At 41.9% G+C, this 143,543-nt stretch overlaps 1 protein-coding gene and 2 long non-coding RNA genes across 4 annotated transcripts; 1 reads left to right on the forward strand and 2 right to left on the reverse strand.

The window, feature by feature from the left end:
- Positions 1 to 10,699: 10,699 nt before the first annotated feature.
- On the reverse strand, positions 10,700 to 71,177 carry ptprr (protein tyrosine phosphatase receptor type R). The gene is made up of 16 exons (XM_041977335.1): positions 71,005 to 71,177; positions 65,484 to 65,749; positions 49,012 to 49,125; positions 48,790 to 48,939; positions 43,736 to 43,843; positions 39,448 to 39,570; positions 39,251 to 39,369; positions 37,420 to 37,554; positions 32,143 to 32,332; positions 31,783 to 31,867; positions 30,401 to 30,480; positions 28,240 to 28,377; positions 22,249 to 22,359; positions 22,009 to 22,163; positions 21,821 to 21,934; positions 10,700 to 11,171 (listed from the first exon to the last, which is right to left on the reverse strand). Exons 1-16 carry the CDS (start codon positions 71,099 to 71,101, stop codon positions 11,078 to 11,080), a joined length of 2,079 nt encoding a protein of 692 aa, XP_041833269.1. The 5' UTR covers positions 71,102 to 71,177; the 3' UTR covers positions 10,700 to 11,077.
- Positions 67,017 to 82,113, forward strand: LOC121634583. Its single transcript, XR_006009262.1, has 3 exons — positions 67,017 to 67,027; positions 74,908 to 74,915; positions 82,032 to 82,113. It is a non-coding gene; the product is annotated as an uncharacterized LOC121634583 (long non-coding RNA).
- LOC121634582 lies at positions 77,048 to 78,316 on the reverse strand. 2 transcript variants are annotated; one of them, XR_006009260.1, is made up of 4 exons: positions 78,008 to 78,316; positions 77,588 to 77,649; positions 77,244 to 77,332; positions 77,048 to 77,121 (listed from the first exon to the last, which is right to left on the reverse strand). It is a non-coding gene; the product is annotated as an uncharacterized LOC121634582 (long non-coding RNA). The 2 variants fall into 2 exon arrangements; XR_006009261.1 differs by lacking the exon at positions 78,008 to 78,316 and adding an exon at positions 77,827 to 77,864.
- Positions 82,114 to 143,543: the final 61,430 nt, after the last annotated feature.

Genomic DNA, 143,543 nt, shown 5'->3' on the forward strand with positions numbered 1-143,543 from the left:
TAGGACTTTTAAATCAACCATTTTAAATTGCGACATGACAGCAGAATTGTTTCCGGGTTTTAGACACAGACTAGTTTTCTTGTGTGACTGTCTGAAATTAATATTTTGCCTAATTGTTTTAATTTTTTGGCTAAAACAGTTGGCAAATTGGTTGCATTTCTCAGTGGAAAGGAGCTCTGGGCTTATCTGTGTAGGAGGATTAGTAAGTTTTTCAATCATAGCAAACAGAGAGAATTGTTGACATTCCTGTTAATCATTCCTGATAAATGCAGCTCTTTGGCCTTGCACAGCTCATTGTTATAGTTACGCAGGCTTTGTTTGTACAGCTCATAGTAAATTTGAAGTTTATTTTTCCGCCATTTCCGCTCAGTTTTTCTGCATTCTCTTTTTAGGCTGGTAACCACAGGGGTGTTTCTCCATGGTGTTTTCTGTTTGCTCAAGTTGCTCTTGATTCTTATCGGTGCAACAGCATCCATTACATTCAAGATTTTCAGATTGAAATGATCCAGGAGTCCATCAACTGACTCTGCACTGGTTGTTGGTAACATAGCTATGGCCTCCACAAACTCAGCACTTGTTCTTTCATTAATGTACCTCTTCCTAACCGAGGAGCAGGTTGGTTGAACATTCTGAGTGATCAGTAAATCAAATAAAATACAAAAATGGTCAGACATGGCCAAGTCAGAGACCACAACAGAAGAAATATCAACACCCTTTGAAATAACCAGGTCCAGAATGTGACCTCGAATGTGGGTCGGTTCTTTTACATGTTGCCACAAACCAAACATGTCCAATATGGAACAAAATTCCTTGACATTACCATCCGTCATGCTATCTATATGAATGTTAAAATCCCCAGTTATGATGAAATGGTTAAAATCAGTAGAAATAACCGACAATAATTCAGAAAATTCATCAATAAAATTTACAGTGTCCTGGACGTCTGTAGATGATTAGAAATAGGATTTTAGGAATGCCCTTTAAAATAAAACTAAGATAAAACTTCTTCTCCCCCTTTCCTCCTGATTCAACATTTATTCATAAAACTAAAATGAGGGGGTGCTGTTTCATTAAGAACTGTAGCACTTGTGTCTTCTGTTAACCATGTTTCTGTCAGAAGAAGAAAATCTAAACTGTGAGAAATGATGAAGTCATTAACTAACAGTGACTTGTTGGACAGAGATCTAACATTAAGTACAGCAGCTTTATGAAGTTTACACTGGTCTCTGTTGTATTCTGAGTTATACAAGGTACAGTTAACAGATTAGATCCATTCACCCCACAAACTGACCGTGTTTGATTCCTAATTTTACTAACACGGGAATCCTACTGGGTCCAGGCTTGATCTCAGAACAGCTGTCAGTAGTAGCAAAACTACAGCAAGGACCCTGAACACATCATGGCATGTTATCTTTGTTGTGAATTCTGCTGCTCTGGGAACCTCCTGCACCTCCTCCCGTGCCCTGCTCGGTTAGGACAGATGATCTAATAGGAGGATGAGGAGGGGGAGGAGGGGGAGGGGGGGGAGCCCTGTATTTCTTGGTAGATGGTGGTCGCTGGGGTTCAGACCTGGATAGAGACATCCTTTTAAGACCTTGGGTGATGTGGAGAAGAGGGTCTGGTGAGGGGGGAGAGCTGGGAGTTGATCGCCTCTCTGCTGTGTCCTTCGCTCTTATCTGTACACTCATGTTTGGGTTTGCCGTCCCAACAGCATGACGCAAGTGTGCACCAAGTAATCTGCATCCAGTTAGATTTGGATGCACACCATCAGGTCTGAATCGCTCCTTACAGTTCCAAAAGATATTGAAGTTATCAATTAACTTTATCCTATGGGTGATACATGCGTTTGATAACCATGTGTTCAGGCAAAGAAGCCTACTGAAAAGTTCAGTTCCTTTACCCGCTGTAGGAATGGGTCCTGAAATGTAAACATGGTGCTACAAACTAACACAGTCTCTCCAACAGAAGAGAAAAATCTTTCTTCAGGATCTCGGAGCCAGTTTTCCTCCTCAGAATATCAAAAGACCCTGTGTGGACAATAATCTTCATACCATCTGGATGTGAAGACAGAATGGTCGGCAACATCTCTGTCAGTTCCCTGACTGATGTATAGAAAGTGTTAAATTTTCCGTCTTTGCCATCCTCACATGCTGTTATAGAGTCCAAAATCAGAATTGTGTCTCTTTGTTTTTGTGTGGAGGCGCCGATAGCTTCTCTAGTCCTCCTGTTTGTGGAATTTTGGCCTCTCCTCCTGTTCTGGTTAGCCCTGGTCTGAGTTTTAGGGCTATTTCTTGAGTTTTGATATATCCTTGCATTACATTTATCATCATTCATTTCAATATGAGTCAACACATCATATTTATTATGCAGTGAGACTTCAGGTGGTGGAGTGAGTGCTGGAGCGTTAAATTTCCTGCTGGATTTACCTCTGCGACGAACAACATCAGACCAGGTTCTGGCAGGGGTTGATGACTTTGGTCTGGCACCAACAGTGTTCTAGAAGGAGAGATCAGTCTGATGGTCCGGTTTGGGATTTTCCTCAGCTATTCCAGTGTCATTTGAACACATCAAGGGAAGTGTATCAGCCAGGTCTGTAGCGGCAGGCTCCACATTCAGCATGCCTTCGAGTATGAAGATTTGAATCCATTTGACAACTCAGTAGCTTGTACAGAAGCTACAACAGAGTCAATAAATTCTTCATTCACACGAATGTCTTGCAGTGTTTCAATCCTCTTCTCCAGATGTGTTATCTTCAAAGAAAGTTGCTCACACTCAGTGCAGCTCACTGATACTGCAGGGTTAGGAGACATCGTTCCACTAGTTCTCCGATGGCAATCAACTAAATTTATCAAAAAATATATTCGTTCCAGTGATTTATAAGTGACCAGGAGTCCTTGTTCCTAAATGTCTTGCTGGTAAAGATAAGAAAAAAGAAGAAAAAAGAAGAAAATGCAAGCAGAAAGGAGAGCAAAGCAGGAAGCGTCCGCACGGCAGCAAAGCAGGAAGAATTCAAATTAACTCCACGAATGTGCGCATTAACATGTGAAGAAGTTATCATATGACCCTTTTTTTTCCCTCCATTCACCAACATCAGAAGACAAAAGAATATAGTATACCAGAATAAAAACTAAAACTGTGTAACATACAACTTGTTCCTCTGTGTGTAGTGATAACAGACCTTCTAGGGCTCCATCGCGGCCTCAGCCATATTTCATGATGTGGCCTGCTGGAGCGGTGGCAGAGAGGAAGAAACCGATCTAACTGGTGAAGAAGCCCGGCTCCGTTAAAAGCCATAGTCTCCAGCTTGTGGAAGTGGTGGGCGACCAGAGGATGATGGCAAAGCTGTCATACCTCCCAGCCCCTGCATGACACTGTTAGAGCCTGGAAAGCGGCATCAGCAGCAGGCTGCTTCACCCACAGAGCACGAAAAGAGGTACTGCAGGTCTTTCCTTCCCTCTGCTGCAGACTCCATAATCAGGCTTGAACCCAGTAGCTGATAAAGCTCCATCTCAGTGATCACAATCTCTGGACCTCTTGAGCCAGGTTCCTGCAGGTTTTCAACCAGCACATCTGGTTCTCCAACAACTTGTCAAGGTCTGCACCAGCCTCTTAACCACCCATTATTTGAGTCAGGTGTGCTGCAGCAGGGAAACATGGAAAACCTGCAGGAGGCTGGCTCAAGAGGTCCAGAGGTGGTGATCCTGCTCCATCATCATTTCATAGTTATGATTATCATCAGCAGCAGAGTTGAGTATGTATTGATTTTGCTGTTGATTCTTGTTTGGTGGTTTTTATTGGATTAGATAATTAAAGTCTAAAGAAAAAAATGACATCTTCATTTAAAAAGATGCCTCAGTATCACGTGGAGGAACCAAACACCAACAACATCCTGCTCATCCCACATATGCAGCTGCATTTAGAGAAAATAAACATTAAGATTTTTTTTTTACCAAGAAGCATTTAAAATAAAGAATAGTCCACTAAACACTCATTTACTGACTTTCTACCGTGCTCCAGCTGTTTACCGTCATCACTTACATTTGTTTTGATAGAAATGAAAAAAATACAATAATTTATTTTTCACTGTGCAAAATTTCATAACAGAAAAACTATTTTTGAATATTCTCCAGAAATGTTAAACAGGTAAGCAGATTATTCACCAATTTCTCAAAGTGTTAGAGAACTGATCTTAGTCAGTTAACATTTTTAAATACATTTCATCCTATTTCTTTTGTTGTTGTTTATTGAATAACCCCAAAAAATATGTTTCTGTTTTCATTTTTAGCTCAGTAATTTACTCTTTAAATTGCCTTCTTGGGTCTAAGGAACGAAGGAAATACATTTCTTTTTGTAGACCCAACAGATTGGCATTTAATTCCAGGCACTTTACAGCCTTCCTGCCTCATAATTAACCTCATCTTTTATAAATAGTTACTTGTGACTGAACTACGTTGGGCCTGTAGTTATAAAGTCTGAGCCAGAAAAGGTCAGAGTTGACGCTTGTGTTCAGCACCTCTGCAGGTTTAAGGCCAAACTCCTTTTGTTTCAGTTGGTTTTAGCAAAGTTTTGTCATCCACACCTCTTTCCTTCCTTCCTGTTCCCCTCCTCCCTCTCTCCTGCCCTGCTTTAGTAGTTTCTAGGAACACTTTTAGTGTTTCATCTGCACAATCAAAAACTATATAACTGGCTAAAATGAGGATAAAGCTACAAAATCTTTAGCAGAACTGTCAAAATAACCCCTGACCCCCCTCTCCAGCCAGCGGCTATGCCACCAGGTGTCCAATGTGCCACAGTCAATGATTGAACCAGTCCAAGACAAGATGAATCCATAGTTTTAATGTCCAGTGTATTTAATGCACACATTACAGGTAATATACATATATAAATATATATATATATATATACATATATAAATATATATATATATATACATATATATATATACATATATAAATATATATATAAATATATATACATATATATATATATATACATATATATATATATATATACATATATATATATACATATATATATATATATATATATATATACATATATATATATATATATATATATATATATATATATATTTATATATATATATATATGTATGCAGAACGAGTAGATAACAAGGTTACAGCACTACTCATTGGTTAATGTTCTGGACCATAACATTCAAGTTAGTAGTACATTAAAAAGCCATGTATCATACGTATATTACTTAGACCATCCGTACACCACTAAGCATCAAGTGTACTTTAATCTATAATGCCCACACAGAGCAACTTTAAAGGGACCCCAATGAGATTTACTGATTAAAAACATAAAAACATTGTAAGTTTTCTCCGCTAATTAAAGGATATGTTTCACTTACACAAAAACTGAGAAGTTTAAACAAAAGTATTTTAATGCAGCTGCTTTGATCAACACATGCTAGCATAAAAGCTATTTCTTATGCATTAGCATATCAGCTAGCTAGAATAAACAAACTAGCTTGATAGCTTTCAAACTTCAGCTCAGCCACAAACAAAAGGTTTAGCTAAATTAAAAACATAATTAAGGAATTGCCACATGCACAGCATGTGGGACTACGGACATTCGTACTTATTGTCCTTCCTGTGGTCATCTTCAAAATTCTATGACTTTTTCCTGTTAGTCACAAATGCTGCAAAACAAACGTAGAAACAAACATTGTTGGGGGTTATGAATACTTTATCCACAGTTTAATGTAAAGAATAGATTTTTGTGTTTTAATTTACCACACTTGCACCTTCTCTAACAGTTGCTGTAGAGTTATAACACAGAGAAGTAGGAACTAAAAATAAAAACATGAAATATGATCATCGGTTCCTTGCATATATTCTCAGTCATCCAACTGGACTTTTTGTCTCTGAAAAAAACACATGTGGCCTTTGATCAAAAGAATTGAAGAAGATTTTTAGATGAAAAGCCAAACGTTTTCTGGAGATAAAAAGTAGTCCAGCCGCCTTTGATTCAAGCTCTTAGGATTAATGTAGACACAAATACAGTGGACCTTCCACAGCCTTACCACATGAAAGGGTTCTGGCGGTCCAAAGAGGCCACTGGGTTGGTTTTGGTTTTAGACAAATGTTTAGTGGTTCACAGTGTTGGGAGTAACGATACTACTTTTTGGGGTAACAAAGTAGTGCGTTATACTTAAAATATCGGTAATGAAATGACTTTACTGGACTACAGTAACATGTTTTTCTGCGTTACTCGAGCCGTGTTTGTCTATGTGTAAAGTTCTGATCTGTTTTAAGTGGTACGCACATGCTGCTGCCTGTGTGTGTGCTTGCCTGGGCACGTTGCCACAGAGATCGATTTGCATGACATAGCCGATTGTGCGCCAACTAAAGAGAATCGCCCAGGTTTAGAAAAACACTAGATAAAATGATTATGAGACATGTGGTCATTTCTTCCCACAGAAAGCAAAAAAGCCATTTTTTTTTTACAACAGACAGTAAACACTGTGCAGACAGGCAGTGATGTTTGTCCATGTCCACACTGTGAATTAAGAAATGATAAAGTAATAAGTAGTGACGTTACTTTTCAAATGCAGTAGCGAGCAATTTCATTATAATTTACAGAAGTAATGAGTAACTCGTAACTAATTTATTTTTTAGAGTAACTACCCCAACACTGGTGGTTCATAACTTTTCGATTTTCTGCAAAAGGCCAGATGAAGTTCACCACCTGCAAGCAGGAATATCTTTAATCTTCCTCCAAGATGAGTTGTTTGTTTACCTGTCGGAGAACTTCCTGTTCATCCATCTGTACTTTCAGTTTTTCTTTTGGTTTTAATCATAAAATCAAAGAAGAATGTAAAAACCTATTTTTCCTCCACGTGAGAAAACCCAGACGGTTCAGGATCCCTTTAAAGTTGAGTCAACAATCAAAAACACGTAGCACATCCTAATGTACATACACAACACTGTGTCAGAGTCCGTGTGCTGTTGTACAAACTGCTGGAGGCGGCATAAAGCCTCGGCCAACCTCACTTTCATATCAATCACATCATCCCCATGGAAACAACGCTGGGTTCTTCGTCCGCTTCCTGAATGAGCTGAAGTGAAAATGGGTGATGATTGTCTCTGGAGGCACGTTGGACGTGCAGACGAAAACACGTTTGCAAAACAAGTAGTAAATTAAAATAATTCTGTACATAGAAAGTTTCTCTAAGTTTTTTTTTATTATTATTTTTCTTTAACGCTCTGGTCCAATCACAACGCTCCTAGCTGAAGCAGCAGGAAGTCAGAGTTTATGGTCTGTGGACTGAAATGAAACTTTCACACCGAGCAGATCAGATGTGGAAGGAATGTTCTTCATTTGCGGCGTTGCCTCTGAAAACAAAAGCACCTCAGAATTTCAGTTTCACGACATTTTGCTCCAAGCAGATCAGATCCGTCTCCTTCATGACTCAAATAGTCCAGATGTCCGTGTTAAAGGACTTTATTTTAAACTCAGTTTGTTTTTGGGGCCATGATACTGAAGCTAATATACAAATCACTATGCCATGATTTTAAGATCACCACTAAGTATTTTTGGAAGTAATTTCCAAATTTAGATAAAGTCTAATATTTTGAGAAACTACGCAAGTCATTATTTTGTGACTTAAGTAGTTTGACAAGCAGATTTCTTTCCTCCCAGAAGCTTGAACAGATCATCTGCTTGTTTTCTTATCCTCTGTGTCCATTATTAACCCCTTAAACCAGTTATTAACTTCACCAGCTCCCATTAGGCTGATCATTTAGACACAGTGAGGCTTGGAGACCAGACAGCAAGTCAAACATTGGATTTCTACTAAAAACCTCTAAAACAGTAAAAACAGTATAAAAATAAAGTCATTACTTCACTGTACCAAATAAAATATTCACTAGATAAGAGACTTTACAACAGCTCATCATGAGATGACGGCTGCATTCGCACAAATTATTTCACATTTTTGGTATAAAGCAATTCATCACAGAACCAGGGAAATCTAAAGTTAACTACAACAACGAGTAGAAACTGTAACCTGTTCGTTGTATCGTGAATTAACTGCTCTGTAAACTGATCTATGCATTCATTTTAACTTTGGATCAAAGGCTGGAAAGAGGTGCATGTATTTTATTTGTTGGATTAATTTGATTTCCTAAAAGCTTCAAAAAGACCATATTATGCTAATCTGGACCTCTTCTGTCTGAAATGCCTCGTTTTGGCTTCCATTTCTTTACTAAGCTCTCTTTACAAAACGAAAAGAAGGTATTTTCATGACTTTTGTCATCACTGTATGTTGGTCGCTTGGGAAAGATTAAGGGCTTTTTCATAGAATAAAGGACAACAAATTGTGTCAGGCAGTTAAGAGCAGCTATAACTGTAGACATTTAACATGACTAAAAACATCATATGGCCTCTTTAACATAGTTGTAGGGTGCGTGACCTCTTTTTTTTTTACATTTTGTTTTATTTTTTATAATTTTTTTATATTTTATTAATGCTCTAAAACTTAAACTTCCCTTATTCTTAGACTTTTTATATGAGCTGCACTTATTTAATAGTTGAAAAGTAATGATTTTACAAGCTTAGCAGCAGAGTATTAGATGTTTAGTTTAAATATTGCAACACCATAGCATGCTAATTATGGCAAATTTTAAACAGTAAAACAAACTACTAAGGCTAAGACAGCCTCTAATGCTTTTTGTACAATAACAGCAGGAACTTCAGCATGCTTTATGGCTGGGAGCTAAAAACTACAAGGACCTGGAAAAATATGGAATCATTGATCAATCAGAAAATAGTAATTGATGTAATTAATCGAAGAGTTGAAGATTCTAGTGTGGCAAAATAATCTTTAAATACTTTAATAAATTTATTAAATGAATGGCATTTTTTCAAGAGCAAGTGGAGGAAAAATAAGAATGAATTGCCTGTAATTTGCATCTTTAACAGAAATATCTGCACACCGTTTATGTATGTAAATGAGTCTGCAGGTAAAGGCTTCCTGCAGAGTTTAATGAGCAGGACAGAAAACATGGTGAAGAATCCAGAGGAATGGAGAGGATTATAAAACGGTCTGGTGATTCAGCTCAGACTGGAAAAAGATGCCAATATTTGGAGAAGGAACAAACTGTGAACGGTGTAAGCCAAGCACAGTCCTGATCGTGTGTTTTCACACTGTTTTCTGGTGAAAATGGGATCATTTCACTATTCAAATGCCGGAACGGGAGGGGCCGGAGCCTTTTCTAGCTGTTCCTGATCCATCAGAGACCCAAGACAGAGACAAACACTCAGACTGACTCAGAGGGAGAATTCAGACTCAAATCAGCCAAACATTATGTCTGAGGGCTGTGGGAGGAAGCCGGGAGAGAACCCACATATAGCCGGAGAACATGCAAAATCCACACAGGTTCCCCCCACAACCTTACTTGTTGTTTATATATAAGAATTATTTTTAAAAAATAGTATGTACGTTAATAAACTTTATGGGTGTGATTGTGGTCTGTTGGGAGCAGTACTGGTTTCCACACTGTGGGTGCAGCAGTCTGTCTCTGAAGGAGCTCTGCAGGGCTGTCTGGGTTCTAGAGGGGTTTTCGGGGGACGGGGAGGGAGGCTGTCCTTCACATGGACATACAACATACAGAGCTGTTCTGTACCGGACCAGTATAGTCAAGCCAGCAATGGATGCAAGCTGAAGTAAGATGGAGGAACATCCATCACTGATCAATACATCTGATTTTACTTCTATCAAGTCTGACAGGCTGAAAATATGACGTGTCTGATAAATAAGTTTTACCATCACTCATTCACAAAGTAACACACCTACACCATAACTGCAGCCCCTCCCCCAGCTGTCATGGGGTCTGTTTTCATTAATAAATCAGGTTTAACACATTAATACAAACTTTCAGCCCACTTAATTATCTCCTTTTCACCAGACACGAGATAAATGATCCCGTTAGAACAAAAAATTGGTCGACATAATCTCATCGTTACCTCCTTATCAAAATAACAGTAAAAATAATAATAATAATCGAGAACGGCCGCTCGCAGCTTCTGTAAAAATAAATATGGGAGGACTATGGGATTTGATGTTTGTGAGGAAACAGAAGCGCACATGAAGATGGGTGAAGAAGAGCAGCAGATTTCTGAGCAGATTTGAATCAGAGTTCAGATTTATGGAGGAAACATGACCAGAATCCATGCTACAGAGCTGATCTTTAAAGTTTGTTTTGTAAATCCAACATGTTCAGCTCTTTTTAGCCATTTTAGTTATATTTTACAACTAAATGCAAACATTTAATTAACATCTTCCAAAGGATTCCGTATTTCTAGCCAGGATGTGCAGGCCAGTTTTGGAAAATAAATATGAATAAACCCAAGTAAAACTGGTGCTTCAGTGTCAGTTTACTGTTTCTACTCACCTTAGTAACCAAACAGTAAATTTGTTTAGTGGCGTTAACTGACCTGAATGTTTGGGAATATTTGTAAAACATCTTCGGAACTAAGATTTGAGATATCTGTGACATTTATCAGATTATCTGTTATATAAAACCAGCTGTTCACATATTTCCCTGACTTTAGTGGAGGGGGGTATAATGCATGCCGAGGTGACAACAGGGCTGCAGGTGTTGGTTAAACAGTAGTTAAACCAGCTAACAGTCATTTTCCAAGAGCTGTCAGACAGAAACCTCACATTATGGAACTATTTAAGACAAACATTTCAGAGTTATTCGACAATAAACCTCCAGTTAAAGCCAAACTACTTCTAACAGAAAAGAGTCTGTCAGGTAAAAACCAGGTCCGACAGTCGGCTGGAAAACAGAAAAGAAGAGTTCCATCGAGTTCCATCTCTCGCCCACAATTCAAGAATAAAAAGAGAAGAAAGAGGGATACATTCCATTTGCAAAAATTTACCTATCCTCCTTCCTTCAGCTGGCACAACAGTCCAAAAATGGTTGTCTATTCAACTCAGAGACCTCATCCAGGACCTCCCAAAGCCCAGATTATTCCTGCTGAAGACTTCAGGTTAGCACATGTCCAGGTTAAAGCTGAAGCCTCCTGAGGTGGCGAATGCTCATTGCCCCATTTCCGCTGAGAGGCGGGCTTCATACAAGCTCAAGGCGTGGTGGACAAACTCGTACTGCTCACCTGTCTGGATCATTCCACCTCTGAACAGTGAACAGAGACATAGATGGTTAATGTGACGGAGATCAATCAATCAATCATTCAATCAATCAAACTTTATTTATAAAGCACTTTTCATGCTGGGGCAACACAAAGTGCTTTACATGAAAAATCAATTTATGCATATTAAAACAAAAAGAAACTACATATCAGGAACATGCATATATACACACAAAGCAGATACACCCACCCCCCCCATTCGGCACATGACTCGTTGATTTCTTTCTCTGTACTAAAAGTAGTATAAAACACTAAAAGTGATAACCATCTGGCTTGATGTTGCTGTGACGAAACAGTATCATGGGGATCCATCCACACCAGGAGCCAGTCCACCCATGTCCTACAGAGGCCGCCATCACGACAACCACCCCGATCAGGACAGACTGGGGCCCACACCACAGCCATAAGGCTGCAGTATAGGGCCCCAGCCACCCAGACGAGGGCAATCACCGCAGCAACAACCCCCAAACTGAGCAGGCAGAGCCCCTGGCGTGGAGGATCCCCATGAGGAAAACACTGGAGTTAAAACAAATATTAAATAACCTTAAGAAACAATAAGATAAGATTAAGTAAATAAATAAATATACAAATAAATAAAATAAATACAGTTGAGTAAAATTAAATGAAAATAAAATAACAAGATACAAAATAAAAAATAATAAGCTTAAGATCAAATAAAATTTAGTTAAAAGCTAAGCTAAAAAGGTAGGTCTTAAGCCTCTTTTTAAAAACATCAACAGTCTCTGCAGCCCTGAGGTTCTCTGGCAGGCCGTTCCACAGACGAGGGTCGTAACAACGGAAAGAGGCCTCACCATATGTCTTGGTCCTCACCCTTGGAACAACTAATAGATGGGCAGAGGACCTCAAGGTCTGCGAGGGTTCATAATCTAAAAGCAAGTCGGATAAATAAGAGGGCCCAAGACCATTAAAACATTTATAAACTACTAAAAGAAATCAATCCTGAAACGCACGGAGAACCAACGCAGTGATTGTAAGAAGGGGGGAATGTGTTCCCGTCCTCTGGTCCTCGTCAGAAGTCGTGCCGCCGAGTTCTGAAGTAGCTGTAGGTTCGAAAGGGAGTTTTTGGGAAGGCCAGAGAGCAGGGCGTTACAGTAATCTTATCTACTAGAAATAAAAGCATAGATCAGCACCTCCATGCTGGCAAGAAAGAGAAATGGGCGGACTCTGGTGATGTTTTTAAGATGATAAAATCCTGTCTTTGTGACATTTCTGATGTGTGGAATAAAATCAAGCTCCAAGTCGAAAAGAACACCCAGATTTCTCACACACTATGAGGGATTAAAATTATGTAGTTTTGATAAAAATGGTCTCTTGTCTTCAGGACCGATAATTAAAACTTCAGTTTTGTCCTGATTGAGCTGTAAGAAGTTCTCTGCCATCCATGACTTTATATCTAAAAGACAGTTTAAAAGGACATTGACTGGCTCCAGGTCATCAGGAGACATGGCGATGTAAAGCTGTGTGTCATCAGCATAGCTGTGAAAATCAATGCCATGTCTCCTGATGACATCCCCAAGAGGTAACATGTACAAATTAAAAAGTATTGGGCCTGAAATTGATCCCTGGGGAACCCCACACTTGACTTCATGGATTTTTGAAGAGCATGTATCCAAACTTGCAAAGAATTTTTGATCTGTGAGATAGGAGTAAAACCATTTTAGAATAATACATGAGAGGCCCACCAGACTTCTGAGTCTGTCTAGTAAAATCTAGTGATCAACTGTATCAAAGGCGAACTAAGATCCAGTAGAACCAGGACAGAAAGTTTCTGTGAGTCTAAGTTAGATCTAAGATCATTAACAATTTTTAAAAGGGCCGTCTTGGTACTGTGGTTTGTCCTAAAACCAGATTTTTCTAAAATATTATATTTATGCAAAAACCCATGTAATTGCATAAAGACAAGTTTTTCAATAATTTTACTTAAAAAAGGTAAGTTGGATACAGGTCAGTAGTTATCAAGATTGTCTATCTCTAAATTACTCTTCTTCAGAAGGGGCCTCACCATTGCCGTTTTAATGGCAGCAGGGAAGACATCTGTCTGAAGAGAGTAATATATTATGTTTAAAAGCTCACATTCAAAGAAATCATAAAATGTTTTTAAAAGTGATGTGGGAATTGGGTCTAAAAGGCAAGTTGTTGTGTTAAGTTGGGAGAAAACTCAACCAAGCATCTTTGCTGGTGAAACTGAACCAGAACAAGGCTGCAGGTCCAGATGGTGTCAGTCCCAGAGTTCTCAAGACCTGCTCAAAACAGCTATGTCCGATTCTCCAGCACCTGTTCAACACCAGCCTGAGCCAGAGAAGAATCCCGGTGCTGTGGAAAACATCCTGCCTTGTTCCAGTGCCTAAAAAACCACAACCAGCTGAACCAAAAGACTACAGACCAGTCGCCCTGACATCTCACGTCATGAAAGTCCTGGAGAGACTCTTACTGGCTCACCTCAGCAAGCAGGTGAACACCTTTCAGGACCCATTACAGTTTGCATACCGTAATGGGCTTAGGGTTGAAGATGCCATCATATACTTGCTTCAGAGAGCCCACTCTCATCTGGACCAGTCAGGCAGCACTTTGAGGGTCATGTTCTTTGATTTCTCAAGTGCTTTTAATACGATTCAGCCTGCTCTGCTGTGTGAGAAGCTGCAGAAATTCCAGGTGGATCCCTCCACAACCACCTGGATTTACGACTACCTCACAAACAGACCACAGTTTGTGAGACTGAAAGGTTGTGTGTCTGAGATGGTGGTCAGCTGCACTGGAACACCACAAGGGACTGTACTTTCACCATTTCTATTCACGCTGTACACCTCAGACTTCCAGTACAACTCTGAGTTCTGTCATCTGCAGAAATACTCTGATGACTCAGCAGTTGTTGGGTGTATCAGTGATGGACAAGAAGCAGAGTACAGAGAACTGGTCGGTCAGTTTGTGAAATGGTGCGGTGACAATCATCTCATCTTGAATACCAAGAAAACAAAGGAGATGATTGTTGACTTCAGGAGGAACAAGAACACACATAGAAGTGTTTCCATCATGGGAGAGGAGGTGGAGGTGATGGAGGAATACAAGTACCTTGGAGTTCAGCTGGACAACAGACTTGAGTGGAAAAGCAACACTGAGTACATTTACAAGAAAGGTCAGAGCAGACTCTACTTCTTAAGGAAGCTGAGATCTTTTAACGTCTGCACCAAAATGTTGCAAATGTTCTACAGGTCTGTTGTTGAAAGTGCAATCAGCTTTGCAGCAATCTGCTGGGGCAGCGGCATCAGAACCAGAGACTTGAAAAGAATTAACAAACTGATCAAGAAAGCCGGTTCTGTGCTTGGAGTAACTCTGGAGCCGCTGGAGTTGATCATCAAAAAAAGAATTCTGTACAAGCTGACGAAGATAATGGAAGATCCTTCACACCCTCTACACAACGCCGTGACGAAACAACAGAGTGTGTTCAGTGGGAGGCTTGTTCAAGTCCGATGCAAGACAGAGAGATACAGAAGATCCTTCCTTCCAGCAGCTATCAGGCTGAAGAACAAAGCCCTTAATTAATTAATGTGATTGTTTTACTAAAAAATTACTACTACTACAATATTGAATTTCCCTTTGGGATTAATAAAGTATTTTTCATTCATTCATTCATTCATTCATTTGCATCAACCAGGACAAAACTCTCCAGTGTTTCCTGAGGTAAAAGCAAAGCTTCAGGTCTGTTTAAATCAAATGTTGTTGAGATGAAAGACTGTATCTAATGCCATTGATTTTACTTCTGAAGTGGCATGCAAAGTCCTCGCATGCAGCATCTGATGAACGCATGGAAGACTTATTAAAACTTAAAAGATCTATTTTTTTAGAAAGAAATTTGGGGTCATTCTTGTTTTCTGTAATAAGATTGGAAAAATGAAGGGTTCTGGCTTGTTTAACTGATTTATTGTAAGTTTTCAGTTGTTCCTTAAAAAATTCTAAATAAATGATTAATTTTGTTTTCCTCCATTTCCTTTCTGCTCTCCTGCAATGTCTTTTGAGTTCTTTGATTTGCTCATTCCTCCACAGTGGTGTGGGTTTGGATTTTATTATTTTAGCTTTGAGAGGAGCTATAGCATCGATAGCTGACTTAAGTTTGTTGTTAAAATGTTCCACAATAAAATCACACGATGCAGGTAAAATCTGAGCAGGAGTTTGGTTTGAAATTTTAATAAAATTTGCAGCCACAATTACAGAAGTAATATATCGTTTCCTCACAGTTCTTAATGAGGCCTCCTGTTGGCTAAAAGTGGTGATGTTAAAAAACACACAGCAGTGGTCTGACACAGCCAGGTCAACAACAGAGGACACACCAGTGGACAGACTGTACGTTATGACCAGGTCCAGGATGTGTCCTCTGTTGTAAGTAGGCTGTGTGACATGGTGTTTGAAATCTAGACAGTTTAAAATATTTAAAAACTCCTCTGCAAGAGGATCAGATCTGTTGTTAATGTGTAGGTTAAAATCACCAGTTATTAAAATTTTTCTGTATTTTGAGTGTATTACAGTTAAAAAGTCAGAAACTTCTTGTATAAAGCAGGAGGGAGGTTTGGGTGGTCTATAAACAGTCACAGATAAAATAGGTGGGTTGCTAAAAACAAACGCATGATATTCAAATGATCATGGGAGACACTCTGCAGCTCTCATGGAGAGGACATTTATGGCCTGACCCACTGCATCACGGACTACATCAACTTCTGTGTGGAGAACACTGTGCCAACCCGGAGGGTGCGGTGTTTCTCCAACAACAAACCCTGGGTGACCCCTGAGCTTAAAGTCCTGCTGAACCAGAAGAAGAGGGCTTTCATTTCAAGGGACAGAGAGGAGCAGAGGAGAGTTCAGTAAAAGATCAGGCGGGCCAAGGACAGCTACAGGAAGAAGCTGGAGGAGCGGCTGGAGCAGAATAACACGCGGGACGTGTGGAGAGGGCTGAAGGAGATCTCTGGATTTGGACAGAGCGGTGCCAGAGGGACAGCTGATGGAGACCAGCGCTGGGCCAATGATTTAAATCTGTTTTTTAACAGATTTGATTCTAACCCCACTCTCTCTGCCCCCCCTCCCTCCTCTTCACACATCAGAATCAGAATCAGAATCAGATTTATTGCCAAGTAACTTTCATTACAAGGAATTTGTTGTGATTTGACGGTGCCTACATATAAATAGATAAATATGAACCATAAAGATATGAACAAGCCAACTGAACATATAACATTAAGACTGAAAAACTATATAAGAGTGGAAATAAAAATTATGTACATAAAAATAAATAAGAGTAAAGTAGTGTATTTACATTAAATGAAATGTGCAGTCTGTAGTATAAAAATAAAAATGTACAAATTGAAGTGACCAATGAAGGGGGAGTGTGTTAATGCGTTGTCAGTCAGGTAAGTCTTTAGGTGAGTTCCAAAGCCTGATGGCAGAGGGGAAGAAACTGTTTTTGTGGCGGGAGGTTCTGGTTCTGATAGACCGCAGCCTCCGGCCAGAGGGGAGAGGATCAAACAGATGGTGTCCAGGGTGGGAGGGGTCAGCTGCTATCCTCCCTGCTCTCCTCAGGGTTCTGGAGGAGTAGAGTTCTGGGAGAGAAGGAAGGCTGCAGCCAATCACCTTTTCTGCAGAACGTATGATACGCTGCAGTCTGCACCTGTCCTTGGCAGAGGAAGCAGCGTACCAGACGGTGATGGAGGAGGTGAGGATGGACTCCACGATGGCAGTGTAGAAGTGGACCAGCATTGTCCGTGGTAGATTGAACTTCTTCAGCTGCCTCAGGAAGTACATCCTCTGCTGAGCCTTCTTGATGAGGGAGCTGATGTTCAGCTCCCATCTGAGGTCCTGGGAGATGATGGTGCCCAGGAAGCGGAAGGACTCCACAGTGTCCACTGGGGAGCCACGCAGGATGACAGGGGAGGGGGGGGCTGTGCTCTTCCTGAAGTCCGTAATCATCTCTACTGTTTTGGAAGCATTGAGCTCCAGGCTGTTCTCGCTGCACCAAGCCATCAGACGGTCAATCTCCCATCTATAAGCAGACTCATCCCCACCAGAGATGAGTCCAATGAGGGTGGTGTCATCTGCAAACTTCAGGAGCTTGACAGACTGGTGACTGGAGGTGCAACTGTTCGTGTACAGAGAGAAGAGCAGGGGAGAAAGAACACAGCCTTGCGGGGAGCCGGTGCTGATCGTCCTGGAGTCCGAAGTGTGGCTTCCCAGTCTCACGCGCTGCTTCCTGTCCGACAGGAAGTCTGTGATCCACCTGCAAGTGGTGTCGGGCAAGTGGATCCCCAGTCCAGCGTCAACCATCCCCTTCCCCCGACCACCTTCATCTTCACCTCCACTTTCACCTACCCCCCATCTCCACTCCACACCAATGGACTCCACCACCAGCCCCCCACTGCCCTCCACCTCCCCCCTCTCCCTTACATCGGCCCAGGTGAGGAGAGAACTGAGGCGGCTGAAGAACAGGAAAGCTGCAGGAACCGAATGGCATCAGCCCCAGGCTGCTCAGGACCTGTGCAGACCAGCTCTGTGAGGTGCTCAGGTACATCTTTAACCTGAGCCTCAGCCTGGAGATGGTCCCTGTCCTGTGGAAGACCTCCTGTGTGGTTCCAGTTCCTAAGATATCACACGCGAAGGAACCGAACCATTACAGACCCGTCGCCTTGACCTCCCACCTGATGAAGACCATGGAGAGGCTCATCCTCGGTCACCTCCACTCCGTGGTGTGCACCGCGATGGACCCGCTGCAGTTTGCCTACAGGCCAAACATCGGGGTGGATGATGCTGTCATCTACCTACTGCACAGGGCGCTGGCTCACCTGGAGACCGCTGGGAGCGTTGTGAGAGTCATGTTTTTTGACTTCTCCAGTGCGTTCAACACCATCCAGCCGGCGCTGCTGCGGGGGAAGCTGGAAGGAGCTGGAGTGGATGGAAAGTTAGCTGCGTGGACCATTGACTACCTCACCAACTGGCCACAGTACGTGCGTCTGCAGAACTGTGTGTCTGAGGTGGTAGTCTGCACCACAGGGGCCCCTCAGGGAACAGTGCTCTCACCGTTCCTCTTCACCCTCTACACCTCGGACTTCACCTACAACACCAGCAGCTGTCATCTCCAGAAGTTCTCTGACGACTCAGCCATTGTGGGCTGTGTGTCTGAGGGGAACGAGCTGGAGTACCGGTCAGTCATCATGGACTTTGTGGACTGGTGTGAGCGCAACCACCTGTGCTTAAACACCAGTAAGACCATGGAGATGGTGATTGAGAGCAGGACACTACCCCACACACCAGTGAACATCCAGGGGAAGGACATTGACCTGGTGGACAGTTTCAAGTACCTGGGTGTTCACCTCAACAATAAACTGGACTGGTCACACCACACAGACGGCCTGTACAAGAAGGGCCAGAGTCGCCTCCACCTCCTGAGGAGACTGAGGTCCTTTGGAGTATGCAGGCCTCTGCTAAGGACATTTTATGTTGTCTGCTGGGGAGCGAGCAGCACTGACCGGGACAGGAAGAGACTGAACAAGCTGGTCAGGAGGGCCAGCTCTGTCCTGGGCTGCCCGCTGGACTCTGTGGAGGAGGTGGGTGAGAGGAGGATGTTGGCCAAGCTCACATCCATCATGGACAACACCTCTCACCCGCTGCACCAGACTGTGGAGGGGCTGAGCAGCTCCTTCAGCAGCAGACTAAGACACCCTCAGTGTAGGCAGGAGCGCTACCGCAGGTCCTTCATTCCCACTGCTGTCAGACTGTACAACTTATCTGTATAGTCATAAAACTGTGTAATATTTATTTATATTTTACTGTGCAATACCCCCCATTATCAATGTCATCATATTCTTCATATCCCACCATCACCATGTAAATATGTATATAGTCTGTGAAGTTGTTGTTATATTTTATATATATATATAGTATATACATATATATATATATATATATCTTTTATATTTATAATGGTACATATTTTTGGCTTTTCTTAGACTTTTTCTTGTAAATAATTTATATTGCACCTTCTTGCTGTGATGCATGTTCACCTTATTCTGTCTTTCTGCACTTTATTCTATAACAAGAGCTGCTGTAACAAGTGAATTTCTCCACTGTGAGATAATAAAGTCTAATCTAATCTAATCTAATCTAATGAGTAATTATCAACAATATTTTTGCTAAAATTGATCCTCGAGCAATTGATGCAGTCCCTCTTTTGCCTCCCCTGACTTAAAATAAAAAATTTAAATTTGGGGGAGAAGCCTCAGTGGAGCATCAGCATCAAGCCAGTTTTCAGTTAAAAAGAGACAGTCAATTTTATTATCTGAAATAAGATCATTAATTATAAAAGATTTGTTTAAAAGAGAGTGGACATTTAGAAGTGCCATGTTAAAAGTCATAAGTGAGTTCTTTTGTTGAGTAACAGATCTGGAAATTGTAGGGGCTATGGGAATGGGACGGAGACATCGAATGATAGAGATATGTGACTTAGGGTGTTTGTAATGCCTATTGGTGACGAGTACTGGTATATGATGGTGAATAAGGTCGGGTTGGACTGGGGATATATTCTCGCTGTGATGTCAATCAGAGAATAATTTGCAGGAACGCAGTATGAGTTCAATATTCATGGAAAAGAGTTGTGATCCTGTTTGATTTGGATGAATGGTGTTAGAGGAAGATACAACATCCACACATGATGAACTCTTCATTTAAAAACACCAATATTTCATCTCAGTGGACTTTTATTTATCTCACTTTCACCAACATGTTTATAATTTAACGGAATCCAGTTTCATTTTCAAGAGTCACTTGAAAAATAATTCCTGTAAATTTAACTCTGACCAGAATTCAAAAGAAAACAACATCGATTCAACTAAAAGGTGTAAAATGACTAAAAAAGTATACAAAGTCAGAGAAAGACAACCTGCATGTACAACAACAACAAGACAAAAACACCAACCCAAATTTCCCTGAGGACTCTCCGAAGGGATTAATAAAGTATTTCTATTCTATTCTATTCTACAAAGGATGAGGAATCCCCATTTCCAGACCTCCTGAACCTGTCCTGCTGGTTTAAGTTTCTCAAACATCTGATTCAAATTAAATGGTTCTTTAACAGTTCTGCACAAGAACTTAATGAGCCAGGACTCATTAAGGACAGAACTCATCTAAAACCTGTAGGACTTGTCCCAAACCTTCAAGACTTGTCTCAAATCTGCAGAACTCTGCAGAACTTGTCTAAATCCTGCAGAACTCGTCTCAAACCTGCAGGACTTGTCGAAATCCTGCGGAAATCGTCTAAATCCCGCAGGATCCGTCAAAATCCCGCAGGACCCATCTACAACCCGCAGGACTCGTCTACAACGTACAGGACTCGTCTAAAAAGTGCAGAACTCATCTTAAACCTGCAGAACTCAGCTAAAACCTGCAGAACTCAGCTAAATCCAACAGGGTCTGTCTAAATCCAGCAGAGCTTGTCTAAAACCTGCAGGGTCCATCTAAAACTTGCAGGACTCCTCTAAAAACTTGCAGGACTCATGTAAAACCTGCAGCAAAGGCTCTGTAACTATTAGTTTTTAATACTGTTTGCTGCAAAACCAGCTGACCCTGATCACTTGACCTCTGAGACCTGCAGGGGACGTATGGTTGAAGAACTTTTCTGCTTGACCATGTAAAGCTCTATATGTTAAAAGTGGACAGGAGCTGAGGTAACAACGGGACGGCATGAGGATACTTTGATGATGCAGCAGTGTGCTGTCCTCACAACACGTGGCTATGTGAAGCTAGACAGCCAGTGAACAAAGCAAAAAAAGTAAAAAAAAAAGCTCTTCACACAAGGCTTGCTTTTCTTGATCTCATCGAAGATCTTTTATGTTCTTTTATATTGCTTGTGGTTTTTGTAACTAAAACATACAGACAGGGAAAAACAAATCACATTTCTGAAAGACACTTCTTAATATCATACTTAAGTTGGTTAGCCTAGCCTAAACAATCGTGTGCCATATCACGTTGTGCATTACACTGGCATCTTTTAAACAACCAAAATACCTCAAACACATATACAAGTGTTTTCTGAACACATTTATCGTCACAAAGACGAAGGTTTCCCAAGGCACGAGTGTGTAAGGGTACATTTAGCGTATTTATGAGCCGTTTCCTCACTTGTTTCTGCCAAAGCACTTCACAACATTACCGAGAAAAAACTGTTCCAAAGATTCAATGATAAGAGTGCTCACTCGCTCGCGTAGTTACCCGTACAATATGACAAAGATCATTGTGATTCAGATGTCTCACACGGATAAGATTTCAAAACCCCGAACATTTTAACTGTTTTTAGCATGAAATTACATTTACTAATTATTAACTACGAACTCCTTTTTATGTAAATTATTTACAATATGAGCTGACTACAGTCTTTGACCTAAAGGCATCACAAGCAGCGTTCAACTTGCAGAGGAACCAGGTATTTTTACTCAAATCTAGATGTGATGAAATAAAAGCAGCTTAGAGCCAGACACATTGGGACTCAGCAGAGATTTAACATGAGCATCCAGTGACCAGGCCGAGGTTCCTAACTGGAGGTTTTACAGAAAAATTACCCCTTTAACCTGCAGATATATACCTGTCAGCTCGGAGCTGGCAGATGATGCTCAGGACATCTACCACACCCTCCACTTGCAGCTGCCGGCAGCCTATCGTTGTAGCGATGAAACACCCCGTCCGGCCAATCCCAGCACTGCAAGCAAAGATACGTGGGTAATGGAGTCATTTCAGACTTGGACATATAACAGTCAGCCTGTCCACCAGTACCTGCAGTGGACTATAACTGGTCCAACCGCAGCAGCACGTCTGTCCGTCTCAGCGTCGGCCATCAGCTGCAACAGCGGCAGTGCAGAGTCGGGGGTTTTGTGGTCAGGCCACGATGTGTACCAGTAATGCTGCAGCGTACGGGTTTGATTCCCACACTGCATGCACAGAAGACATTAGTCCCAGACCCTGGACTCACATGATTATTAATACCTCAGTGATGGAGCAGAAAGGAGTGTGTACCTTAAGTGTGAGACTGCGGGTGGTGTAGTGTTCACACTCTCTGATGCTGTTGACCAACACCTCAACCTTCCCATAGATCCCCCTCTTCTCCGGCCAATACAGGACACACTTCTGCATAGACAGACAACAAGTTCAGCACATCACAGACCACATAAACCATGAGAAAGACTTCCTGCATTCAAAGCAGCTTCTGGTGTCATTTATTTACTGATTCATCACAACTCTATAACAGCTCTTTTCATTCTTCTCTGTTACAACCCCAAATCAGACAAAGTTCCAACAGCGTTAAAAGTTAAACATTTTTATTAATTTATTAAGTTATTTCATCTTCTGTCTCAACTTCATTTGTTAATAGACTCACAACACAATAAAAAATATGGGACAGGGACAAATTAGGGCTGGAAATAAGGTTAAAATGCATTGATTGGTCCATGATTCAGTCCAAAAGCACCATTCATAAAAGTCTGAGACTTATAGGATCAAAGAGGGACAGAGGATCTCCAGGTTGTCACCATATTTCTCCCTCTGTGGCCAGAGGGATGCGCTCTAACCACTGCCTTCCTGAGGCTACCCACACCACTCATTTATGGGGTTTTAGTGAGGGTCTTATAGTGAGGGTCTTATAGTGGAAAATTGCAATTAAAATAGTTCTCATTCATAGCATTTGTTTTGATGTCTCACTATGGGATACGCCCCACTGCGTGTTCCTCAGAAGCACCTATCTCATTACACCAATCCTGATTGGACGGTGAACGTGACGCTCACATCACCCTACCTTTAAGTAGCCAGCGCTACAACGCAGCATCATTCAAAAACCTCTTCTTGCTTCGTTCGGAGCATATCTCATTCTCACGCTAGCTTGCTTAACTGTCCATAGACAGATCTCTCCTACCCCACTGAGACACGCCCAGGCGGCAATACAAGCCCCTGGTTTTTGTAGGCATTGCTCCTGTTTCACCATGAAGAGGCTACTTGTCCACTGCAGGGCTGTCGACCAGCTGGGGTTCCAAGCTGGACATGGCATCGGTGGTCCCACATGAGGATGACGTCCTCGATCTCGACTATGAGGAAGAAGAGGACATCTCTGAGCTTCTCATATCTGAAGAGGACAAATATGACAATGACGTCTTCCTCCCGCCCGCTTCGGCTGCACAGTCTGAAGCTGTTTCTGCTCCGCGGGAAGAACAGGAGAGCACACCAGCTTTTCCTACTCAAAGCTTGGATTTGCAGGCAGTGTGCAAATGAATTGCATCCAGGCTGATTATCTCTTGGCCTGCTGTCGTGACAGAAACCTCCTGGTCACATTATGAAGGGAAGATATTTTTCAGGATACGAGAGCAGCAAAACAGCTACTCCCTGTTTTCCCGGATGGGGTTTTCGGTCTCATGGAAGGGCCACCCCTTCAGTGGAAAGAATCCTCCAATGGAACCACTTGTTGTAGCCCACCTGCATCTGCTACTGTCAACTGCGTCTTCCAGGAGCCCCACTCTGCCATCAAAAGCTGACCGTCTGCAGTCTGCCTGCCAGCTGTCAAGGCGCTCAACGCCAGCTCCATGCTCTTCGCCTATCAAGCAGAGCTCTGCGAAGATATGGCAACGAAGCCCGAGCCGGCTGTGTGGGAAGAGATCAGTGTGATAACGGACATCTACCTCCGCTTTCAGCGATGTGCAGTCCAGGCCACGGGAAAATCTATGGGGATAATGGTGTTACAGGAAACGGGCCAGATGGCTCAACCTGACAAACCTATCAGAAAGAGAGAATGAGTATATTCTGGACATGCCAATCATTCCAGACGGCATTTTTGGCACCCCATTGACTTCGATGCAGCAGAAGTGTGAGGCCGGGAAGAAAGAGGATGAAGCTCTGCAGCTTTGCCTTCCCGGGAAAGAAGAGCGTCCTCCTCTGCAGATCCCACGGCCGACTTTCGCTCAGTCTGATTCGTGGCCTCCTCTACTATGGAAGCGATTCTATACCTTATTTTAATTTAAAATGGATTAACAGAAATGCTTTTTCATTTTCAGAATATAGCTGCATTATTTGACTCATAAATAAAATTAATAATAGATCATCAAAACTGCTATTTTTATGACACAACTAAAAAGAAAACGTAAAGGACATGAAAATGCAGTTTGTATTATTTATTATTCATTTTATTTATGAGTAAAAAATGCAACTATATTCTGAAAATGAAAGGTCAGGTCAGGTCTGGCTGGCCCAGAAAAGCTCAGATACCAACAGCAGCCCCACCAGGACAACCTGTGTAGGCCACCATTCAGCAGGAAGAAAAAGAGGGCAGCCTGACGACCCTGTTCTTCTAGCAATGGAACAGCTGGATGTTCCCTGTTCACCAGCCTTGCCGGTTCTGTGTGTGCTTCCACGTTTGGTTTCTTCCCCAACCAGAGGGATTGAGGACTTTGTTGCAGGCACAGATGTTGGTCGCAAAAGCACACACTTATGTTCAAGAATAAAAATAAAACTCGAGGTCGAGGGCACAGAAAATTGAACATAAAACCAATAAAGGGGATGGTGGAACCTCACGCAATAGCTAACCCTTTTTCGTGAGAGGCAAGACGTCAGTGCTGCCATGTCACCGGCATGCCGCAAATACGCAGTTTTGACAACCTGTCACAACCCTGCTCTGCCGCCAGATGGCTCCCTAACATCAGTTTCAGAGGCAGGGGCTGCAGCACTCACAGTCGAGGCTGTCAGCCTGCTGTCCCTGAGGAAAGAGCAGTGGGCTGTGTTCCTGCCTTCAACTTGGGTCCAGAGAACAATTTCACAGGGATACAGACTCCAGTTTGCCACGATTCCCCCTCACTTCTGTAGGAATAATCTATTGACAGGCCCGAGGAGAATCCGCTCACGTTTTGCTAGAGGAAATTTTCTCACTGCTAAACAAAAGAGCGATACGCATAGTGCCCCCCGACCAGAGCCAGAGCGGGTTTTATTTCAGGTATTTCCAGGTCCCCAAACGGGGAGGGACTGGGATTCGCCCTATCCTGGATCTACGGGCTCTAAACAAATACCTCAGAAAATACAAGTTCCGGATGCTCACGCACGCATCTCTGCTGCTTCTGGTCTGGACAACTCGTTCGCCTTTGTCTGCCTGCAAGATGCATGTTTTCACATTCCAGTTTATCCCCCACACAGGAAATATCTGAGGTTTGCCTTACGAGTACACCGTGCTCCCTTTTGGTCTGTCTCTGAGCCTGAGAGTGTTTGTGCAGCGCACCGAGGCAGCGATAGCTCCGCTAAGACGACAGGGTTTCCATCTGGCTACTTATTTGGACGACTGGCTCCTTTTGACATGGTCCAAGCAGGAGGCAGCGTCACAAATGAGCGAGCTCATATATCACCTTGTCCATCTGGGATTTATCATAAATGCCAGGAAGAGCATGTTGTCTCCAGTACAAGGAACTGTGTTTCTGGGGTTAGCTCTGGATGCGGTGTTATGTGCCGCCTGCCTGTCGGCGGAAAGTACAGCACCTTCAGGGCTTGTCTCGCCCATTTACATCTGAACAAAACTCTCCCTTTCCCTTGCGGTTACTGGGGTTGATGGCATCAGCTATTCTAGTAATTCGACTATCGACAGGACATGGCGCCATGGCGGGTTACCATTACGGCGGAGTGCCTAACGGCGCTCTGCTGCTGGCTACTTCCGGTTTTTCTGTCACAGGGGTGATTATAAGCACCATACTATTGCGGAAAGAGGTCACGATCGACACCAGCCTGTTAGGCTGGGGCGAGATTCACGTGGGCCGGTGTGTGAGAGGTGTTTGGAGCCGGAGTCTCCAGCAATCTCTCATAAATAACCTGGAGCTCTTAGTGGTGTTTTTCTCACTGAATTGCTTTCTCCCTTATCTCAGTGGTCATCACGTTTTGGTGACAACAGACAACACCACGACGGTGGCTTATATCAACCGCCAAGGGGGACTGCGCTCCCGCCGGTTACACACAATGGCACGCAGGCTGATTATTTGGAGCAGCAAGCGTTTCCTATCTCTGAGGGCGACGCGTGTCCCAGGTTCTCAAAACCAGGGGGCGGATCTGCTCTCGCACAGACTGATTCCGATTGCTCCTTACTAGCCTGCAATGCATTGGCTGGGGGAGATATATTAGCTTCTGTATAGACAGCTATGGCAGCTTCCGCTTCGCCGGGATATCTTGTCACAGGCAGGGGAACAGTGTTCCAACACAGCCCGAACGCATGGCACTATGGGCCTGGCCCATGAGTGGTTTAATTTGAACACAGTGGGGCTTCCTCAAAGTGTGATTAACACTATTCAGAGTGCGAGAGCATCCTCCACTAGGTCTCTTTATGACTGTAAGTGGAGGGTGTTTGAGGAGTGGTAGCATACAAGGGGGCACACCTCTTTTCAGTGCTCGGTGGCTGTGATTTTCTCACTCCTGCAGAAGCTAACTGACAAACGCTGGGCCTTTTCCACTGTTAACGTGTCCTTGGGGGGCTATTTCTGCGTGCCATGTTGGCTTTGAGGGAAAATCGTCTTGCCAGGATCTGCTGGTCTGCTGTTTCATGAGGGGGGCACCCAGGCTTCTCCCTGTTTCATGGCCCCTGGTGCCCCCGTGGGACTTAGTGGTGGTGTTGGAGGGTCTATCTGGCCCCCCTTTTGAACCACTAGAAGATGCTGACCTCAAACACTTGTCTTTGAAGACAGTGTTGCTGTTCTGTGAAGCTTGTCAGTGATATACATGCCCTCTTAGTGCATCCTTCGTGCACTCAGTTTGCTCTGGGAGATGTGAGGGTGTCACTCAAGCCTAACCCGGCGTTTGTGCCCAAGGTGGTGGGTTCATGCTCGCCCATCGTCCTTTTGTCAATCTCTCTCCGCCGCCTTTCTCTTCACCCGAGGAGCAGTGGCTTCGTAAACTGTGTCCTGTCTGCGCTCTATGAGCCTATATAGACAGGACAAAGGGGCTCCAGAAGAGCGACCAGCTCTTTGTCTCCTGGGCTAGGCCCTGTTTGGGCAGGCCGATCACTAAGCAACAGCTTTCCCACTGGATTGAGGACGCTATTGCGGCTGCCTAAAGGATTTGGGGTCTGCAGGCACTTGCGGGCTTGCATGCGCACTTGACTCAAGGATTGGCTGCCTCCTGGGCCCTCTTTAGAGGGGTCTCCATGCAGGATCTTTGTGCAGCTGCGTGTTGGTCTCACCTTTGTTCTGTTTTACAAACTGAATGTCACTGCCTCCAGTGTGGCCCACTCTGTGCTGAGCATCACAGATGAGAGGAGTTCCTCTCCTAGAGTGCTGGTGTTCACCTGAGATAAGCTGTCTGGCATTTCGGGAGTCTCCATATCCCATAGTGAGACATCGAAACAAATGCTATGAATGAGAACTTTAGGTTACTCACGTAACCCCTGTTCTTAGAGTAACATGAGTGAGATGTCTCACCAGACAGTTCTTCTTGTAGGGCGAAGCACGAAGAGGTGCTTATCTTGAATGACGCTGCATCATAGCGCAGGCTACTTAAAGGTAGGGTGATGTGAGCGTCACGTTCACCAGCTAACCAGGATTGGCGTAATGAGATAGGTGCTTCTGAGGAACACGCATGGGGGGCGTATACCATAGTGAGACATCTTACTCATGCTACTTTGAGAACCGGGGTTACGTGAGTAACCTAAAGTTTTACAGTCCAGACTGCTGTAGTTCCTCCTGGGGTTCTGGATCAGGGTTCTGTGATAGTATGGGGTCAGATGTGGGTTCTGCTGCCTTCATCTTTTCCAGGAATGTCCAGTTTTTAACATGATGATGAAGAACCACAAAAGTGGTTTATAAATATATTGAGTCTGATTAATTGATGGATCTTTAATGCCGATACATCTCTTCAACGCTGTGAGAGGGAATGGAAAAGATTTACTGAACTAACATTCGGTTCATGAACTGAAGCTGATGAGGAGATAAAACATCTGCATTTTCTGCACCGTACTAACTTCCTGATTTGTGGTTGTAGTTTCCCGCTTCAGAAAACCATTACCTCATTCTTCTCCTTCAGTTTGGTGATCATGACGATGACAGGCGTCTCCTCCTGCCAGGCCATCTGCCAGAAGTCGTTCACGGTGTTCACCATGGGACCCTGAGTGGCGATGAATGCCTTGCTGTCTCCATGGTAACCCTGGAACAGAAGCCACAACATCTCTTATATTGTCAAATACGTTTTTCAGTTTTAATCATCTGCTCCATGTTTCATGTAAAAATGTACTTTCTCTGGACAGAAAGTCAGTCCTCTGATGTGGTCTGACGGTATAAAGTGTTTTAGCACAACTTCCTGGCAGGAAGGTGTTCTATTGTGAGAGTCAGAGCAACACTGCAGACCTCTGCAGGACTACACTTTCACTCAGAGTCCATGAGGAAACCAGCAGAACAAAGAAAAGGCTGCCGACATTCCAGAGCAGTGATTATCAAGCGCGCTGAATATTTGTTATTCTCTCAAGTTTAGAGAACGTTCAGCAAAACAAATGCCATGATCAAATGGACTAAAGGTCATCATGGAGCTCTGTGAACAGCACAAACATGAATAGCAAAAATAAGACACAATGTCACACTAGTGCTGACCACTTTTAGTTATGCAACAATTCAAATAAAACAAAAGCACAAAAATATTTAAAAAAAGACCCAGGAGCTCACGTTGGGCATTACACTACAGGGATTCCATCAACAATATATATACCACCCAGGACTTTCCCAGGCCAGGCGTACAACTACCAAGCAGACAGAACAAAATCAGATCCTTTATCGAGCCCAAAAAAACTCCAGTTTTGTCTCATCGGTCCAGAGGACGTTCTCTCAGAAGCTTTGTGGATGTCAGTATGCATGGTGGTACATCCTAGTCTGGTTTTGTTATGATGTTCTTTCAACAGTGGTGTCCTCCTAGATCGTCTCCCATTAAGTCCACTTTGGATCAAACAGAGATGGATGGTGTGATCTGACCCTGATGTCTAACCCTAATTCACCAGAGCCAAATTCCTTGTTTGTGAATACAGACTTGGCAAAATAAATTATTGTGATTCTGATGTTAGCTAAGGTCCCGTGGACCCACATCCAGAAAGTTTGGCTACAGTCCCGTGGACCCACTTCCAGAAAGTTTGGCTACGGTCCCGTGGACCCACGTCCAGAAAGTTTGGCTACGGTCCCATGGACCCACATCCAGGGAGGTTGGTTACAGTCCCGTGGACTCACGTCCAGATAGCTGGGCTACAGTTACCGCTACAGTAACGTGGATTAGTGATGCGCGGGCCGTCCCCTAACCCGCGGTTCGGGTTGGGGCGGGTCAAAGAATTTTCGCTTCACAGTGGGGCGGGTTGGTGTAGTTTACTATTCTGAAATATCTAGTTCTATCTATTAATTTTATTTTTTGTCAAACAGAAAATAAAGACCTTAATCATTGTCTACATTTTGTTACTATAATATGTAAGACAAAATATTTATCAGTTATTTAAACACAGGTCACATTTTATAACGTAATGTCCACGTAGGCACGTAGTAGGCTACGCAGGCTACGTGCAGAAAGCGCCAAGCAGACAAGCAACAAAAGATGGAAGAAGAAGTGTTGAATAACATTCGTTCGGGAGTTTACGTCCCTAAAAAGAAGAAGGAGGGTCAAATGGCTAAATCACAGGTTTGGGACAGGTTCAGCGAGGTAATCAGTGCAGACAACAGCAGCAGCATTGGCTATGTGCTTTATAACACTTAAACGCTTAAACGCTTTAAAACACTTTATTCGTTTGCCTATTTATGTTTATAGGCTTAACGTTCAAATGAAAATACATTTTGTGTTGCCAGTTTCCATTGCCAATTTAGGAGACTATATGCACCTTTCTCAGACTAAATAAAAGCATTCGTCAATATCACAACATGTGTTTTAATGGGGCGGGTCGGGTCGGGTTAAAAAAATAGAAGCGGAGGTGCGGGGCGGTTTGGTGCGGTCGAATTTTTTTAAAAGAGTGGGACCCGCAGGTTGGAAAGAACCCCGACCCGCGCATCACTAACGTGGACCCACGTCCAAGGAGGTTGGCCCATGTGTTCAGCAACTATCTTTTCTCTAAAGTGCCCACTAGCGGAATCCTCTTTTAACAAGTATAGTACACAAAAAAGAATTAGTCATGAGGGATGAAAATGAAGTATTCTTGTCCACTCACCCGAATGTAGTTAGCATTGATGTAAGTGCTCAGCAGGTCGTTGCAGCCCTTTAACTTCAGGATGACTCTGGAATGAGGGTCTACGACACATCAAGGAGAGGAAGTGAAGGGTGACGTGTTACTTCAGAATTAACCACAGTATTGAACCTCACAATGAATCAATCATAAAGATGCCTCATCATTATCATTTCCATGAAGGGTTATGTCTGAACCACATCAGCAGATCAATGCAGTTTGTGCATGGAACAAAAACAGGGCTAGACAACGTCTTCCTGTTGCTCTGGTTGCTTAGAGTGGAAGATACAGCAGAGGAACAGTTATTCCCTCCAAACAAACAGATTTATTTATCCTTGTTGGATTTCTTTAATGACCAAGGTGTAATTGTGGAGGACATCTCAGCTGCCAGTAAATCATGACATGACACAGGAAATCCATCCACCATTTTTCACCTCCTGCAGGATAACCAGCAGATGGGGAGCGTTCAGTAAGTGGTAAATGACAAATGATGATGAACTGATGAATGTGTAGTATTTATTTATTCGGCACACAGCAGAGCAGATTCCTGGTTACTTTACTTTCTATGTTATCTTGTTATGTTGGCATCAACAGATAGGAATAAATAAACTTTTAAAACCTATAAGGAATGTTCATGTAATTTACACATTTATAGTGCTGGAAAATTATTTTCAAACAGAGTAATCTGATTATTTCTCTGACAATAATCATACCAATTAAATCAATAAAGGTGATATCTTTTAAGGGGGAATAAATTTAGGCTCTGTGATTATGTCTTGTTCTTGAATCTGTTTTAGGTAGATGTGATTTAAACGCAGTCTGTATCCATGATGTACTCGAGGTCAAACAGACCAAATCAGTTGTATGAGAAAGTCTGGAGCTTGTTGTGGTCTGTAGGTTTGTTGCACCTCAGCTCAGACCGACCACGGTCCGCAGCGCCACAATGAACACTTTAAAAAACAAAAACTGTAACACAGGAAGGAGTTTGATTGACAGCAGCTCTACATGAACATTCCTTTCTCCTGATTAGCCGGAAGGAAGGACCAGCACTGTATTGATAACCCCGCCTCCTTCCAAAACACAAACACACAATCCAAAAACCATCATTGTGTGTGCGTGTGTGTGTTTACATAATGTGTTAATGAGGCCAAGTGTCGGGCAGACTGCGAGAACACTCAGTGCTCGGAGGAAAAAAGCATTGTTTGAATATGCTGGTGGGGAAGAGGGAAGCGTAATGTTCACCGTCCTTGGGGTTGTTGGCCTTTGACACCCAGTCCCACCGACATAATAAAATAACTTCCTGATTCAACAGGAAATGAAGGCTGTTTTGGAAGTGTTGCTCCTTCCGAGCAACACCGAATACTCACTGGGCAGGATGGTCTTGTATCTGTTCTTGGTCCCGTGGTTTGGAATATCCAGCTCCTTGGGATCAATAAAGTTCATTGGTATTTCCTGAAATTGGAGGAAAGGCAGGTTTTAGTTGTATATTTCATTCCCAGGTGAAAACATGAGGCAGGTTACTTGGTTTGGTGTCAGGTGAGATGTTTTGCTCAAACAGGAATCTCTAGGACAATAAATAGATCACATATTTTCTGACCCTGAACTGGATGAACTGGGTGTAGAAGATGGATGTGCAGTAAATCCTGCGCAGGTTGAGCTCTGGCAGGGATGTCAGGATTCCGCCTCCTCATCTTCACATCAACACACCTGTTAGAATCAGGACTTACAGCGAACTCGGCATGCAGCTTGTGCATGTTGTTGATGATGTCGCGGAGCTGCTGACGTGTCATTGGCCGCCCGGCAGACAGCAGGTACTCCCTTGCTGCTGCCTCTCTAGGGGTTACCACGGCAACGTTAAGGGGCTCAACCGAGCCGAGGGCCGACATGTCCAGCACCAGGGACACATTGGAGCCTCGTCTGCAGAGGAAGGATAGGAGAGAGAAAAGAAAGATTCTATTAGAGGTGGAAAGTTCCTTTTCCTTCCTGGGTTTTATTACCGCTTATCCACCGGGTTGAGATTCAGGAAATCGTCATCTGAGGTCTGCAAGGTCTAAAGAAAGAATAAAAGCAGTAGATTTAATGAGAAAACAGTGTCATCACCTCAAAGAAGAGAGAATGCTTTATGCACTGAAATGTGTTAAGTAATTAATTGATTATTTAGTCAAAGACAAATGTTTTTCTCTAGACCGTTAGACCTTATTAACCAGCTCAGACTATCCTTTTCTGTCTTCCGGTTACTTTTAAATTATTCAGGTCAATCAAGTAAGACTCTTCCACTCAAATAACAGTGCATGTAATACTGGTGTACCCCGTAAACAAAGGGTAAACCACCTCCAGAAAAGCTTGCATGTTTTCTAAGCATACATTTAAATGTTAAAATTAAATTGAACCTCTATTCTGAAAGTCTGAAAAATTCTCTATGGGGGTATTTTCCTTTCATTCTGGAGTCTGGAGAAACCTCAGAGTGGAAAACAGAAGGATGGAAACTACTGTTGGATAGTGGGGACCTTCCATCATGACATTTTGAGAGATATGAACTCTGCCAAGTTTCATGGACACCAGCTCATCTCAGATGGACAGAAAGACACACGAGTCCACGTTTCAGCTGCTTTAGGAAAAGAACTGTTGTCTGGTTCTACGTTCAAAAGATGATAACGATAATCCAGGCTGTTCTCATTAACATTGGTATGCAAAGGTTTGGACACCCTGTGAACAGTTCAACATAAAATGAGCTGCAAAAGTCATTAAGTTCTGTTTTATTTTAAGTAAAGTCAACATGTTTTGTTTAGTGAAAAAAAAGAAAGCAGAAATCTGCAAAAGTATGAGAACCCCAGGAGTTTTCATCTGTCAGATGAGACATAGGCCTTCTATCTCAATTAGCCTGTTAGAATTATGGTTTGTTCACAGTCATTGTCAGGAAAGGACAGAATATATTAATTTAAAAGCTTTAATAATACTCTGACTCATGAGGAGCATGAGGAGGATATAATTCAGCATCTGTTTGCTAAAGAACATCTAAATAAGCCAGAAGCCCTATAGAGCAAAGAGGTTAAAGCTAAAGAAAGGTTAAAAAAGAACCTGTCCAAGTGTGAAGCACGGAGTTGGAGCAATCATGGTTTGAGGTTGTGTTGCAGCCAATGTAGTGTTAATTTTGTTAACGGAAACTAAACGAAAATGGGACTAAAATTCCTGTTAAAAACAATAACTGGGACTAAATCAAAATGCATGTTTGTGGACCAATAAAGACAAGACGAAAATGTAGTTCACTAAATAAAAACTGGGCTAATATCTAAGGACATTTTAGTTCATGAAAAAAGACGGGACGTAAATTATATTATATGATTTTGTCAAATCCTCTCTCCTCTGTCCATCCGCCACGCACACACTGACACACCCCCTTGGTGTTGCCAACTTAGTGACTTTGCCGCTATATTTAGCAAGTTTTGAGACCCCTCTAGCAACTTTTTTTCACAAAAGCGACTAGCGACAAATGTAGCTACTTTTTCTGGTACGAGACTTTGGAGACTGACGTGAATAAACAGTTTACTCTTTTCAATGTGGAGTCCTGCGCAGACCCCTTCCCATACATCCCAATGTATTTATTTAGTGAGATAAAATGCTGTTCTGTTTGTCTTCAGGTTACCATCACAAGGACATTTGATTTGAATTTGCATCAATATTCATATAAATAAATGCGTGTAAACATAAAAATGCCTGCAATTATTTCGGCATAAAATAGGATAGTTATGTTTTAAGTATGAGTTTTAAATGGATGTTAAATGTAGTTTATTAATGTTAAACTTCATTTAACAATGTTCAATTTTATCTGCTGACAAAAAAAGTAAATGGGTAAAAAACTAAAATTATACTGAATTGTTGACAGTTTTTGTTATCTAAAACCAGAAAAATAAAATTATTTTTTCTTGGACTAAAATAAAGACTAAAATGCTCGACTTATAGTCAACTAAAACTTGACTAAATCAAAATGGGATGAGGTTGACTAAATGTGATAAAAACTTATAAGCACGATTGAAACTGGAATAAAACTGAGACTAAATTTAAAAATGGCTGATAAAATTAACACTAAGCAAATGACATGATGAGCATTTCAGATCCTAAACACACCTTAAAACCCACAGTAGAGGAGCTCAGAGGCAGAAGCTGAAGGTTTAACCATGACGGTCAGTCCTCTGAAATCTGAAATCTTTAACTTCACTCCTTTTGGAGGTAATTTCATTTTCTGCCTGCTAAGAGAAAAAAAGTTTGCCCAAACTCTTTACATTTGAACTTTTCTAAAAGTGAGATGTCACAGTGAGGTACAAGAATCCCAATAAAATTACTAGAGGTTAAGGGATTCCCTCACTGATGGCCCTGAATCATTCATCTGAAATATCCCGTTTCAGAAGCAGAAATGCGGAACCAATTTTAAACAAAAAAAAAAAATTCTCTATGTCACAAAGGAGTCAGATGAAAGGAGCAGGAGCTGGAGACGACAAGGTGGGTCTTCATTCATCTGGGGGTGGAGTCTTCGCCTGGCTACGTGTTGGCCCGTTGCCTCTCCAGGATGTTGTTACTTCCAATTTGTCTGATTGCTGGTTGGCTGGCTTCCAGAATGGATGACACACACTGAAAAACATCCTGTTCTCACTCTTGAGCCTGAAATCTTCTTTCCTTTCCATACCTGAAGAAACTACAGTGTTGTCAGCTCTGTGCTTCTCTGACTCGTGCAGCCAGAACAAAATGGCGTCTAACGGTGGAGGTAACTGACGCGGCGGCGGAAAAGAAGCGAGCAGCAAATTAAGGATAAAGAGCTCAAAGCTGAACGGAGGCAGATAAAGATGTTTGCTTTTCAGTCATGAAAGTACTTAACATGGAAACTGGGAAATGAAGCTCTGCCAAGTTTTAAAGAGCTGTTAAAGAGCTGTTAGAGCTAGAAATACATACAATCTCTCAACATGTCTCACTTCGTAGCTCAGCTTCACGTTTAGCTGTCAGGCTCACATAAGATGAAACATTCAAAACAAAATGTTTTAAAGGTTTCTTTATATTCAATTCATTTAAAACTTAAAATCATAAAAGATGAAGTCTTCTTTAGCCGTTGTCAGGAGAGATCTCAGAAGAGATGGGATGAAGACGATGCTGGATTAGCCGTCATTAGGAGAGATCTCGAAGAAGAAACGGGATGAAGACGATGCTGGATTAGCCTTCGTTTGGGGAGATCTCAGAAGAGATGGGATGAAGATGATGCTGGATTAGCCTTCGTTAGGAGAGATCTCAGAAGAGATGGGATGAAGGCGATGCTGGATTAGCCTTCGTTAGGAGAGATCTCAGAAGAGACGGGATGAAGATGATGCTGGATTAGCCTTCGTTTGGGGAGATCTTTGAGAAGAAACGGGATGAAGACGATGCTGGGTTAGCCTTTCGTTTGGGGAGATCTCGGAGAAGAAACGGGATGAAGACGATGCTGAGTTTGCCATTGTCTTGGTAAAATCTGCCAAAGTTCAGTTGTGGTGCTTTAATGGTGAATCCAGTCAAAATTGAAAGGGATTAATTAATGGCCCATAAATTATTTTTTTAATTTATGGGCCAAAACATAATACTTAAAAGTTGACTAGATTTCTATACTTAAAAATGCCAAAGTTCAATGAAAAAAACATATTTATTCAGTCTGTATTATAATAATGTAACCTGATATTAGACCGATACTGACATTGTGGCGTCTCTCTGAAACCTGTACGAGATGTTGAGAGTGAGCAGTGACATTGAACTCACATAAACTTAGAGTTACAGCTTAAATAAAAGTTTTTTAACCTGAAGCTTTGAACGGGAAGTTAAGGACGGCCTCAGGAATGTCAGGATTAATGTGACAGCAAGGAGAAACACCACAGAGGAAGTGTGTCCAATCAGACGCCTCCCCTCATAATAACAGCCTGAGGACAGAGTCAGCTCTGCTATGGACACAGCTTATGAAACAGGAACCTACATGACTGAAGGACTGTAACTCCTCAGATATACCTCCTGATTTTTTCTGTCTTCAAACCTCCACCTATGACAAATGAGGAGACAGATAAGAGGTCATTTGGAAAAATTCTTCACAAAAACAGTGGTCTGCAGCGAGGCGCACAAATGAGCTCAAAACAACTCGCTCACTGAGCGCGTTTTTCTGAAAATGTTAAGCTGAACACAGCATATTTACAAATTAAGAGCTTGAACTTGAACTCAGGTTGTTAGGTCCTGCAACAATCACTGCCGACATTTCCCTTAACTTATTCAACTCACAATGCATTGCACACTCTAGCATAAGGAGGATGGTGAGAACCATTGACTTCCGGGAAGAAATGTGGTCAGAAAAACATCCTGGATGATGGTGATCAGTGATCATTTAACCGTTTGGTGGAAATCGAAGAAAGCAGCAGTAGCCTTACCTGGCTCATCTGTGCTCAACCTGTACATACTGGTATGTAAGAGGACGTGGGAGGGAGGGGGTTGTGTGTGGTTTGGGGGGGGGGGGGGGGATCATTGTTTTAACCATGGAAAGCACTTTGTGCTGCATTTATGTATGAAAAGTGCTCTATAAATAAAGACTGATAGATTGATTGATTGATAGAACTCAGAGCTGTGTTTAATAGTGAAAGTTAGAACATTTCCACATGAACAATGTGAAGGGAACACCAAAAGAAGTCCACCGCAGTCCTTTATACTACTTCACACTGAAGCTTAAAAACCTCTTCTGAAAGTCCTTCAGGCTACAGCAGCAGTTCATGCCATGCTTCAGGGAGGCTGCAGCTGGAGGAAGCTCAGCTTTGGTTGATTTAAGGCCTTCTGGGCAACTTCTCAATTATAAGGAGAAAATCTTCAATCCTGAAATGAGTTTGGGAAACCTGAGCATGCTCCATGGTTTCCAGCAGCCTGATCTCTGCTGTCTCACCATCAGCATCTGGTTAAAATGGTTCTGACTTCAAAGTTTTTGACAACTAGATCTGAGACCAGATCCCAGTTCTCACCTTTCTTGCAGTCCTGCAGCAGGTTTCATCTTGAAGGGGGAGGCACAGGGCTTCAGCTCGTTACTGGCCGTCACCGGGACAACAATGGTTGGGGAGGTGTGGTCGTCGCTGCTGATGATGGGGACTGGGGTAGGGCTACGAGGTAAAGATGGAAAAGTCTGTCAAACTGGAAAGAAAACCATCCCCAGTAAAGATTTGCTTGTCCCACATGTTTAACCTGATGGAGATCTCAACATGTCTGACATCTTTTCAGCTTAATGTTTTCATTTTTTGTTTGACCACCAGCACCACCACCATGTAGCATGCTACAAAATTAACATGTAAGCTTGCATGCAACCGTAGTACACAGTACAAACCGTATATGGTGTACCACCTAGTATGTGTAGTATGATGTAGAGGGTGTTAAAAAAAAGCTTTGTCTCATTTAAAGACAGCAGTGGTGTCATCTGACTTATTTATGTTCAGCCTGCACCTTTGTTTTAGATCTTCATTCCCATCAATTTTATTCCTTTTTCACCTGGATATTTGTAAATTATATATTGTAAATAATTATTTTATATTTCTTTTCTTTTCCATTTTTGTCCTGGATGTTTGTTATGTGTGTGAAGTTACAGTTCCACATCATATGGTTTAATTATTCTATAATCTATAGTCCGGGAGCATTAAGTACTTCTGATTCTAAAACAGTATTCTGGTCATCCTCATCTTCAGAAACCTTCCAGATGTTGACCAAAACACAGCAGAGAGACGGGTTGAACAGCATGGCTCATGTGTGACCAGTGAAGGAGGAGGAAGAAGAGGAGCTCTTTTCGTTCTATGGCTCAATGTGCTGGCTGCACACCAGTCGATAGCTCAACACTACGTCCATGAAGAAGATTCCTTCAGAAAATGAACTCAGACAGCGAGGAAAAAACAAAGAGGATGAAAAGCGGACAGAACGAAACGGAAGAAGATTAAAAAAACAGACTCTTAAGCAGGATTTATACTCGTATGGTATCCACGTGCGTCAAGGCATAGGGCAGGGTCCGACATGGGGCAGAGTCCTGGCATGGGGAAGGGTCTGGCATGGGGAAGGGTCTGGCATGGGGAAGGGTCCGGCATGGGGAAGAGTGTGGCATGGGGCAGGGTCCGGCATGGGGAAGGGTTTGGCATGGGGAAGGGTCTGGCATGGGGAAGGGTCTGGCATGGGGAAGGGTCCGGCATGGGGAAGAGTGTGGCATGGGGCAGGGTCCGGCATGGGGAAGAGTGTGGCATGGGGCACGGTCCGGCATGGGGAAGGGTTTGGCATGGGGAAGGGTTTGGCATGGGGAAAAGTCCGGGATGGGGAAAAATGTGGCATGGGGAAGGGTCTGGCATGAGGAAGATTTTGGCATGGGGAAGGGTTTGGCATGGGGAAGGGTCCGGCATGCGGAAGAGTGTGGCATGGGGAAGGGTCTGGCATGGGGAAGAGTGTGGCATGGGGCACGGTCCGGCATGGGGAAGGGTTTGGCATGGGGAAAAGTCCGGGATGGGGAAGAATGTGGCATGGGGAAGAGTCCGGCATAGAACAGGGTCCAGCGGTGATGCTGTAACCGACCTTACGTAGACGTAGTGCGAGTATAAACTTCAAGCTTCAATCTGAGCTCTTAAGAAGAAAGACTTGATGTTAACGTGGCCGGTTTTTTCCAGTTTTTCCATCCTCATCTGACTTTAATATCGCTGATCATTTGGGAAACAGTTGGAAAATTATTAAAAATGTTTCCTTTGTAGCTGCTGAGCTTGAATGGACTGATGGATCAGAATAAGAACTCACAGGAGTATTATGGGATGTAGACAGTTTCTATTAACTCACCTGGGCAGAGGGACAATAGGAGGAGCAAGGTGGCGCCAGGCTATGATTGGCTGCTGCTGGAGAGTGGGTGTGGCTACAGCTGGAGGGAGCTCAGCCTGGACCATGCTTCCTGCCACAATCTGGAGAAACAATTGGGGTGTTACACCTAATGTATTCTAACACCTTTTACACATCTTACTTGGGCTTTCACTACAGACCTTGGTGCACTTTAACCTGTCGGTGGAGTCTGCAGGGATGGTTGGGCTCAGGTGCAGGTCAGCGGGCGGAGCTTTAAGCTGCCTCTCAGAAACCTGAACCTTCTCCTTTATTCGATATAAAACCTGGAGAATTTTTTTTGGAACACATGACAGTTGTTGCTTTAGTTTGATGTTTATTATTCTAACCTCAAGTTTGAAAAGTCTTGATATTTAGCATCTTCTGTAGCTAAAAAAGCTTCGGCCCGAACCTTTTCAGTCAGTAATTTGTTTTTTTCCCCATTAAATTGTTTTCCTTGTTCTTGTTTGGAGGAAATGACTGGAAAAAATAATAATAATAAAAATAATAATAATAATAATAATAAAATTAATTAAGCTAAAAAGTAAAAAGGCAAAGAAAAACCCTTAAATTATCACAACAAATTTTCAATATTTCTGTGTATTGATCCAATTATTGAGCTGTTTCTGTACTTCCTTTTTATTCTTCTTCTTATTATTGTTATTGTTACTGTTATTAATATTATTTTATTTATTTTTTTTTACCCTGTCCTGTCCAGCATCCTAACATACAGAACGGTGGTCTGTGTGCCATATTCTGTGTGACAGATTTGCTCTACCAAGGGAGACATGATATTTTTATTATTTTTATTGTAATCTTATTTTCTTTAGTCTTATATGTCAGTGCCGAACCTGACAGGGAGATAAAGGAAGAGAGAGAGAGAAAAAAAAAAAAAAAGGGAGAAAAGGACAGGATTAAAATGTGGAAATAACAGTTGTCTATGCTGCCCAGAACATATCACAAAAAAAACAACAACAACATAAACTACCACAGTACTACATGATACCGAAAGAAAGATTGAATGATGATAATATAAAAAAAATTACAATAGTCATCAAACGTACCTGCAGATGAACGTACCAACACACAAACATCAGCTACATCTAGTGAGAAGCGGATGGAGAGACGAGCACGTTTGTGAGCATGCACGTGTTAACATGCATGTGTGGCCATGCAACAAGGAGGAAATGTGTACCCGCAAGGGGGCCGCGATCACGCCGCACCCCGAAGCATCAGCGGGGGACGGGGGGAGCCCGAGGCCCCAAAGGCCAAGCAGATCCACAGAGTACCAAGCCCGGGACAGCCAAAGCAGACAGAGCAGCTGCCCACCCGGACCAGAGCAGAGGGGTCCCCAGACCGGAACCCCCGGCACGACGGGGCAGGGGCACCGGGCAGCCCAGGGCGATGGCGAGCAGGCCCAGCGGGCGCCGGGCACTGTGGCGCGGGCCGCACGGAGGGCAGGCGCCCCACAGGCCCAAGGGCCACCCTTTCCCCCCAGCAAAGCCCCACCCAGGAACCCGACGGGGCCAGGCAAAACCACCGTGGGCCACGCCAACCCAACACCAAGGCTAGGCACCCCAGGGACAAGAACATGTCCGCGGGCGTAGGAAGACCCCGGCCCCCCTGCCCCCCAGCCTGAGTTGTGTGTGCATGAGTATGGGCTATTTATAATGCAATTAAAAACTGGAAGGAGCCATGAGATGGTGATGGGTCCCACTGCTGCCAGGCAGCAGGACCCCCTCAGGACTCCCTCAGTGTGTGTGAGTGTGTGTTATGTGTGTAGTGCAGTACTGTTAAATGTGGTAGTGTCTAACATGTAAATAAAATCGGGGGAGAGAGGTCACAAAGGGAGGGGATGGAGGAAGGGCCACCTCGGTGGCTCCTTTCCGCCCACCCACAGCCCATGTGCCCATCCCCCCGAGGCCCTAATTAATATTATTTTATTATTATTTAGGCAGTTTCAGTCATCTGGTCTGCAGGTTCATCTGCCAGGTATCAAATCAGTAAAATAAATAAATGAGCAAAAAACGCAAAATATTGTTTTCAAATTATTTAGACAAATAAAATGTTTAATCAGAAACCTGTAAAATACAAAAGGAACTGATTCAGCTAAATGAAAACGGGAATAAAATACAAAAATGTTTTGTTTCCATGCGTTTAGGTTTTAGGTAATTCAAAGAAGACAATTTCTTCGACTTCTCAAAGACAGAAGATGATTAAAATATTTTCCCATCAGACCATCATGTCGGCACATCTAGTTTCAACAACTTTGTTCCATTCAGCAATCTGCTCCCTCTAACTCCGATATTTGACCTGGTCGCACTTTTTACCTCACAATTAAAAAAAAGCACACACACACATAAAAGAAACCCAGACAGGAGCATCCTTTGTGTCAAACTGCCCAACATCTATGTATTGAAATTGAGTTGAATAATCTCCTGAGTGGACGGATGACTGATCATCGAAGGGGGACTCACATCAGAGTGCAGGAGCGCCCCCCGGTGGACACAAGATCACACTACAAGCTGAGCAAAAAATTCCATGGAAATATTTCTCTCCATTTGTTTTTGTTTCCCTTCAGATCAGCCCTGTATGTTTCTGTTCAGTCTTAATTTCTTTAATATATATAATAATATATATATATATAACACCCTTTAAGCACAACAAAAATAAGCACAAAACTTTTTTTTAAAAACTTACAGTCATCATAAATCAACAGTTAAAAGTTAATAAATACAATTAAAATGTATTAGTAAATGGAGTAAAACAATCTGATCACAAGAGAAAAAAAATCAAACTGATCACAAAATGCTGCAGCGATATGGAGTAAAGTTTGGCCCAAGCCAGGCCGAGCTAAAAGATTTATTATTTCAGAAATGGGATTTTTCTTTAAGATCATCTAATATGATGAATCCCAACCAGGACTTTAATACTAACCAGGAGATAAATGGAAACTTTACTACACTAGTATTATTTTATCAAGACAAACATTCCTGAATGATGTTTACAAAAGGATGAACAAAAGATTTAAACTTGAGCTAAAAGTCAAGCATCAGAAATGAGGTAAAAGTACCGAGATGATTTAATGCAGGGGTTCCCTAGTCCAGTCCTGGAGATCTACTTTCACACAACCTTTAGATGTATCTCTTCCACAACACACCTAAATTCCCTCATCTGCATGTCAACCAGTTCTGAGGGGTGGAAAAGAGACATCTGATCCAGGTGTGCTGGAGAAGGGATGCATCGAGATGTTGCTGGACATGAGATCTCCAGGACTGGACTTGGGCCCCCCTGGTTTACTGGTTTCGTTTCAAACAGGAGTTGTACAGATAAAAAGCTGATCAATGTGTCAGAATAAAACTATTTCTTCTGCAGCTGCTTCAGAAAAGGCTTGTGTTGGATTTTTGTGTCTCAGGCAGGAGGTCCGAGGACACGAGGAGGAAGAAGATGAGGAACTACTTAGACAAATGAGATGAGCCTTTTCTGTCCGAGTATGTCAGCAGCCTGTGACCTCTGACCTCGGCTATGAATAGACCCAAGTTGGCTGAGGTTGTGTTTAATTCTGCTTCAGGCTGGGGTTTTTTACCTTTTACTCTTTATTTGTTTCTCTCTCAATATGGTCTGTCACCAGAATTATATTCATAATTTCCACTTGGAATAGTTTAAGTATTTTCATTATTGTTCAGTTAATCCTGCAACGTTTTTATATCCTAGTTATAACTATGACTTTTTAGGCAGAATGAGTGATGTCACCAGCATTTATTTATTTTCATTAAAGCTCAATATTTTTAATTAATATTCTATTATTTACATTTGCCTATGTTAACCAAATATACTTAAAAATCTACATTAATATTAGCATTAAAATATTTGTTTCCAGTTTATCATTGAATTGTTCATTTTTTTAAATGCTATTAATAGTAAGTATATTTATTTATGACTTGAATTGTTTAACATTTATCTAATCCTCTAAAACATTTAAATGGGTTTTCTCTTTTTATTTTCAAATCAAATCAAAATTTATTTATAGAGCACTTTTCATGCACAAAGCAACACAAAGTGCTTTACATAATAAAAAGAAATTTTACAAAATAAAAACAAAATTTAAAAGCCTTCACACACCAGAGATTATAACAGAAAATTAAAACACAGTAGTTAGTAGTTTCTTTCACACACAACTGCACACACACACACACACACACACACACACAAAGTGTTGCCTGAAGCTGTTGGTGTGACTGATGAGCATCCTGATTGGTCAGTTTCTGACCCGTTTTCAGACGTCAGTCTCTATGAAACAGGCTTTTACACAACATGAAAACTGGGAAAACTTTGTGTGCTTGAGCAGGATCTCTGGAGCTCAGAAATGATTAATGAGGTCCTGCAGGAATGCTGTGTGGCTGGTGTTTCAGGGTTAAAGCACCAAGGACTCGGTGTGATGCCGTTACTCACCATCAAGCAGGCGGTGACGATGATGAAGACTGTGAAGAAGAGGACGACAGCATAAAAACCTTCTCTGTTCCACACGTGATCCCTTTGCTCGCCCTGCAGGACGTTTTTCTACACAGACAATAAGAAAGAGACAAGCTTAAACCTGCTTCTTGATTTTATGCTCAGGTTTATTTAAGACGTCTGACTGCAGGAATATTAAAAAGATTGAAGAAAATCATATAGAAGAAGAACAGTGATGGTTAAATGGTCAGAGGATAGAAATAAGTATAGTTTTTGCAGGTTACTTGTGAGGTTCCCCAGGGTTCCATGCTGGGCCCACAGAGGTTTGTTTGATAGGAAGGCTTTAAGTGACATATCCAAAACATCAAAAACCAGACTATTTGTAGATGGTATAAATGTCGTTTTTTGTTTTAGTTGTTTGTGATTTAAACCAACTTGAACCAGAAGTCAGAGCTGGTTTGGATCCAGTGACCATCACTGAACTTAAACATGTACAGGGGGTTAAAAATGACATCTAGTGGTAAAGATGAGCATATAAATTACTTCAAATGCCAAGAAGTGCAGGTACGGTGGCCATCAGTGGCCAAACTTCTTCAAGAAATCAAGATGTTTTCATGCGTGAGTGGATCCAGGAGTCTCAGGTGTAGCAATGACTCCACTAAAGGTAACTACATGTCTACTGTCTTCTTCTATAAAGTACTTTGTGTCAATCGGTAACTTTACATCTGAGCAGACAAGAATTACATGTGGAGTTCCCCAAGGTTCCATCCTGGGACCTCTTCTGTTTAACATCTACATGCTCCCACTGGCACAGGTCATAAAGAAAAACAAAATTAGTTACCATAGCTACACAGATGACACACAGATATATATTACAATGTCACCAGGAGGCCGAGGCCCCGTACAGGCTCTTGGTAAATGCATTGAGGAGATTAATGACTGGATGTGTCTGAACTTTCTTCAGTTAAACAAAAATAAAACTGAGGTGATTGCGTGTGGAGCGAAAGACAAATGATTAAAGGTCACCACAGAACTTCAGTCTATACACCTAAAAACCACCAACCAGGCCAGAAATCTGGGTGTATTGATGGACTCAGATGGTAAAAGATCTGATGTCTTAGCAGGACCTGAAAAAAACTAGTCCAGCTTCCATCTTTAGTCAGCTTGATTATTGTAACAGTGTTCTTACAGGTTCTACCTAAAACATCAGTCAGGCACCTGCAGCTGATTCAGAACTCTGCTGCTCCAGTCCTCACTAAGACCAAGAAAGTGGACCACATCAGTCCAGCTCTGAGGTCTTTACACTGGCTGCCTGTTCTTCAGAGGATAGATTTTAAAGTTCTGCTGCTCGTCTATAAAGCTCTGAATGGTTTAGGACCGACATACATCAGAGACCTCTTGATCCAGTATGAACCTACCAGAACCCTCAGGTCATCTGGTTCCAGTTTCTTATCAGTTCCCAGAGTCAGAACCAGACATGGAGAAGCTGCATTCAGCTTCTATGCTCCACATGTCTGGAACAAACTCCCAGAAAGCCTCAGATCAGCTGAAACACTCAGTTTATTTAGATCCAGGTTGAAGACCCACCTGTTCGCTGCTGCATGGAACTAGTTTTTATTTAGAAGTCAAAATCTACATCTGGTTCTTTTAAGCTGGAATCATGCTTTAATATTGTCTAACTTTATTTCTTGCATTTTATCTTTTTTATTTAGCATCTTCCTTCTGCTTTTATTTCATTAATTGTATTTCTTTTATTGCTTTCTGCACCCTGCTTGAATGTTTTATGTAAAGCACTTTGAATTGTCTTGTGCATGAAATGTGCTATACAAATAAATTTGCCTCGCCTTGCCTTCTATTTTAAGTCATTACTTATCCCAAACGCAGCTCTAGCTCCTATCAAACATTAATTAAAGCTTCATTTAGAGAAACCGTGGTAAAAATGGTGGCAGCTGTCATGTGGACCCACGGTGAGTAGATAGAAATGCTTCACTCTGAGAATAAAAAAATAGTTATTTCAACAATGCAATTATATACAAATAGAAACACATTAAAGAGAGAGAGCGAGAGAGAGACTACTGCACAATATCCATGGAAGCATTCCCTGAGTATTCTAAGAAATCAGAGAATCAGATTGAGTGGCATAGACTTTGAAGGAGATATGGCTGATAGCTGTGCCCTCAATGGCTATTTTACAGAAATTGAAATTAAAAAGGCAATACAAGAGTTAAAAACAAGGAAAGCAGCTGAAGTACACAGGCTGATCAATGAATACATTAAAGAGCAAAGGTGATATCTTCATGCCTGCACTTTAATATTACTTTAATATGACCTTGGACTCTGGGGTTATCCCAGAAGACAGGTTGGTGGGCTTAGTTTTACCAATACTCAAAAACAATGGTGGCATAAAAGATGGTAACAACTACAGCTCTTTGCGTTATTCATTAATGACTTGGAAAGTTATGGGCTCAACACACAGGAAGCAACCAAAAACAGCGACATGCAAAACTCATCGCCAACCCATGTGAAACCGAACGCACAAGACGTGACAAACAGCAGAGATGGCGGCAGGGCTGTCGGATAGTTTTTCTTCAAAAAATTTGGTTATGACATTGGAGGGAATTTGACATTTTCAAAGCAGTCCATGACAGACAAGACATGAAGGATGAAGAGTCAGAAGATTTTGCTTAAATTGAAAGAAATCTTGCTGTTGACTCTATTGTACAAAAGAGAAAGACATCCCTGGGATGATCCTATTTTACAAACATGAAAACAGCATGGTGGATATCATTTGATGGCACACCTCAAGGCTGATCCAGAGAAATCCAGGACTTGCGTTCGGACTAATTTACCCTGGCGCCACGCGGCTGCCTTTTTATTTACATCTCTATAATCTTTGCATGAAGTATGGTAAAGTATGGGAAAGTCAGACACAGCTAAAATGATCTGTTCCTACATGTTGAAAGTGTTCAAACTGCACTGTTTAGCCCGCTCTCTGATCATTGGTCAGTTAACAAAGCCCCTCGCTGGTTGGCGACAGCAAAAAAATTTGTACATTTTTCTATTTTCTTGTGCCGCGTCACAAGCCCCCCTGTGTGCTGACTTTATTTATTTATTTTTATTCAATTTTTGTTGCCTCTGGTTCAGTGGTAATGTTCAGTGATAACACTTACAATACAATTCCTAAAAAAAAAAAAAGAGCGGCCATTTTTTTAAGGTGTTTTAGCTGAGATTTGATGTATTTCTCCACAGATTATAAATGCATTTCATTTTCATGGAAGAGGTTATTTTGTATTAAAGTTTTGTATTTTAAGTACTTGATCTTGAGATAATTAATAGTTTAAGTATTTAAAAAAGAGAGATTTAATCTAAATTAACTTCACTGTATTTTAGTGTTTCCCCTACTAAGTAGTCTGTCATATTAATCTTTTCACAAATATAGGTATGATGGTCGAAATATCATTAAAATTGCTAATTTTATGTATTAGAATATCAAAATTTTCATGGGGGGGAGTTTATTTATATTAAATCTCTAACTCAGAGCGTTTCACTGGCATGAAGGTCACGATCAATGATTGAATGAATGAATGAATGCATGAATGAATGAATGAATGAATGAATGAATCAAAGAATGAATGAGTCATTGAATGAATGAATATGAATGAATGAATGAATGAAAGAATTTTATTTAAGCCAAAGGAGTAAAGTAGTGATAAACTGAAAACATGCACAAAAATTAGAACTAGTAAATTTAAGTTAGAACTAGTAAATTAACCCTTAAAACTCCAAGACTCTTGTTATTTTTGGTCCAGTTGATTTGTTTTTTAGTCTAACCCAGCCTGTAGAAGCTGAAGCTTTTAATCCCAGTCAGCATCAGACATGATGTTTCCAGGACAGCCTCAAATAAAAGAACAAACACACAACAGAAACTATTTCCATGTTTCCACTTTTTCCTCATTTCCAGTTATTCCTGCTACTATTTACCTGCTATCCTCACCAAACCAACTCCAGCTCAGCTGCTTTGTGGAGCCACCGTGCATCAGAAACGTCTTCTTGGCTTTATTCCAGCCATAGAGGAGCATTATTTTTCTTCTTTTCACACACACATAGAACTTTCTGCTCACTGGTTGATCTTTGGCTGCTCCTGATTGGACATTACCGTCAATCTAAGCTCTGATTGGTGGAAAGTCTGACAGGAAGTGGCTTCATCATCATGTCCAGGTCTAAATAGAGGTCTCTTAGAAACATAGTAGTGATAGTGATCTTTTTATGATGAAATGTGATGAATAATGCTGTTATCATGGATCATTGTGGATTTACCAGATAGAGTCTCTGAATAAAACTACATTTAGTGGCTGGATTGTAAAGCTCCTGGATGGGATAGAAATGTCTGAAAAATCTCTGTAGATCACCTAAAGGGTAGCTATTCATCACAGTGTACCCCACAGAGCTACACACTACCGCTCCTGAGACACTTACGATGATGAACGAGATTGACCTCAGGGTGATCTGTTGGAGGTTTAAGGGTTAAATTACATTTTAAAAGGTTGATTTTGACAAAACAGAAAAGAAAAGAAAAACAAAGTTGCAGAGAAGAAATCTAGATTTAGTTTTGTGGATTATCGCAGAGATAAGACTGCAAGTGTCAGCCTTTCATAGATGGCAACTACTGTGAGAATCAGAATTAACCACATCATTGGACAGGCAGAACAGTCACATTTACCGACTGATTATCTAAAGACTGGCAGGTTTTTGTTAGAAAAGTCTTTAAAAAGGGCATGATTTTCCCATCTGCTGTGTAAGGTTAGCAGAGTCTTAATTTAAACATCAGAAAATGAACCACATTCCTCATTAATAACATTAATGCATTAATAAAGCTACTCATCCTCAGACTGATCAATGGGACTTCAATGGATGTATTAAACTTTTAATGGCAGCACTCTGCCCTCCAATAATCCCAACCCATCCCCTCTCTCCGTCACCATGGCAACCAATGTGGCTGCCAAACGAGTTGCCATGGAGACAGAGACCACCCTGAAAACTGTCCTAACACACACCTCAGTTGAGACCTCGGTGATGCCGAAGTGGCCCAGGTGGCGATGAAGCACCCGGACATTTAGTGATTGGATGACTTCCTCAGCTGGGCGGAGCTCGGAGATGCCCAGCCTATCAGAGGACACAAAGAGCTCGATGCCATTCTTCTCTTCCTAAGAGAAGAGATATTGGTCAGCAAGAGAGACACACCTGTGGAGCATTGGGAGAAAATGAGCATGACTTACATTCAGATGTTTGATGTGAACGTGTCGCACAGGAACCCCGAGCGCTGCCGCTACACCTTCCCGAAACCAGCGAAGACGACTGACATTCAGCTTCCTCACATCCACAGCCAGGTACTAAGAGAGAGAAACAAGCAGAGTCGGTTCTGGTTTCTTAGGATTCCCCTAAATGGTTTTATCGTTGTTCCTAAAAAGCCTGGTTCAGGACGTAATGAAACCTAACTTCCACACACTGTGGATTCAATGTGAGGCAGAAAAATGCTGGAGGTACTCAACTGATCAGAAATGTTTGGAGCTGCAAACCAACATTAAAGTACGGAGAAGCAAATCCTGACTGGTCACCTCCAGGGTAAAATATTTTCATGCTACTTCCTGGTTCTTGTTCAAGTGATGGCAATGCAGTTTTTGCTTTGTCCCACAGAGAGAAATTGGCTTTAAGGTCAGAACACAAAAACAGCAACACATTATAGTATTTAAGTTATCTCTTGATGCACCAAACAGTTCTCTTTATGTCTTTTCCCAGCAGAGAAATACACAAATGCAGGAAAACCAGACGAAGAGGCAGGTAGATGTAGGAGTTTGGTTCAGGAAACAAAGCACTGTGAAAGCAGGATATCAGGGAGCTAACGGTTAGCAAACACAAACCAGACTCTGGGTAGCGCCTGACTGGAAACAGTGATGCAAGGAGCAACATCCATGACAAATAAACTGATTGGAAGATATACTGAGTTTAATTACACATGACAAGTGGTGTTGTAATCAGTAACTCAAGACCAGGTCCAAGAAGAAAATATGGAAAAAAAACTCAAGGAAGAGGGAACACAGGAGGAATACTACAAAGAGCCGAGCCAACTTCACTTATAAAGCACTTATAAAACCAGCAGGTTCTGACCAACGTGCTGAACAGTAATACATACAACATTAAAATACATTAAATAGGACTCAAACAAGAAGTAAAGCAAAAACCCAAAGATAATGACACTTAAAACGAGCAAAGCAGCTGAATGAAACAGGTCCAGAAAAAGCCAAAACCTATTACCACTTCCCACCACTAGAAACCTGAGGAAGTGGAATTCAGACCGAGAGTTCTTGGTTCGTCTTCAAGCTCTGAAGAACAGAAGTGATATGGATGAGTACCATGGCAAGTGTAATATTTCAATGTTTCCTATGTTAAATGCGGGATATTAGTGATGTAAAAGAATATGTCCTGTTGCCTGTTGGCTAAACAGTCAGAAGCAGTGGAGGAGAGAAAAGTGGAGCTGTGACCAACTTTCTGTACAGTCTGAGTATTAGAGTCTTTCTTCTTTCAAAAAACAAGAAAGATCAAGTTCTCTCAGCCCGGCTGCAAACTGTACTATTAGATAAGCTACACTACGTTTGTCTAAAATCATTTATTTATAGAAGTTTAAGTTGTGATCAATTTTTTTCAGGGAGGATGGGGGTTTAAAAAAACCCTGGAGGAATCCCTGCATGTCTTTATAAACCAGCAAAGATCAGAAAGTCTGACAGCAAACATGATTTTTAGCAGCAGCAAGGTGATTCCCAAACAATGTTAGCTGTAACTTGGTGTATCTCAGCATGGAGGCAGAAACTAGACACGTGAAGGACTAAAGAAGAGTTAGGACAAAAAAACTACCAACAGCAGATGAACAGGATCTAAAATCCAGCAAAAACCTGAACCAGGACCTGAGAGATGCATCTGGATCTTCAGCTGATCCATCTACTGTTGGCCAAAGCCTCATCAGAAGTGGTCTCCATGGAAACGTAGATGTCAAGAAGCCAGAAAAGGCTGCGGTATGCCAAATGACACAAGAACTAGATTCTCCCCAGAACCCGGACCTCAACCGGTGGAGGGATGGATCCTCCCCAGAAACCGGACCTCAACATTACTGAAGCAGTGTGGGATCATCTGGAAAGAGAACGGAATAAAAAGGCAGAAACACCCAAAGAAGAACTTTAGAAAGTCCTTGAAGGATCCTGGAGAACTATTCCTGGAAAGTCCTTCAGGGATCCTGGAGAACTCTTCCTGGAAAGTCCTTTAAGGATCCTGGAAAAGTATGCCTGGAAAGTCCTTCAAGGATCCTGGATAACTATTTCTGGAAAGTCCTTCAAGGATCCTGGAAAACTGTTTCTGGAAAGTCCTTCAAGGATCCTGGGGAACTATTTCTGGAAAGTCCTTCAAGGATCCTGGAAAACTGTTTCTGGAATGTCCTTCAAGGATTCTGGGGAACTATTTCTGGAATGTCCTTCAAGGATCCTGGAAAACTATTTCTGGAATATCCTTCAAGGATTCTGGGGAACTGTTCTGAAGACTTAAGGAAATGACATAAATAAATACTTTAAGCTCATTTGAATCAGACAAAGAAAGGTTTGTGTCATACTCCTGATTTTTATTTTAACGTTTCCGTAAATTTCTGCAACCATGTCCTATTTTCCTGGAAGCACAAGGAGGAAATGAGGAATCATGACTGTTGCACAGCACTAAACAAAAACATTCAGTAAATGATGTGGCTTCTGTGAAATGTAATTCAGACAGGTCGTTTCTGATGGTTTGTTCTGAGCTAAACACAGACATGGAACAGAAAGCCCATCTGGTCTAACTGAATAAAGAACATAACAGACACAAAACATCAGATTGTTCCTTTAAATGAGGTTAAAGAAAACAAACAAGAAACTCTCAGTCCATTAGCATCACTGTGTGTGTGTGTGTGTGTGTGTGTGTGTGTGTGTGTAGGCGGTTGTTTGCTAATGGCTGAAACAACATGTTCTGCTGCCGCTTAATTCAATATGAGGAAGAGAAAGCTCAGCCCAACAGGCTCAGCACACGGCCGCTGCATCTAGTTACCTGATCTTCTGTTAAACTCTGCTTTTTATGTCTCAGTCTGGAAATAAAATCAGAAAAGAATCACTTAAAGAATTAATAATTATAATTATGTCAGCTTTAAAACCGTAGTTTCAGATAATACAATTTATCAATTAAAAAAGCAGCCGAGAAAAAAGCTATTTTATCACTGACAGCTACAAAAAGGATTATAATGTGCTTAAAAAACTAAATTGTCCAGAAATCTAAAAAAAACAGTTATATTAAACAACAATTAGTTCACAAATTTGTTCTTAAAAATCAATAAGATTAATCAACCTAACTTAAACTGTTTAATGAAACAGGTTGAGCTCTAACCTGCAGTAACTCAAAACAGTGATGAAGCAGGAAACCAGTCAACCCAGTCATCCAGAAACATCTAAAACCGTTTAACAAACCACCAGAAAAAAGAAAGACAGAGGGAAATAAACTGTAAACAACCTTACCAGGTAAACATGTAAACATCCTCCCTGCCGACCACGGGAAGCTTTCCACCAAATGAACAGAGACAAGGAGACGAGCTGCCTGTCAGTCACAGCTCAGGGACTTCTCGCTCCATTTCCTGATCCAGTCATTCCCTGATCTCTGATTGGCTTAGAGCCTGACAGGGATGGTACTTACACAGCGCTTTAAGACCACATGTCACATTCACCCATTCACTCATACAGCACTTCTACTTTTACACATTCATTCTCCAACAAACATTGGGAGGCAACGTGGGATTCAGGGTCTTGTCCACTTTAGCATGTCGTCAGGGTAAACCTGGAATCGATCCCCCGACTTTCAGGTTGGCAGACAACTTCTCTTGCTCCCGAGTTGCAGCCTGCCAACTGATTGGCTGTCGTCCAGCTAATGCCATTATCCTGCTGTGCTTCCTGTTGGGATCAGGTGCTATTTCTGGCCAACACACACACACACACACACACACACACACACCCACACACACAGACACACACACACACACACCCACACACACAGACACACACACACATACACGGTTATAAAGACTAATTAGCACGTAGCGGTTTGGGTCAGTGGGGGGGTCGCGGTGGGGGGAGGGGTAGGATTTGGACCAATCATAAATCAGGAGGATGTTCAGAATGAACAGAACCAATGAAAGCAGCTTCAGAGCTGCAGGAATTAACCATCAACAGATGGATCAATGGAACAATCAATCATCCATGGAGCTATTTAAACAAATAAACTGGCTCCAGGATAAAGAGTAGAATTATAAAAAATAAACAGCTGTTTTCTGTATTATATCCAAATCCCCCCGTTATATTCTGGTTAATGAGCGTGTGGATGTTTCTCTTCCACTGATTCTCCTTTTCATTTAGCTGGATCTGAGGGGTTGCCCCCTCATCAGCAACTTCTAGTGGTAGAAAAGGAAATTGCATTATTTCTGCAGGTGTCGCAGACCACAGCTCCCACTTCTATTTTTTATTTCATTAGATTAATATTTAATTTGTAATATTTGGGGAAATAAATAAAGAAACTTGACTTAATTTGAAAACATACAGAAGACACCTGTGACAGTTGAGAACTTATGGATCTGGAGTCATCAAACACAGATCTGATCGCTGAAAGAGATCCTGTTAGTGTTGCCATGGTCTGGGATCTCTTTTAACCACGATTCCAGTGAATAACAAACACGAGAACGTGAAATTTATCACCACCTGATCACTTATTAATGACTGGCCTCCACATGCTTGACAAATACAGATGTTCTTTTTTTGTACTTAGGAACTGTTTCTATGAGCCCTGGTGAGGACCAGATGATTTATTAGCTCCTGATTTTGTTTTTTACACCTTTATATTTTATCTTTTAATTTTGTTTTTTTTTCCCATCTAGCTCTTTGTGCAGGATATGCATCTACTGAGCACAAATAAAATAAAATAAAAACCTAAAAGTCTTTAGGTTTGCTAAAAAATAACTTTACATTGTGGAAAATGCCAGCTTGGTCAACATTAATGACTATACTACTGACATGAGCATCAGTGGCTGCTAATAAATACCAAAATCATTCATTATTGTTTACATTTTAAAATTGGTAGAATTTAAATGGTGATATTTGATTAATTTCAGGGAGTTTTCATGCTGTAATTCAGTATTTATTTTCTGTAGCAGTGAAATGAAGGGTCAGGAGTTACTGGAGCAGCTCTGATCCAGTCTCCGCTGCTGATTGGTCCAACCAGGTCACATGACCACCGCTGAGCCTAAGCAGAAGCTGTGATTGGCTTATCCACCGTCAGAATTCACTGAGTCTGACTGAGTCGGGGTTAAGGTACCGTGTGTGGTGTGCATGCTTGTGTGTGTTACGCTGCTGCTTTCATTGGCTGGGAAAAGGTGAGCTGCATGTGCACATCCAGCTCAGTGATGTCTCTCTCTCACACACACACACACACACACACACACACACACACACACACACACACACACACACACACACACATGCACATCCAGCTCAGTGACATCTCTCACACACACACACACACACCCACCCACCCACACAGCTTAGTGATGTCACGCATACACACGTGCACATCAAGCTCAGTGACGTCACACACACACACACACACATACAGCTCAGTGACATCTCGCACACACACACACACACACATATCCAGCTCAGTGACGTCACACACACACACACACACACACACACACACACACGACATGAATTCTGACTCTTTGCGCGTGTTGCTTCCAGTGAGGAAAACGGCTGCAGCGCAGAGACGGAAAACCAGCTCATTTTTACCTGCAATTTAAGGTTTTTGCTCCTGACTCCTTTGTGTCCGCCTCCGGTCCTCGAGAGCTACAGTCCTGCAAGTTTCCTGCTCCAACACACCTGATTGAGAGGAAACGGCTGTCTTCAACAGCTTGTTGTCACATTCTGGCCAAACATGTCGGACATTAATCTGGTTCAGGTGCTGCAGCAGGAAACATCCAAAAACCCATCAGGACAGCGTCCCCCCAGGACCGACGGTGGACACCCCTGTCCTAACCTAACTGGATGATGGCGAGTAATCTGATGTACACTAATGTTTTAACCATCTTCTGTTGGACATAGCTGCTGAAACTTCACGGTTTTTGTGCTTCCTGCTGCCTGCACACCAAAAAAAAAAACGTTTTGGTGAGTACGAACCAGCGGAGGAAAATAAAGTGATCATATTTCCTTTTCTGCAGCCACAGCGGATTACTTCATTTAGACTCAGTTGGGATGTAGGTCTGCTGCTCTTCTCACCAGTGTTTCCTTCTCTAAAAGGAGCTTAAGTATTTTGGCTGCAACCTACTAAATGACTGTATTTGCGTTTGAGGGTTAGAACAATTTGAAAGTGCTGCCCCCTGCAGGACACACTGAGTTTGAGGAATCTGGAGGCTCTTCACAATAAAAAAATTACTGAAACAGGCCGCATCTACACCCAAGCTGCTAACAAACAAGTTTGGATCTTGTTTGGAAAAACAGACCAGGGCTGTGCCTTTAAGCAAACACTGAAGTTAACTGAGCCAACAGTTCTGGATAAATCGTGTTTCTCTCTGTGGGTTTGAAGTGGCGTCAAAGATCCAGCTTCTATGAACCCAACACACACTTGTGGCATGAATTACGTATTAGTTAAACACACAGATGCTCCTCCCCGGTGCTCTGGTGTGTGGGCAGATATCTCTAGGGCTTCCAGAGATGGTCTGAGGAAGAGAAAACATCAGCAGCAACAAACCAGACTGGGTGCCAGTCCTGTCAGCTACGAACAGGAAATCTTATCTGGTCTGATGAGTTTCCATTTCAGCTCCACATTCAGATGCTAGGCTCATTTGGTGGAAAGTGCCTCAGGCTGCTGGTGGGCGATTGTTACGGCCCTGGTCTGCAGGCCTGTTGTCTGCTGATCTGGTGCCTGCGGCTCCGCCATCGTTCTCCAGGATTGGTCGCCTGTAACTCCGTCTCCTCTGTGATTGGCCAGTCTTGATGGCTCCTTGCTGCATAAGCCCCTGACCACAGTCGTTCTGTCAGATTGCAGCTCAGTTTACCACTGAGGTCTGGTGGCTTTCTTGCAGTAATATTACAAAACTTGAGCTTTTTCCCCATTAACTAACTGCCCTTATGTGCAATTGCACCTGTAACAGGAAGATTTGAGTAGATTCTTTTGTTTAATTTTGTTTGTTGTCTCCATGGTAAGCCATTTGGTCCAAAATTGTATTTTACTTACAAATATAAAGCGGGATATTTAGAGCAAGAAGGATTTACTCCTGCCATCGACTTTTGTTTGTATAGTGCTTAAAGTGATTCCATTGTTGTTTTACATCTTGTAAACCCCTACCTGAGTATTGTTGCTGACCGTGTCCATCCCTTTATGACTACAGTGTAGCATCTTCTGATGCTACTTCCAGCAGGATAATGCACCATGCCACAAAGCTAACATCATCTCCACCTGCTTTCTAGAACATGACAATGATTCACTGGACTCCAAAGGCCTCCACAGCCACCAGATCTCAGTCCAGTAGAGAAGCTTTGGGATGTGGTGGAACGGGAGATTCTCACTATGGATGCAGCCGGAGAAAACCTCTGAGGAAGCTTTCCACCCCCTGCTTCCATCTATCACACCAGGATTAAAAAGGTCCGACCTGATGAAGAGGACGACCCAGTTCTAGAAGGTGGACCTGATGAAGAAGACGACCCGGTACTAGAAGGTGGTCCTGATGAAGAGGACGACCCGGTACTAGAAGGTGGACCTGATGAAGAAGACGACCCGGTACTAGAAGGTGGTCCTGATGAAGAAGACGACCAGGTACTAGAAGAGTGACCTGATGAAGAGGACAACCCGGTACTAGAAGGTGGACCTGATGAAGAGGACAACCCGGTACTAGAAGGTGGACCTGATGAAGAAGACGACCCGGTACTAGAAGGTGGTCCTGATGAAGAAGATGACCCAGTTCTAGAAGGTGGTCCTGATGAAGAGGACAACCTGGTACTAGAAGGTGGTCCTGATGAAGAAGACAACTCGGTTCTAGAAGGTGGTCCTGATGAAGAAGACGACCCAGTTCTAGAAGGTGGTCCTGATGAAGAAGACGACCCAGTACTAGAAGGTGGTCCTGATGAAGAAGACAACTTGGTTCTAGAAGCTGGTGCTGATGAAGAAGACGACCCGGTTCTAGAAGGTGGACACAAGAGTGTTTCAAACGGAAGATGCTGCACTGTGGTCAAAGTTTTTTAGTGCTTCGGATTTTTGTCCATCAGTGTCTTCGAGGAGGCGTCTTATCAGCAGAAATTCATCCTCAATCTCGACAACAAGCTGAAACAACTGCAGACTCACGCAGTCACCTTGGTTACAGCAAAGTTCACGTGTGACAACCAGCACACGCATGCTGTGAGCAGCTGACGGGGAGTAAAGGTCAGAAACACAGTGGTGTCTTGGAGGCATCTGAAATGATGCAGAGATGCTTCTCAGCCTCCATTATATCATGTTACACCATATCAGTACTCACAAGCTAGCTTCAGATTCCTTCCTCTTTAATTAAGAACCTTCTATTTCAACCAAACTGGATGTAAATGCTCCGGGAGGTGCTGAGACTTCAGCATGGTGGCCACACAGCTACAGTCGCCATGATAACAGCTTTCATCGCCTGATGCATGATGACCCAAAAAGCTTTAAGACCCATTCAGTCACTGGGGAGAGGTGAAAAAGAAAAGTCTTGCTTTCCCAAACTGACTCCATTTTCATTTTCATTTAAATGAAAAATTAACCTCAACTAAGCTCTTCTGCTCAGTGGCGTTAAGGGCGGAGCCAACCATCTTGTACCAGGGCTGTACAGGAGCAAGTCCATGCAGGATGCAGCTCAGATGATGCAGCTGATAAACAGCAACCAGGAGAATATAATCTCATGGATTTACTCATGTTTATAACTATTTTACTTTTAAGCACTTTGTTTTGGTTAAATCAAACTATTAGTGTGATTTAACCAGTCAGGCGTGATGCTGATGGGCTGTTCCATCGATGTTCTATATATACTCTAATCCACCCATTTCCACATCCCACCGTCATAACAGAGACATGACGGACGTATCGGACTGGTCATGCCGCACATGCGTTAAAAATGTTAACGCAATTAAAGAAGTTAGTGTCATTAACACGTTATTTTTGACAGCTTTCATTTTTTTTTTTTTTTTTTTTTAATCGCTTCCTTGTAGTCGAATCTGTGGCGCAGACCACCAGTCCATCACAGGGCCAACACAGAGAGCCTAACAACTACTCACACTCACACCTAGGGAGAATTCAGAGAGACCTGTTAACCTAACATGCATGTCTTTGGACAGTGGGAGGAAGCCGGAGTACTCAGAAAGAACCCACGCATACATGGGGAGAACATGCAAACTCCACACAGAAAGGCAGCCTCCCCACAGCCGAGCCTCGAACCAGAAACCTTCTTGCTGTCAGGCTGCGGTGCTAACCACCACACCACCATCAAGCCCATTATTTTTGTTAGTAATATTATTACTACTGTACATCAGTATCATTTTAAATTACATTAATTCAGGAAACTAGTCTAAGTGCTTATCCACCAGGTAATCTTCAGATTTTACGTGGTGGTCTCAAAATCTGAATCATGTAGATATTATTTCTGACTTTTATTGTTTGTCTCTTTATAGACAGAAAGGTGAGATGGTGATCTGAGGCTCTGTTCTGAGCTAGGTTTTCATACTGATGAACAGCTGCAGGATCATGTGACAAAACACGAAGTCATGGAGCACAAGGGTTATGAAAAGCTGTGTTGAGCCTCGCAGCAAGTTCTCACTAGTAAAAGCAGAGAAGGAAGAAGGTGTTTTATAAAGAGAATAAATGTAAGATACCTCTGAGCGTGAGCGATGACATGTCTAACTCCCCCCCGTCCTCCGTCGGTCTGCTCCTGAAGGTCATCGCTGTTTATCTAACAGTTACACAACCACCCATTGTGTAGGTAAGTGGGTCTCTCTCACACGCTCATGGTTAACATTACCATAGCAACAGAGACTGCAGCATCCTTCCTCCTGTGCTAAAGATGGAGACATCAATCCGTTTTATGACAGCTGACCTCAGTCAGCCGTCTGTAAATTCTGTGAGGGAGGAATACAACCCCGTCCATCAGACTGCCACATCAATGAGAAGGATCTTCTCTCGCAACTAGAAACTTCCAATCTGCAGTTTATATTGATACTGGAGTTTAGCGGCTAGCTGAAGGGAAGCTGTCAGAGTCCAGTTCAGTAAAAAGCCGTGCTGATGATCAGAGGACTCGTTCCAACAAGTTAATTCTCTGCATATGGACCTGGAGGAAGGCCCCCTGTCTTCACATACACCGCCCATCACCCCCACCAAACAAAATGCCATTCTAATATTTTATTGCACCGCATTTATCTTTGATTACAGCACCATTCATAATGGCATCACTCCAATGAGTTTCTGCAATGTCACAACTGGGCCAAAACCATACGGGGAAAAATCTAATTGCAAATTTTCTGACTAATATTGCGATTTAATCTTTAAATTCCAGCTTCTGTTCAGTGCTCATGCAGAAATATATATATGAGATGGAGGATGGCATGACCAGTATGTGAACTTCTCTATATTCTAACCAGGACGTAAAGCTGAGATATGTACAGCTTTGTTTACCTTCGTTTACCAACTCCATGATGCAACCTGTGGCTAAACATGGCAGTTCCCTCTAGAACAGTCTTCTACTTTGTCTAGTAAAAACTAAACAGTCTGATGTTACTGATGTGATTTCCACCACAGCTGCCCATCTTTCTCCACATGGTTTCTGTTCTGCAGTGAGTTTCCTCCCGATGCCACAGACATGTACATGCACAGGTGCGCACGCTCCAACCAGCAGAAAACGCATATCGGACAATATGCAGCTTCATCCGCCTCAGTTATGCTGAGAACTTCATGTCCATCAGGGAGACGCAGCTGAACCAGATGTGAATCTACGTCATTGCAGGAATTTCTGACTCGTATTCTGTTTTTATTTAAACTGTTTTAAAGTTTGTTTTTAATGTACTTGTTATTGCTTCTGGCACCCCGCTGTAATGCTTTTAATGTTTTATGTAAAGCACTTTGAATTGTCTCATTCATGAAATGTGTTGTACAAATAAATTAGCCTTGCCTAAAATGGATCCAAGAATCTTCGTAAGTTTTACTAACATCACCACGTTATCTGAGATCTGGACTTTAAGAAGATTTAGAGCGACTCTACTCAGTACAACAATCTTTAGTCACTTCATCAGGACTTGTCACAAGTTTGACTGTTTTCTCTCCTCCCTGAGTTTCAGTAATTTAGGAAAATGAGTCTGTGATGAGGTTTAAAGACGTGACTTCACAGCTGAGTGTAGCTGTCACATGATGTTTCATCTGAACACATAGCCCACCTCGTCTTACCACCCAACTTCTCTGTCTGCTCTGCGCTGCAGCTGCTTCCTCTTCCTCACTTTTACCGGCAGTGAGGGAGCAGATAATAAGTGAGTGTGGGGAATGAAACGTGATGCCAATCTGATGTAAACATAGATGAGGCTCAGATAGAGCAGAATCACCGACAGACGCATTATTTAAATCACAAGCAAGACAACAGGAAATACGTCATAATTGAGTGGATCTGTGAAACCGTGGATGCTGCAGGTTTGAAACCTGGTTTCTGCACCGTGCAACATGTAAATTAATTGCACTCTTTGCAATTTGCTAATTGCAACATCTTAAATTGTGATTTCGATTTAAACACGTCCAGCCCTAGTCATAACATTTATTTTCATCCAGTGTTGCTTTAATATTTTTCCAAGATCTTGTATTGATGCTGGGAGAATCCGACCATTGCACAAAGCGTTCTCCAGCACATCCCAAAAATTCTCTATAGGGTTCAGGTCTGGACTCTGTGGTGGCCAATCCATGAGCGAAAATTATGTCTCCTGTTCTTTTACAATCTGAGCCCCATGAATCCTGGTGTTGTCATCTTGGAATATGGTCGTGCCATCAGGGAAGATGGAATAAGCTGCTCATTCAGTATGTTCAGGTATCAGCTGACCTCATTCTTTGGACACATAATGTTACTGAACCTAGACCTGGGGCCTCATTTATCAAGCTGGCGTAGGAACAAAAACGCCAATTATAGTCAACCTTTGGGATTTTTGAAAACCAAACTTGACAGGAAAATGTTCCTAACTCCACGCAACTCTGACCCTCCCATACACACAAAATCTAGAGAAACGGGAAACGGCGACACCAACGGTCCAGAATAAAATCAAGGAAATGATGTGAGATGTGAGACATTTGTACACAATCCACTATTACCTTTGACACCACATGTTAGATATTAAAGCTGTTTGCAGAAATGAATAAAGATGCACATTCCATATTAATTCTCCTAAGAGCCACGCTCGGGGGAAAATCAGGATTTCCAGGAAAAAGGGAGATGATATTAATAAGAAGCTCAACCACTAAAACATGTTCTGTCATTGTGAAACAAAACTTGCGTGTTATAAAATCCTTCCAGCTAAATAAGTTGACAGTCTGCTGCCAGCATGTAGCAGTCAGTGTGGAAAGTAGCTTTGGTTTTTCATTCCAGCAGAGGGGGACCAGGAGGTCTAGAAGTGATGCTACGCTAATGAAACGCACAAGAGGAGGATTTCCTTTATTTATTCTTACACAATGTTTTTATTGTTGTCCTCATTTCTGTCCACACGGTCTTTATTTCCCGCAACTCCTTGTCCACCTGGTTAACAGCGGTGATTGTGTCCCTCTGCACAGCCCACCCAGCTAGAACACCGCCCACCCAGCTGGAGTACCGCCCACCCAGCTGGAGCACCCAGCAACAAGAAAGAAATATTATTTATAATTTATAACACTAAATAAACTGCTTTATAAATTAAAACAAATTACAAAATTACCACCATCAGTACTGTCATTTATTAGATGCTTCACTTCAAAGCGATTCACCCCTGTGGGTTTCGAACTTTGGTCTCTCGGATGGGAGTTATCCAGTCGTACCAGTTGATGCCTCTGGCGTGTGACCCCTCTGCCTTTGTGCCCACCAAATAAAACCTTTTTACATTTTCCAACGTGGTCCATCAGGATCTCAGTCTCACATTCCGAAAAGATCCGCTTCTTCCCTCTTTTCCCGTCCTGAGCCATCATGGAAATGATATGATGAATATTTGTTCTAGGCATTCACATGACCTTTTATGGCCACCACAGGGGCGGGGCAAGGCGCTCCCTCATGTGTGCCCACTTTAGAGTTGATTCTGATTTATAAACAGAAACAGTCGAGGGATGTGTGTGCGCCCGCTTTGATAAATCCAAAAGTTTTTGTGCGCCACATTTCCCTTTTTTCAACATGCGCCTGCTTTGCTACGCACAGTTTGATAAATGAGGCCCCAGATCATAGATCAGTTCCTTACCCAGTGTTAGTATTTTCTGCATCTCCTTAGTTTTATTTCCTTGATGACAATAATTTAACCATTTTGAAAACAGATTAACATATTTTCCACAACCATAGGATGTGTCCTCTAACACTGTCGTTAGGGAAGCTGTTCACTGCATCAGTTAAGAGTTAAATAACTTGTAGCAGCTATATAAAATCATCATCCATGCAGTAATCATCTAATAGGAAGCTCTTACCTGTTGACATTGTTAAATCCAGGTGTTTTTGGACAGGTGGTGTATCTGTCATTAAAGGTTTTATTCTAACAAGTTATTCGGTTCTCTACATGACCATAAAAAGGAAGAGGGCTCCCATTTATTTCTTGAAGCTGTAGTCATTTAGTAGGCATCAGTCAGCTAGATCAGGAACTCGGTTTAGTTGGGGGGGGGGGCAAAATTCTTCTAGACGGAGCTTGAGTTCATCCTGCACGACTCAAACGAACTGGACCTTTTGAATAATGTGTTCCACTCTCTACCAGAGGAGGTGCTGCACCAAGAATTACTAAAAGAGACAAAAAGACAACAATCTAGACAGCTATCTGTTGGTAAATACAGGACAACTTGTGTTTCCATCAGATTAAAACATGAAGCTGCAGCAGATCCTAGCTGTCTGGAGCTGATCAGGTTTCTATCAGAACTTTTGCAGAGCTCTTTCGTGGCTGACCACCAGACATTTCTCCCGTCCAGAGCCGCCTATCGTCCAACACACGCTTATGTTATGGTTGTGTTCACCCATGATGCCATGCACTGAACCCACAATGCACTCTGTTTCCTCTATTTTGTCCACTTGAAGCAGAACGAGTCAGCTTCTTTGATTCGAATCAGAGTTTGTTTGCACCTTCACAATACCCCAAATGAAGAGACAATCCCACCAAACGAAGCGACTTTCCCAGCAAACGGACTGGGATTAGAATCAAAATACTGGTGTTAATGTGGTCTTAGAGAACTTGTTCATCTTCACGTATCACACAATCAAGTGCAACAAAAACTGTTATCCTCCATATTAGTAACCGAAACAGACAAACAGGAACTTCTCAGCTGCATTGGTGAGAAATTTTCAACCTCAGCACTCATCTCTACCCATTTGTGGAAATTGTGAGTAGATTGTAGCTCTGTTATCTGAGTACACATGGAGAAACAGCTGGGCACACATGGAGAAAAACACATCTACAGGTTCATTATGACACGTATAAAGAGAAACTTCTCTCTTACAAGTTACAACTGAGGAATGCAAGAAAGTCCTATTTCTCTGACATTATTAGCAAAAACTGTCACAATTCTCGGGTCTTATTCACTATTGTTGACAGCATAATAAACCCTCCTGTGTCAGTAGCACCTGAACTTTATTCCACCAAGACTGCAATGAGTTTGCCAAATTCTTCACAGACAAACCAGAATATCAGACAATCAGTTGGTTCATCAACAGCAGGTTCAAGAGACATACGGTGTCCATTAAAACCAGTTGAAATACAACAACACAGTTTAATCCCATCAAGAGCAAAGATCTGAGCGACATCTTATGTCAGCTGAACTCCTTACTGGACCTCAGTGCTGCATTTGATACAGTCGACCACAATATATTACTCATGACTGGAGAACTGGGTGGCCTCTCTGGTACTGCACTACACTGGTTTAAATCTTATTTAGAGAACAGGAAGTACTTTAAGTCAATAAGTAACTTTACATCTGAGCAGACAAGAATTAAATGTGGAGTTCCCCGAGGTTCCATCCTCAGGCCTCTTCAGTTTAACCTCTACATGCTCCCACTGGCACAGGTCATGAGGAAAAACAACATTAGTTACCATAGCTACACAGATGACACACAGATATTTATTACAATGTCACCTGGAGACCGAGGCCCCGTACAGGCTCTTGGTAAATGCATTGAGGAGACTAATGACTGGTTGTGTCTGAACTTTCTTTAGGTAAAGAAAAACAAAACTGAGGTGATTGTCTTTGGAGCCAAACCAAGTAAAGACGACCATGGATCATTCAGCTTGCCAGTTTACATTGAAATGGAGGATCATCCATTCTCTTTGCCCCGTGAGACAGAGGAATAAATAGCCAAAAAAAAAGAAAAATAAATAATCACCAGGAGAAAAACGAGAGTGTACATTGGTGAAGCATTTACCAGATGGAGGCAACTGATGAAGGAGAGGGGCTTCAAAACTGATGCGGAGGTTGCAGCTTTCTGCTGGATGGGTAAGTTAATTCAATCTAACGGTGAAGTTTATTTTGGCGTTATGTTAGAAACAGGGCAGAGTAGTCCAGCAACTACTTTATCCTCCCGTTTAAGTCGGATCATTTACTGTCATTTACTTGCTATATAAAATGGAAGAAACTGCTAATTTGTTAGTCAGCTTACAGTAGAAAAGCTTTGTTTTATACAAGTAGGCGACCGTGCGCTTCTTTCAGACGTATTTTCTGAGAGCTTTCCCTCGTGTTTCATAATTTCATTTTCAGCTGATTTCAGCTGATTTGGCGTAGGGGTAGTTGTCCTCCTTCTAGTCAGACAGAATAGACCAAAGTAATACCAGTTTCTCGCTGTCACTAGAACCACAAGCATTCCAACACAAAAATATCTCTCAGATAATAATTATTTCAAATTAATACGTCACCCACCTCTCTTGATAAATCAGCTGAAAGACATGTTAATAAACACAGTAATGTTACAGCAAGGATCTTCCTCTCGCAGCGCCTACAGGTCCACTGCCCCTGCTTTGACTCCCTCTAACTCTTCCTCTCACTTCATCAGATGATCTCTAAGTCTGCAAGTCACGAAAAATTAATTTACAAGATAACATTAGCTATTAGCAGTAGCTTGGTAGCAAATACAAGAAGGGCATGCTTGTTAAATTATCGGCATAAAACAAAAAAAAAACAATTATGTATCATTCTGTACCTCATCACCTGACGAGACACTCAAAACATTTTCACATTTAAGACTCTCTGCGGCTTCCATAGTTCTAATAACGCACTTAAACAGTGAGGTTCCAGTAGAGCACTACTTGGCTGCTTGCATTACAATAGCACACCACTAGATGGGAGTAATTTTTACACACTGGGGCTTTAAAGTTCAAGCTTAAAAGCTGGTCTACAATAAAGTTGTCTCGTAACATTAGCATGACTTCCATATTCCACGTCACTACATCCCTACCTGTTTACTGGACAGAAAACTCACCACAGTGACCAGATGGCGTGCAGACACGGCGGCATGCTCCAGTTGGATCTCGTGATTGGGTTGTGCCAACAGGCTGAGGCTCTGCTGGCCGGCAGGATCCTGAAGAAACCGAGACTCTTCGGCTAATTGTGCTGGATGCTGACGGTGGCGATAATGATGGCGGTGGTGGTGGCGGGACTGTGGAAGGTCGTCTGCATCGTGATGAGGATACAGGGAAGGGTAGCGACTGGGCCAGCGAGTAGGGAAAGGATCACCAGCTAAATATTCTGAGGACAGAAGATGGAAGATTAATTCCTGACAGTGAAGTTTTCTCCACACATGAAGCAGCTGTCTCTCTACACATGAATGACAAATCTGAACTGCTCATTTCCAAATGAAGTCGGGCAGTGAAGGCACCAGCGAGAGTTGAGTCAACATTATTCTTCTGCCTAGTAACAACCACCAGATATAAACAAGGATTATTGAGATGTAGTTGGTTCCTGATACCTGGATAATTAAAAATGCTGTTCCTGAAAAACCAAACGAAAGAGGGTGAAGGTGTTCATGATCAGGAACTAATTTTGCTCATTTTACACTCAAAAATTACATACATGTAATTTTTGTATAATAACAAAAAGCAACTTTGTCCTGACGTTGGTAGGTGGAACTTCTTACTTCAGACTAAAGCCAGCAGTAAAATGACCAGACTGTTCCAATAATGTGCCAACTAATGATGTGGGAAGCAACATTTAGTTGCTACAGTGGGTATTATTCACATATACCAACAGTCGCTGCTAACAGCTGACTTTCAAAGATAGGATGGGATAGGATCCAGCTTACAAGCGGTAGATAATGAATTAACATAAAAACCACCACCCTCTCATATGAAGCACTTGAAAAATGATTTATCCAACAGTCATCTCAGTCCTGATTGTGAAGAGTCGAGGAAGACTCTTTCATCTTTTAAAAACACATGCCATCCAACAGGACTGGAGAGGCTGAGGCAGCAGGAGGTGCCATCTGTCTCCTGACAGGCTGACAGGAAACCCCTGCAACCCACTGAACCCACCCAACCGTCATCAGCATCAACGCTGAATAATTCATTCAAAGGCTTTATTTATCCTGGGTGGAAATAAAACTACCGCAGCAGTTTCCTGCCTCACAGTACAGACCATTTACCATTCACATCCACAACTAGACAGCAGTAAAAATACCAGAAGTGGTCCCGGCTATTTAAAGAACACAGAACATGGATGAACCAGCTGTCTGACATTTACAGAGACAACATGAACATGGAGGTTGATAACACAGAGCAACTATGCATTATTTCCTGCTACACAGTGAGAGGTTTCTCTTCCTCAGAAGGCTTCATGTGAGTATTTTTGTGTTTAAAGCCAGTTAAAGTCTGAATGTCTGCTGTTAAAACAGGAAGCACTGAACCAATCCTCTGAGATGGCTGTGAAGCTGACACAGCTTCTCTGCATCTCCTGACTACTCTTCTCCCAAGCGACAGCATCCCAGTTGCTATGCATGATGCTGAGCTGAGCTGTGCTCTGATTGGACGGGTGCTGGCTTGCTTCTGGGAAGCTCAGAGGAAATCGCAAGACAGAAAAACAAGTAAAGGGTAATCTGTCAGATGTTTGTTGGTGTATACAATGAATGAGGTGGAAAATTAATTTCTTGTGGGGACCAGGTGTTTGAGGCAGAGAGTTGTGGTTCTCTGTTTATTCTGCATCATGATTAAATACTGAGAAATGGTGGCAACAAAACCACTGAGACACAACCAGAGCTGTGAAGGACATTTAATAGCCGAGTTAATGATGAGGGACGAGTTATAAAACAACCAAAAACCCAGACACAAACACACAGTGCTGCTAAAGCAACATGACAAACGTTCAGATCTGTCATCATAAAGTTTCTGGTCATTAACCCTTAAAACTCTCCAGCCGAGGTCTCTCTCTTCTATCATCACCAGTGTCTTCGGAGCGATAGTGTGTAGCTCTGTGGGAAGTTTTCCAGATATTTCTATCCTGTCCAGGAAGTTTACAATCCAGCCACTAAATGTAGTTTTATTCAGAGACTATCTGGTAAATCCACAATGATCCATAATAACAGCATTATTTATCACATTTCATCATAAAAAGATCATTATCACTACTATGTTGCTAAGAGACCTCTATTTAGACCTGGACATGATGATGAAGCCACTTCCTGTCAAACTTTCCACCAATCAGAGAGCTTAGATTGACGGTAACGTCTAATCAGGAGCAGCCAAAGATCAACCAGTGAGCAGAAAGTTCTATGTGTGTGTGAAAAGAAGAAAAATAATGCTCCTCTATGGCTGGAATAAAGCCAAGAAGACGTTTCTGATGCACGGTGGCGCCACAAAGCAGCTGAGCTGGAGTTGGTTTAGTGAGGATAGCAGGTAAATAGTAGCAGGAATAACTGGAAATGAGGAAAAAGTGGAAACATGGAAATAGTTTCTGTTGTGTGTTTGTTTCAATGCCAATATTTTTTCTCCTGAAAGCCAAGACTTGATAGAATGATTCAGATGACAAAAGGCTTGAAAAAAAAAGAAAAAGAAAAGGCTTTCCCTTTGAACTGCAGATTATTTCAGCCTGGATCTTCTGCATGTCCACCAAGGTCAAATAAGATAATTACGTGTGAAACCTTTCAGTGGAGCTTCAGGGCTGCAGCTCCAACCACAGATCAAGTCTGATTCAGCTGTATGAACTCAAAATCGGCTCACATTTCACTTTCATATCAGCTTCTAATGTTTCTACTGTGACCTTAAATATAAACAAACAGCTCCTAATATACATATATATATATATATATATACCGTTCAAAAGTTTGGGGTCACTTTGCCATGGGATTCATTAGGGAAGTGACCTCAAACTTTTGAACGGTAGTGTAGATATAGATATATATATATATATATATATATATATATATATATATATATATTACTGTCTGCATAAATACAAAACAAGGAGAAATACAACTTGTCATATCAAATCACATGTGATGATTTGATATTCACTCTGTAGTCGAAGCACAACGGCAACTTTTTTACCATCATCCCCCCACAGCACATGGTATGACTGGTCCATGTAGTTCCTGGCAATAAACAGCTTCAGGGACTGATACTCCGCTCCAGCCACTGTTGGCCACAACTCCTCAGTAAGACAAGTAGCCATTGGTTGTCCTAAAAGTCACTAGAAGTCGTAAGTAGCTAAATCAGCCCAGTACATATAGTTGTAATGGATGCTGCCATAAAGAGGGATGTAGTGGGAATGGCAGAAATTTATTAAAAAAAAAAAAAAAAAAAAAATCTAAAAATGTTTAGAACCTTAAAAAATTAATAAAATGAAATACATAATAAATAAAATAAAATTATAATTCTGTCAATATTTTCTTTATTTTTAGTTCAGTTTTTTAAGGGTAATTCGTTTTTTTAATTAGGAGTCTGGAACATGTCACAACACTTTCCTAATCACACTCTTCATTAATAGACTTTACTCTGACAGTAAAGGTGGAATTATGCCAGGCGTGTGTGCGGCAAATGAGTTAGAAAAAAATTCAACCCCCCTCACAGTTGTCATGAAGGTAAACTTGACCTATTAATCCTAAAATGGGTTTTTGTACCAGGCTTTAAACATGTTTATTTCTGCTGTGAAGTTGGTCTTTTTAACATGGGAGTCTGTGGGGATTGACTCTGTTTTGTGGGCCAGCCCCTAGTGGATAAGGAGGGAACTGCAATTATTTGCACTTCCGCATAGGCTTCACATTTTACAGGCGGAGGTTGCCACTTGTTGAGGACCAAGCCTTCAGTTATAACTACTACAAGAAAAAAAAATTCACTCGCACTGTCTCACATTTTAGTCACAAAATGCGACTATTTGGTCGCAGTCTGGAGCCCTGATATATAAGCAGCATAACTCTGACCTCTGAGTCCAGCAAAAAAGCTCCTAACTCAAGGGATGAACCAGAGTTGTGTCGATAGATTAGCAACTTAGCAAAGTACTGGTTTAAACTGGATATTTAGGCTCTTTGTCAGAAAGACGCATCATTTGATCCCATTTCTTTAGTTTCATCTGTAAAACCAGCAAAGATCAGACAGTATGACAGACAGAAAACAGGATTTTAGCAGCAAAAGGTGATTCCCAAACAGCTGGTAGCTGGAAACTTGGTGTATCTCAGCATGGAGGCAGAAACAGGACACGTGGGGGACTAAAGAGTCCGGACTAAAAACTATCTACAGATGAACAGGATCTGAAATCCAAAAGATCTGAACCAGGACCTGAGAGATGCATCTGGACCTTCAGTTAATCCATCTACTGTTGGCCTAAGCCTCATCAGAAATGGTCTCCATGGAAATGTGGCTAAATATTTTAAGTTATCTTACCATTACAATGAGTAAGTGATTCAGAGGTTTCAGTATTTGAGTAAGTCTGCCTTAAAACTGTCCCACTTACCAAACTTAACTGAATTTGGATTAACTTAATTCAGTCACCTGCTAAAAATGTAAATCATTCATCCAGGTTGGTTGAACTCTTTGGCTTTTTACAGTGCAGGAATTCAGCAGGTGCTGCTAATCAAATGCACCTGATTAACTGAACATCCGTTTTCATGGCTGCACTTTGTTTCCTGCGTTCTTGTTTATCTTGTCTTACTGAATCATTTGCTTTAGTCTCATTTAACGTGAGCATCAGGCTCATTTCCTACATGCTGTCAGTCACTAGTAAAACACTTTGGGAACTGGATTAATACAACTTGAAAGCTTTTTGCCAACAGGTAAATTAAAGTAAATTGAAGCTGTCATATTCTGAAGGTTTACTCTGACCTATATTCAGTCTTAAAGCCTCACACAGGAAACGCAGCAATGGCCAGTCTGTTAAGATGCAGACGGGATGCTGGCATTTTCTGCAGCAGGTTCAAATAACAGTCTGAAGTAGAGATAGTCTATCTGTTTTTCCTTAAAGACAGATGGAAATATATCCTGTTATTTAAAGCTGAAATAAACTGTGAGTACTAGAATGTTACACATCTCAGAGCAGAATAAAAACCAGATTTATGAATCCAAGATGGAAAAGACTATGTATACTGACTAAAAAGGGGAGGTACATTCACAGTACTGTGGTTATTAACATTCCCAGTTTTATGTGCATCCTGGTTGGTAAATTTGGCTTTTAATAGAGCATTTCTTCAGATAATGCGCAGGATTTCAGTGGAACATGTAATCCTTCTCTTTGACAAATACCAGGTTCACACATCACATTATTGAGGCTGGTAGTAAGGATTTGAATGTGAAGTGATGAGAATTAATCAACCACAGACACAATAAATATGTTATTGCAAAGAAATGACCTAATCACAATTCATGAGAGTTATTTTGGTTATTATACTGAGCAACGCTGATATTCTGGACTGCATTCTGGAAATATTGTTTGAATTACTTCTGGGTGGACGTTAAAAAGGCCATTTAAATCACAGACGTTTTAATCTTGTGAATATATAGTTGCTTGGGATGAACGCTTACCTGGAATCAGCAGCTGCGTCCATATTAAACACGACGATAGAAACATGGTGAGAAATCCTCCTCTTCCTCCTCCGCGGCTCAGAATTCCTCTCTGCATGCCAAACTGAAATAAACCAGTTCTTCGGAGCTGTAATGGTACAAAAACGAAAACCAGTCGGGATTGTGTTTTTGTTCAGCTGGTTAGAGCGTCTGCAGAGAGCAGCTGCTAGAGCTCCGGAGATCCGCTCCTCCACCACCGGGACCGCTCAGGCTCCTTCCCCGCCCCGCAGCGTCTACAGCGCGCAGGAACAGCCGCTCTGTGCGTGTGGCAGAGGCGGCGGCTCCGTGGAGATGCTGAGCTTTTTTCCCATCTGAGACTAAGAAATCTTTGAGATCTGACGCTCAGGTGAAGGTTAATGAGAATGACGATGAGGGAGAGGAAGTGGAGGAGAAAGGGCGTGGTGAGGAAAACAGGAGGCGTGCTATGAATCACCAGGCAAAAATTGAGCTAGCATCTATTAATGAAAATTAAAGGTCCCATATTATACACTTTATTCCCAATCTGAGACCATTCATTAATATCTAAATGAAATATTTCCGCCATGGTATGGACAAATCGACCCTCAGTTTGAGTGCAGCGGCTTCTCTTCACCTCCCTCTTTTTAGCAGCTTCAGAAATGTGCCGTTTATGGTGGGCGGAACCCTGGTGGAGCAGCTCAGCTGTTGGCTCCGCCCATCGCATCGCCCGTCATGAGGTGATTGACAGGTTAATATATTTTCAAGCTATCAGACTAATAAGGCCGAAACGATAAAATAACTGCCAGCTCTTACCTCTCCAGCTGTGTCACGGACAGTTGGTATTGAACCTGGCTTCAGCTTCAAACGGTTGGCGAAGCCTGCTTTCCATGCCCCCATGTTGTGGAAACAGTCCTCTTTGAAATGCTGGCCACAGACATGCAAAACCTTTGGAAGTTTTCCGGGTACATTTCCTCCAAAAATAAAATTAATCCACTCAGTCCTCGTGGGTTCAGTGGATGGAAGTAAAAAAACGTTTTCGTGTTCATTTATGCAGCCACAAACAGAACAGTGCTTCTGTCGCTTAGCCATGTCCGCTAACGAGGGTTGCCGAAGAGGGAAAAACACTGGGCGCTAGGTGATTTTTAGAGGGCGGGCTTTGAGAGCCGGTAGACGGGTCCATCGCTCTGTGGGGAGTGGTTATTGTCCCTTATGACGTCATAACGTACACGCTTTCAAACAAGCTCATTTCAGCGCTTACTTCCCTAGAGGTGGAGCAGGGGGGAGAGAGAGCGCCTGAAAGAGTTTCACACTTACGGGTCTCTTACACATGCGGGGGGACCAGTATGACTGTTCCAAAACCATTAAAAAGTGAATTTTGCATAATATGGGACCTTTAATAATAATGATAATATATATATATATATATATATATATATATATTAGTTATTTAACCCGGGCCGAAAATAACACGAACCATTTCTCTATTTAAAACCCAAAGTGTTTCAGCATAATAAATTATACCCTCTAATGACGAGGCTGAACTTAGCCTCCGATTCGCAGCTTCCGATTCGCTAGTTAAGGGAAATTTTAAGGGACCCTTCAGTCAGAACGCGAGTGACTGTATTTCTCTGTTAACCCTCCGTTTTATTGATACTCAATGCCGTCAAACCTGTCCTAGATTATTCTACACAGCCTACTGAATCTGAAAAACATAGTTTCTGATTTGTGAAAACTTTCTCTGATTTGTGAAAATGCAATAAAGGCAGATTTCACTCATTTTTTTGCCGTTTTTACCCATAATAGCTGGTCCAGATGTTATAATATCACAATGAGTCAGGTCAAACCTGTCCTAGATTATTCTACAGAGCCTACTGAATCTGAAAAACACAGGTGAATCTGATTTAAGAAACCTTTATTGGATCATTTTTACACAAGCTCACGCCTCTCCATGTCATTCCTTATTGCCATCTCCATGGCCTCCATTTCACTAGAAAAAGAAATCATATTTTTTGACAGAGATTTTGGGCTATTTTTTAAAGGACATTTAAATGTTTCACTAACCTCTCATCCAGTGGTCCATGATCAACCTCTGCCACTGCGTCGTTTGTTGTCATGTTCCTTATTTCTTCCAAGGCCTTTACTGTCACCTTTGTTACAGGTATCATATCCCGATTATGCATCCATATTATTGTCAATGTTATTATGCTCATACCTCTACATTTAAAAAGGCACCTATTGACTAACCTCTGGCAACATCACAACAAGGATGTATTTAAGCTTGTCATAGGACAGCATGATGGAGACTTCATCTGAGATTTTTTCACAGTTATGAAGGAAGCCTGTCAGGTACTTAACTATCCTGTCCAGCTGTTGGTCACAAAGTGATTCAAAGTACTCAGTATTATTGAATGATAATCTTATTTTCAATAAAATTGTGATTTATCATGATTCAAAAGGTTAAAGCGAGGCATTTTGACTTGTAGAGTTTCTCTGCTCCTCCAAGCAGCTTCATTCTAAAGAATAGAAGACGGCACTGTGTTACATGTGGAGGAAAGATTATGTCTAAGTCCACCACCTCTGTTAAGGGAAGGTATTTTTTTCAAGAAAACTCTGCAAGTCCAGATGCTTTGCTTCAACCCTCTGAATGAGAATGACCTGGATGACTGAGAATCTGCATCGGCATGATTTATTATGATACAAACAACAAACAAACAAGCAAAAAAAAACTGCTCATTTCCCAAAATATATTTTGTCACTTGTAGGTATGAGCCAGCTGCTGTGACATATCACCTGAGTACTTTGAATCACTTTGTGGCGTTCCACAAACTGGGTACAGACCAAAAATGGCATTTCTAGGATGGCCTACAAGAATGCCAGCACCCCGGGAGTGGAGACTGAAAAATCACTGAGAAAAATATCCCCAAAAAGTTGCGTCCAACGTCCCATGTTGGGCACATAGGTATGGTCAGGGTAAGCATCAACACTTAATCTCCGGTCTAAAATTCTGAAATTTAGGTTGTTGCAGATGGAGAATATATCAGCAAGTGTGTTTGCATAATAATAATATCAATATTCTCATATATTGCTCTATACAAATAATTTTACTGATCTTTTGTTGTAGGACAAGGCAGCAGAGGCTGCTGCTGAACGTTCAGAAAAAAATGAAGCGCTTGTCAAGTTCATTGTGGAACAAAAGGGTGCAGAAGATACACTGCAGGTACGCCTTTTTCTTTTTGTTCATCACATAACGCTTAATCATTATGTCATCACTATGACCATGCCACCTCCAGCAAGCAAACAGTACGGTTAAGTTTGAGTACATTTATTTTTCAGGCCGTCGTGTCTGGAGAGAAGCAACCCCACTTTGAATTTACACAAAAGTGGGTTCCAATATTGTTTGATGACCAACAGTTGGACAGGATAGTTAAGTACCTGACAGGCTTCTTCATAACTGTGAAAAAATCTCAGATGAAGTCTCCATCATGCTGTCCTATGACAAGCTTAAATACATCCTTGTTGTGATGTTGCCAGAGGTTAGTCAATAGGTGCCTTTTTAAATGTAGAGGTATGAGCATAATAACATTGACAATAATATGGATGCATAATCGGGATATGATACCTGTAACAAAGGTGACAGTAAAGGCCTTGGAAGAAATAAGGAACATGACAACAAACGACGCAGTGGCAGAGGTTGATCATGGACCACTGGATGAGAGGTTAGTGAAACATTTAAATGTCCTTTAAAAAATAGCCCAAAATCTCTGTCAAAAAATATGATTTCTTTTTCGAGTGAAATGGAGGCCATGGAGATGGCAATAAGGAATGACATGGAGAGGCGTGAGCTTGTGTAAAAATGATCCAATAAAGGTTTCTTAAATCAGATTCACCTGTGTTTTTCAGATTCAGTAGGCTCTGTAGAACAATCTAGGACAGGTTTGACCTGACTCAGTGTAATATTGTAACATCTGGACCAGGTATTATGGGTAAAAATGGCAGAAAAATGAGTGAAATCTGCCTTTATTGCATTTTCACAAATCAGAGAAAGGTTTCACAAATCAGAAACTATGTTTTTCAGATTCAGTAGACTGTAGAATAATCTAAGACAGGTTTGACCTGACTCAGTGTGATACTATAACATCTGGACCAGGTATAGTGTGTAAAAACGGCAGAAAAATGATTGAAATCTGCCTTTACTGCATTTTCACAAATCAGAAAAAGGTTTCACAAATCACAAACTATGTTTTTCAGATTCAGTAGGCTCTGTAGAATAATGTAAGACAGGTTTGACCTGACTCAGTGTAATATTATAACATCTGGACCAGGTATTATGGGTAAAAACGGCAGAAAAATGAGTGAAATCTGTCTTTATTGCATTTTCACAAATCAGAGAAAGGTTTCACAAATCACAAACTATGTTTTTCAGATTTAGTAGGCTCTGTAGAATAATGTAAGACAGGTTTGACCTGACTCATTGTGATATTATAACATCTGGACCAGCTATTATGGGTAAAAACGGCAAAAAAATGAGTGAAATATGCCTTTATTGCATTTTCACAAATCAGAGAAAGTTTTCACAAATCAGAAACTATGTTTTTCAGATTCAGTAGGCTCTGTATGAATAATCTAGGACAGGTTTGACGGCATTGAGTATCAATAAAACGGAGGGTTAACAGAGAAATACAGTCACTCGCGTTCTGACTTAAGGGTCCCTTAAAATTTCCCTTAACTAGCGAATCGGAAGCTGCGAATCGGAGGCTAAGTTCAGCCTCGTCCTAAAAATGACCTTAAAGTGTTACAAGTTTGAAAACTTAAACTTTGTCCAATCATTACCATCTTCATCAGTGTGGGAGTGCGTGTTCATCGACTCCTCATGAGTAGATCCTGTGAGTTTCAGCACAATCTGTGGAGAAATGACCGAGTTATGCCCTTTGGTGCACCGCGGGTTTCTCCCCCGCCTTCCTCCACCATCTCCCCACAGCAGAGCGCTGCTATCCCTGCCAGCGTGCGCTCTGTCACCCGCTGATACGCAGTCGCCCAACTCTTGCTCATAACTCCCTAACCGTTTGTCCTACAATTCTGAAACTTTACACACGTTACCCAACGTCCCATGAGTACTTTCTGTGAGTTTCAGCTTGGTTCTTGGAGAAATGAGCGAGTTATGGCCTCTACACTCAGTCTAGTTCACCAGGGCGTTCCTCCGCCGTCTCCCAGCATCAGAGCGCTCCTACCTCGGGTAGAGTGCTCGGGTCTGTCAGACTTCTCTCGCTCATAGCTCGCCAACCAATGGTCAGATAACGCTGTAACTTTTTACATGTCTTCCTCAACATCCACAGAGTGTGTCCTGTCAGTTTGAGCTCGATCAGTCCAGAAATGTCCAAGTTATAACCGCTGTCTTCGAACCTCACCTGACTCCCAATAATAAAGTCCTAGACGTGTACAGTGCGTCTTGTTTATATCATTTAAATCCCCTTAAAAGGGAATGACACGCGGAGTCGAGTTGTGCGGCTTTGCAGCGTGCAAAGTGTATAATTTAGCATTAATAAAAAGCTTAAAACAGTAGCTTTATGAGGATGTAAGTCCCGTTGGGTTTTCACCGTGTTTTCACCGTGTTTCTGCAGAGAAAACGGAGCAGGGAGGGGTGGGGTGGGGATGTTTTTCATAATATAGTAGTAATTACACAGAATAAATAATTATTACTATATTATAATAATTATTAAAATGTATTAGTGTATTTGTTTCACACAAATTAATTATTTTAAACTGTGTCTTTCAGATGTTTACCTGTCCTTTGTGCGAAAGATGTTACATACACATCAGTAAACATCTCAAGACTGGACACCTTGTCCTAAACAAGGACACTGGACGAAAAGTACCAAGATACGGAGCGATCCGATACCGCTATCTGTCCGTAACTGTCGCAAATACGGACAGGATACGGGGAAATCCCCGCCGCATCCCTCACGGATCCGATTTTTAGATCCCTCCGGATCCGGACCACTAAAGATCCAAAAACTCACTCTATGTCTTCGGTTGTTGAGAGCTTTGGCCCTCCGATCCTCTTCCACTTTGTCTTCTGATAACTTAGATTCCCTCCTGATGTTCTCAAAGTATCTGTTGCTCCTACAAACACAAAAAGTGACACATTAATATGTGAAAGATCTTTTCAACAAATTGTCTTTCTTTGGAGAGATAAGCATTATTTTTAGAAGTAACCTTAAACAAGTTTTAGAGTCATAACTTACTTCTGATCAAAGAGGTGTCACATTCCTCTTCATCTGCAATTGTCCACAACATTGAATTTGTGCCACCGGAGTTGTGCTCAGACTTGAATCTGCAGATTACATCATAGAAAACACAACAAACCAACATGAAACATGATAAATACTAAATCTACTCTGAAAATTCGTTAGTGAATATGTAAAATCAAAGTGCCATTATTTTTTTTTATCTGAGTCAATTTAAGATGGACTAAAGCATCATTATTCTGTGATCTTATGAATACGTAACCACTCAAGGTGATGCTGCATAGAAAAATACATGTCTTGTAATCAACTTACAGATTATTAAATGGTCATAGATGTCTTACCTCTCATTTCCTCTGTATTTGTGCCCATCCTCCAGACTCCTGTGGATCCTTTTTACCTCACGCTAAAACAGCCAATATCACAAACAGATAAAATTTAGATCATGTGAGAAAAATATTTTGACAAACTTTTGAAACACCACATTACAGCGGCTTGTACAGCTGTTTTTTGTTTGTGCCTGTGTTTGCAGACATATTTTGACTAAGGCAGTGACTCCATAAAGTTTAACATACAGCCTTACCATTTTTTCCTAAAATAGGGACAATGTGTGGATATTTATCACAGTGGTTCTGAATGTTCAAAGCCTCCAGGTGGTGGTGGATCCCAGGTTGTAACAGTAGTAACAATGTATGAAGATGCACGTTAGATCTGTTTTACTCAAATCTATGAAAACAACAATAAAGGCTTAGTGAATAACTTACAGATGGGTTGTAGGAATCTGCTGCAGAGTTGCTGATGTTACTGCTCCTGCAGCCAATCTGTTCTCCACAGCTTCAGTCAGTTCAACCAGTTTCTCCATCACCTTGCCAACTTTCAGGTGTGCACTGCACAGTGCCCTGAAACATTTACAAGTGTGTTTTCCTACATGTCAGTTTTTGATTGTAAACATTGGAACATCATTGCAGAAATCAAAGCATATGAATCCCATGTTTCTAAGTCACTGAAGGGAACAAGGATTGTTTCTATAGATTTTTTTTTGCATATTAATATACATTTATAATGTAATTATGAATGACTTTAGCAAAGCTAATTTCCATCTTTAGTCCCTTATTGTTTAAACCACTTCAGAAAAACATTTTCTTTGCATGAACATTAATTTCACTCCTGTCAACAAAAGACAAAAAGGACAAGATGGTGTTGATCAAACAATTAAGAGAACTTGGGAAAGCACATCATCCCATGTGGTGTATTGTGGGACGTAGCCGTCATACTTGCATTCTGTACTGTAATAATTCTGTACTACCTGTAAGCTATATATTTATACACACACACTTAGATACATACTGCTCATTGCACAACATACAGAAAACATTTTACCAAGTAACAGTTTTCTCTACCAAGCATAGTTGTACTGAGCTGCTTAAAATAGTGTTTCTGGTGTGAACATATCCAACCACCTCAGGGTGTACAGTCATTCTGGTCTCCTCGCGATCCTCATCATGCTGACAGTTCTAGAAACTTTCTGTAAAAAGAGTAAGAAGATCAATAAATAAATCTACACCTCATTACAGTGGTTAATAATTCTAAAATAAGTTGTTTCTGTGTGGTTGTGGACACATTTTATCTAAGGGAACTTCAGACTGATAACTCACCAGTGAACATGCAATATTTTCCCATATAAGCAACAACAATAACAAGAAGGTTTAGTAAACAGCTTACAGATTGGCTGTAGGAAAATGCTGTGAAGTGTGTGGTTCCACAGGTCCTCTGTTACTGCTACCACCACCAGTTGACCTCCAGTTCTCCAGCGCTTTAGTTACGTCCAGTTTGGCCATCATCTTGTCCATGTCTTGGTGTACACTGCACAGTGCCCTGAAACATGTTCAGATATGTTGTGCAACATTTTAGGTATTGATTGTGAAAATTAGAACAAAATCCTTACAGAAACCAAAGCATGTAAATCCTATTTCTCCACTGACCTGCAGCCTTAGCATGGGATCGGGAACGTTTGTTTCTACTATTGATTTTGAGTTTATTTTTCTTAAAGAGGCACAATGTATATTAATATACATTTATAATGTAAATATCCAGGATTTGAACAAAGCTTAATTCCATCATTAGTCTCTTCTAGTTACAAACGCAGGTCTCAGTCTGTGATCGTGTTAGTTTTTGTTGTTTGGTGTTTTAAAATGAAAATGGCTATCGAAATACTGAGTAAAATCTACATTCTGTGCCATTTTTATCTACATTATAATAAAAAATATGGATGTATTGATGTACAACAAATTAGGCTTTACTACTTTATATAGGGACACCTTTTAAACCAGAGAATTATAATATAAATATCTATTGTGTTACACAGGAAAAAAAACAAACGAAAAAAAAAAAAAAAAAAAAAGTAATTTTGTCCACCCATTATGTTTTTAACTTACTTTAATCCCAATAAGCACTCGATTGTCTGTCAGTGGTTATTGAACAATTAAGAAACAGTTTTAACTGATTCAACCATAAAATAAATATTAAAACACACACACAAAAATGTACAAACGTTTTATATTTAATCCCGTTTAAATGAAACAACCGTTCACTTGTATTCATTTAATGAGGAGCTTACTTGCCAGGACCAAGATGGCGATCACGTGGACGTGTCGCAACAATGGCCAATGGTCGATGAATGCACCCATAAAAGCTAGCGAAACATCTTAGTTTCAAATAAAGTTACTGCAGTTTCACGGACATGGGTATAACAGTAAGTTTGTCTGGGTATCGTATAAGATAGCTGTCAAAAAGACGTATGCATGATTCTAAGATTTGTAGTCGTATTTTTGTGTTAATAAAAGTTTTGTGCACAAATCAAGGCTGTCATATATGTGCGTCTGGTCAATTTTGTGGATTAGGAGTTGTTTTATGTGAGTATGAATCTTAAAGCTGTGAGTGCAAAATCTTGTGAATACAACTCCAATTTCTACGAAGACAAAGTCTCCTATTCTGTGTGGACACGAATTCACGTTTTTGGGTACGAGTAGAAAAGTATTCAGATGACGTCACAAGGGAGGAGTAATCGATCTGCCGATTGTACAAAACACAACAAGCTCCAATTTCAAAGATGGCTGAAGAAATTGCAGCGGGAGGAGCTACCGGCTCAAGTGAAGCATCACAGGTAAGATGTTCAAGCGGTCTTTATTTATATATTAAAGAAAAACATACTATTTTCAATAATATTCTTTGATTTAAAGACGTACTGCTATAGTTTGCCATGTCGGGTAGTGCTAGCATTAGAAGCTGGCTTGTGCTATTAGCATTGATGTAGCGTGGAAACTATAAAATGTTTATTCTTAGACAATGTCGATTGAAATGCGACTTTTATGGATTTATTAATTACGCTATTTAGTCGATCAGTCTGTCCTCGCCAATCCTCTTTTCCATTTACCCCACTCCCTTCGCCCGCCGAAGCTGAGGATAAATCAATCCATGTACCGGTGAATAACCGTATTTATTATATATGTCATGATATGCATATTTATGTAATCTTCTCTGCCATAAACACGATATTGCGGGGGTTGCGGGGGCGTTTGAGTGACGTGACCTGGGACGCCGATGGAGTGAAGAGACTTAATTCCTCCCAGTAGAAAGTTGCAATGGATTTCTTTAACCATCACTATTACTCTGAAGTTGGTTAAGTACCGCGTAAAACCTCATAGGGCAAATATCTGGCATATTTCCTCCCTGAGCATCATCTTTGTCATCTGATCAATCAGCGGAGCACCGTTGCTAGGGACGCCAATGCCCCTAGCAACGGTGCTCCGCTGGTTGAGGAATTAAGTCTTTTCACTCCATCGGCGTCCCAGGTCACGTCACTCAAACGCCCCCGCAACCCCCGCAATATCGTGTTTATGGCAGAGAAGATTACATAAATATGCATATCATGACATATATAATAAATACGGTTATTCACCGGTACATGGATTGATTTATCCTCAGCTTCGGCGGGCGAAGGGAGTGGGGTAAATGGAAAAGAGGATTGGCGAGGACAGACTGATCGACTAAATAGCGTAATTAATAAATCCATAAAAGTCGCATTTCAATCGACATTGTCTAAGAATAAACATTTTATAGTTTCCACGCTACATCAATGCTAATAGCACAAGCCAGCTTCTAATGCTAGCACTACCCGACATGGCAAACTATAGCAGTACGTCTTTAAATCAAAGAATATTATTGAAAATAGTATGTTTTTCTTTAATATATAAATAAAGACCGCTTGAACATCTTACCTGTGATGCTTCACTTGAGCCGGTAGCTCCTCCCGCTGCAATTTCTTCAGCCATCTTTGAAATTGGAGCTTGTTGTGTTTTGTACAATCGGCAGATCGATTACTCCTCCCTTGTGACGTCATCTGAATACTTTTCTACTCGTACCCAAAAACGTGAATTCGTGTCCACACAGAATAGGAGACTTTGTCTTCGTAGAAATTGGAGTTGTATTCACAAGATTTTGCACTCACAGCTTTAAGATTCATACTCACATAAAACAACTCCTAATCCACAAAATTGACCAGACGCACATATATGACAGCCTTGATTTGTGTACAAAACTTTTATTAACACAAAAATACGACTACAAATCTTAGAATCATGCATACGTCTTTTTGACAGCTATCTTATACGATATCTGGGAAGCTAAACTTAAGTAACTCACTATCTATAACAACTTAAACAATTTAAAGGCCTAAAAAAATGAGTATCAACTTACTTCCACATAATGTCCGATGTGACTGAGCGGCAGGCTCTGCTACTAGCTCCAGCTGGGCGCCAAATGTGAGAATTAAAGTATTAATTGTCCGTTGGCATCGACACTTATCTCCGTGTCCTCAGAGTCTGGGTGAAGAAGAGTCGTTTGCTTTGTCCGAAGAATATTTTTACAATTTATTGACGTGAACTGTAATTGAAAACACGACAATAAAGAGAAGCGCAGCGCAAAACTACATTGGCGCTGATCGATGACGTCATACGATGTGAGACAGTTGAGCAGGATCTCACAGGAGAGTGAGCGGCGACCTGCTGTTAGTAGTTGCTCAGAGAAATTTCACATTCATAAAAGGAAAAGGGCTGACAGCAAGCCGAACTTCACAGTTTCTACAAGATCTTTTTCAATACAGCTCCAACCTCAGTGGTCTTGAGAACTCAAAAGCCTTAAAAACTAAGTTTACTTTGGGAAAATTCTTATTTCATTGAGATGACTCTTTCCTCACTTTACTTTAACTGATGGTTAAATGTATAAATGTATATGCATATGCATATGCACACCTGGATTTTTCATATATGTTTATGTATATCTCCTAGATTTAATTTACTTACTGGTCTCATTGAATATCACTTAAAACTTGATCCCCTTGCTATACAGTTTATGTTCTGTATATTTTATTTTCAATTGTTTAAGCAGGAGATTATTATCTTCTAACAAACAAAGCTGATTACTTGGTCGTTGACTGGATACTTATTTTTATTCAGCATCTCAGCGAAATAAACTGTTTCAGAATAAGAATGTGTCTTTATTGCCAAACAAGTTTGCACAAAAAATGAATTTGTTTTGGGGTGATGGTGTAAAAACAATGAATTATATATATGTAAAAAAAAAAAAAAATAGAACATAAACAACACTATGGGTTATACGCAGAGAAGAAACTTCCCAGCTAGGACTAATAACTTAACATGCCTCCACTGAAAAGAATCTTTGGCCGTTGTGATACCAAGACTAAGGTTAAGTTTTCAAGAATTAGGGAGGAAACTAAGCATTGTTGTTCCACTGTCATCACTGAGATGCATTTAAGGTCAAGGATATGTTTAGTCTAAAACAGTATTAATAACTTAAAGATTACATTTTTTGCCATTTTTTAAATGATTTTGGAATAAGATTTGTTGTTTCTTCAAAAATATGTAACAAACCATATTTTCAATTTTTCTTAACTGTCCACCATTAATATTCTACACAAAGTTGATGATGACACAGTTTTTTTTTTTTTTTTTTTTTTTTGTTTTTTTTAACTTGTCCTGTCCATCATAGCAGCAAAATGATAATCTGGTTGATGTATCATCCTGAACAAATTAGCTCTGCCAAGGGGAGGCTTATAGGTAAGGCTCCTCTTCATAATCTGATTCATTTATTTATTTACTTTGAATCGCGGAATCTATGTAATCTTACTGGACCTGACCGGAGGGACAGAAAAAGAAGGAAGACAGCAAAGAGAAGCAAAAAGGAAAGAAGAAAGGAGACAAAAACATCACAGACAGAATCAACGACCCTCAATCCACAACATCACCAGACAACAAACTGTTACACTTGTACATAAACACACCAGAAAATCTCCTCAAACTTTTACAAAAATAAACAAAAAAATAAATAAATAATAAAAAACAAAAACAGAATTGCTAGTCATCAAGACTTCTTAAATGATAACCAAATCAAAAAGACATATCATGAAAGTAGCACAACAGTGACCAGATACTAACTCACAGGAAAAATAAAAAGAAGAATTATCTCTTAGTAAATAAACCCACTGGACAACTCAGTGACTGTCAGCATGTTGATGACTGAAGTCGACTTCATGGCTACTTCAAGTTATTTTCTTATTTTTACTCAGCAACTCTGACTAATAAACAATTTCAAAATCAGAATAGGTCTTTATTGCCAAGTAATTTCGCACATACAATGAATTTGTCTTGGGATTAGCAAAAACAATAAAAGTGATAAAAGAACACACACACACACAAACACAAACAAAACAGAACACAAACAGTTTTTACAGGACATAAGCCACCTATTTCTACCCTAGTGCTGGAATATGGCTCCAAGTATAAGTAGGCTCTTGAAGACATTTTGTTTCCCTCTCTCTAGGACAGAGAGAGGTGTTGGTGGGGGTGGGAGCAGCTTCAAAGAGGAGAATGGCTGGTTTGCTGGGACTGTTGTGGAATGTTGGTTCCAGCACATTGTCCTTGAAAGCAGTAGTAAACCTAGGGTTGGTGGCAAACCTGAACACATCACAACAGTCCACAGCTCCACTGGTCCACTTCTTAGATGTCCTCAAGATTCAAAGTGTTTATTGTCATTTGCCCAGTAAGGAAACAAGTTTCCCCGAACAATGAAATTCTTACTTTGCCGTCTGCACTGAATGCCATACTAGATAGAAGATAAACATAAAGATAGAAAATTTACTTAGTTTTTTTATCATATGTACATAAATGTGCAGTGTGCTACATAAACTGTTGTGAGGTAGACATGTGCAAAAGATTAGCAAAAAAGAAAAAAAGTGAATTTATGTAATTAGCATTTTCTATGCAGGAGTGGAAAAAGTACTGAAAAATTGTAATTAAGCTAAAGTATCTTTACTTTGCTTAAATTCTACTCAAGTAAAAGTTATAGTACAAGCCAAAGATCGACTCAAGTAAAAGTAAAAAGTACTAAATTTAATCGAGTAAAAGTTACATAGTTACTTTAAATTACTTGATGTAAACAAAAGAAGAGTCATAAATCCAATCCAACACTGTTTTTAATAAACTTTTAAAACACTACAGTGAAAGAGAGAAAATAAAACCAAATCAAAGTATCCATGATGCTGAAAATGTTGAGCAATTCTTTAATAACAAAACTGCTCTATTTTTCTTTATATCACAAACATAAATATAGTCAGTTTTCTAAATTAACAAACAGTGACTGGCGATATAAGAAAATAAATAAAGTGCCATGCCCCACAGAATATATTGCCAAGTGAATACTACAACATTAGACTGTAAAGCGCTTGCTCAGCTTGAGCAGGGGAGGATTTTCAAAGTTTGTAGCACCAATCTGCGCTCTCTTCACTCTGAATAACAAAGGCCGGAAGCTGTGGCCGGAAGGCCGGTGTTGAGTTTCAGAGACAGTTTGTTTTTATTTTTGGAAAAGAGTTCAGAAGATCCATACGTTCTAGATGCAGTAATTTGAGTAAATATGTTACTTTGTTACTTCCCACCTCTGTTTTTATGTAGTAATACATGCTTCTTCTCGTGACCTTCTCATGGAGAGTTATATTATGGAGCTTTGGGACCACATGGGAACACCAAGATTTTTTATTTTATTTTATTTTATTTTATTTTTCGGTGTGAAACAAGTTCGTAATTGACATCTAAATCAACATGTTGATATTCAGAAATAATACAATAACACAAGCAAAGAAATCAGTATTAGCACCCCCTGGTGGGTCCATGATGCCATAACATCGCTGTGGAAAATACCAGGATGAGAAACACGTAGATCACCTGCCTACGCACAGTGAGACGGTGCGTGCGTGTGTGTCTGAATTGCCACAGAGCAGGCATCCCCAACTTAGGACCTCTTGAGCCAGTGTCCTGCAGGTTTTCAGTATGTCCATACTGCAGCACACCTGACTCAAATAATGGGTCGTTAAGAGGCTGGTGCAGACCTGGTTTATTCTTGTACACAAGACCGTTATAAGCAACACGGTGCGTCACCTGCCTGCACGCAGTGAGACGGTGCGTGCATGTGTCTGAGTGGCAATAGAGTGTGTGCGCTGCTTTCAGTTAAAAATATGTTGTCTCCTGACAATAAAAATGAAAATTATAAAGGCTATATGCACCGCTGGGACTGGGAGAAATAAGTTGCCGACACAAAGACGTGGTCCTGTCTACTTAAAGAGTGCAACGTCAACAAGTGTCCTCCAAGCTTCATCAAATCTCTCCAATGAAGTCAAACTTAATCCCATGTAGTAAATTAGGACTTTCTCTGGAAATAATAAACCACACTGAAAACCTGCAGGACACTGGCTCAAGAGGTCCCAAGTTGGGGATGCCTGCTCTGTGGCAATTCAGACACACACACACACACACCATCTCACTGTGCGCAGGCAGGTGACCTACGTGTTTCTCATAACTGTCCCACATTTCTGTACAACAATAAACCAGAGTAGAACAATTAATCATTGTCAAAAAGAACTGAAAAGTTTCTGCTTGATGAGTATATTTTCCATGAAATGTATTTTGCTCCAATATAGGTCCTAACAACATCTGCATACGGTACAGGCTATGTTCTTATAATAAACTTATCACGTTATAATGTGATAGGTTTCACGTTATTACAATAAACTTATCACGTTATAACGTGATACGTTTCACCTTATTACAATAAAGTATCACTTATAACGTGATACGTTTCACGTTATTACAATAAACATATCACGTTATAACGTCCGATTTTTTTTTAATTTGGGTGACAGCTCCACGCTTCCGTACTTAGTAAATGAGTCGTTCAAACAAAATGTAATTTAAAGGGGTAAAAATGGACGAGGGTTACCAGATAGGGCAAAATTCAGTTGTGTACGAGTTGGGTTATGAGATTTGTTATGTATTTTAAAATGTATATCTAATGCCCGACGATGTATCCAGGCGGAGGCGTTCGCGTTGATATTGGACACCTTGAAGGGAATTATCCCACTTATACCATGGTCACATACAAAATAAATTAAATCATAATATTAAATAAATTATTTATGTGTTATTGTTGTTTTTTTTACCGTTAAAATCCTAAATTTTTCACAAGAAGCAGATGAGTGGACTATTTAATATCGCTCGTTCTGACGCGTTGCCAAGACAACCGGCTCTGACACGGAACCTGCAGCTTGGTCGGCCGCAGTTGCGTGACACAAACATAACATTTCAGAGGGCAGGTGCAGCTCTTACAGCTTGTGTGTGTCCAGAGGATGATGCGACAACTTGTTTCAAACAGTCAAAGTCCAAAGATAGTTTCCTACATCGTTACATAAGCCTGCAGGCTGCTTTCATAGCGACGCCCCGTCACAGACGTGATGTGGCGTGTCTCGGCTCTAACACAGAACCTGCAGCCCGGTCGGCCGCAGCTTTTGTATTAGACCTGATCAGTGGAGAGAAGGGAAATGATTGCTGCCCTGCACCTGCTTTCACAGCAATGCCTCACAGACATGATCTGGCGCGTCTGCAGCCCGGCGTCTGAGTTTCTGTTGCCACGGTTATAGTGAATAATAAATAAATAATTCAAACAAACTGTCATTTAAAGGGGTAAAAATGAACGAGGGTCATTAGAGAGGGCAAAATTAAGTTGTATATGAGGTGGGTTATGGGATTTGTTCCAGACGTATGTATGGAGGATATCTTATAGGATCTGTCACAGAAACGAATCCGGAGAATATGACGTAGGATCTGCGAGAGACGTGTATACGGAGAATGCCATACACTAGGATTTCTTAAAGTTGTGTATATGGAGGGTATCCAATGCTAGGATCTATCACAGATGTGTTTCCGCGGCATATCCCATACTAGGATTTATTATAGATGTGTATACGGAGGGTATCCTATAATAGGATCTGTTACACACCAATCTTCCCGTATATACCCGGAAACAGTCCGGAGGTGCCGCGGATACGGAGACTTGTATCCTCTTGGATCTCTCCGGATCTTAGGTGTTTTTGTCCAGTGGGAGGAGAGAAAAATACTGATGAACTACGACAGTGGGAGGGTAGCGTACCGTACAGCTCATTGCCCTGTCACCGGCTGTACTTATCAACAAACCAGGCTGGATCACCACTTAAAGGAATTTCTGAATGTTTTTCCACTTTACTTGCTCAGTATGAAGAAGAGGAGGCCGGGCCGTCCCACTGGGTGCCCGCATGTAAGCCAGTCCAGCAGGAGGACCAGCCAGTCCTGCAGGAGGACCAGCCACACCAGCAGGTGGAAGAGGTGCAGCTGATGATGCCGCCCAGCAGCAGGAGACTCCTGTTCACCGGAAGAAGTCCAGAAAGGAGAAGCATCCGGTGAGCACACCCATCAAAGGGTACTCACCGTGGAGCGAGGGCAAGGGACGGGGGAACCAGATGCCGTTCATCGCGCTCCCCCCAGCATGGGTAAGTGTGATTTTTTTTCCATTTGCACCACCAACTTTGGTCTATACTTTAACCAAATCAATTATTTCTCCTCTTCAGAAGAGTACCTGGAATCATATAGGGCCTTCCATGCTGGACTGAACCCGACTCCATAAATGTCGGAGAATGCCAAAAGCAAAGTGAGTCGGGTGAAGACATTTCTCTTCTACATAGGACACGGCCACTCCAGACTGTGTGATTGGGTCTTCCTCGACGACATGCCGAGGATTCGAGGGTGAGTAAGGGTGCTTTTTCAATTCTGACCCCTTTAGCCATACACAGGAAAAAGAGAAGATGCAGCTGTATTTTTAGGGAAAATTCACCCTGGAAACATATTCTAAAGTGTGCTCTCTCTCTCTTCCTGTCCCCACTATTTCTTCTCTCTTCTTCTTTCATCCGCTGGGTGCGGTCACTGGTGAGGGGAGAAAAAATGAAAATAACAACAGCAGAATTTTATTTAAAAAACATGGCAAACTTTATCAAGTTTGTGACTGAGCCCCTCCCCGAACCAGCCTGCTGACAAAAGTGCAAATCTTTGCACTCCAACGTGAAATCAAAATGTGCATAAAGAATCTCCAACAGGTACTGGTGGTCCATCAGATGGCCGTGAAGAGAGAGAAAGCAGAGAAGCTGCCTCCTCGGGAGGACCTAAAAGCCTGCCTCACCCGGGCAAGGCAGAGGATCCCAGAGCTGCTGGGTAAGTTCCTCTTCTCAGTCTGTCTTTCTTTTAATTTAATATTAATAAGCATATGCCTTCTCATCCATAAAATGACTGACAGAGATGATTTATCAATACAGTTTCATGCTGAGTGCTCTCTCTCTCTCTCTCTCCCTCCTCATCAGATGACCTGGAGGTGGAATACACCACCCGAGACCGCTTCCTCCTGTACGGGTTCCTCACAGCGTACTGGAGCTGCCTCGACGGCCACTGGCCAGGCGTCTATGCCAACTTGACAGACGCCGAGGTCGTAGAGGCAGAGAAGTCAGGGGGAGAGGATGGCTACCTCCTTTAGGTAAGCACTCTGACACTCCTGCCCAGTAGTGTGAGGTGGACATGTTAGTGGATTGAAGGCTCACACATTTTTCCCCTCTCTGTCTCTGTGGAAAAACAGGTGAAAGAGCACAAAACAGCGAAAACATTTGGCGAAGCCCAAATGTTTTTAACTGTCGAGGAGTTTGGGTGGCTTCAGAGGTGGATGGCTATAAAAACCGCCATCAAAGAGGAGAAAAATTCCTTTCTCCTCTTTACGAAGGGCAGGGGGCCATCGAAGAACCTGAATACATATCTGCGTCTGGCCTGGCGGGAGATGGGGCTCCAGGGGGAAATTAATTTCACCCTGATAAGAACGGCAATCGCCACCAATGTAAGTTCCCACTCAAGCTCAATAATCGCTCAGACAGACATGAAAACTCTGCTTTTATTGTCATTAATTGTCTTTAATTGTTGTTCATCTTGTCTTCCAGGCCAAGCAGTCTAGCAACCCGGCGGACAGAAAGAAGGTGGCTGAATATATGTGCCATGACGTCCGAACTGCCGAAAGATATTATGCAAGGAACCCTGACGTCGCAGAGGCCTCTGCAATACGGGGCATCTTCACCAGCAGCCTGGAGGAGATGCCCAGCACCTCGGGCACAGCTGGGACATCAAGGAAGAGGAAGAGCCGGCAGAGGAGAGTGACGAGGAGCCGAGTGAGGATGAGGGGGTTCCCTACCTGTCGGCAGTGATGGAGGAGCAGCAGTAGAGGATAGAGGAGACGGAGGAAGAAGATTAGGAGGAGGAGGAGGAAGGGGAGAAAGAGGGAGACGAGAAGGAGCAGGGCAAGGGACAGTCTCTTAAAGAAAAGGGATAAAAAGGTGTTGGTTCCCCTTATACAAGGCTGACCAGGGCAGCTGCCCGGGCAAAATGCTCTGTGATGCTGAGCCCTTTTAAAATCAAGCAAATGAAAGAGGTCTCATCGAGAGTCAAACAAACAATTGCTAAGAGAAGGCTGCACATGTCCAAGTAGCAAGATATTTGTAAATAAATTTGTAAATAGTTAATTTATTTGTTTATTTTTCAACCATATCTTTTTAAACTTGTTGTAAATAGTTCATTTATTTGTTTATTTTTCAACCTTATTTTTTAAACTTGTAGTTAATTTATTTGTTTATTTTTTGCATTTGTTCATTTGTTAGTAGTTATTAGATATTATAGATTTGTTCAATTAGATTAGTTATTAGGTGTGTGTTTCCTGAAAATGTTCTGTTTGTTGATAGTTTTGAATAAATTTGTTGAATGTTTCCTGATTTCTGTCTGACTGTGGACAAGGGGTGAAACAGGGGTCCAGTGACAATAACTAAACACAAGAAAAAATTAGGTAAAAACTTCAAATAATAAGAGCTAAATAATTTTATTTAATTAAATGATACAAAATTAGAATGATTAAACTTTGCAGGCATTTCAAACAGGCAAAATACAAGTTTATGGATAAATAACATGTTTAAAAAGCTCCCACTTCTACTACTTTAACATTGGAGGTCAGGTGCAGTACGTTTACAGAGGCTATAACTGGGTCATACTTTGTGCTAAAGGTTTGAAACTCAGTAGATGGACTCATATAAGTCCAGTGAGTGTGTGATATCAATTTCAGATCGATCTGTCTAGAAATGACCAAGTTATAGCCGCTGTACATGAACCTGAACTGACAGCGCAATAAAAAAAGTCTTACACGTGTACACATTTCAAAAGACCATAACTTCCCTAAATCTGAAGATAAATTAAAACTGGGGGGTCCTTGCAGCATGCCCAACAAGTGTTCCAAGTTTGAAAGGAAATCGGACCAAGTACAGCCCAGTTATGTCAGTTTGAAAAAAAAGTGTACACCTGTAAAACTTTATTATTGCAGTTGGAGTGCACGGTCATAACTCGGTCATACCTGCATGTAGAAAGCTGAAACTTCAGATTCAGACTCCTGAAGGTCCATTGAGTCTGTCACATCAATTTCAGATCGATCTGTCCAGAAATGGACGTGGAGTGCACCCCAAAAAGTGCCCAAAATCAGGTTTTTGGCCGCATTGTGAGGTATAGGGTCGCTGTTCCGACCGCTTAGGCACTAGGGGGGGGAAGTCCTGTTAAAAGACCATTACAGTAATCCAGCCTAATGGAAATGAATGCATGAATGAGTTCCTCTTGGTCTTTCTGAGAGACTAAACTTTGAATTCTGTTGATGGTTCTGAGCTGGTAAAAAGCTTCTTAGTGACAGCTTTGATGTGGCTGCTGAAAGTCAAGTCTGAGTCTATCAACACTCCAAGGTTACCAACTTGGTCAGTGATTTTAAGAGCCTGAGTCTCCAGGTGTTTGCCAATGCTGACCCTCTTCTCTTTCTACCAAACAGAATGAGCTCAGTTTTGTCTTCATTTAATTGTAGAAAATTCTCCTTCATCCAGGTGTTTATTTGTTCCAGACACTGACACCATAAGTCCATTCGACTGCAGTCATCTGGTAACAGAGACACATAAAGTTGGGTATCATCTGCATAACTTTGATAATTAATGCTATAGTTCTGTGATATTTGACCCAAAGGGAGCATATACAAGTTGAACAGAAGAGGTCCAAGGACTGACCCCTGGGGGACTCCACAAATCATGGCCACTCGCTCGGATTCATAGCTGCCGATCGAAACAAAAATTACTCCGGCCTTCTAAATAGGACCTGAACCAGTTAAGGACCGCTCCAGAAAGTCCAACCCAGTTTTCCAGCCTGTGCAACAGGATTCTGGATCTACAGTATCAAACGCAGCACTGAGATCCAACAGAACCAGGACTGATACTTGACCAGAATCAATATTCAACCTAATGTCATTTAACACTTTGACCAGAGCTGTTTCAGTGCTGTGATGAGGTCGGAAGCCGAACTGAAATTTATCAAGATTTCAACTTTCATTTAAAAAGTCATTAAGCTGGTGAAATACAACTTTCTCAATAATCTTGGAAACAAAAGAGAGATTAGAGACAGGTCTATAGTTGTTCATTATAGAGGCATCAAGAATCCTTTTCTTTAGGAGTGGCTTAATAGCAGCTATCTTTAGTGACTTGGGAAAAATGCCTGATGCCAGTGAGCTGTTAACTATCAGTAGGACAGTGGTTCCCAAACTTTTTTTTGTTGGGCCCCCCTTTGGTTTATGAGAAAATTTTCATGCTCCCCACATATTTACACTCACATATTTAATTTTCAAACTCCATTGCAGTTTATTTCACACATCAACCTTTTTTGAACAAAAAAAGGAATGCGTTAATTGACAGGTTGCAATAATAAACCAAAATACAACCTCTTTTAACAACAAAACAAGTGTAATGGTTTAAAGTCTAAAAGTTTTTTTTCTTACCTGTAACAGTATTGTTTGCTGTCAGTGTAATTTCAAGCACCATAACAGTGCAGTTATGTTCAGTATAACTGGTTTCTGTTATTTTTTTAATATTCAACATTCTTATCAATACATTTGTCAAATATGCCTCTCTTTGCTAAATGGGTATCAAGATATGAAACCTCCTTGAAAAATAAAAAAATAAAGATTTGTTGTGCAAAAACGACAACTTCAATACTCCTATTATCTCAGTGACTGGTGTGAGCCAGCTTGTTGCTGCAGATCTTCTCAAATCTGGGTTGCAGTTGTGAGATGGCCACTCTGAGTTCATTTTCAATGCCCAGCTTTGATCTGTATTTTGTTTTGATTGAGGCCACAGCAGAAAAGCCTATCTTACATAGGTAGGGTGTGGCAAAAGGCAGAAGTATGGCCAGGGCTCTTCTACCCACCAGTGGGTAATCTTTCTCCATTCCAATCCAAAATGCAGACAGTGTCTTCGACCTAAACTGCAGCCTCATTGTTGAATCAGAGGTGACGTCAATGAACTGTTCCTCCTCTGATGTGCTGAAGTCTGTAGGTGGTGGTGTACTGAAGGGGTAACTGATCCAGTCATATTCTTTGGAATCCTGTGAAGGTGTGTGTTTGTGCCCTGCATCTGCAAATTTAGTTCATTTAGTTTCAGAAACATGTCACTGAGGTATGCAAGTTTCATGAGAAACTTATTACAGTAAAACTTGCGGGCAAGATCACTTCCCTCTTCATTCTAAAAGATGCGGATCTCATCTCGCAGTTCGAAGACCCTGGAAAGCACCTTCCCACGTGACACCCATCGCGACTCGCTGGGAAACTGAACAGCGGTGTGGTCAGAGCCCAATTCCTCGCACAGTGCTGAAAAAATCCGGGCTTTGACAGGTCGTGTTTTTATGTAGTTGACTGTGGCAATGACATCAGTCATTACATCATTCAGCTCAGGACTCAGCTGTTTAGATGCCAGTGCTTCGCGGTGTATCATGCAGTGCGTCCACTGCACATTGGGGGAGACGCGCTTGATAAGCGCTTGCAGCCCTCCCCGTTTGCCAGCCATTGCTTGCGACCCGTCTGTGCAGATCCCCACACAGTCCTCCCATTTCAGACTGGCATCTTTCAAAAAATGATTCTTCTGCAGTGGCTCTGCCAGGAATTTGTTTATAGAAAAGCAATTCCTCCCTCATCTCATCTCCATCTATGAATCTAACATAAGTTATCAGTAAGCAATCCTTGTTACTGTCGGTAGCTTCATCCATCTGCAGAGAAAAGCGGCTGTCACGCACTTTATCATTAAGCTGCTGCTCTATGTCTTTTGACATGTCATAAATGCGCCTGCCGATTGTATTATTGGACAGAGGAATTTGCTTGTAGTTTGCTGGCTGCTGTGTCATCAATCATTGTCGAAACCATGTCCATAGCACAAGGAAGTATTAATTCCTCCACAATAATGTGTGGTTTTTTACACTGTGCCACTCAGTAGGCAACTTTGTAGGAGGCGAGTGGAGCATTTGCTGGCACGGATGCAGCTTTAGTAAAGAGAAAAGAAAAAATGTGAGCACACTTTGGTTTTGTGATCTAAAAGTGGAATGATAATATCTTGTAAAGATGTTTATAAGTGATTTTTTTATACATTGTTTTTGTACTTTGTATCTCTGATATTTACACAGCCAATTAAATTATCTAATAGTATATCCAATTATATGATATTTCTGTGTGTTTTTACAAGTAAATACAAAGAACTTTGTGAATTTCTGGACAATATTAAACTTTATTTTACTACCATGTTTTCTTATTTTGAACAGTATGGTCGGGGAAGATTTGGACGAATCGGGAGGAGGCGAACATGGGTCTTTGGAATGCTAGGCATAACAGGCATGAGAAGGCAGCCCATTCTGAGGCTAGTCAGAAAACAGTCCTGGTGGCACTTGATCCCAGTCATAAGGTATCATGATTGTCAAGGGACCACTATCATCTCAGATCAATGGAGGGTTTAGATGACAGCACTGTCTAATAGTGGATATGTTGTATGGTGTGACTGGATCTGGATCTGCCAGGTCTGCAGAAACATATCCAAGGGGCTTGGAATTCAGTATGGCTTCAATCTCGGTGAGCACAGTCCTGAGGACTTCTTCAGTGGGTGTCTCTGATCCCAGCGTAGAGTAGAGGGCTGTCTTAACTGAGCGGATCTCCCGTTCCCACGCTCCACCAAAATGGGGAGCATAAGGAGGATTGTAGTGGAGATGGATCATTGTGTCTGGCCAGAAGTTGTTGTAGGTTGGGACTGAGTCGATTATAGGCATTCTTGAGTTCAGTTTCTCCACCACGGAAATTTGTGCCTTGATCAGAATACAGTTCTTTTGGCTGGCCCAGGCGAGCGATAAACCTTCTAAGAGCCATCAGGAAGGCATCACTGTCAATCGATGTCAGAATCTCTAGATGCACAGCTCTAGTTGTTAGGCATTTAAAGAGTAGACCCCACCTCTTTTCATTCCGGCGCCCCACCTTAATCAGGAACGGGCCGAAGCAGTCTATACCAGCAGAATGGAATGCTGGTTTAAACAACTGTAGTCGCGGTGGTGGAAGGTCCTTCATTTTCTGGCAGGCTGGCTTAGCTCTCCATTTGCAGCATTCCAGACAAGTTCGCTGATGTTTGCGTACTGCTTCCCTACCTCTAAGGATCCAGAACCTCCTGCGGATCTCTGCAAACACTCGTTCTGGCCCGGGATGCCGCAGACGGGCGTCATCATCTTTTATGATTAGTTTGGTGTTTTGGTGACTGGGGGATGAATGGTGTCTGCATCAATATCCTTGGTGTACCTCAACCGGCCTCCAACCCGGATCAGATTGGAGGCCTGATCAAACTCAGGAGAGAGGCAACGTAATCGACTGCTTGGAGGTACTGGTTTACCTGTCCTCAGGAGCTGATAGTCCTCGGGAAAGCAATCCATCTGAACTCTCTTTACCGCCAGGAATTCGGCTTGTTGGAAGGTTGTGGCATGAATGGGATTGGTCAGGTTTGCCGCCCCGTGTAGCTCCTCAGCTCCGGCTTGTACTAACTCTTGCCAGCTGGTGTACTTACATCCATCGGTCGCAGGCGATAATGGGACAGTTAATCCACAGAAAGCAGTCTTCCTTAACTCTGAGTCATTGTGGGTAGCGGTTTCCGAGGGGTTAGATGGCCATTCACTTGGAGGCTGCAGTAGAAACTGGGGGCCATGGAGCCACCGGTTAGGTTTGCTCAATTCTTTTGAGCCTTTTCCTCTTGTGAGATCATCCACAGGGTTCCTGGCAGAATCTACATACCTCCATGCCTTCCGGTTGGTCATCTCTTGGATCTCTGCCACTCTAGTACCCACAAATACTTTGAAGTGGCAGGACTCTGAGTGTAGCCAATGGAGGACGGTTGTTGAGTCTGTCCAATAGGTGAAATCTTGAATAGGCAGAATAAGCTCGTTTAAGAGGAGCTGTGCTAACTGGGCTCCCGCTAACGCTGCACAGAGCTCCAGTCGAGGCACTGAGTGCTGTTTTCGTGGGGCCACACGGGACCTTGACAGAAGGAAGGCTAAGTGTACATTACTATCAGGATCTTTGGACTGTAGATATAGGCTTTTTCTGAAGCATCTGAGAAGATGTGGATGTTATGGATCATCTGATCATGGTCCAAAGCGGATGGTACGTAGCACCTGGGTAACTCCACCTGTGTCAAGTACTGTAGTTCTGTCTCCCATTCTGTCCAGGCTTGCAGGAGGTGGTCGGGGAGCTTGGGATCGTCCCAGTCTCGGTTCTTATCCCAGAGCTGCTGGACTATCACTTTGGCTCGGGTTGTGAATGGTAGAAGGACCCCAAGAGGATCATATTGTCATGCCAACACACGGTAAATGTTCCTTATGGTAGGGGCACTATATGATACAGGTCTATGTTTAAACCCTAAGGTGTCAGTGTTGCAGAACCAACTCGTGCCCAAAGTGGATTCTGTTGCTCCAGGTTTGTTGTGTGAGAGCCAAAGCTCTAGTTTAGCAGACCTTGCATCTGGAGGAAGGTGATTCACCACATCTGGCTTGTTGCTAGCCCACTGTCGGATGTCAAATCCTCCTGAAGCTAGAAGGTCCCTCAGCTTGTTGAGCAGCTGGCATGCTTCCTGGATGGCTGTGAAACTCTGCAGACAGTTGTCTACGTAGAAGCACTTTTCCACAGTGAATAGTGTGATGTCACGTGTCTCTGTAGGGCAAAGGATGCACAACAAGGACTGCATGTAGTCCCAAATGGGAGCACCTGCCATTCATAAATCTCAGGGGGTTGATCTCTCTTTATGTCCTGCTGGAGGAAGCGTAGCAGCGGCTTGTCTTCAGGCAGCAACTGTAATTGGTGGAACATGCCACGTATGTCCCCACTGATAGCCAGCCATAGAAAAGACACTCGTGAGGTTTTAGCTGAGTCTGGAGGTGTTGAGCAGGTCCCTGCAGCACCCATCCAAGTCGAGTTTTAATGGCTGCAGGTCCGTTTGGTGATCCCCAAAGCACAGGTGCAATTGGGGTGATCAAGTGGGAGTGGTCTGCGCCAATGAGCAATAGTGGAGATGCATGTTCGAACGGTTGTAAGGACAGGTCTTTGAGATACTTATACCTGCTCAGGATCGTACTGGGATAAGAATGATCAGCCAGTCCAAGTCGTTCAGCAGTGAAGGCTTCTTTGATCTGAAATGTCTTTTGCGGCTGACTTGCAGGAGACAATTGGAAAGAGACGGAGGATCCACTAATAGTTTGTACATCCTGACGAATGGCTCTCAGTGCTAAGCTCTCATCTGTGCCTTGTAAGCCCAACCTCAGCCCAGAGGAGGCTAGGAGGATGGTTCGCTCCGACCCGTCATCCAGTAAGGCATAGGTGTCGAGAATCTTTCCTTGGTGCGAATCAGGACTCTGATTACCTTCAGCAGAACTCGTTTACAGTCACTAGGCTGGTCTAGGTACAAAGTTTCAGTGGTTGAGCTAGGCTGTGGTAAATCCTTTTTAACGCTATTCCTGGAGTTGACCTCGTGTAGGATCTGGAGATGCTTTCCTTTGCAGATGCTGCAAGGTTTCTTCAGGGTGCACTGTATAGCTTGGTGTGTGCGTGTGCACTGCCAGCAACGACGATTGGTCTTGATCCAGTCAGTCATCTGATCTTTGCTTAAGGCTTTGAAGGTGGTACACTGACTGAGGTAATGGTCATCTTTGTTACAGTAAGGACAGAAAGCTCTCGATGTGGCGTTCTCCTTCGGGGACTGAACTGGATCGGTAGTAGATGAATGTGTCACTTTGTTCGATGATTCTTCGTTAACTCCATGAAGTATGGTGGTTGAGCGAGCTGACTTTACCTCTCGTTTATGGTCTGATTTCTGCCCCGGTCTCTGTTCCTTGCTCCTGGTTTGGGTCTCAGAGCCCTGACACCATGTTTCAAACTGGAGCCATCCAGACAAATCTGTGCGGGTATATGCAGTTCCGGGACGGCGACCACTCTGACGCCGGAACTCTGACCTCATCTCAGCTGGTAACTTGCTCAAGAGACGTTCTACATGAGACCCACATCTTAACTCTGCTTCACCTTCTGGACCCAGAGTGTTGAGCATACCATGTAGGGATTGTATGTGTAAGGCGAATCTCTTAAATGCCTCTGTATCCCCCCTCTTGATATCTGCTGAATCCATCACGTCGGCTATCTTCTTGAGAGCAAGCTTATGGGGTTGTCCGTATTTCTCATTCAAGGCAGCCATTGTATTGGAGTAAGGAAATGGAGAGTTCAGAAATGAATCTGCTATCAGGCGAGCCTCCTCAAGTTTCAGGTGGTCCATGAGGATTTGATACCTGAATAGTTCAGTGGTATCAGGAGGTAACAAGTTGTCAAGGGCGATCTTCAGACGAGTGTATTCACTGGGATCTTTAGTAATAAAATCTGGTATTGTTGGTTTGGGACCCCTGTAGACTTGTTCTCGGGCTGCTGAATATGCAGCAGGTAGTCCTGTAGCTCTGTAATATGGCATCTGGAGTGGGGGAGGATGCGGTTGGGAGGCTGACTGGGATGCGGAAGCAGGGTATGGTCTGGAGTCTGTCACCTCAGGTTGTGGATGCCAGGCATAAGGGGACTTATTGTAATGTAGGTCAGGAGGTGGCGGGTACCGGTACGGCCCATCAGTAAATGTCCTAGTAAGGGCTTCATATGTTGGCCTTTTTGGTGCCTGATGAAGCATGGCTGATTGTGGCTTAATTGGAGTTGGGGAAGCAACCTTTTCTCTCATAATTTGCAGCTCACTCATCATCCTCCCTAATAAGTCATATAGCCCCAGATTCCTACTTGCATCTTCATGAGGGGTCATGTCAGGTATGGTCTGGAGTGAATAAGGTTGGTGACTTGCCACCTGGTAAATCTGTGATGAGTAGTGGAAGTCTGGCTGTGTAGGATATTGTGGAGTTTGACTAGGGGCACTTTGGGAGGTGGAGTAGTGGGGCCTTGAACCAGATCTGGTTGTGAAGTGGACAGGGTGTGCTGGTGATTGATACCAGTACCCGGAGACTGGTTCAGAAGTTGGCTGTTGTGGGTTTTGTTCCCATGGTCGATGATAGGGGAAAGACTGAGGGAGGGGGTTGGGAGGACCTGGACCGTGATTTCTGGGTTCCAGGTTCGACTTACTCGCTTTATACAGGCTCCCCTCTAAGGACGTCACTAAGGCTTCCATGGGATCTGCTCCATTCTGACTTATAGGGCTTTCTGCCCTCGATGAAGGCTGTGTCTCCGTCTGAACTCCCGTCTCTAATGGGTGCGGTGGTCTCTCTTCAGTACCCCATGCGTGCTGTGCTGTGTAGGGCTCGGACGGCTGGAAGGCATGACTCAGATCATAATCTTGGAGCTAGGCCGGTAGGTGAATCTGACGTCGTGGTCTACCAGCTGCTTGTGGGGATGGATTGAATTGCATATGTGGTGCACCTAAAAATGTGTCACCACATAGTTTTATGTTTTATAACCAGTAAAGTAGATGGCAACTATTATTATAGTAGATTGTGTTTTAATATACATATTATTTTTGGTATAAGAGTACTTTAAATATTACCAGACATATTCATTTGTCATATATATGTGCTTTCCTGAATTATTAGGGGTATAGAGCTGTACAAGGTAGGGTGGAACCTTTGTTGTGGGAGTCGTTGCACCCCGGTTTGCTCCTTTTGGGGAAACTTCCTGTTTACCTCAGACGCAATCTGGATGTGAATGGCAGCGCTCCTGTGTGATCACTGCTCTTACCAATTACTATATTTTTCAGGTTGGTACACGGTAAAATGACCAAGAAGCTACCTCCTACAAAGTTATATTTTATTTCTGTATCAGTATGTATTGCTGTCATGAAGTCTTTTTGCACTTTTATGCTAAGTTGAGTGAGACTTTGATGAGCCGCGGTGTTGGCTGGCAGAGTAGTCGCCCGCGTCTGGGAAGTAGCGCGATAGTTAACGAGAGCTCGTAGACTCGCTCTCTAGTGTTTTATTTTGCATTTATAATGAACAATATGCACTGTATTTATTTTATAAAGCTCCTGTACGGCATCTATAAGCCACTATGTTGTAAAAGTTAAAGTTTAAAGGCACAAACGTTTATAATTGTCCATAAGAAGTGTTTCTACTGAAGTTAATGATAAGAATATAGTTTTGTAGTTTCTTATGCACTTTGATAAGTATTTTGATACCAAATAAGATATTATTGGCAGTGTACTTTATTGAGTTTAGACCACAGATAAAGCAGCTAAATGTAGTAAAGCTTAAATACAGTTGAGTAGTTCTGTATATTGCACTATAAGTTTAGTAGCCATAAATAAGTGAAGTAGAAAGGTAATGTAATGTTCCTGAGTGTTACCAGAATAGGAAATAACTAATGAGAACATGTATTATTGTGGAAATAAGACCTTTATTGTACATCTGCATACTTTGGTTTAATGACAATTAAACAGACGCAATCTGGATGTGAATGGCAGCGCTCCTGTGTGATCACTGCTCTTACCAATTACTATATTTTTCAGCGTCTTTCCGTTGCGGTACACCCCACCCTTGGGGCCCGTAACAGATCGTGGGGGCTCGTCCGGGATCAGCACGCCACTCATCGATGGACCGCTGCTGATCCAGTGATACTGAACCTTGGGGCCATAAAGACTGCCTGTTCCCGGCGCCAGGGGGTTCCAGTGTGCGACCAAGAGGCGAGGTGACCAGTGAGAAAGGTGCACAAGCCCAGAGAGTGCAGCACTGCAAACTCCAGTATCCGAGACAAACAGAATGTCGGCCAGCGAGAGAAGAGGACTAGTATGGAGCATAAAGAAAAAGCTACACCAGCTCACAGCTGATGAAGCTTACATGATTGCTACCAGCATAGGACCAGTTGAAGGACTTGACGCCACTCGGTTAAGCAAAGAGGATGAAGAGAGTTGTGTCGAGTATCTTACCACTTACCTGACATGTCCAGCAGTACTAGGGCGTGAAGATCAAGGTCTGCCAATACTACAGAGACTTGAATGCATAATTGATGGTGCTATTGCAAGTCGTGGTCAAGACCCTGCATCCCTTCGAGCTGAGAGAAACGTAAGTGAACCTGTTGCCCAAACATCTCAACCGGAGGAAGGTGCCAGTGACGCAGATATGCTGGCATTGCTAACTCGTTACGATAACCTTCAAAGCCAAATCCAACAAGCCCAGTCTACGGCCAACTCCTTGGACTCAGAGATACATTTCCCATCCCCAGCCAGTAGTAGTCAGTCCATGAACCAACAGCCAAATCGCTCACCAGCTCCACCACCCCCAGCAGTCCCACCACTACCGATCAGTGAGTCTGCTCACCAGTTGCCTTTGCTGCAGGTCCCTGTCTCCCGTTCAGAGGCCTGTCCTAGCTACACTGGTGAAAGTATGATAGCCATGAAAGATTTACCGCTACTGTCACGCAAAGAGTTCAAGATACATGGAGGACTGGTAGGTGACACATCATCTGAGATAAGTTACAACAGTATATGCAAACAAATCAATGAGGGTCTCAAAGAGAATCACACACAAAATGAAGTAATCAGGGGAGTACTTCGTGCAATTAAGCCAGGTAACTTCCGAGACATGTTAACAATAAAAGAAGATCTTACAGTCGCAGAGCTAAAAAGCTTCCTGCAGTCTCACTTAGGAGAAAAGAGTAGCACAGAGCTTTTTCAGGACTTGATGTGTGCCAGACAATATGAGAACGAGACACCTCAACAATTCTTATACAGGATGATAGGACTGAAACAAAAGATCCTGTTTTCACTGAAACAACCAGACTCAGTTGTTAAGTATGAAATGTCAACAATCCAGTGCATCTTTCTGAACACTATCTGTCAAGGAATAGGTGAAAAGTATGAAAGTGTTCGTAGAGACTTGAGAACTCTCCTTGGTGACCCAAGTGTTACTGATGAAGCCCTGCTACGCCAAGTTATTAGAACAACAACAGAGGAAAGTGAACGAAAACGTAGACTTGGTCGCAGCTCAGCCCAGAAAGTAACCCAAGCACACGCAGCTAATACTGAGCACAAAGAGAAAAATAAAGATGATGTCAAAGTAAACCATGTGCACAACGACCACACACTTCAAAGACTAAGCGCCCAGGTCGAAGCATTAACACAAGCCATGGAAAGTTTGAAAGCACTAACTGCACTAGTCCCAAACAATCCTGAATACAAAGATACGACACTCAACACACCTAAGAACAACAAAGAAAGGAAAGCACAAAAATCCAACTGTTGTCCAAAGTGTGTTGCCCAAGCTAATCCGAACTGTAACCACTGTTTTGCATGTGGTGAAGAGGGCCATCGGGCTCTAGGGTGCATGAAAAAGCAGAAGCTGTCGGGAAACTGGAGATGGTCAGGGCAGAGGGACCACCCCTGATCAGTGACTCTCAGCCGTCCCATACCAACAAAAAGTCCAAAGCAAAGTCAAAGAAGAAAGCGGGTAAAGCCAGCTCACAAGAGACAGTTAACACATCCCAGCCACGTGGAATAGTAGCCCCAGTAGTTGGTCGTCAATCCCTTCTCAAATGTATGATGGCTGGCTATTTTGTAACTGTCGTATTGGACACTGGAGCTGGAGTGAGCCTGTTAGATCATGCCTGGCTAAACAAATACTTACCAGGACAACAAATCAGACCTTTAAGTGAACTTATGGACGATGACCTCAATGTACAGGCTGTCACAGGAGATGCCGTGCCTTATGATGGGTGGGTAGAGGTAGTAGTCAACCTAGAAGGCAATGACAATCCAGACCTATCTATACGAGCACCTTTCCTAGTGAGTCGCCTTAAACTTGAAAGACCAATAGTTGGCTTTAATGTAATCTATGAGTTTATCAAAGATAATGGGGGTAACTACAAACTTATAGAACTCATTGGTAAAGCTATGGGTATTGAGACTACTGCTGTAAGTGCCTTAGTGCATTTCCTCCAGACCAAAAAGTCCACCCAATATGAGCAATCAACAGTGAAAGTGGGTTATAAGGGTGTCACTATCTATCCAAGTCAAGTAGCCTACATCAAATGCAGAGTGCCAGAAAGTATCAGCTCTACAGAGTCAGTTGTACTGTTTGAGCCCATGCTTGACAGTGTCCACCTTGAACCACTTAGTGTTGGAGCAGGACTTTTGCAAATACAACAGACCGAGAGACCATTTGTTAAAATACCAGTATCGAACTATTCCAAACAAAGTGTTACACTGCCCAGTTCAACAATCTTAGGTTGTATTGAGCCCATCGACAAGATAGTTGAGACAGACAGGCCCAGTGACACCCAAGAGACTGTTCCAGTATCCCTCTACACTGTTAACTCTGTCCCCAGTTCCAACTGTGACCAGCAGCCTTCAAACGCAGCTCAGTGGCACCCCCCAGTGGACATCAGTCACCTGACACCAGAACAACAGTGTGAGGTAAAACAAATGTTATATGATGAATCATGTGCTTTTGCCAAAGACGATGGTGACATTGGTAACATTCCAAGTTTGCAAATGACTATTAATCTTAAAGATGACATTCCAGTTCAGCGCACATACACAGCCATTCCTAAGCCACTTTATAAAGAGGTGAAGGAATACATCCAAGACCTTCTCGCTAAAGGTTGGATTGTCAAATCAAAGTCGCCATTCGCTGCACCTGTAGTTTGTGTGAGAAAACGTGATGGTACACTAAGATTGTGTATTGATTACAGACTATTGAACCAAAAGACAGTACCAGACCGCCATCCCCTGCCTCGTATCCAAGACCTCCTGGACACTTTGGGCGGCCACAGCTGGTTCAGCATTCTCGACCAAGGTAAAGCTTACCATCAGGGCTACATGGCTGAGGGGTCCCGCCACATGACCGCTTTCATCTCGCCTTGGGGACTGCACGAGTGGGTGAGGATACCCTTTGGCCTCAGCAATGCGCCCGCTGCCTTCCAGCGCAGTATGGAAGAAATGCTTAACACCCTGCGCGATGACTGCTGTATCCCGTACCTTGATGACATCCTCTGTTATTCAAAGAGCTTTTCTGAACACGTTGAGGCAGTACGCAAGGTCCTCAAAGCCCTACAGCGCCATGGGGTCAAACTACGCCCAACAAAGTGTGAGTTGTTTAAAGCAGAGGTCAGGTACGTGGGGAGGTTGGTTTCGGCCAATGGGGTTAGAGTTGACCCAAAAGACATTGAAGCTGTAAAGTCACTTAGTGAAAAGAGACCCACAAATGTCGGTGAACTAAGAAAGCTTCTAGGATTTCTAAGTTATTACAGAACATACATCCAAGACTTTTCTAGGATTGCTAAGTCATTGTATGCCTTGCTACAAGTGAAAGGGAGCTCCGAGAGCCCACAGGGGAAAGCAAAGAGGGGTAAAGGTGCTCAGCTGCCCTCAAGGACCCCTATCCAATGGACTGAGGAGCATCAACAGACCCTAGAGCAGCTCATTGACATCCTGTCCCATCCGCCTGTGCTCGCATATCCTGATTTCGAACTCCCATTCGTCCTACACACCGATGCCTGTGAGAGAGGGCTTGGAGCCGTTTTATACCAGAGGCAAAGCGGAAAACTGAAAGTCATCGCATACGGCTCACGAACTTTAACCCCAGCTGAAAAGAACTACTGTCTTCACTCTGGTAAACTGGAGTTTTTGGCTCTTAAGTGGGCCATCTGTGAAAAGTTCAGGGATTATTTGTTTTATGCCCCAGACTTTACAGTTTACACGGACAATAATCCTCTGACATATGTAATGAGCACAGCAAAGTTAAATGCCACCGGACATAGGTGGGTGGGAGAGCTTGCAGATTTCAGGTTTAACCTCAGATACAGGCCTGGAAAAGTCAATGTGGATGCTGATACTCTGTCACGTCTTCCCCTCGACATTAGCAAATACGTGGAAGAGTGTACTGAGGAGTTGAGTCGTGATGTTGTTTGTGCTGCTTGGGAGGGAAGTGAAGCCGCCAAAAAGCAAGACATCGCCTATGTTGCTGCCCTCAACCTGGCACAAGGTACAAACTCAGATACACTTGTTCTTCCTAGCATTAGTCACCAAGAACTAATCAGAGCACAGAGACAAGACATTGCAATCAAAGAACTTATCAAGTTAAAAGAGACAAAAACAATACTAACTGACAATGACAGAAAAAGTGCAAGTGGTCTAGTTAGAAGGCTTATGCGAGAGTGGGGAAAGCTGTTTATGGAATGTGATCTGCTCTACAGAAAAGCGGGGGGTAGACAACAACTCGTCCTACCTGCTGAGTATAGGCCACTAGTATTAAAACACCTTCATGATGACATGGGGCATCTTGGGGCCGAACGAGTAATCAGCCTGGCCCGAGACCGCTTCTACTGGCCCTTTATGAAAAAGGATATTGAAGCCTATGTAACCAGAAAGTGTCCCTGCATAAAGCAGAAGAAACCAGCCACTCATGTAAGAGCACCTATGGGGAACATAAGCACAAGTGCACCCATGGAGCTAGTTTCTATTGACTACATGCACCTTGAAAAGAGTAGTGGTGGCTACGAATATATCTTAGTAGCAGTCGACCACTTTTCACGCTTTGCCCAAGTCTATCCAACACGAAACAAGTCTGGAAAAACCGCTGCAGAAAGGATGTTCAATGACTTTATGCCTCGCTTTGGTTATCCAGCCAGATTGCATCACGACCAAGGTCGTGAGTTTGAGAATGCACTCTTCAGAGGTCTTCAGCAGCTTGCGGGTGTCAGCCACTCCCGAACGACGCCTTATCACCCGCAGGGTAACCCTGCAGAGAGATTTAATCGGACTCTGTTGCAAATGTTAAGGACACTGGAAGAAAAGGAGAAAGGAAACTGGAAAGAGTTCTTACCACAGGTGGTACATGCATATAATTGCACGAAACACGAAGCTACTGGATACTCACCACACTTTCTTATGTTTGGGCGCCACCCACGTTTACCAGTCGACCTGCTTTTCGACCTGCCCTCTGAAAAAGGAAGTGAAACACCACAAAGTTATGTGCAGAAATGGACTATCAGAATGAAAGAGGCTTATCGCATTGCAGCCGAAAACAGCCAGCAATCGAGTGCCAGAGGAAAAAGGTACTATGACCAACATGTTAAAGGAGTTGTTTTGCAACATGGTGACAGAGTCTTAGTTCGCAACATGAGTGAAAGAGGAGGACCGGGAAAACTCAGATCATATTGGGAGCAAACTGTCCACATTGTAAAAGAACAAGTGAACGACAGCCCAATTTACAAAGTTTATCCAGAAAACAATGGCAAGAAAATCAGAATCCTCCACAGAAACCTTCTTCACCTTGTCAATGACTTACCTGTGAGTTTACCCCAGGAGTTAAACAAGAAAGCGTCACCTGAAAGAAACAGTCAAAACAACAAAGAACAATCTCACAGTGATTCATCTGACTCCGAAGATGATTCAAGGACCAAGTACTGGCTTAGAGTTCCTGTGTTCACCAGATCACAAAGGCCGGAGGTGAGACCGTCTCTTGTAACTCAAACTCATCCAGCATCCTCTGAACTACCTACAGAGAGAGAAGAAGTGAGACACTTACCTTCACCTATAACAGACAGAGAGACATTAGGACATGAACAACAACAAAACGAACCTGAATACGAACCAGAAAATGACAATGACCAACTAAGACAACCTGAAAATGAAGAAGCAGTTGAACAGGATGGACAAGCTGTTGAACAAGAACAAGAACTGTGTGATCCAGTTGATGTGGGGCCAGTTGTCCCACAGGAGGAGTTCCCGAGGAGGTCCGAGCGAACCAGGAGGCCACCCCAGACCCTCACCTACAACTCCCTGGGCCAGCCATCCTACCAGCCCCAGGGGACCATCAGCCATGTTGGACTGTGTGGATTACAAACTCTGCCGCTGTGGGGAATGCAGCCAGTTCCAGTAACGCCTTACACACCGTATCCTTCATACCAGACTTTGCCTTATGCAATAACAATGCCTTATGCTATGCCCAGTTTTGTGTATTGAAAGCTAAAAGGAAGATTTTGAATAAGTTCATTATAGTAATTTTGGTCTTATATTAATGTGTCAGGAGCCACTTTTATTGTTGGGGAGCGTGTGGTGCACCTAAAAATGTGTCACCACATAGTTTTATGTTTTATAACCAGTAAAGTAGATGGCAACTATTATTATAGTAGATTGTGTTTTAATATACATATTATTTTTGGTATAAGAGTACTTTAAATATTACCAGACATATTCATTTGTCATATATATGTGCTTTCCTGAATTATTAGGGGTATAGAGCTGTACAAGGTAGGGTGGAACCTTTGTTGTGGGAGTCGTTGCACCCCGGTTTGCTCCTTTTGGGGAAACTTCCTGTTTACCTCAGACGCAATCTGGATGTGAATGGCAGCGCTCCTGTGTGATCACTGCTCTTACCAATTACTATATTTTTCAGGTTGGTACACGGTAAAATGACCAAGAAGCTACCTCCTACAAAGTTATATTTTATTTCTGTATCAGTATGTATTGCTGTCATGAAGTCTTTTTGCACTTTTATGCTAAGTTGAGTGAGACTTTGATGAGCCGCGGTGTTGGCTGGCAGAGTAGTCGCCCGCGTCTGGGAAGTAGCGCGATAGTTAACGAGAGCTCGTAGACTCGCTCTCTAGTGTTTTATTTTGCATTTATAATGAACAATATGCACTGTATTTATTTTATAAAGCTCCTGTACGGCATCTATAAGCCACTATGTTGTAAAAGTTAAAGTTTAAAGGCACAAACGTTTATAATTGTCCATAAGAAGTGTTTCTACTGAAGTTAATGATAAGAATATAGTTTTGTAGTTTCTTATGCACTTTGATAAGTATTTTGATACCAAATAAGATATTATTGGCAGTGTACTTTATTGAGTTTAGACCACAGATAAAGCAGCTAAATGTAGTAAAGCTTAAATACAGTTGAGTAGTTCTGTATATTGCACTATAAGTTTAGTAGCCATAAATAAGTGAAGTAGAAAGGTAATGTAATGTTCCTGAGTGTTACCAGAATAGGAAATAACTAATGAGAACATGTATTATTGTGGAAATAAGACCTTTATTGTACATCTGCATACTTTGGTTTAATGACAATTAAACAGACGCAATCTGGATGTGAATGGCAGCGCTCCTGTGTGATCACTGCTCTTACCAATTACTATATTTTTCAGCGTCTTTCCGTTGCGGTACACCCCACCCTTGGGGCCCGTAACACATATCTTTGGTTTACTCTGTGATCCAGGGTGCAACACCTTATCCGGCTCGAAGGACCTTTTGTAAAATAGTATAAGGTATAAGGTGAACTGTATGGAAAAGGGGATGTTGTGGATGTTGTTGTCCCTGGGGTGTCGGTCAGAACACAAGGGGAGGCGATTCATGCAGGTTCATCCAGTCCAAGATTTACCCTTTATTCAGATTGGTACAGCACAGCAACACAGTGGGCACGAATACTAATTACAGCCACTTGTTCTTCTACGACTGTGAGCGTGTGTGTGGTTTTTATTCAGCTATGCACACGAGTTTCTGGTTCGCTGCAGGATGTGATCCCCTCACCATCTGGAATGTTCTGGTTTGCGCCTGCGCACAGGAGCGGACTTTCTAACTTTAGTTAATGCTTCGTTCCTCTGTAAGTACGCGGTATGATGTTTGACTTTACAATAATGTACACAAAACTAGTAGGTACTGGTCAGGTAATGATTAGTTAATGCTTCCTTCCTCAGTAAGTACTTGGTATGATGTTTGACTTTACAATAATGTACACAAAACTAGTAGGTACTGATCAGGTAATGATTAGTTAATGATGCGTTCCTCAGTAAGTACTTGGTATGATGTTTGACTTTTTTAGGAAGTAAACAATATAACAGATAATTACCAGTCAATTCTTAAGTAATGACTTATTACTTAGTAAGTGATGAACAGGTAAGGTAAGATGAAACAGCAGTACAAGAATATATAAATGGTACTGCTTTTCATCCTTACAAAGGCTTCTAAAACCACCAGGAAACAAGTTTGTGACTAAATGAGCAGTTCACTCAACGAGTCAGAGTAATCCAGTACTCACATGAAGAATTTCTCTTTTGTTCCTTAATAAGTCTGGTTTTTGTGGGTACCAGTAAGTACTGGTTAACTACCCATTACTTCCCATTACGCCTGTAAGGCGTTCAATAGTAACGAAGCAAATAATTAACCAGAAGTTCCCTAATAAGTCTGGTTTTTGTGGGTACCAGTAAGTACTGGTTAACTACTTATTACTTCCTGATTCGCCAGTAAGGCATTCGCTAGTAATGAAGCAAATAATTAACCAGTAGTTCCCTAATAAGCCTGGTCTTTGTGGTCACGAGTAAATACTGGTTAACTATCCATTACTTACTGATTCGCCCCCAAGGTGTTCCCTAGTAATGAAGCAAATTTTGCGTCCAGTATTGTAAAGTGTTACCCAAATTGGTTGCATTTCTCAGTGGAAAGGAGCTCTGGCCTTATCTGTATAGGAGGATTTGTAAGTTTTTCAATCATAGCAAACAGAGTGCAAGAATTGACATTCCTGTTAATCATTTCAGATAAATGCAGCTCTCTGGCCATGCACAGCTCATTGTTATAGTTAAGCAGTTACGGACAAAAAAGTTTCATTAGCCTAAAGTTAATGTTATTTGGCTTTGGTTAGTTTGCATCTTAATTTTATAATTATTGCTAAGAATATAGTTAATGATCTCAGTCGTATTTTACAGAATTCTTCAATTTATTTATTTATTTATTTATTCTTCAATTTAAACTCTGTCAAGCACTTGGTGTTACATTTAATTCTGTTAAAAAAGTATAAAAAGTCAATTAATTTGAGTAACAAGAATTCCTTTTTTCCTAATATCAAAGGGATCATCTAATTTGCATGTTTAAATGACATCATAATTCTCTATGGCAACGGAACATTCCAAGAGCACGTGACCGTGTGTTCTATAGTACAGAGTTCCATTTCAGTCAGACAACAAACGAAGAGAAAACACTTGCTTTGTTTCAGAGCTTTTTCACCAACAATTTTGGAAAACAGTGACACTCATGGAATTTCTAGGAAGGAAAAACATTTTCCTGCATCAGCAGAGAGTTGAGAATCAGCCTGTTTTTGACTACAATGTAAGTAACCAACTTCACCATCCTCCCTATTGTAGAGAAAAATCATGTTTGTTAAGGGATGAATCTAATCCAACTTCTATAAGGGTTGGTTTACTTTCAGGTAGTTCATTTTTTCCTTTTGAAACATGAAATTAAAACACACACCAAATAAAACGCTTGTTTTCCTCCTTCTCCTAAAACTAACCAAAAGAGGGTTATCTGTTTTCCAATGTGCTCAGAACGAAAATCGGAAAGAAAGGATCACAAGTTGCTCGACTTGCTTTAGTTTTAAAAATATGAGACAGGTTTTAAACATGCTATATGCATGTGTGACAAATGAGGTCAACACAGGTTTGGACGAGTGGTGAAGAACGCACTTGCAGACCAGAAACCATTTCTGGGTCATGTAAATTGTCTCAGATGGAGAATCATGTGAAATTGTGATGCTTGTCAGTTTTTTTCTATTATCGTTCTAACCATGATACAGAAATTAGATAATGGACTGTTATCTTCTTTCTCGTTTAGGTTTAGGAAAGGAAACATAGGAAAAACAAGCAGTGTTTCTGTTTTTTTAATTTTTACTAAAAAAAAAATGAACTGCCTGGAAGTACACCAATCAGATCGTAAGATCACAAATTACAAGCACAAACAATTCACTCTAGGAATTAGAGTTAACAATAATTAAAAACTGTCATGATTATAACAATATTTTTTAGATTAGGTTAAAGTAAGAAATTGGAAAACATACATATTAGTGCTGATCTTGCTAATTTAGCCAAGAATTCGTTTAGTTATTCCACATCTGTACAGTAAGATGTTACTGTGTTACTTGCATAGAACCACTAGTATCATTCAACTAGTATTAATATTAATAAATTAGTATATTAGTATATAGTATAGCAGTGTAGCAAATGTAATTATTTCCAACTGGCTCAACTAACGAAATGAAAAATATAAAATGAAAAATATAAAAATGATGATGTGAGGAACTGTACCAAACAATCTTTCGGCCACCACCCCAACGAAAGAAGCTTAGGCAGGTGAAACATTGCTTACCCATATACACTCAGTCTGTCTCCCTCCCAGAGTATTATGTTTTAAATTTACATTGCTCAGTCCTTTTGCATCACTGACGTAAAAGCATGTTTAGCTTACTCCTCTCAGTGAGCAGCAGGAGCTGCCGTAGGCCTCTATTCCATCTAAAACCGCTCACAGCTGCAGACAAAAGTGAAACATGCAAAGTTTCCACTAGCTGATCCTGTCCTGTTTTATCATATTTTATTTTTTATTTTTTTTTTTTATTTATTTTTTTTTTTAACCTGTCTTGTCCAGCATCGTTGCAAACAGAATGATTGTCTGGCTGCTGTCTGGTGCTGGGCAATTTTACTCTATCAAGCAGGGATTTATACTACATGTATAAAGTCCCTCTTGATGAAAAACTTTATTAAATCAGACTCTTAATGCTGGACTCGACCGGAGGGGACAGAGAGAGAGAGAGAGAAAAGAAAGTAGAGAGAAGAGGGAGGGGAGAGAGAGGGACAGAAAGGGTGTGGGGAGTGCGGGTGGGGACTTGAAACATCATACAGAAGACCATGTAATCCATACTACTTACAACATATATAGCTAAGATCATCCTAGCCAGTAGGTCATTACACAACTAGTTGATAATAGTAACAATAATAATAATAAGAGTAAGAGTAATAATAATAATAAGAACAGAAATAATTAAAAAAAAGAAACAAAATATGATAATAGATATAAGTGAAACTGCTGTATTCAAGAACACGCGCAGAGAAACCTGTGTGGATGTGTTGGAGAACTCGGCCACACGGCGACGCAAAGACTGTGTGGAGACGTTCAGGAAGGAGTGACCATGCAGAGTGATCATGCAGATGCCACCTCACTTGAACAGAGGCCAGAGTCAGGCCAGCGGTCCCGAGACCCAGGCCACCGGCCCCCCCGCAGGCAACAGATCCCGACCGGTCCACAGAGACGACCACTCGCCCGCCCAGGAAGGCAGCAGCAGGAGACCCCAGCAGGAGCCGCCCCGCGGACACAGGGCACCGGCCCCGGCGGGCCGAGGCCAGCAGTCCCCGACCCCCCCGGGCACCGGCCGCCCGGGACAGACGGGGCAGAGGGCCCGGGCCCAGGAGCGCAGGGACACCCCCCCCCCCCCCCCCCCCACAGGCCGAGGGCCAGCACGCCACCCGGGGGGACCCGGCCCGCCCAGACGGCCACCACCAGAGGCCAGCCCCACACCCCAGCACCCAGCCGCACACCCCGAGAACCAGTCCTGCCCCCCCCCAGACCAACACACACACACACAAACACACACACTCTCCTTCCACTCCTCCATTTATCCTCCCACGCATACACCATTCAACCCTCACATACTCTGTCCTCCCACACACACACACCATCCTTCCACCATCCATCCTTCCACACACACACCATCCTTCCTCCCACACACTCACCATCCTTCCACCATACACTCTCCCACACCTATCCCATCCTCCCACACACACATCATCCCTCCACCACTCATCCTCCCACACATACACCATCCTCCCTCTCACACACCATTCATCCACCTTCACCCCTCCCATACACACACACCCACACCTTCCTTCCACTACCCATCCTCCCACACATACATCATTCTCCTACACCAAACATCCACCTTCACGTACCCCATCCTCCCACACACACACACCACCCCTCCATCACCCACTCTCCCAAACATACACCACTCCCCCACACACACACCATCCTCCCTCCCATACACCATCCATCCTCCCGCACACACACCATCCTTCCACCATCCATCCTCCCACACACTCCCCCATCCCTGCACCATACATTCTCCCACACATACCCCATCCTCCCACACATACATCATCCCTCCACCATTCATCCTCCCACACCCACACCACCCCCCCTCCCACACACCACGCATCCACCTCCACACACCCCACCCTCCCACACACCATCCCTCCACCACCCATCCCCCCACACCCACACCACTCTCCCACCCACACACCACCCCCCCCCCCCCCAACACACACACACACAAACACCATCCCCCCACCACCATCCTCCCGCCACCCCACACCACGGGGGGACAGCCCCAGCCAGGAGGCGAGGAGACACGAGCCAGGCTCCCAACCCCCCACCCCGCCCCCCCACTCCCCACCCCCAAAACAGCACCTTCCCCCCAGGGCCAGCAGCCAAAACCCCCCGGGACAGCCCGCCTACGCCCCGGGCCAACGCGACAGGCCACCCGGCCCGCCCCGCCCCGCCCCCGGGCCATCCATGGAGACAGGGGCGCTTGAAGACCCCATCCCCCCTCCCTCCCCCACTAGTGATGGAATATATTATGTCCTGTTTGCAATTAAAAAAAGAGGGTTAAAATTGGGGGGCAGTAACTGCATTGAGGAGGGGGTGGGGCCACCTGAGCAGTCCCACCCACCTGACCTCGCATGTTCCACCCCCCAAAACGTGTTTGTATGTTGCAAATGTTATTTGTGCTCAGTGACTAAGTGGAATTAAAAGCTGGGAGGCATGCTGCCGCTCGGCGAAGCAACAGGGCCACTATGATGACCCCCCTGCCCCGCCCAGCGCAACAAGCACACCTCCCACAGCCCTACCTGTGTATGTAGTGAAGAGTGGGGGAGGGGAGGGGTCAGGAGATGTAGGTCCAGAGGGGAGTAAGCCTCCCCCCTGGAAGACGACCCGCCAGTGGCTTAGGGCGCCCCCGTCCCCCGCCGGCCCCGAAGGGCGTCACAGGCCCGGAGCAGGCACCCCAACCCAGGCACGCCACGAACCCCCCCAGGGGCCTGCCACCAGCCCAAGGGGCCACTTTCCTCTTTCTGAGTGGGAGGGGGGCGAGGCAAAGGAAGGAACCCCAGGCCCACGCCCCCAACACCCGGCCAGGGCGCCCCCCAGAGGACACGTCCTAACCCCCTGCAAACGCACACACTTTTTTTTTTTTTTTTTCCCCCCAGCCACTCACACACCCTCTCACACACCTCTATACACCAACACCTCAATACGTGCACATACCTCCACACACACACACTTCACGCACATACCTATAAACACACACACCGGTGCTCACATACACACACACTCTCATACCCCTCCATACACATACACCGCTACACACACACTCACATACATACCTGCATATACACATAAGCACCTCCATACATACTCACGCCTCCACCCACTCCTTCACTCCTCCACACACACCTCGACCTCCACGTGCACACACTCATATATACACACCTTCACACACACCCACACACACATCCCACATAGACCTCCACACACACACCCGCACACCACTCACACACACATACACGCACACACCTAGACCTTCATACACACCCACACACACATACAGCACACACATCCCTCTACACCCACCCACACACCCGCATACCTAGAGACACACACACACACACACACCCACCTATATACAAACACACCCCCACCCAGGTTCCGGGGCTGCGACCAAGCACCAGGGCACGGACCAACCCCCGGCACGGCACACCCGGACGGGCCCAGCCCCCCCCAGCAGCGGCAGACCCCCCACCCCCAGGAGAGGGGGGAGACCCGACACCCCAGAGCCCGGGGCCCCCACCCGGCCCACCCCGGGCCCGACCGGCCACCCGGCCAGGGGCCGACGGACATCGACCCAGGCACCCCGGCAGCCACCCCCCACCGCCACGAGGCAGTCCCACCTCGGGGCCCACCCAATGCCGCCCGCCCAGACCGGAACCCCCAGCCGACCCAGCAGCGGAGCAGCCGAGATCCCCACCCAGGAGACAACCGGAGACCCGAAGCCACCAGGGACCCCCCACCCATATCCACCCCCATCCCAGCGAAGCCGCAATCCTCCACCTACATTAGGTGATGTAGCCAGTCACAGGGGACCAGAGGGAATGAAAGTCATCTGATTGGTTCCTGGAGGAGGCAGACATTGTCTCAATGCTGATGTGATCTAACAGGAGATTTCTAAACTGCTGGATAGACAAATTATTCTTATCTTTCCAGTTCACAAGGATAGTTTTCTTTGCGATGCATAAGACTGCGAGGACCAAGTTTATGGAGTGTATTCCTATGTTAGTGTCACCCAGGTCGCCCAGTAGGCAAAGTGTGGGGTTTGCAGAAAAACTGGTTTTAAACCATTTTGAGAGATCTTCACACACCTTAATCCAGAACCTTTGGACAGGTGTGCAGAACCACAGCGCATGGATGTAGCTATCAGAAGTGTTCTCAGAGCAGTGTGGGCAGATATCTGATGGTGAAAGGCCCATCCTGAACATCCTGTGTCCTGTATAATGAGTTCTATGGAGAATTTTGAATTGTATTAGTTGTATATTTGAATTCTGAGTCATTTTAAACGTGTTTAAACATATTTGTGACCATCTTTTCTGATCAAAGTTATTAGATAAATCATCTTCCCATTTTGAAGTTGGGAGAGATATCCTGTCTTCTAGCTTTGCAAGTAATCTATATATTTTTGATAATAATTTTGGAGTATTAAGATTCAAGAATTCTGCTATTCTGACAGGAAGCTGCAAGTCTAACTGTACAGTATACTTCTTACATATAATTGATTTTAGTTGGTGGTACTCTAAGAATTTATTGCTGTTGATTCCATACTGTGAGACAATTGTGTTGAAAGATACAAAGTTTCCATTTTCTATTATCTGTCCTAACTGTTGTATTCCTTTAGTCTTCCATTGAGTGAAGTTTATCATCTTTTTGTTCTGCAGGATGTCAGGGTTGTTCCAGATGGGTGTAAGTCTACATGGAAAGAGGGAAGATCTGGTTATCTTACAGAATTCCCACCAAGCCATTAAGGAAAAACGGATGTTAAGGCTTTTAAAGCACTTATATGGTTTAATGGTTGAGCTGATGAACGGCAGGTCAGAGATGACTAAGTCCTCACACAAAGCCTGCTCCACATCTAGCCACGGCTCATCCAGATAACTGGGTTTGAGCCACTTGGAGATGTACTGCAGCCTGTTAGCTATAAAGTAGTTATTAAAGTTTGGTAGATCCAGTCCTCCTCTATCTTTAGTCTGCTGTAAGGTTTTAAGACTGATACGTGACGGCTTGTTTTTCCAAAGAAACTTGGATATGAAAGAGTCCAGAGATTTAAACCAACTGGTGGAGGGTTTAGTGGGTATCATTGAAAATAAATAATTAACTTTAGGTAGAATCATCATCTTAATGGTGGCAACTCTCCCCATTAGTGAGATGGGTAAGCGCCTCCACCGTAAGAGATCATCTTCTATTGTTTTTAGTAGCTGAACATAGTTTAATTTTGTTAAATCTGATAATCTGGGGGAAATATTTATACCTAAATATCTAATGTTTCCTGTCTGTATTTTGATATTAGGGATGTTTTGTAGGTCACAGTTGATGGACATGGCTGTAGTCTTAGACCAGTTAATAGAATAATCAGATATTGATGAGAACTTATTAATAACTGTGATTGTCTCAGAGAGTGATGTTTGTGAGTTCTGAAGGAAAAGTAATACATCATCTGCATAAAGACTTATTTTATGTTCTATGTTTTTGCCCTGGATTCCTTTAATTTCTATATTTTGTCTAATAGCAGCTGCTAACGGCTCTATGAAAATGGCAAAAAGTGAGGGGGAGAGTGGGCAGCCCTGTCTGGTGCCTCTCTGTAAGCGAAAGCTTGGAGAAGTTTGATCGTTGGTTTTCACACATGCATTTGGGTTATTCTATAATATTTTAATCCACTCTATGAAAGCAGGTCCAAACCCAAATTTGTCTAGTGTTGCAAATAGAAACTTCCAGTTTACCCTGTCGAAGGCTTTTTCTGCATCTAGAGAAATGATTGTGGATTCTAGATTATGTAAAGTAGAGTAATCTATGAGGTTAATTAGTCTACGCGTGTTAGTAGATGAATGTCGACCTTTTATAAAACCTGTCTGGTCCGGATGTATTATAAGAGGGGTTATTTTTTCTATCCTTCTGGCAAGAGCTTTACTAATTATTTTCAGGTCTACATTTATTAAAGATATGGGACGGTAACTGGATGGAAGTGTGGGGTCTTTGCCTGGTTTTAGCAATAGTGTTATATTAGCTAAGTTCATATTTTGCGGTGTTTTTTGTTTTTCCTGTATTTCTAACAACATATTATAAAATGTAGGAGCTAGCGTTGTCCAGAATTCCTTGTAAAATTCTGCTGAGTAACCATCTGGACCCGGGGCTTTATTGTTGGGCATATGTTGGAGAGCTTCGTGGAGTTCATCTACAGTAATAGGTGCATCTAAAGTTATTTTATTTTCATTTTTTAGTTTTGGTAGATTAATGTTGTTTAAAAATTGTTCAATATGTTCATCTGTTGGATTAATCTGTGATTCATATAATGTTTTATAGAAGCTTCTAAACGTGTCATTTATCTTGTCTGGGTCATGGCTGATGTTTCCGTCTTGATCTTTAACAGAGGAGATTGTTGTTTTCTCCTTGTTTGTTTTTAGTTGATTTGCTAAAAACTTTCCAGATTTGTTACTGTGTTCAAAGTTCTCCAAGCGAAGTCTTTGCACTAAAAACTGTGTTTTTTTATCTATAATTTCTTTAAGCTGCAATTTAGTTTTCCTTATATTATTCATTGTGTGCTCTTCGGGGGAAATGCGGTAAGCCTCCTCCAATGATTTTATCCTGAGTTCTAATTCCGAAACTCTTGCTGTTTCCTTCTTCTTCTTCTAATGTGAGGAGAAGGAAATTATTTTCCCTCGCATTACTGCTTTTCCTGCTTCCCAAAGGAGACACGCTGAAGTTTCAGGCATGTAATTTTTTTCTATATAAATTGACCATTCTTTTTTAAAATAATCAATAAACTCAGGATCTTTCAATAAAGAGGTGTTAAATCTCCAGCTTTTACCAATCGGTTTATTATTTTTGATTCTCAGACTGAATGAAACTGGTGCGTGATCGCTGATGCTGATTGGATGTATAGAGTCTAGGTAGTAGAGTCTCTGAAATGTCGCCCATTAGTGAATTACTATTTAAAATATAATCTATTCTAGAGAAGGAGTGGTGAACTGAAGAGAAGAAGGTGTATTCTCTTAGTTTAGGATGGTGAGAGCGCCAAGCATCGCAAAGACCAAAATCCTTCATGTACTGTTTGATAGTTTCTGACGACTGCCAGACTCGATGACTACCTGATGTGCTGCAGCGATCTTGTTCAGTCAAGACTACATTAAAATCACCAGCTAGCACTATTCTGTTATCTTAATAATTCTGGAGTGTAGCAAACAGGGAGTGGAAAAAGGAGGGATCATCTGCATTGGGGCCGTACACATTGGTAATACATAGTTTGATATTACAAATAGATAATAAAGTTATCAGAAATCTGCCTTCCGGATCCACTACTGTGCTATCTATGTCAAAATTTAGTCTCTTATTAATAAGAGTAGCTACTCCTCTCTGCCTAGAATTATAACAGGCTGAGTAAACATGAGGAAACTGAGCTGTTTTAAGAAGATCTATGGTTGAGTTTGTTAAATGAGTCTCTTGTAGTAAGACAATGTCAGCCTGCAGCTCCTGTAATTTATTAAAGATCTTCACCCTCTTCTCCCTGGAACCGGCTCCATGTACATTCCAACAGACGATTTTTAACATGGTTATTGTGAACGGTTTAATGCTTCATGCGTGTTACTGACGTGTGTGTCTTTGTGCGCCCCTCTTGCGTGTTCGCGCGTGTTTGCATGCAGCCTGATTGCGCGCGTTTGTCCGTATGTTAAATGTCCGTATATGTAGTCTACCTTAATGCGTGTTCTCTCATACATAAAACGCGAGTGTTTATATGTATCATGTATGGTGCGGCTGTGCGTCCTGACGGTGTTGCGTGCGCTGCTGATATTACTAGCTGGATTACAATTAACAGTGAAGAATTGAAATAGAAAGATAGTGAAAAGTGAGAAGAGTGGTGAAACAGAAAAAAATACATCGATCTAGGTGTCGAGGCTGTGGTGAGACGAGCAGTGTGTTCTACTGTCAGTGATCTATAATGGCGAGTTAAGAGTGATCATTTGGAGAGATTGACTTACAGCACCTGGGATCAGAAGAGCCACGGAGTGATGTCCGGGTCGCGGTACAGTTGTCCATTAATAAACAGTTTATCCACCGCGATGACAGCGCGAGCGCCATTAGCCATAGATTTCCTTCTGATGGGAAACAGGACTCTCCGTCGGTCCAGAATCTCTCTCTGATATTGGTCGTTTACTCCGAAGTTGGTCCCCTTCAGTTCGCGGCCCTGGTTCTTCACCTGCTCCTTCTGTTTGAAGCTGACGAACTTCGCTACGATGGGTCTTGGTCTGCTGGACCCGGGTTTCCTCCCGCCGAGCCGATGGACTCTGTGAAAGGAGATGTTTTTCACCGTTTCCTCCGGGAGCTTCAGGTGGGTTTTGATGAAGTTTTTCACCGTGGTCTCGGGGTCCTCCTCCGTCTGCTCTGGAATCCCTGCAAATACCAGGTTCTCTCTCATGCTCCGCGCCTGCAGATCGATCACCGTTTCCTTCATCTTCTTATTTTCATCTGAGAGACGGGTCAAGCCCTCGGTGAGGGATTTTACCGTCTCTCTGAGACCGGCATTTTCTGCAGCCAGACTTTCCACCTGCTTCTGGCTGAATTCTAACGATTCACGTAGCGCCTGGAACTCCTTGTGGAGAATTTCTACCAGACTCAAACGCGCATCAAAACTGCTGAGTTTCTTATCTATGGAGATCAGAACATCTGTTGAGTCGTTCCCCGGTGGTGAAACAGCTCCAGGTGAATCCTCATTTCGCTGTCTCTTGGACTTGGATGAAGTGGAGGGCGTGGAGGTGTTGTTTGGTTTCCCCATGACGATTCTGTCGTAACAACGATCTATAAAATCTGTCAGGCTGGCCAAATCCTCCCCGCTGTGCTCCAGAGTGTACCTTTTATATGTATATATATACATATATATATATAAATATATATATATATATATATATATATATATATATATATATATATATATATATATATATATATAGATATACATACATATATATATAACAATATAAAACAATTGGAGTTTTGGATATGTCCATGATCAGCAATAAATAAATAAATGGACTTTTTTTTTCATTGTATATTTATTGTACATTGTGCACATTGTAGGCAGATTGAGGAAATCCTGGTATTTTCCACAGCGATGTTATGGAATCATGGACCCACCAGGGGGTGCTAATACTGATTTCTTTGCTTGTGTTATTGTATTATATCTGAATATCAACATGTTGATTTAGATGTCAATTACGAACTTGTTTCACACCGAAAAATAAAACGCTCCATAATGTAATTCTCCATGAGAAGGTCACGAGAGAAAGCATGTATTACTACATAAAAACAGAGGTGGAAAGTAACAAAGTAACATATTTACTCAAATTACTGCATCTTCTGAACTCTTTTCCAAAAATAAAAACAAACTGTCTCTGAAACTCAACACCGGCCTTCCGGCCTCAGCTTCCGGCCTTTGTTGTTCAGAGTGAAGAGAGCGCAGATTGGTGCTACAAACTTTGAAAATATTCCCCTGCTGTAGCTGAGCAAGCACTTTACAGTCTATTGTTGTAGTACTTGGCAAATTATTCTGTGGGGCATGGCACTTTATTTATTTTCTTATATAACCAGTCACTGTTTTTTCATTTAGACAACTCACAATTTATGTTTGTGATATAAAGAAAAAAGAGCACAGTTTTGTTATTAAAGAATTGCTCAACATTTTCAGCATCATGGATACTTTGATTTGGTTAAATTTTCTCTCTTTTACTGTAGTGTTTTAAAATTTTATTAAAATCAGTGTTGCATTGGGTTTGTGACTCTTCTTTTGTTTACATCAAGTAATTTAAACTAACTAAGTAACTTTTACTCGATTAAATTTACTACTTTTTGCTTTTACTTGGGTCGATCTTTGGCGCGTACTATAACTTTTACTTGAGTAGAATTTAAGCAAAGTAAAGATACTTTAGCTTAATTACAATTTTTCAGTAGTTTTTCCACCCCTGCATAGAAAATGCTAATTACATAAATTCACTTTTTTCGTTATTGCTAATTTTTTGCACATGCATCTTACCGTCTTTATGTAGCACACTGCACATTTAAGTATATATGGTTTTCAACCTTTGCTAATCCCAAGACAAATTCATTGTATGTGCAAACTTACTTGGCATAAAGACCTATTCTGATTTAGAAATTATTTATTAGTCAGAGTTGCTGAATAAAAATAAGAAAATGACTTGAAGGGATTCGGCAGGGATTTCCCCGTATCTTGTCCGTATTTGCGACAGTGGCAGTGCATATATATATATATATATATATATATATATATATATATATATATATATACATTAGTAGTTTGTAAGTCCTTTTTAATATACAAGATCATGATTTCATCAAATATCAACTTGGGAATAAGTGCAAACAGCTTCTTCAATACTGCGTTGAGCCAAAGAACTTTACAAATCCTTCTAACTCATTCTGTGAGAAAAAGAAAGTGTGGAAATGCTTCTTGAACAACTGAGTCTTTACCTTTCTTTTAAAAGTCGATGAGGACTCTGCGGCTCGGAGTTTGGTACATCGTTCCACCACCGGAGAACAACAGAGAAGAAGAGTCTAGCCACCTTGTTGTGGGAGCACTAGCCGTTTTTTACTGGCAGAACTTAACTGTGGAGAGGGAGTGTAGCCCTGAATTAAGGAGTGAAGGTGGACCGGAGTCGTTTGGGTTATTGTTTTGTAAGCCAGAAGCAGAGCTTTGAATTTGAGGCGTGCTGCAACTGGAAGCCAGTTGAGAGAGAATAGCAGAGGAGTGACATGAGCTGTTTTGGGCTGGTTGAAGACCAGACGTGCGTTCTGGATCATCTGCAGAGGTTTAACTGAGCATGCAGGCAGGCCAGCAAGTAAGGAGTGGCAGTAGTCAATGCCTGACATTTCAGAGCCTGGACCAGGAGCTGGGTCGTGTGTTCAGTGAGGTAGGATCTGATCCTCCTGATGTGGAGAGCAAATCGGCATGACTGTCCCATTCCATTTTATCTGTCCTATGATGTTTTTTTGTTTTAGTTTATGACAGTGCGTCCTCACTACTGCCAAAGTTATATTATCTGATCCTATGATCAGATGTTGGAGAGAAACATCTGTCTTAAATAATTACCTGGCAGCACAGACTGACGGACTCAAGTAACATCTTATGAAAATGACATATTTTAGGCAGCTAGGAATTTCTCATCTCTTGACCTGCCAAGCTTGTTCTTTATTTATGGAAATCATATTTTTTGGAAATCAACAAAGAATTAACATACTTCAAGATGGACATTGGTATGAAGCATCTGGGCAATATCCCAGATCTGCACACAGAAAATTTCATTTGTGCAAGCGATGTCCAGCAGGCCTATCCTCTTCAAGAGTGTTTAAGAGCTTGTAGTACTTTGATGTCACTGAATTCTACACAGCACACCATAACCGTTCTATCCTTGAGGGTTAGAGAACAGACCAAATACAGTCAAATAAATAATTAAAAGACAGGACCATTTCTAAACACATAACCTTTATAATGGCTTTCCGAATTTCTAACACCTTTTACCATGTAGGGTCACCATGACGTTGCATAGTTTGGCGATTTCCTGGTCTGCTCTTACCCTGGAAACATATTACAGGGAAAGTGGAGTATTATTACATGTTTATTTTTTGGAAACTTCTTGCTGGGTAAAAGGTTGTATACAGAAAAGAAAAAACGTGAAATACCCGTCTGGAGAAGCCATCCACCCCTCCAAATGTTGTATGAAATTTTAGCATGAGGAAATAAATGACAGTTATTTCTGATCATAGGTAATTAAGTCAGGAGGGAACTCACTGAATACATATCTTTGACAGACAGCTTTTATTTTTGCATTCTTCTAAAGATTCTGGAAACACCCATGAGCCTGGCTATGCATGGCACAGGTAGTAGAGCATGTAGCATTTCTGTCAGGCGCTGTTCTTCAACAAAGAGTTCAAATGTGACAGAAGAAGCTGGACATTCCAGCTTTTTCTTCACAAGGTCAAACAGCTCTTGCAAAACCTGATGACAGCAGATATCTGTACATAATTGGATAGGGTGTCCAGGATGTACAGCTCCTGGTGACATAAAAACTCCAGGTATTTAAGATTCAGTGGTGTTCGACTTTGTATTTCCAAAGATGTGTCTGTTTGCTATTTGTCAAGTGGACACTTGTCCATCCCCATAACGTGTCAAGGCAGCTTTTAGCTTCCTGTCTCACTTGACAGCTGCGTTTGTCATTTAATTATTATGAAAAATAATAGTTTCACATATACGACTCATAATTGAATTAATCTGCATCAAGTGTGATGGAGTTGGGAAGAACTACAACATGCAGGACAGTGGTCCCTGATAACCAGGATTGAGAAACACTGCTCTAACATAACATGGGTCCATCCATCCATTTTCTTTCGCTTCTCCGGAGTGGTCGAAGGGCAGCTGCAATAAGCCAACTCCTATACATCTTCAGTCTAAAATAGAGCAAACACTCATCCTCCTAACTAAAAATAAGTCTTCCTTGCCTGATCCTCCATGTCATTTGAGAAATCCTGAGCCTCACAACCTCCTTTCAAAGTGGCCATTTTTAATTAGGTATCCTCAAGTTTTCTGGACAACTGTATATGAGTAATATCATGCCAAGCCCTTTGTTTAAAGTGTTTTGCACAATGTCAATTCCTAAATTACTTTATCAAAATAAAATAAGTTAAATTTGGTTTTACAGGGACAAGAGTATTGTTTTATTTTGAGTTGCACAGTAATTTTCTTTTATATTATATGCTCAGCATTCTCAGTGATACTAATCGTTCTTCGACCCATCCCTGCCTGTAGAAGGGTCAACTCATCGGAAAGCTTTGGGGTTTTCTCCATATGACAACAGTCCTCACTGTCTCTAGTTGATGGATCAGATAAGGCATTCTCCAGCAGGGACACCACCCGCCGCGCTGCATCCTGCAATTCTCTCATAGCAGCTCAACATGGCAAATTAACAATAGTGTTTAGGTTTGTTTACCAGACAATTATTATTAAAACAAAGCAAAAACTAAACAGATCCACAAGACCTAACACTTTGACTTACCATGGTAATGCTAATGGATAAAATAGCAATGGCACTTGCTAGCTAGAGCTTTTTAACTTAAGCATTTCTTTTTTTTTCCACAATCTTTAAGGTTGTAAGGGCTACAATTGTTTCCACAATATAGCCGTTACATAAACATTTTTGTAATTCGTTATTTGCATTTAATGACAACACAAGAGATTCTTTCCTAAATTACCTCTGTTTTCTCCGACATCTTGATTATGGCCAAACTCTGTGAAGAAAAGAAGGGAGAGAGACCGACAACTGACCAATCAGAGAATAAGACACATCAGCCAAATTCTCTGGAGTATCAAAACTCCAGCAGTCGAGCAAGGGAGGACCGATCCTCTGCTTGCAAATACTGTGTTATTCCCTCGCAATGCAGAAATGCCTCCTGTGTCTTAACTCACGGGTAGTAATTTACTCCCTCATATCCAGGACTCGCGCGCGGTGATCCCCGTTTGGATGCATGTAAAGATTTCAAAACAAAGAAAAGAATCTTAAAATAAACTCTGTAATGCACTAGCAGCCAGTGAAGTAAGGCCAGGATGGGGCGTTATGTGCTCCCTCTTATGTACTCCAGCTTGGATGCATGCAGCTGCATATTGCACCAATTGGAGACGTGTAAGGGCGGACTGGCTAACCCCAAAATAAAGAGCATTACAGTAATCCAGCCGAGATGTAATGAAGGCATGGATTACTCTTTCAACGTGTTGTTTTTCAAGGAAAGGTTTGGCCTTAGCAAGCTGGTGAGGTGTTCCAGGCACGTCCCACCAGAAAGAGGCCCTGGGGAAGACCAAGTACATGGTGGACGGACTAAATCTCTCGGCAGGCCTGGGATAGCCACGGGATCCTTCTGGATGAGCTTATGGCGTTTATTCAGTTCCAAAAGCAGCGCGCTTGAAATCCATAAAAACAATGCACCCAAACGGGGATCACAACAAAATTACAGTAACGTTTAAATGTGTCTGCATTGTAGTGATGCCACTGTACACCCTGTCCAATGTGTTGGAATTTAAACAGTCTAAAAAGGCATCACACCTGGCACAGACACTAGATGCAGATTATGTGATATCACTGTCCATGCTCGCAAACATATTTAAACTTTGAAAACAACCATGACCTTTGGCCTGTTAGCCAACACCTTTCCATTATGTAAGAAGCAGTGCAAAGGTATAATATAGCACAAAATACAACACTTGAAAAATTAGGATCATTAATTCCATTCGAATTAATTGCATTTTCAAAGTGAAAAGGTTGTCAGTTGGATAATACCAATATGGAATGCAGGAACAGGACTTAGTTACGTATTGTACCCAAAACAATATTACATTAAAGATGAAATTCTCTACAAGGTGTTATTACAACAGATGAGAATGACAGTACTAGATTTGAACCATATCTAATATTCTACCTCGCTCATGAGTGTGGAAAGAGCAAATCAGAAACCATCAATAATTCACATCATAAAATGGCCACTGAGTGCATTTTGCATAACAAGGTTTTCAAGCAAAAAAATACATCCAATCACAAACACTACCATCTGAAAGTTCACTGCAGTTGTCCTCAACTAATTTGAAAAGGTAAAATCAAATAAGAAAACAGAAACAGACTTAAAAATTTTCTTAGAAATTATTCAAGGTGAAAAAAAATGAGCCTCTTCTGGAGAGAGCCCCAAGCAAGTCCTGCTAGTCCTGTTAAGTGTTTAACACGTGTAATAACAGCAGTGGTGGCATAATGAGGATGTATGATGCAATCATATGGAAATGATGCAGGTTCCTTTAACAGTACATTATAAGAACGACCTGAAGGTTCAAATAAAGTAAAAGAGGCAAAGATACAATGTCGAACAAGCCAAACTGTGGCAGGCTCAAATGTCCATTACGAGCTCATTGAAGCATCTTTATTTTAAGTGCTTGGACCTTTGGGGACAGTTTACGACCATCCAAGTTCATCAACGCTTTTTGGATGAACGCAAATGTGAACTTGTGTTCCTGTAGATAGCTAAAGTTGAGTATGTAGATCAGTCCAAAAAGCATGAGACATCCAAAGGCAATACTTCCCAGGTTGCATAGCAGTTCCACACCCTCAATCACCACTCCAACATCCTCTGGCTTTTCCTCATCATTAGCACCATCTTTTCGGATAACATAAACCCCCATGGTGGTCTGTAAAATCTCTCTCTCAGCTTACTCACTGTTGACATCCTAAAAGTGAAAAACATTTTGACATTTTGAATTAAACTGATAAAACATTGAGTGTTAATGACTGTAAGATCACAGTAAAATCCAATTACTGACCAAATACTCCTTGATGAGAGCATTTCTGTCCTCATTGAGATAGACAAACAGACTTTGAAGTACACAGTCCCTCTTGACTACAATGTCTTCATTCTGCAAAAGAATGTATAATAAAAAAATATTTTTCAAGACGCTTTTACACCTTTAAAGAGGAAAGGTGTAAAGAAGAAGTAGAAAGAAGAAGTAGAAAGATAGACAGTCTGCATCTGCCTGGTTATGGTCAGATGAAGACACATTAAGTATAGGAGTTGAAGACAACAAAAAGGGAAAAGGGTTCTACATCACTCATGTATGAAAGAAAGAAAGAATGGAAGCAAAGGAAGAAAAACTTAAGGAATCAGACAGAGGGTGGATGGAGGAAAACAAGACAAATGAGGAAACAATGAAACAGTAGAAAATAGATGGGAAATAGAGATTTTATATAGGAAAAAAACATCTGGCTAAATAATCCATGGTTTAATGGACTTGCCTTAGCTGTTGGAGCTATGATCTTCCTTCCAGCAGCTCCTCCTCTACTGCTGAAGACCTTTATCGAATTAGCTGTGTATTTGTCAAGTTCTGCCAAGAACTTGGTTTGAAGTGGCATCGTTGTTATCCGCATGAATTCTGCATTTATCTATAAGGGAAGCAGCTAGTTAATAACAGAATAGAATAATTTTTCTCCCCCAGGAAATTTTTATCAGCACATAATTTTGGAATTGTGTGCTGCAGAGCAGTGTGCAAAATATCAACAGTTTTACTCACCTTACTCACTGTGAACAATGCAGGCCATCTGTTCACAATCTCAGAGATTAAAGATGAGTTCTGGACAATCTCCTGACGTCTCTAGGAGAAGGTCTTCTGCATTTTCTCCTTGACCACAGCCTCATTGTTTTTTCTTTTTCACCTCTGACAAGAGAGCTACTCTTTCATTCTTGAGATTCTCTCCTGTTTCACCAGTAGGAAATGATGGGAGAAAGTTGAGCTCTGCTTTTCTTGGTTTTTTTATATTTTCTTGATCTTTGCGCTTGTTCTTTGCTCAGTTTTGTACGAAAATTGACAACTTTTGTCTTTAAATACTGTTTCCAACCTTCATGGCCAGCACGAGTTCCTCTTTCCCTCAAACAAGGATGTGAGTAAGACCTCAGCAGCCGCTTCAATTTGGGAAACACTCATGTATGCTGCGTATTTAAAGATCTGTACCTTCCAGGATATCCATTCTTAGTTTCGGGGGAGGAGTAAGAAGAGTGCCATTTGCTCTGAATTCTGCATTTGCTCTTTGGAGTTGTATTTCAGCAAAATAGGAAAAACAGGGAACAATGAAGAGTGGAGGCCAAGAAGACGTTCTTGATTCTGGAGCTGGATCCAAAATGACGGTGTCTACAATGCCAAACGAGTGGTCAGAAGATAATCCGAGGATGGAGAGCTGAGGGGGTTCACAGAGCTGTGGGATGTAGTGGAAGAAGTCAGTGGGGTGGAAGGTGGAGTCCCTGGAATGCTGGAGCTAGTTTCTTCACATGCAAAAAAATACCACTTTCAGAGTATCCCAGTTTCTTATGCCACTAGTTGAAGTGAGATTGACATATTCATTTCCAAAGTCTGCATCTTTATATTAAAACCTGAACTGCTGTTCAAGTCCAAAAACAGTCTTTATCTTAAGAACAAGCTGATCCACAGATGCTGGTATCCCTGATATGAGGGTAAGCTTCCTTTCGTCACCTGTGCCAACGACAACTCTCAGTTTGATGGGACTGGACATCTTGACATAAAGTTAAAAAAAAAACAAAACAAAAAACAGATTAATTCAGCAATTTTTCAGATGATTGACAAATGATCATGCAATTTTTTGTTACACCCCTACTTCATAAGATTAATGAGAAAGAAAAGTGTCATTATGGACCTACCTTAAACTATAATGTGCCTTTTCAACCTAACCATAGGTCTCAAACCTACAGTGTAGTCACAGATTTGAAGGATTTCTGCAAACTCGGGAAGGCCACCAGTTGAACCATATGGAATTAGCATGCCAATTTCTGTAGATCATTCCTTTGATGGTTGCACTTTTGGTTAGAAGTACATCATTCAGCTTGGGGTATTTCTGCCTGAAGCTTGCCACTACTTCCTTGTTCAGTACATCTACAGGAAGTGTGCAAACATTTCCAACTTCCAAAGCAGATTTAAGATGTAATGCGCTAATATGATATGCAATCATTTGCTGATGTTTGGTTGCTAAGGTGAGTGGTATTTTCTGGGAACAATTTGTATGACGAGCAACCTGCTTAAAGAAGCTATGTTTTGCCTCAAACCCCATAGTCCACTGCCCTACTAAAGGTCCGAAACATTCAATCATTTGAGGGTACTAATCAAGAAAGTGATGCTTTGGTAAGAGTTGTGAAGGAAAAAGATCCAAGAATCTATCTCTGTATTCTATGATATTAGAGTCCAGGTAGGCAATGGCCTCTTTATTATGAAAAGGGGCAACAGCGAGTTCAACTATTTCTTTTAAGTCAAGCAACATAAGCCAAGCAGGCTCTGCCTCTGGTACCTATTATAAATGGGAGCAACCTCAACAAATTCCAATTTTCGTGAGCACAACCTCCTATAGACTTTGTACAGGTGTATGTGTGTGGTATCATATGAGGTTTATTTGTTCCCCACTTGTATGGAAAGTTTGGGATTAACTTGTTCAGTGTGTCAAGAGATAGACATTTTTTGGATATTAATTCAAGAATCCAGAGGGCAATCTCAACTGGAACAACACCCTCAAATAAGTCATGAACAATGTCAGGAGGGTATGAAAATGAGAAAGATTTGTAGTAAAAAAAAACACTCTCTCTTTACTCCACAACAGATTGTTGAGTTCTCTCTTGCAAACTTAATGTGTGCCTCATGTAGGTCTTTTGTTCGAATGTTAAAATGTCCTGATTGAACAGACTTATCTTGAATCGCTCGCTCACCTGTACAAAACCGGCAGAAGTAGGCACCAGAGAAGCTTTCAGTGAATCCTGCTATCCTGTGAGCTACTAAATTATCTGCAATGACTGAGTGGACTGTGCCTGTCACGGACTCTAAAAGGCCTTCAACAAAAACACCATGTTTCTCTAAAATGACCAAATCTTGTAAAAGGGGCGCTAAAACTTTTTCATACCCATATACCTTTACATTAGCACTCTTGCATAATACTGCTAAGTAGATGGAAGAAAGAGATGAATGAGATCCAGGTGGTAAATTATTCAAAATCCAGTATACACCACAAAGTTTGTGAGTTTTTCTGGATGTGCCTAAGGGGTTGCAAACCTCAACGTCATTCACATGTAGTGATATTGATAACTTCAAATCCTTCCCAGACAAAAAACAATTTTCTTTAAAGTAAATTCCATCCCTTCTTGATTTATACTGTACTGCACCCAATATATTTTCCTGTATCTTGTGTGCATGGATTACACGGTCTAAAAATGTCACCGTTACTTAAAAGGTGCTGAAGAGAGGGCAAAAGAGGAATATATTGAAATGTCTCATGGGTCTTAGGATCAAGGATGTATTCAACTGGGTTTACCAGATTGAAATGTTCTTTATAATACCGTTTCCTTTTATGAGCTGTAGCCAGTGGACCATCATTTGCCAATGTTTTGGCCAAAGGACAGGATTTGCACACTACTTCAGCAAGCTCTTTGACAAGTGACTCATCAACTTGAACACAATGGTTTTTAAGGATGTTATACAAGCTACTAAAGGCAGAATTTGTAGGAATTCACGGCTATTCTTTCCAACACCGGGTGGTAAAAAAAAAACACAACTCCGTCATCTCCACAAACCACCACAGGATGGCAGTAATGAGCAATACTCCTCACCCCTCCCACCCCCAATTCACACAGCAGCGCCACTTTCATCTCCACCGTCCACAAGACTTATTTATGAGCTGAGGTGGCATCCAGTTTTTGAACTCCAAGTGAACCAGTAAGTAACTGTTCAAATAATTTCTGCCTCACGCTGAAAATTGTAATTTACTATGTTGTTTTGTGAAGTAGTACATGTTAAAATTGCAATGCGGCATTATGGAATAAACAATGCTAGTGAATGGGGCAAAGCTATGTGATTAGCTATCTAGTTGCTAGGTTGATTATAACGTTATAAATTTGCAAATAATCAGCTAATATTAGACTGACTTAGACTAATAGAGACTGACACGATAACATGATGCAGAATTTGCAGGTTTGAATGTTATAGACATGTCAGTCTGTGCACTTGTGTTGTCATAGTGATGAGGACGATGTGTCTCAAGGTTCGCAGCGTTTGAGCCGAGGCAGGTCCGGTGGACGGTCGAGAGGACGAGCAAGAGGGTTCAGGGTACGAGGCAGAGGCCGAGGAACACGAGCTGTAGCTTCCAGAGCTGAGCACTCAGATAGAGTTGGCTGCCACACAGGTAAAATGCAGGATGCAGCTCCATGTTCAATGGTTAGAACTGATAAAAAATATACTTAAAAAAGTCCATATTTTCACAAATATTGCAATAACTAATAATGCTACATATGTTTCATGTATTATTTCTTGTTGCAACGTAAATTCGTTTTTATGTGTAATTTATGGATGTACTTATTCTTAGTATTTGAACTTTTTGCTTTGACAGTCAAACCATTTCATCAGATACTATAGTAATATTAAAAATTTATCTCTATACATAATAAGGAGACACAGGCCTTCACTAATAAATCAAATCTTTTACTTGGCTTTATACTTTGTTTTCCATTAATAAATAAAATTAGGCTCCACTCTTATAACTAATCTTTTTTTATACCTTGCAGAGACTTATTGATGACATGACTGCTGAAGACCTAAAAAGGCTTGCATCACAGCTCGTCGAAACGCAATCAGGCCTGATTTTTGATCTTCTATTGCACCAGAGCAATTCAAGTATCTCAGAGGCAGCTGGAGTCCCAGGAATGCCCTGGTGTACTTCTGGGTTATGCAGAGAGATGCCAAGGGAGAGGATCTGCTGTGGTCAGACACCAGCTAATTGCATCAGCAAGCTACCACATTTTACCCAATATTGCCTTGATGAAGGATATCTTAGGATACATAGGCATTATCAAGAGGATGTGACAGCACTTGGCCATGCAACAGAGCCAGGTGATGACAACAGGCGGTATCGGTATGCCGCCTATAGGCATTTCATATTATGGAAGCACGGCTCCCTGGGAGCAGGAAATCGGTATGTCATCCCAAGTTGCTGTGTGTGGGCTATTAGAGAAGTTTCCTGATCCACACAGATTTTGTTCCTGTTTGTTTGTTCCTTGTTTTCCCGGTTTTGTTCCTGGCATATGATTGTATTTTTAGGTAAATTGCAAATTAATAATAACATATCTGTGAAATTTCATAGATTGTACATAATTATTGTATAATTTCTGTTCACTTATAACTTTGTATTTTGTTTTTCATTTATGTATAGTTATATAACTTAATTTAGGATAGTTTGTTTTTAATTCATACCTTTTTGATTAAAATAAACTCATATTTACATGTTTTACCTCGTTAATTCAATCCCGTAATAACATAAATAATTGTACAGTGGGATATAACTGCAATGGAACAAGAGAAATGTTTATTACAATTTAACTGCAAAAAATAGATGAATAGATAAATATAACTGACAAAAACCCCATAGACCAAAGCCTATCTACAAAAAAAAGCCACATATCCATACAAAGGATGTGAAAGTTTGATTGCACAACAGATCTTCAATCCTTCTTGACGATGTTTTATCTGTGGCAAACACCACTGACTGAATACACATTTTCACTTTTTTTATTCATTACAGTTAATTCTTAGATGCAGTAATGGTGTTGAGGGGGCAGATTTTGTGACCTAAGCATCAGATGTCTGCTTTTTGGAGACCTTGGCCATGACCTTCTGCTGTCACTGGAGCAGATCAGTCTAGTGTGAAGTTGCTGGGATGAGAATCATCTCCACATGTGAGAGCATGGTCCTCGGAGGGAATAGGCTGGAATACTTCCACTGTGTTGGCAGATGAGGTCCTGAATCAAGTGTGGGACTCAGAGTCTTGTTCATCAGAGAGGAGTAATGGAGCAGGATGTCGTCAGCACCTGCTATGATGTAGATTCTGCATCTGCAGACGGCTTTCTGCTCTGTGTTGGTCGTCATCGTAGGTCTGACAACATGCTTATACAGGATTGGTGTTGAAGTCTGGACCTGATGAAGAAAACAGTTTAACAAAGTTTAGCAAAGCAGTGTATCAAACGCACTGTGCCCCACATATTACATTTGAGTCTTTAGTTCCAAAAAGTTAACTCATTATTTTGAAATATAATGTCAATGTCAATTCACAATTTGGTGTTGAAAAGATTTGGTGGGGGATTATTGTACTTTAATTTTTGTGTGTGTGGTGTTGACAATTGCCACAAGTTGTCTAGTCAGATTAACAGGCCAAGAATGTTTATCAAGAATATTTATTTACAAGTATCCATCCGTGATTGACCCAGAAGTAATTAAGACAATAATGACAATCTCCCTGTAGTGCCGCTTGAGTAGCTTGTGGCCACAGGGAGTTTCTCTTTGCCACCTGGAAAGTTACCTGCACCGAAACTTTATATATATGACTTTTTGGAGATCTGCAAGTTCTGAACAAGTTTGAATGTGACCTGCCATATATCATCTGAACGAAATTACATCAGTTCCTCTCTTTCAATTTCTTTAGTTTTCCTATTTAAAATTATACGTTGACAATTGTAAGATGTTTTGGGGTTTTTGCTTCAAACTACTGACAACATTTTGGCCAATTCACATTAAATAGATTTCTACAGTTTTTACTTATGGAGAATAAATGACAATAACAAGCAAACTTAAGACTCATGCAAATTAAGATGCTGGCTTTCATTTTTAAATACAACATTTTAGTTTCAATTTGTGAAAAGTAAGGAATCAGCATTTGGTGCATAAGTAATGTTTAATTTCAACATTGGTGCGTTTGCTAATGTTTTCCACTGGTGTCTCCTATTGTTGTGTGAATTAATACCTCTAATGGCACAAATGTTGTCATTTACTTTGCCATGTGTATAACAAAACAAAACAAAAAGATATATATAATTCATGTAGCACATGCCCATGACTGGTCTAAGCTGTATACTGTATTATAATTCAGACATTGTAGGTAAAAGTAAAATGTTTTTACCAACGCCCCTATTCACTTGTGTTTGTACAAGTTCTTCAACGGATGGGGGAGGTACAGGCGGAAGTCGACCGAGCTTGCGTGGATCATCTGGCCTCAGTGTCCGTGTTCTTGGCATGCCTTTATCTGCTTCCAATCTACACTTCACCACCTCAGTCTGCAGTGCTTGAATGTAGCCATATGTTTTTGGTGTCTTCAATGCATAAACGCTATAGCATTTGCCATGTTTTCTGAAAATCCGTGTGTACCTGTTACACAGAAAATATGCTGATTACTATTACTAAAATATTTCTTTCTTTATGAAAGAATTTTGGTTGATGTTTCGATCACAGACAATGTCAGTAATTGTGCTGCTTATATGTTGGAGCCGTCTGCTCTCTGTCTTGTTGGCCGACCAAGATGGAAGTTGTAGTCCGGGGCAGCCAGAATAACACGGGCTTCATAGACTGGAGGAGTGAAAGCAAAACGCTTGCTTGCATACATGAGGACGTGGTTGTGAAAGCTCTCCAAGTCAGCTGTAGCTCTATTGAAGTTAAAAAAAATATTAAAAAAGATATACACACACATACATACAAAGTACTGAGATATTAAATTTTAAAACACAGAAACCTACCTAAAACGCAAGTACTTATGGATATCGTTCAGCTACCGCTTCTTCAGAACAATATCCACAAGCGCCTCATGAGCCTTTGAATCATTCTCTATCCACTCCTTTTGGGCTTCCTCTATTAGACCATGTTGACACGGGCCAGTTGCCCACTCATGCTCATTGCATACGTGGTGGATTATTCCAACCCACAGTATATATATAAAAAAAATAAAAAAAATTTTAATCCATCCAATATAATAGTAAATTACCTTTTATTTTCTAATGTGATGTCATTTTATGTGACACTTACCAAGAACTCTTCAAAGTTTTCTGCGTTTTTGCAACACCACCAAAAGTGATTTACAATATCCTTTAGCCATAGTAGTAGAGCCGACTGTTCCTTTATCTTGGCAGCCTGAATGAAAACAGTGCAGTGCTGTCCAGTAGCGACGGCGGTGGGAAAGAAAATGTTCCAGTGTATGCTGGTTTTGGTCTGAAGGGATCTGGTGCGCCTAACCACAGGGCAACAGTTCAAATACCTCCTACAAAGTGAATTATTGATTGTGGAATAAATAAATTCATGTGAACCTGAATGTACAGATGTTGCTGGAAACCTCACCCATGACAGCACTAATCTGTGAGTGGGCATCTGTACAGATTTCCACCAGCTTCACCTCAGCCATAAGCTGATCAACTGTTCGTATGAAGGCCTCCTTTTCCATAACAGTTGATCTTCTGTCGGCTTGTCTCTTATCTACAGTTACAACACTGATGATGATGATCTCCCGTGTATCATTCTCCATTGCAGTGTAACTGCAGTATTGTGCACATTGTCCTGGAGTGTCATTCCTCCCGTCAGCTAGAAATGTAGGAGAAGTTAGACAACCAAAAAAATAAATAAAACAAATATATATATATATATATATATATATATATATATATATAAAAACAAACAAAGAAGAAGTCATTAGATGTCAAGAATAGCCATTTCTTACCAAGGAGCACAACATCTTTTCTCTGCAGTTTAGCTATGGCTTCAGCCCTTTTCTGCATCCAGTAACTTTTAACTGTGTCGACACAGTATGTGTCTTGGATGGAAAAGAATGTTCCTCTTCCAACCATTCCCATGTTCATGAACTTGAAGTGTAGTGCTACTTTGTTGTGATGTATCTTGATAAGGAGATGTGGAAAAGTTGAACCTCAGGCAAAAATGTTTCTGGACGCTGACTTGAATAATAAAAAGAAGTTTATTACAAAAGTTCAGACATCAAAACAGATTTCTGCAGAAAAATCTGGAGGTCCCAAAACCAGAACGAAGACCCAAAGACCTGATGTAAAGTTCTGTCTTACATATGGTTTAAACAAAGAAAATTCCTCAGTCCTGTATCCTCCAATCATAGAGTTTGTATATAGGATGTTCGTGTGCGTAGAAGACATGTTCGTGTGTGAATCCAGTCTATAGGACAGAGAACCTTATATGGTAAATCTTGAGTGTGTATCATAAAATGCTATGCTTAGATCCCTCAGTTGTAATTGTTTCCAGACAACAAGATGTTTGTTGAAAAGCATGAAGTCACCAGCCTGCATCCCAAATTTTATTACAGGCCAAACCCATTGCCACACAAGATGTCCATCAGCACAGATCTAACAAAGACAAAAAATAATTTCAATATAAGACAATAACGCAATCTTAGGAAGGCTTTTTTCACTTTCGACAGCAAATCAATTAGCAATCTTGTGTATAATAGGAATCCCTCACCCATTCTAAAACACTTGCTGTGCCTCTCTCTTTGATGTGGACTCTGTATGGTGGGCACTGCTGACATACTTCACCCGTCTCTTTCAATTTGGCACACTTTTGAACTGACAAAGTTACAAAAGAAGCCAGGTGCCTCAAGTATTCCTCATAAATGATGGAAGCTTTAGCTCCTACAATATGTTCTGCCGTCTTTACTTGGGGGAGCCTGAGCTCACATGCCGAGTCACTGTATGTGCATGTCTCTGGAACAGGATCCAGTTCTGGGATCAAGTCATGCACCGTCTCATCCAAACCAATTACTGGAAGTTTGTCGAGGGATGGAACCTGATCCAAAGCGCCTCCGAATCTGATGGAGGAAAGACAACATATCTGTCAATGTTGTGATTGCCAATACATTTCAATCATCTAATTTTGACCACGTTAAAAGCCATAGTTGCATGGTGGCATGGAAAACACACTTGATAGAAAGTGAGGGCATATCCTCTTCATCTCCGATGTCCATTTCCTCCCTTTGTATAGGCCTTTCAAGTGGAGCGTCATCAGCCCAGTCAATTCTAATGAGATTCACAAAACATTCAGAAAACACAATGTAATTACTAGCACACGTTACAATTCCCCACAATGAAGAAAAATACCAAATTCATACTCACATGATATTTCTCAGATCATTCATGGCTCCTTCATCAACATGTTGTTCATCATCAATGCTCATCTCAGTTAGGCTTGAGAAAACATAAATAACATAATTATAAATGAGAAATCATCAAGGGGAGTATTTGGTTCAACTGCCATTGACTAGACTTTACCTCCATTCAAGTTCAGCTAATCCACGAGGCTTTGTTGTGTCTGCTTTTGCAAGTTCCGATGTTGCCTTGTCTCCTTGCCTTAGGAATTAAAAAATGCAATTATGATACAGTGTATAAACAGTGTGTGCACCTATAACAACTTGCAATTCACATAATATGAAGACTGTGAAAAGCGTCTGATGGAATACTTCACTAGACAGACAGACAGACAGATAGACAGATAGATAGCACTTAGCAAGGGTGTGGTGTGATAACATGTTTGCAGCCTGGTGACACATTAGCTGCAAGCTCTTATCTCTTCCATTTTGGTTCAATGTCTACCTACATGCAATGATTCATCGGTATATGCCCAGTATTAATGGAGAAATTAATTTCACAAACAGATAGACAGGGGTGAAAACATCCTGGTAAATTCAAAATATATGAAGATGATATACATCTTGTGTTACACTTACTCGTCTGTATCACTTGATCCAATGCTTGATATGGTGTCTGCGTGCCAAACACCTCTCTTCATTGGCGTTGATGTTTGAGGATCTTTTTCAAATCTTATAAAAAAAAGGAAACAGAAATGACTGACTAAAATTGATTGTCATAGATAGAATGTTTCTGCACTTCACATAAAAGTGACATACTGCAGATAACAGTGCAAGTTAGCAGATGTCTCAATGTCAATTCCGTTTTGAAATAACTGAAAATGTGAACAACCAAGCAAGCAAATCTCATTTCTGCCATAAGTAGATGTGAGTGTCAAGACATACCTGCTGAGCCTGTGACCTCACGTGTGACATTTCGCACTAAGCATTTAGGGAAGTGAGATACACAGACCAAACCAAACGTTACTCAGGATGTATCCAGAGAAGGAAAAGGATGTGTGTTCATACAGTGAAAAAAAAGTCTTTTGATTATAAAACACAGACACTGTGTTATGATCAAAACATTGACGGCATGTGATAGATGCTCTCTGTCGCTCTAAGTTCCACCCTGATGCCACACGCATGATATGCGCACACACAGATGACCACACTTCCGTCAGCTGATAGACATCGCGTCGGAAAACACTTCAACCAGCCAAAACGTTTTTTACACTCTCCCAGGAATATTGAAATCAAGGAGCAGCTCCAGTGTTAGTAGAGAACATCATGTCCATCACGCGAAAGTGCACTAGCGGAATTTGCCGTCATTGTAATAATTTCTGAGTTGTATTACAGCTTAAAATAGATCCAGGTTTCTTATTTGTGGGTTTTATTACATATATTCCAGACCTGCGTAGTGTTGGATGTATTCATGCTTTTATCAAACCGGTTAGCCACTGCTGAACTTCTGCGAGAGACCTGTTCGTGGCCAGTGCAGGTCACGTGACACAGACCGGGGACAGCAGCAGTACAAACATCTTCGCCTCTTATCCAGCTTTTCTGCTTAATTTTTTTCTGACATATTGAAAAAATATTACATTAATGAAGAAAATAAATTGATAAAGTCCAACATATACCACGTTTTACAATCAGTTTCTGTTTCCTTGCTTCTGGTCTGTGTCGTTCTTCGCCATATGAGATGTCTAACTTGCGGGCTCTAAGACCCCCTCCCCCTCCGCGCTTCTCTTGACTTTTTATCAATGTGTTTTTATACTCTGAGATTGGGTAAGGAGGGAAAAATAAAAAAAAAATGAATATACAGACAGTAGCACACAATAAATTGGTGGTCCATGGTCGCACATTGTTACATGTCATTTCTTCGTTGTAGGAGAACTACCTTTGTAGTCATGACAACGCCTAACACGGCGGCTTCAATACTGGAAGTATGTGCACCTATATCAGCTTCAGATTCTACATCTGTGTCTGCAGCACAAAAACATTATCAGTTACAGAACTGTCTGATTCCTGTGACCTAGCAACAACAGTGACAACCTCAGCTTTAAAATCGTTTAAAGTATGGGGATTATGTTTCCTGTTCTTATGGCTATGAAATGTACTGTAGATGTTACTTTTAAAAGCACAACCTTTGAACATGAACGTTATGGTTTCATGTCTCCGTAAATGTTCATTTACATAACTGAAGTAATCTTGTTCATTTGCAAGTTCATGACATGTACACAACTGACATGAAAATACAGATAACTCAAGACAGCTTTGAAGATGTGTGGGTTTTGTGGGCACGGTATATATGACTCAAAAGACTGTTCCATAGTCTAAATGTACATGGACAATCAGAATATGGGCATGGATGCCTGAACCTATTTCCATGATGGCCATGTTTTAGCTTGCAATGTTTAAGCAACTCATATCTACTTACTACTGACTTTCCACACAACGTACATTCCCATTCACATGTTCCACCTAGAAAAGAAAAAAAAAAAAAAAAGAAAAACAGTATTAACATATATAACTTCTCTGCAGAGAACTGTGGCTTAATTAATAAGGCCTTAACAATACCATATGCAAAATATCACTTTACTTTTTTTTTTTTTTTTTTTTTTTTTTTAAATTAGCTGGACAACACAATGACACCACAGGATGAACCCTGTGTAGTTAAAATTCAACACTCACTGACAAGAGACCCACCGCCATCCCGACCCCCCACATAGCAGTAACGTTAGCCTAGCGCTAGCGCTAGCTATTAGATATAGTGCATCGAGTCCCACTTAGTGTAAATGGCAATCCCCGGCCTGGTCTCTGCAGCGACGACACCCGCAGTATTTTCGCAAATAACGCAGCCTTAGCGGGAGTAGTCCAGTCAGTCTCTTACATTTCGTTGAAATGCTTGAATAACTAGGCTCGGAACGGTGCTGCTAGCTGGCGCTATAAGCTAACGTCACCAGACTCTCAAAATTATATATGTCAAAACTATTGTCGTGAACGTTGATATACTTAAACATCAATATATCTTCAAAAAAAGCATTTTACTACCCAAGACGTAGTATAATGTTAATAATTAGGCTTACCTTAAAACTGTAACGCGACATTTGTCCCCCTTAGTCAGCAAGAAGCAATGCAAAATCCTCAACGCCAACTCTGTCGGTGCAGAAAGTGACTCGAACTCGTAGGTAACGGTTGATGACAACGTCACATGAACGTGACAGACTAGCACATGCCCACTGCGTATGTAGAGCCAGACTGTTAGGTGATCAAATAAAATAAACTTTACTCAATGTATTTACATTACCTTTGCAATAAGTATATTTACATAATGTTTATTTATATAGGACAAATAAAGTTGTAATTTAACACATTTCAGTTACATTTTACTTGAAAATATTGTTTCATGTTTATGAAGGCCAAGAATCATTTTTTTGAGTGCATGAGATTCTCTAGCAGCTGGCGATCCATGTCTCTCTTGAGCATTTCAGCCTCCATAATCTTGCGCTTCTTCACATTTTCAGGACTCTGTCCAAGTGGATCCGGAAAGTAGTTAACCTCTCCTTTCTTTGACTTCTGGACACATTTTCCCTTTGAACCTCCTGCTTTTCATTTGTTAATGATCACTTCAGGGCATCCTGCTAGTTTCCAAGCTTAGATTTTGGGCTGTGAAACCAGGAGTGCCATCCCTTCTCAGACCCTGGTTCTCGCAGACAGGCTCTCCACCAAGACTGTGGCTACATTTTCATAGTGCAGGTGTCAGGATGAGCAGTGATCTTTGACATAATGTCTGCAAGTGTATCAAGGATATCAGTCTTTAAACCTTTAGGAATCAACACCACAGATCTACCCTTAGCATATCTACAATTCGCTTCTTTCAGTTGCAGCCCCACATCATGTGGGAACTGGGGAATTGGGAAAGGGTCAGGCCATTCAACAGAATCCCCACCACTGAGGGAAGGGAGGCTGCCTGTGTCCAGTGTAGATTCTGAGGCATCATCAGATGTGAACAAGGTCATTGATGTCCATTAGGTTGCACAACTGATTATTAAAGTCAGGATCCCCAAACTGCAAAATGAATCCTCCTCTTAGATCTTGCTCTTAGCAGTGGGCGCAGGGTGTTGAATCCAGGGGTTGGAGAAGGGCCGCCGGGAGGGAGACTGCGGAAGGAAAGCTGCTGAACAGAGGTAATGGAGGGATACAGGTTGCTGGCAGGAGCACCTGAATGAGAGGACAGCAGAGGCAGGGTGTGAATGGTCCGGTTGGGGGCAGATATATCAGTCCGTGATCCGAAATCCAATCCTGTTAGACAAGCCAGGGGTCAGAAAGCCGAGTAATCCAAATTAACAACCAAAGCAGAGTACCAGACAGGGAGCAGGCAGAATCAGAATCCAGGTCCAAAGTCAGATCAGCGTCAGGCAGGCAGGCAGGATAATTCAGACGGGATACGTGCAGGGAAGAACCAAGACGATCTGGCACTGGAGGGATGTTGCAGGGCTGTATAAATAGTGCTTGGGACAGGTGAAGCGCATCAGCTCTAATCAGGAGCTGGTGGAGATGAGGCGTTCAGGGCGGCTGGAAAAACTGAGCCTCACACCACAGATCATGACACTTAACCTTTTCTCCCCCATCAGAGATATACGGAAAACCCCACCGCTGTCTACCATACACGGTACCCCTGCCCTCAGTCTGTGACTCCTCCACTAACATCTTCTCTGTTCAGCAGTTCTCTCCCACACCCCAGCGATCTCCTTCTTGGCTTCCCTTACCCAGTCCCCGGAGTCCTCATTCAGTCAAACGCTGGAATCACATCAGCTGGTACATGAACCTTTACACCCGTTCAGTATCTCACTCTACCTGCTTCCTAACCCCTGTCTTGTGTGTCCACAGACAACTGACCAAAATGAGACCGGATTGCACATTCATTTTTATTCACTGTGTACAATAAAAGACCTTATACCTATCCCTGGGATTCTGAGTGTTACTGAGTCCAATCACCTGAGTTATGACAGAGTGTCCATGAACTGGAATTTGTGTCCACGTGCCCGAGGCCCCGAAGGGGTCCGGGGGAGGGCCATTTTTTCTAAAAGGGCGCCGATTTGACTACCGTTCGCAGGGGACCCTCTGGGGGCCTCAGAGAGCACCCCCTAGTGACAGCAGGTCAATCCGAGCAACTTTTGCCCAAAAGTGCATGTTTGACGTTCGATCCCTGTTCAGCCCCCCTGATGCTGCCTTCCAAAGGGCAGCCACCCTGTAACTTTGGGCCCCGAGATATAATTGTTTAAAGAAATTAGGCGTCCACCAGCAATACTTTTACATTGGGTTTTGATAAGGGAAACAGGACTTTGAACCTGCTTTTTGGGGGGCCCTTTGGCCCCAGACATCTGGAAACACATTAGATCACTAAAGGGGGCCTTCTCCTACCACGGGAGGCCCTTTGGAGGCAATAATTCACTTGGGGCACTAGGGGCACCCCAAGCCGAAAATGGGCAAACGATAGTCCCACTCGTGTCCCGAGGCCCCGACAGCATCCCCAGGCGATTTGGGGGTCAAAAATTGAAAAATCTCCCCCAATGCAAACACAAATCAGCCTCATTGCCTGTGGGAAAGATGACCTTTCACCTGATTATCAATTAAGGCCATAACCTTTTGGTTTAGTGTCCGATTGATGTGAAACTGGACATGGGCCATCAGGGGGATGTCCTGAGTAGACTAGCGTGACACTACATTGCTACGACGCTCAGAAAAAAAATAGTCTCTGACAGGGTTTACGGCCCCCAGCTCTTGGATTATGATACCTAGGTAACACACATACATGGGGCCCAGATAGGTAGCAACTGGGCTGATATTTAGGCCCCAGTTGGGAAACCCAGCTTGGGCCCAGCTAATTTTGTCCTCAGTTTCCATGGTGGCCCCAAGTGTGTTTGCCCACATGGGCTTATGATGGGCCTTGGGTTGGCCCCACATTGTGCCCACCCAACAAATCTATGTGGGGCCCAGATGGGTCGCAACAGGTCTGGTATTTGGGCCCCAGCTCGGAAACCCAACTGGGGCCCAGCTAATTTTGTCCTCAGTTTCCATGGTGGCCCCAACTGTGTTTGCCCACATGGGCTTATGAAGAGCCTTGTATGGGCCCCACATTGTGCCCAGCCAACACATCTATTTGGGACCCAGATGGGTAGCAACAGGTCTGATATTTGGGCCCCAGCTGGCCTAGTTGATTTTGTCCTTAGTTTCCATGGTGACCATAAGTGCAATTGTCTAGAGGGGTTGTTGATGGTTCTCATTTTATCCAATTAAATACTTTGTTTTTACCAGGATTGACAATTTCATGCACTTCTGGGTTAACATAGGTTTAGACCCACAGCTACCATTGTGGAGACCCTTGTCTTATGCATTTGTAGTTTATCAAAGCTAAACATCCTCCTAACAAAGCCTACATCAAGTTAAACAGAAGTAATTCACTGTACAACAAAATTTGTTCATATTTTTAATTAAAAAATTTACAATTCCCATGTTTTTCCATAACACAGCAAACCCCAGTGCAGTATTTTTACTCTGCCACCATTTCGTTGGCCCTGAAAAATAAAAACGACAAAACAGTTTTAGTTCATTTTGACTAGTTACAGATCAATCATACATTTCAAATTACCTGCAGAGTAACATTCAGTTTGAGCTATGTTTAAAAACAGCAGTTCCAAAGATTGAATGACGATAACATTGCGCAACAATC

The sequence above is a fragment of the Melanotaenia boesemani genome, chromosome 23, assembly GCF_017639745.1.
Source record: "Melanotaenia boesemani isolate fMelBoe1 chromosome 23, fMelBoe1.pri, whole genome shotgun sequence".
NCBI lineage: Eukaryota > Metazoa > Chordata > Actinopteri > Atheriniformes > Melanotaeniidae > Melanotaenia > Melanotaenia boesemani.

Coding starts and splice junctions, on each gene's coding strand:
- ptprr (XM_041977335.1), bottom strand. CDS start 71,101: ATGCAGAGAGGAATTCTGAGCCGCGGAGGAGGAAGAGGAGGATTTCTC. Junction 39,370..39,447: donor ACAGGTTAAAGTGCACCAAG/GTCTGTAGTGAA, acceptor TTGTTTCTCCAG/ATTGTGGCAGGAAGCATGGT. Junction 31,868..32,142: donor AGCTGCATGCCGAGTTCGCT/GTAAGTCCTGAT, acceptor CTCCAATTTCAG/GAAATACCAATGAACTTTAT.